Genomic DNA, 142,974 nt, shown 5'->3' on the forward strand with positions numbered 1-142,974 from the left:
TCGTTGATTGGGCGGTTTGAAACGCTGGATAGTTGCTGCAGGCATAGGCGTGCGGACAGGGGGGGGCAGGGGGGGGGGGGCGGCCGCCCCCTCTAATCATCTAGGGGGGGGGGGGCGCAAAGTTGGCTCGAAAACACCGACGCCAAAGTTCCCTCCCTCTAGTTAGCACAACGAAAAAAACAACCATAAAAATACGCCGCGACGCAGTCAGTCATCGAACAGTTCGCGACAAAATCGCGTAGAATTTTGCTTTAGACTTTTCACGATTGGTGAAAAGAACTATATCTCCCACGTGTAATCTAGTAATCTAGTCATAAAATACTTTTACCACCACATAACATATCCATTAGTTTGTATAATGTTTGTTGAGCATGACATAATGCGTGCGTGTTATCTTGTTGTTTCTATTACATGTTTCTATCAAGCGCCAGAAAGTAAGATTATCAACTGTACATTTGGATGCTCAGAAGAAAAAAAATGGCATGTCATAGCGTTTATCTTCAATAATTACTAAATATTGTAACTTGCTGTTTCTCGTATTTTTAATCTGCGGTATATTATCTTGATTTTAAGCGTTGCTATTACGTTGTGTATTGGGTGGCGTTTTCCGTCCTCTGCATGAACGTTGCAGACGCCATATGACAGCTTTCGCCATGTGTAGATGCACCCATGCGTTTGCCCTGTATGCATACTATATTTCCCATACTAGCAGAGTTACGTTGAGGCAATATTTTTAAATATTTTGTGCTGTTAAAGATGGCATATGTGTCTTTCTCTGGTTTAGAAAGAATAAAAAGATTTTGTACGCGCGTTGTGTCACTGACGCTTCAGCTGCGCAGGGACTGCCTTTCTTTGCGGACGTTTCACAAGAAAGTGAAACCTACTGCTTAATAATATTTTGTATAGACGCTCTGCAGCAGCTGTGCATGGACGCGGCAATAACTGACCTTCAGTTTCTGTTTCCTCTTATTCCGTTCACTTCACTTTACCATTGCCACAGCAGGCCAGGTTATTGTCACTTTAGGAGCTACTGTGTCCTTCTCCCCAGCATAGGCTCTTGTGGAGACTCGTCAACGCCCGCTTCAGTGGCTCGGCATCTCGGTAAGACAAGAGAAGGGCGGCTATGGCGGCTCAGTTTGGCGCGTGTGTAAAGCGTCTATATGTTACAATTTAATATTGTTAAAATAAACGTTTCATAACCATATCTCGTCTCAGCACTACAATATGGGCGCAAGGACATCATGGGAGTGCGTTGACAGAAAGGGGGCGGGGGGGGGGGGGGCGGGGGCGCTCTGGGGAAACCTCCCCCCCCCCCCCCCCCCCCCAATGAAAAATCCTGCGCACGCCTATGGCTGCAGGGTACGTCCCGTGTGTTGCGATCTGCGTTTTCGAGCCCAGGGTGCAAGTTTCTTTGTTCGAGTCATGGCCTCCGTCAGTGCGGCGACGGGGGGAACAGCGGCAGCGAACGTGCCAGCGATAGAAATTTTGTATGATGCAGCGTGACCCCGTCTTTGGGGGGTTAGTACTCAAAATATTGCGTCAAATAGTAAAATAATTCGTGGCTGCTTCGAGGCTTTCTGCGGTTCGATATAAGTACATTAAGAACGTCTTAGTCGTTCATCCACAAGGAAATATAAGAACACGGACACGAAGATAAAAGCAGCGCAGCAAAACGATCAGTAGCAGCTCCGGGTGTTTACAAAAGTTAATTGAGGTTCCCGTTTCGTGTATCGCTTGTTGATTACTAAAAATGGGTACGTTGAAATAGGCCCATTGCAAGCAAAAATTGATAAATGGTTCACCATTTAGTCATGCGGAAAGCGATGGGGCTTAAAAAACATTGCAGCCGCACTCGCCTTGTCGGATTCTATGCAAGCTACATATAAGTTCTCGGACAGTATTCGACGCTTTCTGTCGTTATTCGTGCACTCTAGTACCCATCAATGGTGTCCCGATGACCGGGGGACTATCGCCATTGAAGACCATCGCTCTAATTAAGTTTGGGAGCTTGAAGCAGCGAAGAAAGCGCGAACGAAGTAGGGGCACTGCAGACACACAACACCGGCCAAGCCTCTCATCCGAGACTTTCTCTCGTTCTACACAACCAGAAAGGGGGAAAGCGCCGGTAGCCCTTTCCCTTTCTCTCTCGCTTTCAAAATGGCGCTACCCGCGATAAAACGGTCTATAGCAGTAAAAAAATAGCATACTTCGTCTCACCCTGTACACTGTTAGAAAAACTCCTGTCAAAATATGGGACACATACATGCTAACCTTGTTGCCACAACATGTACTGTATTACGGGACTACAGAACATGTTCCATACTTCTTTAGTACGGGACATGTTGTTGCTGTATGGGCAGCCACAACAAGTTCCAAACACCATCATCACGGAACAAGTACTGTATGCTACAGGAAATGTACCATCGTGGCACACAGCAGCACATGTTCTGTTGCAAGCCATGCCAGAACATGTACCATTTTTACGAAGTACATTACATGTTCCAATGCGTCCAAAACGACACAGGTTACATTTCTTGTACGTACGGAAAAAGTTCAGTCTTGTTTGTGATAGTACTCGCCCCATTTTATGTTACTGCCGCTATTCATGAGTACATCCGGGCTTTGTATGTCACATGCCAAGCTCCTCCTTGAAAAAGTTGATATGCGACATGCAAAACAGTGATGTCCTGGCAGTTTGCAGGCGCAACTTGATGCACGTCTTTGCAACATAAAATTACCTGCAATGCGCAAATGTTCCCCAAACTTGTATGTATGGAAAATTTGAACTGTCGTATCTAATGCGAGCACTATCCTGAAAACAGAACAATGAATCTGTGACATATATACTCAATAGAACAGCCAGGAATGCCATGAGAAAGTGTTCACATGCTACGTCAAGTTTAGAGAGCATTGTACATGTAGTGACGGGGATAAAGGCAGATAAACATTTGTAAAAAAATCGTTATCAAACTAAGTTCACGCTTGGTCCTTTTGGTTCCAACCCATAGCAACGGACCTATTGCAAAGAAGACTGAACAGTTTGCTGCTTCAAAAATATTTACATTTATTTTTCTTTTAAATGACTAGAGCAGATACACAATAAAAAAAAAAAAACACAGTTCATGCCGCAAATATTTTGGGGGGCAGCTCAGCCATAAAAAAAAATATCAAAGTGAGCAGTCTCCTAAAAAAATCTGACCAAAAATTATGCTGACATGCTACATCTCGAAAAGAACCATCTTGGCCTATACAACAAATTGTAATATTAACAATAGAAAAGAAAGATTAATCTAAACAACCACCGAAGTTTCTTTCCACTTCTTTTGGAACTTCGAGAACTCTTGGAGGGCTCCCTGCGCCTTCAGATGCACCAGAGCAACTTTTCTTGACGACTGCCGGGACCCCTTCTGCGGGTTCATTGCCACAAGTCGCCTGAAAAAAAAGATAACAGAAATAATGGGTGGGATTTCTTAGAGGAGGATGTATAACAGAAGCTAAGGAGTTCCTGGCTCATTCTTTAACTTCTCTATCGGTTAGTAATTCAATCTGGACAAATTCTAAACCTCGTCTATAGTATACTTTCAAGCCGAGACACGCCCTTAATTTGGACAGTCCGTGCACACACCATGAGCCTCCAAGTCTGATCCTTGCATCAAGACGAATTGTGATTGTACACAAAAAAAAAAAAAAAAAAACGATTCAGCGCACTGGCATCAGTTCTCAGTAATAACTGGACACATTTCGGATCTTGTGTCAGCACACAACGCTAAAACATTCTACAACCCGAGACGGAGGCTACAAAGAAGGACGAACACATCCGTCTCAATTGAAGCGTATGTCTTCGAAGCCTCCATCTCGGTTTGTAGAATGTCATATTAACCAGCTCGCCTGTCTAGTAAAGTTGTACCCAACGATACTTCGGTTAAAAAAAGGAATTCACAGTACCAGTAAATGCAATATTACAAAAAAACTTGCCTGAAGTGCTTAAGCAGAATATTCTGGTTATTATTAAAGGGAGGTTATCATTTGAGCCCGCTCTCGTTTCGCCCTTCTTGGCCCTTCTCAAAACAACCATTCTCAAAAAGATCTTCTCTCTTGGACCTGGCGCATTTGGTCCTTTCCCGTTTCGTCCTTCGCATTTCAACCCTCCTCATTTGAGTCCGTTCTCGTTTCGCCCTTTTCACCTGGCCCTTTTCAAAACAGCCATTCTCAAGAATATCTCGCTTTGACCCGTCGCACTTGACTCGTTCTATACGAAAATCGTTTTTTTTTTTTTTTTGGGGGGGGGGGGGGTTATATTAATAAGTACATTGCTATATTTTGTGCGTGCGTGTGTGTGTGTGCCACGCTACAGGCATACTCTCTCTGCCAAGGATTTTAGCAGTGCGTCGAGATCGTCGTGAAAAGCTACTAGCTGACAATAAAACAGACCAAGTATTTATCGCAGCCAGATCATATTCCGAAATGTCACGTTTTTTGGGGTCTCTCGACCTGGGACAATGCCACCACTTCCATATTGCAGTGTTTCTCAAATGGGGGTCGCGAAGGCATCTTAGGGGTCCGCGAAGCCATGTCTTATCAGTCAAGCACGACAATATTAGTTGTCTTTCTTCACGTCGTTAAAAAACGTTCCAATTTTTGGGTGAGTACTCTCGTGCGTGTGTCAATGAGATAAGTCTACTTCACACTAGCAATTAGTTATATCCATTTATTAAATCATTATCATGATAGTCTATACCTTTCTACTCCCCTCACCCCGAGCGGGTTCCTCCATCATCTCCGCCTTTCTACAAGGGGTCCGCGAAACATCAATGGTTGAGAACCACTGCTAATATGTATGCTATTTCTGTTCAAACAAAGTTTCCAAATTAAATGTTCATCGCTTTTTTTTTTTCGTTTGCTTAGAGGAAGGGAAGGACGCGTCATTGCACGATTCTCAGTGCGCACCTCTACACATAACATATACCTAATGGTATGTTGGGGGCCCAAGCAAGGTAAGGCTCATCAACAAAGCCGCGAAGGCATAACAACGTTAGATGCATGCCGAAGTAATGCCATTCGGTCGTAGGGCGAACGGGCAAAATGAGAATGGGCCCAGTTGCGAAAAACACGATTCGGATCTTATGAGAAGGTTCAAACGAGAAGGACCAAATGAGAATAGGACGAAATGTGCAAGGTTCAAATGCGAATGGGACGTTTTGAGATACCGCCATTATTAGAATGCTGAATATTCACGTCTTTTGGTTCATATTACTTATTCTAACTGATAAGCATAGCCCGGTCACAGGTATATTCGTGTGCCCCTGCAGAACAAGGGCTCATGTATTTGAAGCCGATCGATACTAAGGCGGATTAAAATATAAGTTGCATGCTCCGTAGGATGCACAAGTTCTAGTATTGGTTCTATATGACAATGTATCTGAATACCAGATTCATACTGATTCTTTCATTATATTGCAACATAATAATATGACGTACAGAGAAACGGTCCTCCCAAGCAGGTCACGCAGTTACTGCAGCACATCCAATTAATGTGAGCAACGAATATTTTCAAGCGAATTGTGAATAAGGGTGTCCAGAAAGCAGCACGTTAACATCAGGCCTTTGCATTTCTTAGTTCGAAGTTTCAACAAAAACATGGTACAACATGTTCCAGGTTGCTGTTGAACGTGCCAAACAAACACAAATGCTAACGCTAATATGCTGCTCTACTGAACATATTTCTTTCCGAATTGCTGCCGAAAGTTAGACACTCTGTTTAATGTAATTGACAATGCCTCAGCAAAAGTGTGACCAAGCTGAATGAAACCCTTAATATCTACATGGGAATACTGCAATACGTTTGAGGAATCGTTATGCGTCTGCTACACCGAGCGTTTTTTTTTTTTTTTTTCTTACAGTTTTGTTTAAAAAAAAAAAAAAGCCATGAAAGCTACACTTATCCGATTTGTGCGAGTGAGTTATACGCCCAGGGGGGATTTGGGGGTGGCTAATCTTCGCGATAAGTCGGCTAATTAATTAAAATTCGTTAATTAACTTTTTAATTACTGAAAATAGTCATACGGTTCCAATTAGAAATTTGCTGAGCGTCGTCCAAAACCCCTAAATCAGTAATTTTTAGAAAGACTTTGAGCGCGTGAAAAGAGCAACAGTGCGCTGAAGTTACTACTCGTGGAGCAGGTACAAGGCTGGGGCTAAATAAGAGAGAAAAATCGCACAGGCGCCTTACCGCGACAGCATGTACTCCACGAGTTGAAACTTAAATGCACTACTACGCTTCTCACGCGCTGAAAGTCTTTCTAAAAATGACTGATTTAGTGGTTTTCGATAACGCTCAGCAAGTTTCTAATTGGAGCCATATGTCTATTTTCACTAATTAAAAAGTTATTTAACAAATTTTAATTAATTAGCCGACTAATCGCAAAGATTAGCCACCCACATAATGTCCCCATTGGCGTATAACTCACTCGCAGAAACCGAATAAGTGTAGCTTTCATGGCTTTCTTTAAACAAATCTGTAAGAATAAAAAAAAAAAACGCCCTGTGTATGTACAGTACTCACCAAAGGAACACGCTACTGTATTACCTCTAGAGATTACATCAATCCATGACGTAGCGCACAAAATTGTTGCATTAAGCAACATGTTATAGTCGTCTTTCGGCCACCGACAAGTTAGCACTTTTATGAGGTAATGAACTGTTGGTGTGTTCCTATAAGTTTCGGAAACATTGCACATTGCCAAATGAAAACAGAATTTGAACTTTTTTTACTTGTACCATATTATATAATGTAAACGAAATATGTTTCGAGGGCTCAATATTTCCCTATTGAGGTCAAAGTCGAAGTTTTGGAATAATTTGCGGGTTCTAATTTTCACGATGTGGTGGGATCTCAATATAATTTCCAATGTGTTTATATTTTACCAGAATTGTTCGCGGGACCTTTTTTTTTTTCAAATTGTAGGCGATTTGCGAAAATTAGGTTCTTGCGAAAAATAAGTCGATTACAGTCTTCGAAATTTCTAATTTTGAGCCAAATTGGCTTTGCCGGAAATACGTTGAAGAGCACACCATCATTCAAAAGTATGCCAAACTGCTTAGGATGTTGGCAAGGACACGATAACAGATTAGCTACATAATTTATTGCTAACGGCCTATTATGTCATTAACGCTGTCAAAAAGTATTTAGCAGTTATCGCTGCTTCCCAGACAAAAAAATCGTCTATTTATTTCTTCATGAAATGCAATATCCACTAGACAATTCTACCACCTGAAGGAATTAGAACTGTCCATACGATACATTTTTCCAAAGCAAATTCACAGCACACATTTTCATAACTGAAAGGCACATCTATAGTTACCTCTAAACGAACTTCAACGCTGCTAGCAGCTCAGCAGGGTACTTTAGGTATGTGGCGTACATCAGCTCCATGGCAGAGAGGAAGCTGACTCCTTCGAAGCACCTGGTGCCATCGAGTGACAGTCGAAGATGCTTCTGCCTGAAAAAAAGTCGATTTTTTTAGTCATAAAGGAACGCTTAATCGAACGTTTATGATTTTAACTGTGTTTGAGAGCATTAATACCTATGACTTCGGGAGTTATAATTGTTTTCAAACATGGCACACCTTTTCAGTTTTTATCTGGGGAGGAGATTCTCAGTTTCTTCCGGTTAACATATATATCCACGAGTTTTATCGCTTTATTCCGGTGATATATACAGTATTTTCCTTTAATTCACAAGGAGAAATCGCACTCCGTTGAGGTGAATGAACTTGATAAGCGATAAAAACAGGTCAAATCCCATCCTCAAAAAAAAAAAATGAACTTGACATTTAAAACCCAATTACAATTCACGAGCATGCTCCTGAATGTGTGAGACTGCATGCATAATGCGCGACTCTGGTCGCATATTCACGAGCAAGCTCGTGAATTGCGAGGTTGGTTAGGTCGTAATGGGGCGAAAATATTTGTTTGAGGGGCTCTACAGTAATTTTTATTGGCCGAGCTAAGCTCTGCCACTATGGCCAGGATTCGGGTCGTCCAATCAAAGAACATCAACGCGCGTCGTGCGTGCAGCCACTTCCGGTCGAGCTGCACGACGTCGTGCATGTAGCATTACTCTACATAAAAAGGGTGTCCTCAGGCCATAAGCGGGAGTTCACTCTGAGCATGCGCAGCGTTCAGAGAGCTCAGATGTGGCGTCCAGTGAATACCACCTATCACAATAAAGGTTTCAACTCGACCGGGGTAATTTCGAAGTAAATTCGTTTATCAGAAGCTCAAGTTATTTAGGAAATATCAGTCCTGAAAAAATGGCATTAATTTAGTACGCAAAACGCCCGGAGCATCCGCGGCACGCACACGAGTATTACCACAACGATGATTGATTACTGGCTCAGCGCGGATAAGTTTACTGGGCGACTCAAAATATCGCGCGATAATGCGTTACTATTCCTAAGATGCAAAAGCCTGCACTATTTCTCTGCATCAAGCAGGTGTTACCCTTATTTCACCGCATATTTAGCAAGCTGCCAAGATCGCTCACTCGGTCGAGTAGCAGAGAAACGCAGTGCTCCATTATGCTTTCAGACGGATTTAAAAAAAGAAAGTTAAAAACAAGCTCCGTTTCTCAAACGCTGTATTGAGAATATATTACGCTTTCGACCTTATGAAAATACTTCGTTCCTTAAAACACAACTGACCAATGTTCACGCCTTCTAATCCAATCTTCCCTCATCCTCCAATTGCCCCATCCCCCTCCCCGATCAAGCGCTAAACTTTGAACCATGTGAGGTTGAACTTGGCGGCGAAACAAGTTTAATTCGACGCGCTGAAGCACGCATGTTGACAGCGGCTTGGAATAATAATGCGGGAGTACTGCGAAAACTGTGCTCTCCTAGTGCCCAACTACTAAGTAGGAATAATGAATGCATGGAGTTGGGCTAGTTGGTTTGACATTGATGGTATGCTGCGCTGCGTAGTTACGCGGAAAAAAACTGGAGAAATGAAGTTAATGCAGAAGGACAGATAAAAACATGCATGGATCGGCGCAGACTAACAACTGTTTAATTTCTTTCTCTTTTTTCTCCCCCGACCCGTATTTCCAAAATTGCGGCTAAGAAAACAAATGGTTGATGTCTTGAATTTGTTGGCTTCTGAACTTGATGGTGTTAGCTGTAGCTGTCTCTTTGACATACGAACTGGATGGTGTATTTTTTGTAGCGTTTACCTGGGGTCTGATGTTTGCTCCGACAAGTTTGGTATCTTATTGAGTAGATCTACTTCTTCTTGTCGCAAAGCTAGTGATGGCTCACTGACGCACGCTCCGTGTCTACCCGAGGCCATGTGAAAAGCCTCGATTATTTCACGCTTTGTTCTGTCCTTTGATCTGGCCAAGATGGAAGTAGTGTCAAGGAGAGCTTTGCAGTTGCATTTTGAACAATGCGCTGCAAGGTTGCCAGGTGCTTGCAGTTGTCCGCATGCATCGTTGTGCTCCCTTAGTCTCTCGTTAAGGCATCTTCCAGTCTGCCCGACGTAGGATCTTCCACACGACAGTGGTATTTTGGATACCACACCTTCGACACATTCAACAAATTTGCTCCTGTGTTTCACTTGACACAGTGCCTTACTGTTAGTCTCGTCCACTTCATTGTTGACCTTCCTGCATAATCCTTTGAGCCTGAGAGGGGCAGATAGTGACACTCTGACTTCGTACCTTGCGGCGATGTTTTTTATCCTGTGTGAAAAATTGTGTATATATGGCAGTACCACCTGTACATGGCAAAAGGAAATAGAGAACTACAGGTTTTTTTCCAGAACAATGGAGTCAGCAAGTGCTTTAGATATGTAGACAATTTTTTTATGTGTTTTCCAATACACAAACTAACAGACAAGGTACGTTCAAAGATCATGGAGAAGTTTCGAGAAGCGCACAGAGGACTGGATTTTACTTTTGAGTTACCTGAGAAAAGCAGCCTTCAGTTCTTGGACATCCACATGTTTTTTGATACAGACACACACGCTGGATGTACAAAACTAGAAGAAAAAAACGAATTCTGCCGTATGACTCTGGACACACAAAGTTAGTAAAGAGGAGTGTTGCCTCAGGATGCATGTGGCGAGCAATTCAAAAATCGTGTCACCACAAAGTCTCAGAAAGTTTACAGAGGCAGACAAGCAGACTACACGCAAGCGATTATCCTGAACCCATACTGGTAGCTGTCGCAGAAAAATGTATTTCCACACTCAAAGGAAAGTGCAAAACTAAGGAGATCTTGGACAAAAGACCAATGGTGGTACTGCCATATATACACAATTTTTCACACAGGATAAAAAACATCGCCGCAAGGTACGAAGTCAGAGTGTCACTATCTGCCCCTTTCAGGCTCAAAGGATTATGCAGGAGGGTCAACAATGAAGTGGACGAGACTAACAGCAAGGCACTGTGTCAAGTGAAACACAGGAGCAAATTTGTTGAATGTGTCGAAGGTGTGGTATACAAAATACCACTGTCGTGTGGAAGATCCTACGTCGGGCAGACTGGGAGATGCCTTAACGAGAGACTAAGGGAGCACAACCATGCATGCGGACAACTGCAAGCACCTGGCAACCTTGCAGCGCATTGTTCAAAATGCAACTGCAAAGCTCTCCTTGACACTACTTCCATCTTGGCCAGATCAAAGGGCAGAACAAAGCGTGAAATAATCGAGGCTTTTCACATGGCCTCGGGTAGACACGGAGCGTGCGTCAGTGAGCTATCACTAGCTTTGCGACAAGAAGAAATAGATCTACTCAATAAGATACCAAACTTGTCCGAGCAAACATCAGGCCCCAGGTAAACGCTTCAAAAAACACACCATCCAGTTCGTATATCAAAGAGGCAGCTACAGCAAACACCATCAAGTTCAGAAGCCAACAAATTCAAGACATCAACCATTCGTTTTCTTAGCAGCAATTTTGGAAATACGGGTCGGGGGAGAAAAAAGAGAAAGAAATTAAACAGTTGTTAGTCTGCGCCAATTCATGCATGTTTTTGTCTGTCCTTCTGCATTAACTTCATTTCTCCAGTTTTTTCTCGCGTAACCACGCAGCGCAGCATACCATCAATACTAAGTAGGGTCGGGCAGTATGCCGCCCCGAATCAGGAACTATAAAAGGCCTAGCTTTATGCAGCTGGGAAGACGAGACGCTACACGCTGGGCATCCCGAACTTGGAATATACGACACCCTTAGAGATAGTAAAATAACACTGCGTTAGGAACAACTTAACGTATACGTACCTTGGAAAAAAAGCCGTCTAACAACCGCTGAACGCCTCTGACGACGCGATAACAACGTCGAACTCGCCTTCCGAACGGGCAGCAGCACTCCGCAGCTCGCGGGCCCACACCGGCCGGCAGCGGCTTGCGCATGCGCGGGTGAGAGATGTCTTCCTGCGCGTGGCGTAACACGGCTCACGGGCACTGTACTTCCGCGGTCTGACAGAGTTCCATAAAAATTGCTGGATATCCGGCACTTTTGGGCGCGTTCAATCCGCTTATACCAGTTGAACCGAGTATAAACTGTAGTCTTGTAAGGCTTTTTTTATTTATACGGATAAGCTCATACTTATTGCCTAAATAGCACATTTCAATGCATATGGTACAGTTCCCGTTTTTGAAAGCAAACAGCACATTGTATGCATTTCCAGAAAACGGGACATGTTCTATTCGGTTTTTCCACGTAGATTGATGGAATTTTCTAACAGTGTAGGATAAACCACGGCCAAAGCTACGAGCTGCGAGGCCCAATCAAAAGGCACTTAGAAAGCACGTGGTATGTTGCTCGTATACGCGCATATCAGTGCTTACTGTGTCTTGCAGACCACGTGCGCATATCGGATTAGAAGAATAAAGGCTCGAGGTACACCTAAGCACTTCTTAGGAGTTGTGAACGCGAAAGCATGCATGTCGTTCTTCCGCTCCCTTATTTCGTCTGCGGCGTATTTGCGTCGACGGCCGAGCGCGCTCTCTCCTCGCCGCTCTGACCTGGCACGCTTCGTGTTACCGGCGCGGGCGAGCTGGCGGCGCGGACACGCAGCGCCATGGGGTGGCGGTCGTTGAAACTGACGCGCAGCGGCCAATGGGATCCTCGTTCCTGGAAACTATGACGCGCGCCAGCCAATGGGACTGAAGCTGAAATCCATCAGGTTCCGGCTACACTCCGCTCCTTTGGGAGCGGGGAAACTAGGTGCCATTTGGCTAGGCTTTTCGCGTGGCTTCAAAGCTGGGAGCTCGGCTTCACTTGGAGAAAGGAGTTTAGGGGCCGTTATACGCGGCTTCAAAGCTGATGACGTCGGCGCGCTCCATGATATAGTTAATGCTTTCGCACTAATCTATATACCCCACGTGGTTTTGAACTGACCTGTGATTGGACCTGGCAACTCGTAGCTTCTGCTACAGTCCTTCGTAGGGTTTTCTGACGTCACGACACTGCGATGGCCCTGCTGTCGGCACGACGCAAGCGCAGACGCTTCTCTTCGAGCGAACCGGATTACTGCGCCCGCTCACTGCCCACACCTGGTCTGGGCGAACGCGTGTTCGTTCGTAAAAGCAAGGCGTGGCGAGCGTTTTTCTGTCGCTCCCTATACCCAATCGATATCGCCATCAGAGTGTTTTAAGGAACCGTCTTCGCTTATCCGATACGGTACGATGAGCCCTACGGTACGAACTGCGCAGGTGCTACCGCAGAAGCTTGACTCGCGCATGCGCAGTTCGTGTCGGAGGGACCATCGTACCGTATCGGATGTGCAAAAACAGTTCCCTAAACGTCCCTACCCTACAGAAGAAAATTATATGAATCTATATAAGAACTGATATGAAATATCCAAAAATTGATATGAGACATATGAGACTGATATGAAATATCCAAAAACTGATATGCGACATATGAAACTGATATGAAATGTCCAAAAACTGATATGCGATATATGAAACTGATATGAAATAGCCAAAAACTGATATGCGACATTTAAGAACTGATATGCAACATATGCCAACTGATATGAATGTGTCCAATAAACATATCAGAAATAAATTCATATAAGTTTTTTCAGTATACGACGTGCGGCGCGGGAAAACAAACACGTGCCTTGGAACCGCAGTGGATGGGCTTTATATATTGGCTTTCAAATTATTACGGCATGAGCGTTTCCTTTTTATTAAGAGATTCATCCCCCGAGCCGTTCAAAATACTCTCAGAAGTGTGGCATTACTGAAAAAAATCCAACATGCTCAGAATATTATTTATTGCTTAGGTGGTCACCGAAAAACTCCGTACTTACAAAACGACCTGTATAAAAGGCGGAAACGCAGAACTTGGAAGTAGTTATTGGGTGTGCTGTTGTATTTATGTTTGTTGTGCCTTGCATGTGTATGCGCTCAATGTATATGTTCAGCTGATGCTAGTGGTATGCGTAATGTATCTACATGGTGGCGTTAGTAAATAAAGATATTTTTTGTAGCACACGAATTGGGCGGTACCTAGCGCTACCTAGCCTAGTGTAACTGATATGCGGCATATGAAACTGATATGAAATAAGTTCTGATATGAAGGTGTCCAATAAACATATCAGAAATAAATTCATATAATCTTTTTCAGTAAGGTATTAGCTTATAAGAACGCCGATAAACCTATCAAGACGGTTTGTTAAGCTGTCAGTCGCTATGGAAACTTCCGAGATACTAACCTGAAAGGATGGGTAAATACACTTCCATCGTAGTACAAATGAAAAGGTCGAATGCACATAACAAAGCTATAGCAAACCAGACCACCTTCGTTGTGGTTTCATCAACGGCTCAGGCGAAATATTCTAAAACAATCACATGTTGTCACTATACCATATTAGGTTTCGGGACGATGTTCCAGTCTATAAAATCGATCTGGGGAAAATAGGAGCATTGGAGGTTGTCGTTTTTTTTTGTCCTTTTGTGGATAATTTCAGTAATCTTGATGAATGGAAAAGAAGAAAAAAAAAGATAAATGAGCAGCTATTTGCAGAAACCATGCCAGCAAGTTTCAGTTTAAAAATCATGGCTATTTGCCCAGTAGCGAGTAGTAGTCTCTTGTTGGTCCCGCTGACCTGAATTCATTTGGGCCTGCGGGCTCGCGTCCAGTTGTTATCGCTAGCCTGAGTCCAGCTGGTCTTGCTGACCTGCTTTCACTTGGACCACCTGATCCGTTTTCAGTTCGTTCTGCTGACCCGCCTCTAGTCGGTCAAGTTGGCTTGCCTCCAGTTGGTCTTGAGTGCCTGCCTCCAGTTGGTCTTTACGACTTGTATACCCAGTTGGTCTTAATTGTCGCCTCCAGTTGGTCTCGCAGACCTTGATGCTCCGAGCTGGGGATCCTAGCCTGCCCTCAGTCGTCTCGCTGGCCCTCCTCCAGTCTGCCACACATGCTTGCCTCCAGTTGGTCTTTATGGCTTGTTGTCACTAATTAATCTTCATGGCCTGCCTTCATTTGGTCTTGTAGACCTAGATGCTTTGAGTTAGAGCACTTGGCCTGCCTTCAGGTCGTCTTGCTTTGCTGGGCAACCTCCAGTTTGCCAAGCATGCTTGCCTCCACTTGGTCTTCATGGCTTGTCACTAATTGGTCTTCATAACCTGCCTCCAGTTGGTCCTGCTGACCAACCTCCAGTTGGGCTTGCTGGCCTGCCTTCAGTTGGTACTGATGACCGATCTCTAGTTGGTCCCACTGGCCTGATTGTGTTCAGCTTTTTGGGGGGACGGCAAGACCAAATGGAGTCAGGAGGTCTTCTGGGACAGGACCTCCAGTTAATCATGCTGTCTCAATTGGAACCGTAGTCAACTCAAATTTTCTCAATTGTTAAAACATTCGTTCTCGTAAATGGATGTAGAGCACTTCATCGCTTTCGAAGTGAAAAAGGTACGTGACGCGCTTGTTCCAATTGACAATTTTCTTCCACCATTTTGTTTATCTTTCTTTTTGTCTTTTCAACCACTACGTGAGCAAGTCATACCAAAGTTCACGAACGCGCATGGCGACTATTCGGGCCTGTACAATCGTCTTCACGACTGCGATTGGTCTCACCTGTTTTGCCTTAGGGACGTTGAATCTTATGTTGAATTGTTGACATCAACTGTCCAGCGGGCTATGAAAGAATTTATACCCAAACAGCGTTCAAGAAAATTCAAATTTGTTTGTTGGTTTTTGTCTGACTTAAAGGGATAGTTCAACGAAATTTCAATTATTCCCGTCGTGTTTAAAAATAGGTTGAATATGATCCACAATATCCGTAAATGACAATCGCACGTTTGTATTTTGAGCCTGGTGGCTGTATTTTTTGTTATAAACGGCCCACTCTGGCAAGCGCTCGGAGAAGGCCCAGCGAAGAACATGTGACATCCAACGCAATCGTGACGTAGGTCGTCTCAAGACGAGCAAAGCTACGGCGAGGCTGACGTCGAGAGGATGGCCTAGTCGTTCCAGCCACCGAAGCGGCTGCTTTTGTACAAATTTTGAGTGACGGGTTAATCTTCTATAATCTTGTAGGGGGAGAATAGCGACTTCTGCGACACACAAAAGGCATTCTCGGGAAGAGGGGAGTTCCTCCTGCCCCTCTTCTCTCGTCGTGGCCGGAGGCGAGACAACCTCCGTCACTAGCTGCCAAGGTTCCTAGACGGGCATTACAAGCTAGGCGTTAGCGACATCCACCAGGTGCTCTTTCCTAATCGTTTAATTCGTTCTAAAATTCCTTTTCGTGACTTTTTTAACAAAATATTGGTATGTTCGATTTATGGTGCTTTTTTGAACACATATAGACCAAAAAATAAGCGCCGAAATTTCGTTGTAGTATTCCTTTAAAGCATTACATACTTAAAAAGCAGCGGTACAAGACTGCATAAAAATTAGACCGTTATACATAATGACAAATACACAGCGCAAAAGGACAAGAAGGGAAGAGACACACCGGATAGAACAGAGCGCTGTTCTATCCGGTGTGCCTCTTCCCTTTTTGTCCTTTTGCGCTGTGTATTTGTCATTATGTATAACCAAAACCAACTAGCCCAACTTTCTACTTTATTCGACCGTTAGTATTGTGGTATCAAAGATTTTCAATTTGCAGAATTCTAGTCAAGAGATGAAGCGTGCTATCATGTTCACATGGAGGAGAACTTTAGGAGAGAACCAATTCGCTTTTGGCGCGTTATGCACGCGGTCACAAACAAAAGATTGTCAGCACTGCCGTTTTGAAGTTTATATGATATCTTCTGTTTCGAACCACAGAAAGTGTGCCACGCGTTCGCTGAGCACTTTAGCTCATGTTTTTCGAAACCTCGTGCTACGTCCCCTGTTGTCGCATTTGAAGGCTTTTCTGATTATTTGGCATACCAAAGTGTAACAGAGGAAGAAATGATGTGCTTTGTTCGGAAACTCAAACTGAAACTCTCAACTGGTTGTGATGGCATTCCTAGTTTTATCATCAAAGACTGTGCTGAAATATTTGTCCCCGTCTTGACATATATATTTAATTTGTCTCTGAAAAATTAGGTTTACCCTTCTCTTTGGAAAATTGCAGTTGTAATACCTGCTCTTAAGTCTGGGAATTCTTGTGATGTCGATACCTTTCTCTCTGTGTCACTTCTTTGTAAATTTTTAAAGGTTTATGCTATAATTGTTTGCAAACGTTTGTATTCCTATTTTAGGCAGAAAATTTCATTTGTGCAACACGGGTTTCTCAAAGGCAGGTTACTAGAAACAAACTTAACTGCTTTCCTTGGTCATGGCGGACCCGCCGTATGTAACCGCAGTCAGGTGGACATAATTTACTTTGACATGACGAAGGCATTTGGTAAGGTCGACCACCAGATAATTTTGATGAAGTTGAAAGAATATGGATTATGCCCATTGTATTGCGCATGGTTTTAGAGCTATCTCGATAGTCACCAAAATCATGTCAGATTTTAAAACTGTGTGTCCGAGCCATTTGCATCCTTATCTGGCGTACCACAAGGTTCTAACCTAGGACCGCTCTTGTTTTTGGTGTTTATAAACGGTTTATCGTCATGTATTAGGAACTCAAAAATGCTAATGTTCGCCACCGACTTAAAACTGTTCCACAAGGTAGACAGTGAAAATTACTGTTTATTGGTACAAAATGACACCCGCTCCATTGAGAAACGGTGTTTGATAATAGGCTGCGACTGTACCTAAAAAAGACGATGTTAATGTCTTACTAGGAAGGAGAGCCTAGTTTTCGACTAGTATTCCCTTTTTTATGGACAAATAAGGCGAGTATTTCACGTGCGTGATCTCGGCGTTTTTGTAGATTCTGGATTAGATTTTCGTGTACATGTTTCGCGCATTGTTAACCAGGGACTACGCAATCTCGGCGTCATTTCGCGGCTTACGCGAGAATTTCGTAATGGACCTTTTCCGAGAAGCGTTCTGCGCACGCGCGAGGGCCCGATGCCAAGCGGCGGAAGTCGGAACGAAAAATCTAGGAAATTCGGAAGGAGGCTGTATATCAGCGAGTAGAACACGTAACTGCAGCATATATATAATTGTGTTACACAAAACAAGAACGTCGACGGAAAGGAAAACACGACGTTTGGGTGGACGCCACGGATGCCCCTCTTTAAAGGGATGCTTCAACGAAATTTGAAATACTTCCGTCGTGTTCAAAAATAGGTTGAATATGATCCACAATATCCGTAAATGACAGTCGCACGTTTGTATTTTGAGCCTGGTGGCTGTATTTTTCGTTATAAACGGCCCACTCTGGCAAGCGCTCGGAAAAGGCCCAGCGGAGACCACGTGACATCCAACGCAATCGTGACGTAGGTCGTCTCAAGACGAGCAAAGCTACGGCGAGGCTGACGTCGAGAGGATGGCCTAGTCCGCCTAGTCGTTCCAGCCACCGAAGCGGCTGCTTTTGTACAAATGTTGAGTGACGGGTTAATCTTCTATAATCTTGTAGGGGGACAGTAGCCACTTCTGTGACACACAAAAGGCATTCTCGGGAAGAGGGGAGTTCCTCCTGCCCCTCTTCTCTCGTCGTGGCCGGAGGCGAGGCAACCTCCGTCACTAGCTGCCAAGGTTGCTAGACGGGCATTACAAGCGAGGCGTTGGTGACATCCACCAGGTGCTCTTTGCTAATCGTTTAATTCGTTTTAAAATTCCTTTTCGTGACTTTTTTTAACAAGATATTGGTATGTTCGATTTGATGGTGCTTTTTTGAACACATATTGACCAAAAAATGAGCGCCGAAATTTCGTTGTAGTATCCCTTTAAAGTCGCGTTGGGCAGGCGCCTCTGCTCAGAGAGCGAAGAAACTGGTAGCGTAGCTCCCATTATCGATTGGTAGCGCAGGTAGGTCACTTCCTCGATTTTTAGTTCGTGCAGCCACCGCCTGGTGCCGTCGGTATGTGAAAAAGGTCCATTCCGATTGTCTTTTAAGCCTATAATTGTGCACTTGTTAGATCGCGCCTTGAATTCTCGTCGGTGCTATGGAACTGTGTCGCGGTGTTACAGAGTAATTTAAGTGAAAATGTTCAACGTAAACTTATACAAATTTTCTACAATAGTAAGATTGACCGCCGTTGCTTTCACGACTCAATAATCTACTGGTGGACCTCGATCTGTTGTCGCTGCACGATCGAAGGATTTTAAAAAAATATGTATTTCCTGTGCCAGATTGTACGCGGCTGTGTTGACTGAGCAGAGTTGTTGACGGCTCTAAACTTTCGCTTACCATCGGGGCGGAATTCTAGGTGCCTTAACACCTTTTATTCTGATGTGCGAGCAATTTGCTACAAGACGTCTACAACAGACTCAAAACACTTTGTTCGTTCAAGTGGACATTTTTATGTAATTTGCTTGTTTTATTAATCCCCAGAAGAGTGCACTGCACCCCAGGTTCCACGGCTGTTGGCAGGCACTCAGATAAAAAATATATATCCTATATATATATTTCTCTAACCTGCGTTTTTTTATTGCTGATGAGAGTTTGAACAAGCCACCATTTTATAACTGGCACCACCTGGCAGAAAACAGCTTGAGGATTCCAAATATAAAACAATGCGTGTATTAGGAGGGGGAGGTAAGAAGTATGAGCTTGGGGGCAAAAAGATCCACAATAGGAACAAAAAATACTTTGGGATTGCTTCCTTAGTCGAAGGAGCGCCTGCGCTTGATTGAGCACATGTTCGCATATTCTCATATCAGGACCTTCAGAACCTGCGATTTTCTAAATTGGTCAATTGAACACACCGAAAAAACACGTCCTGTGGAGCACCGTCCCATGCCTCACCCCTTGGAAAGATTAGGCTTGCAGAGAGTGAAATATGCAAGCGGCATATTCACCTCAAAGGATTGGCCGTGATTCACCACTAAACATTCCTAAGGACACTCTCTGGTTAATTTTAATACGCCGTCCTCAATATGGCGCGGTTGAAGACCTGAGGCACTGTGTGAAAAAAAAAAAAAAAAACTTGGTTGAAGTGGCAAACTTTCACAAAGCAGCTTTAGTGACACTGCATCTGCATTGTGAAAAGCCAAGACGGACGCCAAAACGGACGCGTCTGCCGCTCGTCGAGCTTCAGCGTCTTTGTCGCTTGGGGCGGGTCGGAGGTCCACTAACGATGACGTCATGAGCAGGCCTTGTCTTCCAGGTGGTATTGAGCCTACACTAGCCAGATAGCAGTGCAAAGCTTTGGCTCCCAGTCAAAGAAAACGGAAGAAAAAAATGAATCCAAAACTTTTTGTTTTGGATTAATTTTTTTTTAAAGCTACAAAACAGACTATTTTATTTGTGTTTGAATCCTTTTAAATAAATCTGAATCACCGAGGCGATCCCTCGTTCACCATCATGGCAGATACGAGACGAACGAGGCCGGGCAGTTGCGTCAGGTCTCGATGACACCTTTAGAAAAAGAGATAAAAATAAATATTTAAAAAAGCGGTTCTAAGTGACAGCATTTTTAGATCTTAGATTCCGAATTGGCTGCCCTCTCTTCCCCAAGGATTTAAGAGTTTGCTCATAACAAATCGAAATTTCAAAGGGTTAATGGATCAAAAATATTTTCAGTGTCTGCAAACTAGTAAACGAAATTTTGGATAAGAGAATTCAGCACTGCAAAGTACTTAAGAATATTCATGTAACATAAGTCGCGCGACAATTTCGGATGCTTTTCAAACCGAAAATATCCAAAAAGTAGCATGCTAATCATGAGTAATTAAGAGCACAAGCAAAATTACTAGGGCTGGGCATCCAACAAGTTTTAACCCAATTGATCGCTACCCTTTAATCAACAAACTACTCGATTAATCCCTGCGATGACCTTCAAACATATCATTAAAAAAGGTACACAACTAGGCATTATTTTTATCTATTTCTTGCTATGTCATTTATGACAGAATGTGTAACCTCATTTAAAACTCGACGCTGTACCGCCCACATACAAAAAAAAATGCGCAAATCATCTTAAAATAAAAATGCTTACATCATTTTTAAAACTGATGGTCACACTGGATTACAATCATAAAGAATGCCAAAGTATTTTATCTTGCAATACAACAGTGCTGCTTTCTAAACTGCATTAATGCGCACCAGTAATAAAGCAAGCATTCGATTACCCAATCGATCAATTGCTCAGCCCTAAAAATTATCAATTTAGGGGTCTCCAAACTTTGTGGCTAAGAAGCTGTTTGGTTGCAGTCTCGCATTCCGCCACTGCTAGCTTAGCGCCTGCTTCACGAGTGGTAACTTTGGCGCGCCCTCGAGTTTCCCACGAGCTTCAAGTCCTTCTAAAAAGAGTTGATTTAGTGGTTTTCGATGACGCTCAGTAAGTTTCTAATTAGAACCATATGCCTATTTTCACTGATTAAAAAGTTTATTAACAAATTTTAATTAATTAGCCGACTTATCGCAAAGATTAGCCACCTACAGAGTGTCCACTGGCCGTAGCCGTATAACTCACCTGCACAAACCGCATAAGTGTAACTTTCACGCTTTTTTTTTTACACAAATCTGTAGAGCTTAAAAAAAACCTGTATATATACATAGCTCATCTTAAAATTTAATATTTAGCTAATTTCGACATTACACGACAACTGTGGCCAAGAAAACTCCCCAGGCGTAAACCAATGTTCATATGAGTTGGACATATTCCCACAGTGTCAAGACTGATAAGCATAACAAAACTAATGCAGACAACGTGCAAGAGTTATGAAAGGGGACACTAAATAGAGTTCACATGATAATGCAAAACAATTTCAACATAGCCACACACATACACAAAGCAGGAGACCAGAATGGTGACGACAATGTTCAATGAGTACGTAATATGGCCAAAGGACCCGCGTTATGATGCAGTTTCTCTCGTTCCTTCTTGTATCTTCGTTTGCGCATTAGGAGCGCGCCGTGGCGCCATTTTTTTAGGCGCACTTTTTTGCGCCGGTAGCAGCAGGTGGTAGGCTGGAAGCGGGCCGCGGGCCCGGCATCATTGGAAGAACCGCGGCCAGCCCCGGGCCGGTTGGAAGACTTCCGCGGGTCAGATCAGGCCCCAGGGCCGGGGTTTGGAGACCCCTGATCTAGAGGCATTTCAAATGCCCAAGTGACATGGGTATTCCCTGTGCACTAAGGACATTTAAAATGTCATTTAATTGAAAGCCAGTAAATAGTACAATTGAAAGAAACGAGCTTACTGCAGTATAGAACCCCACTGACACATTTTTCAGGGTACCGCCAGGAAAAAACGTTACAACCGATAAGGCTTATGGAAAGTACAGATGAGAGAGGAATCAGCTCCCAGGCAGCAATTTATTTCACGCAGGCTTCCACTGCATCCGTGCCTTCAAAGTTTTTTTTTTTTTTATATTCTTTTTTTTTTCTTTGGAGGAAAGGGGGGGGGGGGTACTTTTTTAAAGGTTCCGTGCTTAATTCATTTACACTGAAAACACCAAATCTGTAAAAAAAGACCCCCCCCCCCCTCAAAAAAAAAACAACAACATTTTGACGTACACCTAAGTTTTTGTATGAGTTGTGAATGCGAAAGCATGCAAGCCGCTCGTCCGCTCCCTTTGTCGTCTGCTGCGTGCTTTTCGTCGCCGGTCCGCGCGCGTGCTACCCTGGGCACGCTGACCTGGGACGCTCCGTGCTAACGGCGCGCTAAAAGACACGCAGCGCCATGGGGTGAGCGGTTGTAGAAACTGAGGAGCAACGCGTGCTAGAGTCAGTAAATAAGCTACGCTTTCAGAGTACCGCATTCCTTTTCTTTGGCAGTTTGCCGACAATACAGTCGCTCCATTCATTAATATATTGGTTCGCTGCGGCATCGTTGGACAGCGGCAGTCACGTGAGTCACTATCATCATGATCGCGTTTTTTCAACGCCACCATCTTGGGTCCAGCGATCCGCTGCCTGCTGCAGTTTTACTGTTTACTGCGCGCTCACGCTAAAGTCCGTCGCTCAGCACGCACTTTTTCCTTCTTATGTCCAGATACGAACAACACGACCTTGATTCGCTGCCACAGCTGTGGCTACGGCAGCTGGCGCAGGCGACGGCTACAGCTCGGCTTGGCTCAGCTACAAGCACTCCTCCATCTGCACGCGGACCCAAGCTGGCGGCGCCTGACGCGTTTCAGACGCATAGTTTGGGAGTTTCGGTACTCTGAAAGCGTATCTTTATTTAGTGACTCTAACGCGTGCTAGCCAATGGAACCGAAGGCAAAATCCATCAGCTTTACTTCGCTCCTTTGGGATCGGGGAAACAAGGTGCCGTTTTCGCGCTTCAAACTGATGACGTCAGTTGGCTCCATGAGACAGTTAACGCAAAAAAAAGGTAAACTCCAAAACACGGAGCCCTCGTTTTAGTCCAAACACCGATCAACCTTTCTACGGAACTTTCTATTAAAACTGGAGGTAGAACAATCATCCTCGAATGCGCCAATGCACGAGGCACATGCCTCGTGCAGCCTTTGGAAGCAAATGGCGGCACAGCACTGAAGCGGATGGAAGAAGCGGATGGCGATGAACACCCGCTCGTTGCACGTGCCTTCCGCATTTGGAAAAAATGTTACTGGCGGTACTTGTAAGAAATGCGAAGCGTGAATTTTATCGAGAAGCTCTAGGGAAATCGAGCCAATAAAAATTAGTCGTTAGAAAAACAAATGGGGGTGTGTGTAGAACTTGGTCTGCCTGAACGAGCGACGGTTCTCCCAGCTGCAGATGAGCGATCTAGCCAGTGCAGTACAGCCGCTAGCCTGGGGTCTTTAACGTGCACCACGCAGTAGTGATACACGACCGCACGCCGGTACGATGCTCATCCAGATCGAAACGGGCAGGGTGGGGGATTGAACCCAGGATCCCTTGGTTCTGCAGCGCGAGCTTTCGCTCCACGTGCACAGGGAAGTGGTGGGCTGAAGCACTCGCCCACTGATCCCCCAATTTGACTGCGTTTGACTGCATTCTGTAGAGAAAGGGTCACAAGTCGCCGGATCATCCGTGCTTTGTATGAAGTGTGGCAACCAATCAAGGAGCAGCTTGGCATACGAGGCACGGATGCCCCGGTGACTTGCAGATGCAACGCAATTACACGCACTCAAATGCAATGGTGTGCACGGGCCTCGAAAATCCATGAACCGGTGACGTTTTGTGAACTTCTATTAGATGGTCCATTACCTACATTGGTTCGGTCTCGGGGAGATTTGAAATGATTGCAAGGCTTAAAGATAACACAGCTTGTTAAGTGGACGAAACGGGGTATTGCTGGAAAAGAAAAAAAATCCATCTACCACTCCGGCAATTTCCCCAATAATGAACTCCCAACTTGGTTCAGTCACATGAGGATGACCACATTAATTTAGTAACAGTTTATTTCTTATAATAATCTATGAATAATTAACGAGAACCTCACCTTTTCAACTCATCTTCCTTTGGCGGTGTGAGGATTGTAGAAGCAGCACTAGAGTGGAAAAAGTTGTTGTCATTCGCTTTGCCTTTATCAAATAAAAAATAAATAAAATGTGTTGAGAAAGAAAAACCAAACAACATCAATATTACCAATAAGGACCCCCTAATGAAACAAAACATTTGTGATTAGTAAACCATATGTTACTGTTTCTTGAGGTCTTGTGCTTTTTTTACCTACCCAACCTAAACAAATTTTTCGTATACCTAGGCCTCATTCCTTTCGGCATGATATTTATTCACTAACTTTGAAATAGCTACTAAAAAAAACGCGATACCAAGACTGACATTCATATTTTCCCATGCTCTCCACCGGGGCAACGTCGCATGTTGTGTTGTGGGAACCATTGGGTTCCCTCTATCCCTATCCAGGCCTAGCTTCAAGCAGGCCGTGGGAGTCGTCGTCAACAATGGCGTCGGCCTCCCGGATACAAGGAACCACGAGGCCGAATTCCCCGAAGGGGCCGGCTCTCCCTTGCCCCTGGGTGAACGCGCCTTCGGCACACCCTTGAGAGTTATAATGGACGCGACTGCTAGTGGCCTCCCCGGGCGCGTCCATTCTCCGAGGCTACATAAGCTGGCCCCGAAGGTGGGCCAGGGGCTCTCGTCGGCGGAGGCCCTGGCTCTACGGAGCTCGGTTTTTCTTTGTGGGCCTCCGACTTCCCGTGATTCTGTCTAATGCGGCAGCGCGGGAAACCGACCGGGTGATACTGGCAATTAAGCCAGCGCCCAGACTTTTGATTGTCTAAGAGCGAAGCGTGCTGACATTGCAGTCAATAAACACGTCTTTATCCGGACCCATGGAACCTTTCCGTGTTTCTAAGTGGTATACCCCCCAAAGGGCAAATCCCACAGTGTAAATATGCAAATCAAGGAGGTAGTCTATATATATATATATATATATATATATATATATATATATATATATATATATTGTTAGGAAGAAGAAGTGGTACCGCAGAGTGGCGCGCGCTCGACGAGCATTCAGAGAGCTCGGACTGTTCCCGGACGAATGTCACCCCTACTATCCATCCTGTATCTAATCATTCCTCATTAAATCACCCTATATTTGTAACCTAATACGTGGTGGAGGTGCAGCAAAATCCCCGACCTTCCCCTCCGCTCATCTGACCTGGAGCTGCGCAGCGGCCGCTTCACCTCTGCAACCATGCCCGATGAGAACACCAACACAACGGACCAGCGGCCTCTACACATCAAGAATCGCCAACGTGACCCCCCCCCCCCCCCCCCCCCCCGATTTCGCCGGTACCCCTGATTCGGACGTCCAAGACTGGCTGAAGAATTATGACCGCGTGAGTCAGCATAATCGTTGGGACGACATGATCAAGCTCGCCAACGTTGTCTTTTTCCTGAAAGGCACAGCACTACAATGGTTCGACAACCACGAAACCGAAATCAATTCATGGGACCCGTTCAAAGCCGCCTTTGCGGACGTCTTTGACACACCTGAACGCCGCAGACAGCATGCCAAGGACAAGCTTTCCAAGCGGTACCAAGCCGCTTCTGAATCTTCGACCTCTTATATCGAAGACGTACTCCGCCTTTGCAGTCGCGTCAATGCAGCTATGCCAGAGGACGAGAAAATCAGGCACCTCTTCAAAGGGTTGTCCCAGCAACTATTTTTAGTCGTCGCACCCGAATTGCCTCCGACCGTCCACCAGCTCATTGCGGAATGTAAGAAGTACGAAGAGCTACAAAGCGGTCGGATCCTCAACACTTCGTTTGAACGCCTCCCGGAAGTGTCTGCCCCATCTTCCGCCGGTGAGCTTTCTACTCTTACACGAAGAATCATTCGCGAAGAATTACGCGAATTTGTAGCTTCCTTTCGTCCCTCCGCCGATATTTCACGCCCACAAACCGAGACTTCTAGTGTTCAACAAGTCATCAAGGATGAACTTCGGGCTGCGCTTTGCCCCATCGCACCGGTTCCTTGCCCTCACGTCCCGCCGCCTGCCTTCTTGCCGCCCATCTGCGCCTTGCAGCACGCATCCCCACACCTCTGCCCCGTGCAGCATTTGAATAACGTTTCCCCACCTCCTCGACGTTACGGACCACCCCGAAGAACTGAGGCATATCGCACCGAAGCAACCGTCCCGTATGCTTCTACTGCCACTCACCTGGCCACATTATTCGCTACTGCCGCCGCCGTATTCAGTCCGAGACATACAATCGCAACCCCACTTCTACCCCACCCTTCAACGACCACAACCCCAGCCGCACCTCCGACGACCGCCGCAACTGGAGTCCTCCCCCTTTTCCTGGTTCTCGGCGTGGCCGGTCCTCATCCCCCTACCCTCGACGCCGCTCTGTCTCGCCGTTTATTGATGCCACTGCCACATCTCCACCGTCAAACTAAACAACGCAGCCTGTCGTGACACAGGAGCTCAGGCGGCATCGCCGTCAACAGCCCCAAATCCTCCTTCTCTTGGCCCTACCACTATCGCCGTCGAAATTGGAAGAGAAAAAGTCGCAGCTTTAATAGACACAGGTGCAGCAAAATCCTGCATTTCTAATCAATTCCGTCGCCGTTTGCACAAAGTGCTAACTCCACCATCTCCTGGATATTTCCTTCGCATGGGAAACAGTGACCTCGTACAACCTCTCGGTCACTGCATTATACCGGTTCAGATCGGTCGTACTTCCTACATAATTCTATTCACTGTACTCGAAAATTGTGTCTTCGACGTTATATTGGGATGGGATTTCCTTTCGGCCACTGACGCGACCATTCACTGCGCCAGCCGGGAATTGCTCTTGAACTCTTCGCCGACTACTGACACCGCCTGTGAACCTTACCCCATTTTTCTTCATGCCAGTGGTGATTACATCTTACCTCCCCTCTCGGCTGCCTATATCACACTCATGCCGAACCGTTCTCTTCCATGCACATCCGGTCTTATCGAGCCCATCGCCAGCCTTGTCACAAAGAAGCCTGTCATCATCCCCTACTGCATCGCCGACACACTTCAAGGACAGCTTTCTCTCTTCATCACCAACACCTCAGTTGAACCCCAAATTGTACCCCGTGGTGCCCGCTTGGCTACACTCACTACTCATATCTACGACAACTTCGTACCCCTTTCTGACAGTATTAACATTCAGACCTTGCCAGCCCCTCCGGACGCCAACATGCACGTTGCGAAGATGATAGACACCCGCTTATCTGACGGCCAAAAAGAAGCTTTAACCCAGCTTCTTCTTTCATATGACGACCTCTTCGATTTCGACAATCGACCCCTTGCGCAGACGTCGGAGGTCTCCCATCACATCGAAACGGGCGAAGCCTCTCCTGTTCGAAGTCGTCCCTACCGAGTTTCATCGGCAGAGCGCCAGGTCATTCACGAACACGTCACTGATATGCTTCGCAAGAAAATAATTGAACCCTCATCAAGCCCCTGGTCGTCACCTGTAGTCCTCGTAAAGAAAAAAGATGGAACCTGGCGCTTTTGCGTAGATTACCGACGCTTAAACAAAATTACTTCCAAGGACGTCTACCCTCTACCCAGAATTGACGACACTCTCGACACTCTTCAAGGATCATCCTTCTTCTCTTCAATGGACCTTCGCAGTGGCTATTGGCAGATACCCGTTGCGGATATTGACAAACCTAAAACTGCCTTCATTACCTCCGCCGGCCTCTATCAGTTTAACGTCATGCCCTTTGGTTTGTGTAATGCCCCAGCCACATTTGAAAGAATGATGGACACTGTGCTGCGTGGTCTCACCTGGAAAATATGCCTATGTTATCTAGACGATATCATTGTTTTTTCCCGCTCATTCTCTCAACACTTGGACAGGCTAAAGCACGTCCTCGAGTGCTTTCGATCAGCCCACCTCCAGCTTAACTCAAAAAAATGTGTCTTTGGAGCACGCCAAATCAAGGTTTTGGGTCACATTGTCAGCGCTGACGGAATTCGCCCTGACCCATCCAAGGTACAAGCCGTTTCCGAATTTCCAGTGCCCAAACATTTGAAAGTCGTGCGCGCCTTCCTCGGTCTTTGCACCTATTTTCGGAAATTCATACCCGGATTCGCCCACATCGCTGAACCCCTGAACTCACTTCTCCGTAACAATGCAACCTTCCAATGGAGTCGCGAACAACACGATGCCTACCAAGCCCTCAAGACTGCCTTGACGACCGTTCCAGTTCCTGATCATTTCGTCCCAGGCGCCGACACGGAGATCCGCACAGATGCCAGCGGCCACGGCATCGGCGCTGTGTTGGCCCAGAACGTCTCCGGTGTCCATCGTGTGATTGCCTATGCAAGTCGTACGCTTACAAAATGCGAGCGAAACTACAGTATAACAGAACGCGAGTGTCTGGCTGTTGTTTGGGCAATTTCAAAATTCCGTCCTTATCTCTATGGCAAACACTTCACTATCGTCACTGATCACCATGCGTTATGCTGGTTAACAACGTTAAAAGACCCTTCCGGACGTCTTGGACGCTGGTCCTTGAAGTTACAAGACTACACATTTACTGTGCACTACAAATCTGGCAAAAGACACCTCGACGCGGACAGTCTTTCAAGATGCCCACTTCCCCCTGCGTCGCAACGTACACCTTCCGCTGACCTCGACACAACAACGGCCGTCTTAGACTACATCGACATTGCTGCCGCACAACAGTCTGATCCTTCCTTACACCCCATCATTCACCACTTACAAGGTTTATATCAGAACCCTCCTGCGCAAATTCTACGCCGTGCCCGTCTATTCCAACTCAGGAATCGAGTCCTCTATAGGCGGAACTATGACGTCCACGGACGCGCTTGGCTTTTGGTTATCCCCCGGCAACTACAAAGAGATATCATTTAAGCTAACCATGACGACGCAACAGCCGGACATCTCGGATTTGCCAAAACGTACTTCCGCATACGGAGTCGTTACTTCTGAACGGGCATGACCCGCACCATCAACAAATATGTTCGGGCGTGTCACGACTGCCAGACAAAGAAAAGACCTACCACCAGGCTTCCTGGTAGACTACAACCGATTCCGCAACCATACCAACCATTCCAGCGTATAGGAATCGACTTTCTCGGTCCTTTTCCTCTGTCGACAAGCGGGAACAGGTGGATCATTGTCGCTATTGATCATTTGACACGCTATGCTGAGACAACTTCTGTACCCGCCGCCAACGCCGATGAAGTTGCTAATTTTTTTCTGCACTCCATTCTCTTGCGTCATGGAGCTCCCCAGTTTATAATTAGTGATCGTGGCGCTCCCTTTCTCTCTCAAGTCCTTGAAGACGTCTTTCGGCTTTCTTCCACAGTCCACAAAGGCACAAGCGCCTACCATCCCCAAACAAATGGACTGACCGAGCGCTTGAACCACACACTTGCCGACATGGTTTCAATGTATGTTGCTGACCATCATACCAAGTGGGACATCATTCTTCCCTACGTAACATATGCATATAATACGGCACGGCAGTCTACAACCGGCTACTCTCCATACTACCTCCTCTATGCCCGCGAACCCTTCACACCTCTTGATACCATTTTGCCCTACACACCTGACACCTTGGTTCAGCCGTCCGCAGCAGAGATCACATCCAGAGCAGAGGACGCTCGCCAACTTGCTCGCATGCACACCCAGGAATCGCAGCAGCACCAGAAGCTACGTTACGATGCATGTCATCTGCCTACCACCTACGACATCGGCGACGAAGTTCTCTTGTGGACTCCCTTGCGCGCACCCGGCAAGTCTCAAAAACTCCTCAAGCAATTCGTCGGCCCGTTCCGTGTCGTCAGTCAACTTTCTTTCAACAACTACGAAGTTGCGCCTGTTACCCCGCCCCTTGACCATCGTTCAAGATCTTGTGACGCGGTCCACATAAGCCGTATGAAACCTTACTATCGTCGTGATACGTAAGCCTCTCAAACGCACCAGATGACCGGTGCCTGCACCGACGGGGCGAATATTGTTAGGAAGAAGTAGTACCGCAGAGTGGCGCGCGCTCGACGAGCATTCAGAGAGCTCGGACTGTTCCCGGACGAATGTCACCCCTACTATCCATCCTGTATATAATCATTCCTCATTAAATCACCCTATATTTTTAACCTAATAATATATATATACCGTATTTATTCGCAGAATGAACGCACTTTTTTTTCCGAAAAATCGATGCAAAGTTAGGGGGGCGTTCATTACGCGAAGTAAAATTTTTGCGTCGGTTATTCAGTTATTTACTGGCATAATGAACGGACCTTTTATCCTGAAAAATCGAAGTAACTTCTTATTTGCGCGCGGCGCCCGACCCAGTAACAAAACTAAGCTGTGCAAAAAAAAAAATCTTTTTTTTTTATCTTAGTTTTTTGGATTTTTTTTTTGCCGCCTTTCGCAGGCTGTTTTGTTTGCTTAGGCGTTGCTTAGGTGATGACTCTCCGCTTATATTTCTTATCTCCTTGCGCGCGGCGCGCGACGCACGACCCTCCCCCCCCCCCCCCCCAACCAAACTGCGCTGTGCAAAAAAAAGAAGAAAAAAAGCTCCCCTTTTTCTTGTTTTTTTTTTTCTCAGTTCCGTGGGTTTTTTTTTTTTCCTCCTTTCGGCAAGCTGTTTCCTTTGCTTAGAGGGCTTCTCCGCTCCTCTTTGTTACCTCCTTGCGCGCGGCGCGCGACCCCCGTAACCAAACTGCGCTGTGCAAAAAAGAGGAAAAAAAAAAAGCTCCTCTCTTTTTGTTTTTTCTTAGTTCCTTGGGTTTCTTTTCTTCCTTTTTTGCCGCCTTTCACAAGCTGTTTTGTTCGCTTAGAGCGCTTCTTTCTTACCTCCTTGCGGGCGGCGGCGCGCGAACCCAAAGTCCAAACTGCGCTGTGCAAAAAAGAAAAAAAAAGCTCCTCTCGCATGTTTTTTTTTCTTGCTTCGGTTGGATCTTTGCGAATTTATTTAACGCCTTTTGCAAGGCGTTTTGTTCGACCACGCTGCCCATGCATTCGCGACCTCGCTGCACCAGGATAGAAAAGTGCGTTCATTTCGCGCGCGAGGGAGGAGGGGGTCAAAATTTTGACGTCCGAGTTGGGGGTGCGTTTATTACGCGAGTGAAAAAAAAGTCGAACTTTTGAGAGCCGACTTGGGGGGTGCGTTCATTACGCGAGTGCGTTCATTGTGCGAGTAAATACAGTATTTGGTGCTTCTTATTTTATTCCGGCACGAGTTTCTCCAGCGTTCACTTCACACCGTCAAACTTCTCGTGACCCGTCGGGAACAAGCTGTAATGCCCCCATATTGCCCCATATTACAACATGAATGGATGGACGGATGGATGATAACAGCTGTACCCTTTGTAACTTGCGCCATCTAGCCTAAAAACAATAACATCTGACGTTACGTTTTCAGTGCTGCCAGTGGAACATCTTGGCTTTTCAGTCCAAATTTTCAACAACTTTGCAAGAAACAATTACTGTGACTTGCAATTTGGATTACTGGTTCAGAGGTGTCTATTAATGTGTTCAACTGATTCTGATGGAAATCGGTAATTAAGAATTTTGCCGGGCTACCATCAAGGCTGATAGTGACTCAACACCGTTCCGGAACACGTAAAGTAATCGAGCACCATGAAAAACACATGGAGCTTTCTTGTAGCTACATCAGCCAATTTTAACTATATTTTATGAACAATTATTAAGATGTGGTATAGTAAAAGATGCACAATGGATAAAAATACACAACCCAGTTACATTTTTTTTTTTTATTAGCCTTCAGCACTTGATGCTAACCTTGCATCTTGTTCAAGCACCTCCATCACAACTATCACCTCGTCACTGTCATCCTTATCACCAAATTTCACTGCTTTCTAGCTTCAACTTTGGACAGTCAGTTTCCAGGTGTGATTCAGCAACTTCCCCAGGCCATAGGCTGCTTACGCTGATCTGCACTCCACACCAAACTGTGTTGAGCTGCCACCATTTTTATTGTCCCGCGTCGTCATCACGAGTGTTTATACTGCCAATTTCTTTCCAATAAATACGCAATCTTCAAAACAGCCAGTTTGAGAACTAGGGGCAAATGCTCCCACTGCGTGAGTGGTCCTTTGAGGGGAGCACTCTTTCAAGTGTGGTGCTTGGAACGAGTCTGTGAATGGTGTGCTTACTGCATTCTTATTTGTGGTGCCTCCATTCCTGTTCGATGACATCATAGACGTGTCATGTCGTTGCCTACTGCAACCTTTGCAGAGGCAGAGCAGACGAGGTGGGTATGGCGGACACCTGTTCTGCTGTTGGTGTCGGGTGCATAGGATAAACATGTGCGAATAGTGTCCGATTTTGGGTTTGAAGCGAATTCAAAGCCAAAAGTGGTTTTGGCTGAATATTTTTTAATCAAATATCAGATAGTTTCTTTGAGTCTTTCACTACGGTGCATCATGCTTAAATTAAAATTCAGCTCAACTCCCGAAGGTTGATAAAAGAAACTTCCATTCGTCCACCACTGGGCTCAGGTAATTTTAATATAAGTATATTTGTGAACTGTTAAAGTGAACGACAGATTTGTCGCAGCTATTCTTATCGAGGATATTAAGTATAAATCTGCTTTGCTCTGTACACACAGGGAGGTTCTGAGAAATGGGAACCGTGTTTTTCGGTTTGGGTAAATAAACTTATGCATTACAGAAAGCTCAAACTCTGTGAGGATGTGAAGCTGGCGGTTGGAATAGAACGCAAAAGTTTGAGAGCATGGCATTACCTGGATCAAAAGATGATTGAGAAAAACCAAATATCTCTATGAGTCGACATTCACCTAAGCCTAATATCGTTAAAACACAAAATGACATAGTGGGAGCTAGCATGTAGCATATATTTCAGTGGAAAAAAAACTTCTCAACAAGGGGATTTGCTTTCTTTCTTGCTGATATGTTTCTTTCACTAAAATAGATACTACAGGTACTCACAATGTCATTCTTTTTGTTTTAACGATATTAGGCTTAGCTGGACGTCGGCTCGTAGAGAACTTTCGTATTTACCCAATTATCTTTTGATCCAGGTGACGCCATGTTCTCACACTTTCGCCTTACATTCCAAACGCTAGCGTCACATTCTCACAGAGTCTGAGCTTTCTGCGACGCTTAGTTTATTTAGCCGAGCCAAAAAACTATTCTCGTTTATCAAAAACTCCCTGATATATATTCTTTCTTCTACTTCAAATTTGGCAAAAGAAACAAAAAAAACGAGGATGAATGATGAATGCGGGCTGTCGAGACATCGCTGTCCAACATATTTTTGCATAATCGCAGCAGATAAGCTCCGTGCAGTGCTTCTCATCGACCAACTGTGCACTGCGGGAAAGTGATACCTACAAATAGACCTGCGAGCTCTGCGGGAAAGTGATACCTACAAATAGACCTGCGAGCTCTGCGGGTATTGCTTCTCCGTAGTGTACAGGTGCTCGGTGAGAGCCCACTCAACGGAAATAGCCCGACACGATCAACACTTTTAAAAGTGCTATGAATGTAGCAGTTCAAATCAAAGCGAATATCAAATAGCACATTATTCTAAACTACTATTTGAATATTCGCACAACACTAGTATAGGGCACTAAACACGTCAGCCAAAGTTGCGTTCCAGGCAGCAAACTTCCAAGTGAGGCACTCGCACTTGCTCGTGCCACGCTCGCAGGGCACTCCTTCCAAAACCTCCTGAAGCCGCGATTTCTGAAAATGGCGGATCGAAGACAGCCACATCTTTCCTGGAATGGTCTGATGACTTCCCAAATGGCAAGCTGCCAACAGAGTTCTGCATTACACTCACCCGGAGCTCTCGAGGACCGCCCTCAGCTCGGCGACCCTGCGTTCCAGAACAGCCCTAGGCCCCGAACACTCCGTCCCGCACACTTGGCCGGTCTTGGACAAACAGAGCAAAGCCCTAGGCACCAGGTCTTGAGAGCGCACGGCTAGCTACGGGAGTCAAAAGAAGAGGCAAAGGAACCACACCTTCTCGCTGATCACGCACACACTACCCTAAAATCCCGTAAAAAGACCCAACCAAAATAAAAACTTAGAAAACTCTTTAAGTTTCGCCTCTAAGAGTGGAACGCGGTAGCGTTATCAGGCCCCGTTCGCATCGCCTTCTCCTCTGCCAAGCAAGCGTGCCTTGCATGGCCTAGGCAGTAGCGTGTCTCACTCGCAACCGAAAGGTTGTGCGTTCGAACCCCGCCTAAAATTCTTCACATCTTTCTTTAAGGCAAATGAATTACTTTATAAGGAAAAATCATTTGAGACATGCGGCGACCTTTAATTCACATTACATGTCACGTTTTAAAATCACTTTCAATCCACGTGTGACGTCACGTTTCACGTGAGCGTGTGGTTCGTTTGAAATTCCCGCACGAGGTCATGTTGCTGTGATGTCATGATTTAATCGACGAATCAGGATCTGCGTCGCGCCACTGGCACCGGCTTTTCTGCCACACGAGCTCAACGCTATTGCGTTAAAATATAAATGGTGAAAAATATTTGGTGGGTGATCTCTGGGGACGACACAGCAAACGTTTATCAGAAATGACTGATAAACGCCAGGGCACCCGCTATCAACCACATGACCCGGGAAATAAGTGACCCCACAGATCGCAGATGCAGCAGATTGGCGTTTCCCGTTGCGATAAACTCGCATGCCACAGGAACTGATATCATGCGCAGACTGCGGACAAAAAATGCAGGAACCAGCTACAAACTTGCTTGTCAGACGTTCCGATACTGCAGATCGCGCGATTGATGTTACTCCCGTCGGACGTGACATCCATTGAGAATCAAGGGTTGTGTGATGTTTCTGAATTTTTATGTTATGAATAATTAGCCAATAAAACGGGACAAGTGGTCTCTCGGGGGAGGGTGTTCATAGAGGATTTTACGCCATATTCCCTTTCATCCTACGTCGGATGCTACGAGCCATCCCAGCCAGTCCAGAGCTGCAAGCGTATTACTTGACTATGAGCCCCACGTGTCGCTGCTCCCCACCCAAAGGACATGTGACACTCACACGCTATTGAATAGGCTCCGATGGCTCACAGCACAGGTTTCCTATAAATGTTTGAATGAAAAACATCCGAGAGTTTTTGGGTATGTGCTGTACCTTTTTTTTGGGAAACAAGAAAGCGTAGAAGGCACCATTTCAAGTGTAGCAATCCTTATTCAATGACAGTAAGTATAGGGTACAATTCTTCTGAGACAGTGATACACTGTCTCAAGCTCTCAATCTTCTAAAACAGTGTCGAACGCAAAATTACCTACTTTGCACGACATTTACTTTGATGAAACATTCGCTCATATTTCATTTTTCTTAAACATGTGTCCAATGCAAAATTACTTGAAAGGAAATTTACGATGAAGGAAGAATCGCTAATGCTTTTCAGTAAGCGGCGAAACCAGTTATTCTGACTCTTTACGAACAGAAGACACTTACTTTGCTGAGGCTAGTGATGAGGACACAAAGTAGCCTTAGTCGGCGCTCCCGCTGCAGCAGGGTGGGTGAACCCAACATCTCAAACGTGACGCACTCAAGCACCTCAAAGTAGTCCGTGATCACCCGCGGGGTGAACAGCGAGCTCTCATTGGGTGAGGCAAACTCCCCTACTGCCCACACCTGGTACAAAGACAATGGAAAGACAAAAGCTGGTTAAGACGAGACCGGCAAGTCTTGGCTTGAAAAGCAAGTAGATGCATGACCTCGATCTTGAGCAAGATCTTCCTAAGCCCCTCCTCTCCTAAATTTCAAAGAAAACTAAGCCAACACCTCCTAGAAAGAAAAAAGCTCGAGGTACACCTAAGCACTTCTTATGAAATGTGAATGCAAAAGCATGCAAGCCGCTCGTCCGCTCCCTTTGTCGTCTGCTCATCCGCTCTCTTTTCGTCTGCTGCGTACCAGCGCTCACGCGCTTCGAGATCTCGGAGGCCATAGCGCAGCGGCCAATGGGAGCCCCGTCGACGTGCGCCAGCCAATGGAACCGAAGGCGTGCGGAAACTATCTGCCGTTTTCGCGCTGCCGACTGATGACGTCAGCTCGCTCCATGAGACAGTTAATGCTTTCGCATTAAAAATTGTAGTGCTGGTGTGGCTATACCACCCACAGGAGGCCAGCACGGGGCACAGATACAAGAGTGCTGCGTCACCATATCAGCTGGGATTCGTGTTCCCAATGATCAAATAGGGTATACATATGTTCTTCATTTTTGGGTTTTATTTTTATTTTCACGTCCGTCCCATCATTTCCTAGACAGGGTAATTTTCTTTTTCGTTCATTTTGAGGTTTTTAATAAAAAATATTTTCGTTTTTAGTTGTTTCAGACTACAACCCTAAATGGATAAGCAGACAAAAAAAATCAAGGTGAAGCCGGATGGCCCCAGCAGGAGAATGGGCAAAAGCCATTGTAGACTTTGGAGCTTTGAACCCCTGAACTAGGGGGCACAAAAGAGGAATAGGAACCCTAAGAGAGGACGCACGGATGACATTGGGGATAGAACCGTCGGAACAAGATAAAACTTAGACTAAGTTTTATCTTGCTCCGACGGTCACCTCCTCATGTTACTTGGTGTCCTCGTTTAGGATTGCTCTCTCTCTATTGACTTAATTCATCGCACTGACCCTGCAATTTCCGAAACTATGTCACCATAGTTTTTGAACAGACGTTAAAATAGTTGCACAAAAAATAAGACCCAAAAACAAAGCAGCCTAACTATACACAATCACATCGCACGCCGACATTTTCCCAATAAATATAACTAATCAACCCCAAGATTCTCGGACAGGCGAGCGCCGTTACTACTTACGCCATCTATCGGCCGCCGCTGCGCCGGCGCCCGTAACTCAATGGACCAAAGCGATCTTTTTTTATACAAAGAAAACTAATCATTCAATCCCTTTGCACTTTTGTGTCACGTTTTAATACGTTGCCCTCAACCTCCACGAGAATTTTCGTGGTCCAGGGTTTATATTAAGTCTGGCCAAAATGCAACCAAACTTTTACTCATTGGTTCCTATGGCGAACCGCAGAAAAATCATACGTCTTTTCAGCATTCGATGCAAACCCTAAGAAAACCACACGATCAATTTAGTTGCATTTTGCTATATATATAGCCAATGTCTCCAGCTCCATGGAAACAGTTTTTATTTTCAAATTACTTAAATTTAAAGTGGTTCCCCAGGGCTTTAAATACCAAAAAGAATCCGCAGTTGGTGAGGAGACTCGAGGATTCAGTGACGTTGTTGCGTTCCTAAATACATTTTTTAGCAACTTATGTAATGTATAGCAAAACGGCAACTACACTGAATATTTTCTTAATTGATAAACACAAAACGTAAATGCAGTTTTTTTTTGTTTTTGTTTTTTTGTTTTTTTCGTTCTTATCGCGTAATTAGCTCAAATACATTATACTTAAAGCGCTGAATAATTAAGGAGTCAAAGCGTTTTTTGATCCGAACTATCTTTTACAAAGTGTCCAAATTTCATTTCACCAGCTATTCCACTTCCAAGAATGGTATTAAAAATAAAAATGCTAAAATGAGTGGGCGTGGTCCAGACACTTTGGCAAACGGGACACGAAGAGTAGCATTTATGGCGACATTTAGCACGCTGTTACTGCTAATTAATCAATCCTATGTAGGTTTGCTTCGCGTGCGCCCAAGAGCTTTTGAAACGGCCCAGTATCTCTTAAGTCATCACAACCTCAGACGTCAAAATCAGGCAAAAAAGGCGTGTGTCTCAGAAATTTGGGCATACGCGCCGACAATTGTACCATCAATGGTGACACTCAGTACTCTATAAGCCATAATAATGCATCTCCTCCAGTTCTGCGACGCATATGCCCGAGAGCTTTTGAAGCGGCCCAGAATTTATTTAGTTATCACTCTCCAAAGCTTGCCTCAACCGTCAAAATCGGCCAAAAAGGGTGCGTTTCCCACAAATTCGGCCATACACGCCGTCAATTGTACCATCAATGGCGACACTCAGCAGTCTGTAATTCATTATAAGGAATCTCCTCTAGGTCTATGACGCGTACGCCCTAGTGCTTTTGAGGCGGCCCTGAATTTATTTAGTTATCGCTCTCCAAAGGTTGCCTCAGACGTCAAAATCGGCCAAAAAGGGGGCGTTTCCCACAAATTCGGGCATACGCGCCGTCAATTGTACCATCAATGGCGACACTCAGCAGTCTGTAATTCATTATAAGGAATCTCCTCTAGGTCTATGACACGTATGCCCGAGTGCTTTCGATGCGGCCCAGAATTTATTTAGTTATCGCTATCCAAAGGTTGCCTCAGACGTCAAAATCGGCCAAAAAGGGGGCGTTTCCCACAAATTCGGGCATACGCGCCGTCAATTGTACCATCAGTGGCGACACTCAGCAGTCTGTAATTCATTCTAAGGAATCTCCTCTAGGTCTATGACGCGTATGCAAGAGTGCTTTTGAAGCGGCGCTGAATTTATTTAGTTATCGCTCTCCAAAGGTTGCCTCAGACGTCAAAATCGGCCAAAAAGGGGGCGTTTCCCACAAATTCGGGCATACGCGCCGTCAATTGTACCATCAATGGCGACACTCAGCAGTCTGTAATTCATTATAAGGAATCTCCTCTAGGTCTATGACGTGTATGCCCGAGTGCTTTTGAAGCGGCCCAGAATTTATTTAGTTATCACTCTCCAAAGGTTGCCTCAGACGTCAAAATCGGCCAAAAAGGGGGCGTTTCCCACAAATTCGGGCATACGCGCCGTCAATTGTACCATCAATGGCGACACTCAGCAGTCTGTAATTCATTATAAGGAATCTCCTCTAGGTCTATGACGCGTATGCCCGAGTGCTTTTGAAGCGGCCCAGAATTTATTTAGTTATCGCTCTCCAAAGGTTGCCTCAGACGTCAAAATCGGCCAAAAAGGGGGCGTTTCCCACAAATTCGGGCATACGCGCCGTCAATTGTACCATCAATGGCGACACTCAGCAGTTTGTAATTCATTATAAGGAATCTCCTCTAGGTCTATGACGCGTATGCCCGAGTGCTTTTGAAGCGGCCCAGAATTTATTTAGTTATCGCTCTCCAAAAGTTGCCTCAGACGTCAAAATCGGCCAAAAAGGGGGAGTTTCCCACAAATTCGGGCATACGCGCCGTCAATTGTACCATCAATGGCGACACTCAGCAGTCTGTAATTCATTATAAGGAATCTCCTCTAGGTCTATGACGTGTATCCCCGAGTGCTTTTGAAGCGGCCCAGAATTTAATTAGTTATCACTCTCCAAAGGTTGCCTCAGACGTCAAAATCGGAAAAAAAGGGGGCGTTTCCCACAAATTCCGGCATACGCGCCGTCAATTGTACCATCAATGGCGACACTCAGCAGTCTGTAATTCATTATAAGGAATCTCCTCTAGGTCTATGACGTGTATGCCCGAGTGCTTTTGAAGCGGCCCAGAATTTATTTAGTTATCACTCTCCAAAGGTTGCCTCAGACGTCAAAATCGGCCAAAAAGGGGGCGTTTCCCACAAATTCGGGCATACGCGCCGTCAATTGTACCATCAATGGCGACACTCAGCAGTCTGTAATTCATTATAAGGAATCTCCTCTAGGTCTATGACGTGTATGCCCGAGTGCTTTCGATGCGGCCCAGAATTTATTTAGTTATCGCTCTCCAAATGTTGCCTCAGACGTCAAAATCGGCCAAAAAGGGGGCGTTTCCCACAAATTCGGGCATACGCGCCGTCAATTGTACCATCAATGGCGACACTCAGCAGTCTGTAATTCATTATAAGGAATCTCCTCTAGGTCTATGACGTGTATGCCCGAGTGCTTTTGAAGCGGCCCAGAATTTATTTAGTTATCACTCTCCAAAGGTTGCCTCAGACGTCAAAATCGGCCAAAAAGGGGGCGTTTCCCACAAATTCGGGCATACGCGCCGTCAATTGTACCATCAATGGCGACACTCAGCAGTCTGTAATTCATTATAAGGAATCTCCTCTAGGTCTATGACGCGTATGCCCGAGTGCTTTTGAAGCGGCCCAGAATTAATTTAGTTATCGCTCTCCAAAGGTGGACTCAGACGGGAGAGGCCCTTTCGAGCGCACGACACTAGCCGGCCTCCAGGTGAGGCGCTTCGTGTAGAACCTGCCAGGTGGCGCTGGTGTTCGATTCCGGATAGAGTGCCTTCATACACACGCGCGCTTTTGCTTGAGTGGTGACATCTCAGCCATTTTTCTGCCCAATCGTTTTTTATGCATTTTGAAGCTCGCGCAATCCGGTGACACTCAGCTCGAGCGCGTAGCCTCTGCTAATGCATAGACGCCATTTTACTGCCCAAGTCACGCACCGAGTGCGCGAGAGTGTCACGCGCTGGCACATTCAGGGCAACAGTGGATGTCTTCACCCTGAGACAGACAGACATGTAGGCACCCTAATTCCGGAGCACTCCTGCCAGCGAAGCTCGCGCCAAGCGTAGCTGTTTTTGATATTAGCGGTTCATTAGTGTGGCCTTTGAATGCTTCATGGGTGTTTCAACGTGTATGAATAAATTGGTTAAACCTTACTTCCACAATTTAGTGAAAACTGGGGTAACCAGTCTTGCATGCTGGCGCGTAGCGCTGCGCATCCGTCTTCTTTCTCTTCGTTTTCATTGCATAGCGACAAAACTCGAACCTATGTAATCACAATGCCAAGCACTTGATAATCACAAAAACAAATTGCAAAAACGACCATAGACACTACAGAAACCATCCGAGAACGTACGCGACGCCATATCCCATGTTACAGTAGCCATGTCCTCCGGATTTCGACAACAGCGCCACTCGCGGCAGTCTGTGCTTCTGGCTTCACACAGCCGATGGGACGCCGCCGACATTTTTTTCACTGCCCCTATATTTTAGTTCAGTGTAACTAGAGCGCCGACGTTAGAACGCGCGACTCGAGAGCGCTGCGATAGGAGCGCGCTTACCATTAGAGTGCACGTCACAAGAGCGCATGACCAGTAGAGCGCATGTCACGAGATTGATTACCTTGTCCGAAAAAGAAGCTTTATTGTACGCAAACACTTTAAAGCACACATAACCACTTGACGATCGATCGGCTGGGTGCAGGAGCCGAGATTGAATGTTATTTCGAATGGTGAAGTTGTGTACATTAGGAAGTGACTTCCAACTCAACCATAACCACATTTTCTGAGTTCCATGTTTGCGAAGCGCTGCTCAACAACACAAGGTGCACTTCACTAGACTGTTTCTTTCTACCACACAAACTTGTGGTGTAGTGGAAAGTCATCACTTGGGCCACTAACTTTAGCGCGTCGGTGTCGTATTGGCCCTCACAGCATTCACAAACACGTTATGAAAGTGCGTCACACACCGCTAACAAATAAATGCGCCCCGCAAACTCCATAATGAGCGGCCGCATCATCGACGCCTGTCCTGAGCCGGCTCTGCCTGCCATTCGTGCCTTCTTTTTCTGGACAGCATCTCCGTCGCAGTGCACACCGATGTTGCGATCGCCGGAGTACGGTAGAAGCTGGCCGTGTAGTTTCCGCTTCTTTTTTGTTGCGCGAGCGCTTGCTGCAGCCCAACGCACCATAGCTCCGCTGCAAATCGCGGTCGTCTCAACCACCAGCATGGTCGAAACCGGCGTGCGACGTTCTTCTGTGGCGTAGGTGCAGCCCATGTATAGTACAATGGTTTGTTTTAGGCTTCATCTAGCAGTCTGAAGAGTCTAGGACATTTCGGTGCTCGAAATATTTGGTGTGCGGAGTTTTTGTTGCATGGTCGTGGAACACAAAGCGACGCAAAGAGTCGCTTTTGTCCTTATTTTACGATTATTTTTTGCCCGAACTTCATTAAAAAATGTCATCTTCTCTTTCTGCTCGACTTTTTAGCAGATACCACCGCCCCACGGGGGTTAGAGCATGTGTTGCTCGCCTCCGACCACAATGAATAAACTTGCACCCCCGTGTAGCGTCTTTTGGAAAGCCGGGATCAGGGACTGCAATGGTGCTCGACGATTCCTCAGGGGCGTTGCTAGCAACGCCGATTAGGTCACAGAGCAGTGAGCACACGCGTTTTGTAAATAAAAGGGGCCCACATTACCCTTTGTGCATGATTATATTTCTTTTGAAGGCAGCTGGCCTCAGACTTTATTACGTATACGACGACTCACTTGTGATACGTGGCCGTTATAGTATTTGGGAGGGCTAGAAACTGGCACTCTTTCCGGAATATATTATTATCAAGCCACACATGCGAATAACTTCATAAGCGTATGCTTATGCACGTTACATACCTATCATCCAGACATAATTATGACAAATCTTAATAAAGATGTTCTAGACGTATATTCTAACCTTTAAAATATTAAAGCATGCTATTGCCAGAAATGACGGGCCGTTTACACCGAAATATTCGTGTACCTTACGTCTTCTATGAACATGTCCTCACAGGATCACACAGGCCAATAATTGCTTGATTACACCTATCGTATATTTTCATTAGGGGGAAAAACAGAGTCAAATAAGACATCTCGATAATTACATCCATTATATTGGGTCCGGACATTTCGTCGAACGCCGTTTCATCGAAGCCGTTTCATCGAACACCGTTTCATCGAACGCCGTTTCATCGAACGCCGTTTCATAGAAGCCGTTTCATCGAACGCCTTTTCATCGAACGCCTTTTCATCGAACGCTGTTACAGCCTGCAATATTTTTGCAATTTATTTTGATTTTTATACACAACGTCATCTAATTCTCCATTTTTTTAAATCACAGTATGCAGTGACGAGATAAGTTCCATTGTGAACATGTCCTGCTTCGAGAAGAAAGCCTCCATGAAACAATGACCCCTCTTCATGTCACATGAAACAATTAAAAATGAGACAAAAAAATAACAACAAAAGAAACAGAAAGCACGATGTGCTTTCTGGGAAGCGGGTAGTGTTTTATTGTTTGACAGCGTGTACCTGTAACCTTGGGTTATGTGAGGATCCGAAAGGGTGACAGAGTACACCCAGGGCTTTACTATTGTCTGGTGCGGGTTGGCCTTCCTAAGAAAGCGTCCTGAAGATGATTCATAATAGGCAAAAGGGTCGGTAATAAAGTTGACAGTGAAGGGGAGGTGGTTCCAGTCCAGGTGTAGCCCGAAACCATGTTGGCTGACACTTTGTGCAGCTTTTGACTCTGTAGAGTTTGAAAACTAAAAAAAAAAAAAAAAGCAGAAACGTTCAATCTGAGCATAAAGCTGATAATCAGAGTATCATTATATTTTATTTCGTGTGCTCTCCTGGCAGAGCATCGTTTTATTATAAGCGTGCTGCCCTGGCAGTTAAATGCTTTTCGTGAATAAACCTTCAACTAAGCGTAAGTGTGCAAATGAGCTGGTGTGAATGGCACATTACCGAAACCCCCGAACAGCCGGTAAAAAAAACGACAGACATTCAAAAGTGTTTTAAGTGTCGGTCCTTTACCTCCAGTATCATGTTTTCTGACAGGTACATGAGTAAAACTTTTCAGTAAGTCGCATACCCATTTGTTTTTATACCAATGGTTTTTATTTCTAGTAATTTGGCTCCACCCTAAAGACTGTTTCTTAAGTGACTACCTTAGTCTTAACAAATGTAAGGTAAAACATCTACAAAGCACTGTTATGCCTCAAAACTCAATACAGAGAAATTCGATGAAACGGCCCTAAGCAATTCGATGAAACGGCGTTCGATGAAATGGCGTTCGATGAAATGTCCATTCATTCGATGAAACGGTGTTCGATGAAACGGTGTTCGATGAAATGTCCGCTAGCCGTCCGCAATGCCTGCTGGAAAGATCAGCTATTTGAACTTCCAAACGTGTATTTACACAAAAATATCCATGCAGCAAAAAGTCTCTGCACCGAAAAGTCCGTGCTCCGAAATGTCGGCACCGAAACGACCTACACCGAAACTTCCTACACTGAATTGTTCGGATCCCCAGTCTGAAGAATCCAACAACCTTGCGAATAAAGACAGAGCCATTTGACTCTCCTTGTATTTTTCTAAATTTGTAAAACGCCAAGTATCCGGGTTCATCAGAGATTTAAGCCATAACTGCAGCGACTGGCGGCTTCATAATAATATATAAAAACAAAACTTATGCAATCTTTCACAAGAGCAGTCGTTGAAACAGGGCGCTCTCGCACTACCCCATGCCTCCCGTGCTTGGAAATATTGAATTAAAAAAAAAAGAAAGAAGCAATACTGGAACGGGGTGTGTGTGATTCATGCTGAAAGCGAGGAAGGGGGGGGGGGGAGGGTGCACTTATCATTCTTCTTTGTTCAGTATACCAGGAACTCTGTGATAACGTTATTGCCCGTTCAAGGTTTTCGAAACGCACAATGGGTCGCTTTAGAGCCTGCTTGCGGAATTCCTTCGGGTCGCTGAGGTGGGGCTTGATGGAAGTAGGACATCCGGACGCTACAAACTGTTCCAGCAGATGCACTGCTGTGAGGGTTTCATATGACTTCTCGCTCCTTGGCGCGCATCGCTGCACCAAATCCGAATGCCACGTGTGACTTTTCCCAGCACTGAGTCACCTCCGATGTCTCATGGTATCTAAAGTCACTGGATTTAATGGTATCGAGGCGCTCGAGGGGGAAGGGGGGGAGAGGAGTCGCCACTGCGTTCTTTCTTGTGTTCGGGTTCAATGTTTCAAGCCCAAGTCTGTAAATAACGGGGAGGCTTGGGAGAAAGCTTCGAAAACCAGACAGCTTCTTGTGCAAATCGTGATTGATTTGAGCCTGAGCAACGAACTACGTGCATAATGAAATGTCCGAAAATATTTGTACCCTTCTTTTTATCCCTTTCATCGCCTCATCTAAAACTTTCTGGTTTTCTCGTGCGTAAATGACATCTTTAAAACAATTGTGATCTTGGATGTTCCCTACTTTAGACAAGCTTAGTAGCACAAGTGTGACACAAATAGGCGGCGCACACCAAGTCACTGAGCCAGAAACTTTCTGGTTGTCGCGGGGTAGTCAGCACTGCATAGTGTACGCGTGTTTGTCCTCATGCGACTACCATTATATTGCCGGAGAAAAGCAGTTCTTTTCTTGGTCCTGACATTTAATTGAAAATATGGCATAGAATATAGTTGTCCTTCGATGCAAAAGGAACTATTTCCGAAAACGAGAAACGATCTCCAAATACTATTTTAAAGCATTCAATTAAACGGCTTTGATCAAATGGCGTTTGATTCAATAACGTTCAATTAAATGGCTTCGATGAGACGGTGTTCGATGAAGTGTCCGGACCCAATCACCAGCATTAATTTGAAATACGAGTTAATCTTTCCTACCTTGCTCAGTCCACGGATAAAACCATCTCATCTGGTTGGTTGCTAATATCAATGACCTAACTTTATTATAAATGCCATCAGTGACGTTTTTGCGGTGGCCCATGACCTGCTTCTTTGTTTCTGTTTATTATTAGTAATTATTTGTTACAGATGTACAGACTATTTTGGCAGTGTATTTACCTTCCGCTCTATAACGACTTCGGGCCACGAGAGCGCATTCGATAAACAAGTACACAAAAGTAGTAATTGTGGTCGCTTTGTCAACTCCATCCCTTGCTTAATCATGTATACAATGCGTAGGAAGAAACGCGTTGATAGCAATACAAGGGGAGAAGCTTGGAAAATTGTTAAGCGGGCGTTGGTTTTTAAAAGCCGGGGATCTTGAAGATGTGTGACAAAACGCGGGGGTTTGCGGCAGGGGTATGGAAACGGGGCTTTCGGATTTGGATTATTTCTTAAACTAATCATGCAATGGGGCAGAATCGTAAATGTCGGCGAGGAGCACTTTATTCTGTCAGGAAGACCCGGCTTGCTTTTGTAAGTAAACGACCGTTGAAACAAATAACAGACATACACTGGATTCTCCAGTAGCTTCGAAAAGCCACGTTACGTTCTCCGCTCAAACCGTGACATTGAACTTTAAAAATACGTGGAACAGAAAAAACGATCAGATAGAAAAGCTACACGGACTGAGTGTATCTCCGTTTCACCATAACTTGGTAAACGGCGAAAGCTACGATCCCCGTTGGCCAATCAGAGCAAGGGAGCGACGCACGAGACAGCTCTCCGTGGGAGGCTCGTGTTTCTATGGCACATCGTCAAGTGCTTTGCTCCGATGCCCCGATTGGCTCACGAGGGTCGTAGCTTTATATCCTGTCTTCAAAGGACTGGCTCTCACAACGCTTGAGCGAGCACTTAACCCCTCGCCTTGTCCTGTGCGGAAGGTACTCCGTGATAATGGTTTTGTCCGGTTCGACATTCTGACAATATACAATGACACTTTTGTGAGCTGCTTGGGGATGTCTTCGGGGTAATCCGAGAAGTCAGACATACTGCTTTGGTACAAGATTATGTTCTGTATACCCAGGGATGGACCACACCGGACGCTGCAAGTCGTTCCAGCCAATGCAGCGCTGCGAGCGCTTCATTTGGCCTCGTGCCACACTCAGCGCATGTCACGTGTCACACACTCGGAACTGATTTACCTCCGATGGCTCGTAGCGTCCGCTGCGGTCCATTTTAAGGTAGAACGGATCGTAACAGAGTACGCGGCTTTGTGTTTGCTAATAATGGGTCGCTTAGAGTGGTTCATTGGTAAATCCTGCTTGAGTTCAGCCTGAGCTCGCAAACTCTGGACACAATAAAACTATGTGGCGTAGAAATAAAAGCTTCTGAAAATGTCGGTATCGTTTTTCTTTTTTTACTTGTAACTTTTGTTATTGCTTGGGACCGAGTTCGGCCCTGGAAGCTGTTTGCCGCACTGTAAATTTGTCCAGTTATTAGTTAGTGCAATGATTTTCATGTAGGTGATAGGCCCTCTTGGGAAGAACACATCAGAAATAGTTCAATGCTATATCTTGAAGACATTGCCAGATAACAACTCACAAATATTGGGTAAAAATGTCAAAGTTGCCTAGTTCGTGTATTTCGAAGCGCTGCATTTCGCATGGAGACAAAATAATGCAACATGTTAATGGAACACCACGCGATATAGTGTAAAATATTTTCCTCGAGAAAAAAAAGAAAAACGAAGTTTTTTTTTTTAATTGCACGCTGAAGTTGGGGAACTTTTCACATTGAAGCACGTTTGAAGCGTTGTAAATATTTTCAGTTATAAAACTCGAGTAAAAAATATTTTTAGATGATTTACCGTTCCGGAAAGAATATACAAAAAAAAATCCACGCTATATCTAGAAAATATTACGAGATATGCACTCCTAAACATCAGATACAAATATCAAAGTTACACGCACGCACTCACGCACGAAGGTACACAATAACCTGAAAGCCGAATGCAGTGGCTGATGTACGAGTAGTGATCAAACTGTTTCTGCGGTTGACATCATGGGACGTCGCGTTCATGTGGGAGCTGTAAAGGTTAGCTGATCAAAAATGCACAATCATGACAATCAGAGCACATATCTCCAACATTTTTTACCCTCAACAACCTTCTCTCCCCCCCGCCTTTTTTTTCTCGCTCAGAAAAAAAGAAAAGAAAAAGAAGGGAGATCATTTAATGGTGCGACTTTTGCCGACGGTGCACGCGCGCAAAAGTACATGTCAATCGCAAAAGTGTTATTTACAAGATAAAGTACACAGGAAAGTGATTGTCGCTTTAGATGTCATTATAATTGGTTTTAGTAGTGCACCCATACAGTAGCCTAACCACATAGTTTTAACCCAACTACGTGAAAACGATCAGTTCTTTTGTTGACCCGTTCAAGACTGGCAGTTGTTGAAATATTTTAGCAAAGCGAAAAACGGGTATCGGCGCAAATGATAATCTATACGCAAACCCGAGCCCCTGAGACTTCAACAGTGCCTCCGGTATATGTGTGCGTGTGTTCACCTCGATTAGAGAAGTCATTCCAGATATAGTCACGGCAGTCCGGAACGTCGAAGTGCTTCCGTCGCATTCCAATTAATGCTCGGAGCCTTTATTCTTGGCTGTAGGTATAGGATAGGTTAGCTCGCAGCTCACGTGTGAACCTAAGAACAAACGATTCCGTCAAAGCATTTTATGCTGCACAGGTTACGCCACCTCAGCTTATCGGATATCAGTGATACATTACAATAGACTTGAGTAGCTCTTGCTGTGTTGCAACTTACAAGCACAACTAGAGAATTAAAGAAAAAAATATTATCTTCTTTTTTTATTAAAAACGAGCTTGCGAGAGCACGGTTATGGTCTCATCTCATATGTTGCGCTGTAGTACAGCATGGCGACACCACTGATTCAGATACTTTGGAGTTACTAGCGCATCGTAAAACCTCGTTGTCATCGGCGGCTTCCTGAACAAGGTTGCGGCATGACAGTAATATATTATATTGCGCCTACATTGCACTGTTTGCAACAGCAGACTGATATTTCATTATCGACAAGCAAACTCTACCTGCAAAAATTAAATGTAATACGAAGAGAATGCCCATAGTTTTAGTAATTAGTAATTTTAATGTGATATAATTAAATTTTAGTGATTTTTAAGAAAGGAATCGGTAATGTAAAACAGTTAGTTTTGGAAAATGCTTTTGCCATCTCTCGCCTAGAAATCTCAAGAGGGCGACTGTACTAAAGTGATTAACCATTTCGAGAAGAGATAATGAGTTGAGAAAAATTAACGCAATATTGTAATTACACTCCCAAAATTTGACGGGTGAACTTGTACTTTAAACTTTTGTTTACGGAAAGGTGGAGTTCTAGTCACCGGTGTGGCCACGTGCAATATGACGTCTAAACGCGGCACTGGTCACTAGTAGGATCTCAAAACGCAATATAAAAATGCAAGGAACCGAAAAAAAAAAGGCTCTGCTTCGTATTATGGATTTTTGCAGATCTCAATATTTGGAGTTTCGGTCAAATTTCAGAACAAAAACAACGGTCTGACAGCCCCCAGCACTGTTTATTTCAACGTGTGTCCCATTTAGGCAACACCAGGTGGGTTGGGGTAAAAGCACCGGACATGTTAGAGTACGCACGCTGGCATGAATTCCCGTCCCGTAAACTCTTTTTGTAAGGCTCGCCACTTCCTCTTCAAGTACCCAGGGTCACAATACACTCTGTAGTACCGTATTTTCCGGACTATATAAGTTTAAAAGTTGAAAATTCACCCGATGCGGACTATCTACAGGTGCGGACAATACAATGATATAATTTTCTAGATCCTTCACTATGACAATCGTGAAGGATTTTATGAGTAACGGACTATACTAATGTTGATTTACGTACGATAAAGCTTCATCGTGAGCTAATACAGTAGGCGTTTGTCAAGGTCTGCTGAGTATGATACTTTTTACGTTCGGACTAGGTGCTACGTGCGGGTTTTGCACTGGGTGCCGTTTGTGTACCGAGTGCGGACTATCTAAGCAAGCACTTTTATTTTTGACGCAAAATATTTCCCTGCGGTCTATGCACCGGGTCCGGGCTATAGTCCGGAAAATGCGGTAGTTCCTTCGAGCTCTAGGGTTCTTGGACGATGGCCCTTAAGGCCCGTTCACACTCTTGCAACCGAGTACGACCGAGAGAGACCAGACCGGTTTTTAAGCCTCTTGCGACCTCTTAGAACCGGATGCGCTACAGCGGAGCTGGTCCTAAGAGGTCGCAAGAGGCTTAAAAACCGGTCTGGTCTCTCTCGGTCGTACTCGGTTGCAAGAGTGTGAACGAACCTTTAGCCTATGCCCATCCTCACATGGCCTTGGGTCACTTTACATGGACCGCTGAAGCAGTCAAATGCTCGGAGTAGCCAAGCATGCTTATCGCAAAACAAAACAAAAATTTAGAGACAAAACCGAGAGGCTAGGCTCTGAAATGCTGCAGAGAGGAGAGTTCGGTTTCGGGCGCTTCTCTGGTATCGCCGGAGGAAAGGGGTCGCTGTGCCTCCCGCCGCAAATCGCCCATTATGCGCTTAGCTTGGCTTATCTGGCCCCGAGATGCAGCAACAAAAGGAGTCTCCCCGCCGTCAAGTCAACTGTGGGAGAGGAGGAAATGGGAAGTGTGGCGAGGGGAACTTTTTTCTGGTTGAAAAATATTTTGCAGGTTGGTCTTTGAGCGCCGTGTGGTGGCAAGTTTTGAAACTAGCCCGAATGTCTCGGAATCTTGGCCTTGAGATCTTCAAACCTAATTTAGCTGAAAAACTTTCCCGGCGTCGCGTAACAGCGCAATGTGATGCGACACTATGATGTCGCACGACACCACATCACTTGACAATGTGATGTGACACGACACCCTGACATCACGCTCTACGCAGGTATTTTCCCAACAGATTTAATGGATAAATTTTATCACTTAATTAAGCGAAGAAATCTTCCCAGTGTCATGTTACTATGCAACGTCACATGACAATATGATGTCGCGCGGCACTACGACGTCACCTGACAATGTGACGTGGCACAACATTGTGATGTCATCATGGCATCACGTCACTAGACAATGGGATGTGACATGACACCATGGTGTCACCATGGCATCACCCTACACGGAATACACTTGAGTGTCCACCGCAAAACTTCATTCAAATAGCTATGATGTGGAGCACGGGCTTTCAAACCTTTCAATCTCGAGGAATCCCCCTCTCTCTTGACTGATCCAAGGAACCCTTCCCAGTCCCGGGCACTAACACGACAAAGCAGTGCCAAAGCCTACAGGCCCTCCAAGAAATAATTAACATACTAGAAAATGACTGGCTCATAGTTATGCATCAATGGATCGATCAGATCTGCTAAAATGAAGATTAAACAGAAAAAAACAAAAATATTTTACATGGGAGTGGGGATGGTCGAGAAAATTTGAGAGATTGGGGAACTCCTGAAGGTACTCCAGAGAACCCTTAAGGTGCTCTGGGGATCCTGTGGTTCCCCGGAACCTACTGTATTCACATAGCCGTAGGTCGACCCATTTTTGAATTTTTAAAAATCTGAACTGGAGGGGGGTTGACTTATAATCGGGACCAAGGTATCTATTGCCAATAAAGACGAAACAATCGCATTATCAAGAACACCTCGGCTTGTTATAAGTTCAGCCTGCTGTATCTGTAGCATATTGCCATTCTGTGTGCTCGGGCTGATTTGCGTGCATTCGGGTTGCTTTGCGAATCGTGATCATGCTGATCACGATTCGCAAATCAGCCTGAATGCATGGCTGTGAGTGGCGCGCAGGATGCCAGGGGTGGAGGTACTTGATTTAAAAGCCACACCTGAACAGCCAATGGAACAGCCTCACTCCCCACTGCTTGTTTTTGCACAATGCAGTGTCACTCACTTGGTCGAACAACGTTTTAGTGAACGCCTAGTTTTCATCGAAAGACACTTTAGCGAATGGTCGGCCGCTACAAAGCGGCGTTTACGAGTGAACCAGGTGGGTTAACAATTTTGTAATGAGCCGCCGCACGTTAACAGCGCCCTAGAATTACACTAAAACTGCTTTATTGTGTGTCAAGATCGTGCGACCGTGCTGAAGTGCCAACTATGTTTCTCTGTATTGACATGCGTGGTCTGGGCAGTTTAGGTTTTCAATACTCATTAAAGGCCATTCTTCATCCAAAGCAACCAACAACTGCACTGCTGGACGAAAGTTCGACCTGTCAAAGAAAGTGGTGCGCCAGTGGCATCTGCAATGACGTAGGATCTTTTAATTGTCACAGCAAATGAAGAGGCTTCCGCGGGCCAAAATGCGGATACGGATGCTTTTCGTAGATAGAGGTCTGGCTTACAACGTATGTAGCAGGAGCGCGCTATCAATTCCTAACCATGACTTGCGACACGACCACCAAGCAAGCACGGAAGATGAGATTGACGATGTCGTTTACGAAGTGCAAGATTTCGTCGGGCGATGCCGACGACGCGTTTTGGGAGCGTAGCAGCGATGATGACGGGAACGACAACATCAGTGCAGACGAAAGACAGAGTGAGAACGACAGCGAGGAGTTACAGTTTTGTCGTCTCCAGCGCACGCTTCCTAACTTGGATAGCGCTTCGGCATCTCGTGCGCTTCGCGCGCAAATGTGCAGCTCAAGCACGCCAGAAGGCGTCGAGCACACATTGGAGGCCAGGCATTCGAATGAGGTGCCCTACCTTTCTCCCATGTTCATCCTACAATGCACCTTAAACTTTTTTTTTTTTCGTTTTGCTGACATGCAATGTGTGGGGGTCGACTTACAGTCGTGTAAATATGGTAGTTTGAAAACCCGTGAGGTAGAGGTTGCACGACCTGAGAGAACAAAGTACACCCAGCAAAGGAAGCGTGGATCCGCTGACCAGGTTGGTAAAGAAGTCCGGGGCTGTGTCGTAGCTCGCCGTGTGGCTCAGGAACTCAACAAGCTCGGACGACAGGAGAAACGTCATCTCAGGAAACCTCCGAAACAGCTTGGGCAACACGTCTGCAAGGGCTCTGCACAGCAAAGTGAGGCAGGGAAGTGCTGTAGGACACAGTCCCAAGTGGCCTTTTTAGGAACCCAAGAGTTCCCCGGAGTAACCCATAAAAAACCTCCAGGGTTACCCTAGAGTAACCCTAGAGTAATACTTGAGTAAGCCCAAAAACTCCCCAGGGTTACCCTTGAGTAACACTAGAGTAACCCTGAAGAACTTCCTACAGCAAACTAGGATTACTCCAGGGTTACCCTGGACTTCCTTAGAGTTATACTGGTGAGCATAGATGATACACTAGTATCATCTATGCAGATGATACTAGTGTTTTTTTGTGTTTTTTTTCAGGTACAAACGGAAATGAGTTGATAGACAGGGCTAACATGGCTTTAACTCAGCTTGAGGCTTGGGCACAATGTAACTGCTTGAAGATCAATACTAATAAAACAAAAGCAGTACTTTTTCGGCCAAAAAATAAAATATTAGAAGGAAACAAACACTTTTTTTTTTAATTCATGCTCAATAGAAATGCTTAGTTTCTTTAAGACTTCAGGGGTTCTCTTTTCAGAAAATATGTTATGGGACACACATGTGCATAGTGTTATTTCAAGATTATCACGTGTTATTGGTCTAACACATCGTCATCAGTTTATACTCCCAACTAGCGTTAAATTATTAATTTACAACTCATTGTTTTATTCCAGTCTAAGTTTTTGCCACCTTGTTTGGGGCACCACCACGTTTACAAACCTAGAGAAACTATATTTGTTGCAGAAAAAAATGTTGAGAATTATTTCAAATGTTTCCTATCACTCTCACACTCAACAATTATTTGAACGCTTCCGAGTACTTGATATAAAACAACTATATAATTATAGACTGACTTCCTCTTTTAAGTTGGAACAAAGTAGACACTCAAGCTTCTTTTCTGAGTTAGCCTCCCTACAGTGCCGTATATACCTACCTAAACCACTCGACACGTGGAATGCTGGAAATTTTCCAAATGTAATAATAACTATGGGTATCAAATGTTAAAATACACGCTACCTAAAATACTAAATTGGCTAGATGAAAAAAATATTTAACATTGAAGAAGTGTCTTTCTCTGAACTTCGCGGTGTGTTTTTAGATCTGAAACCACAATAAAACCACTATTTTTGCTTTCAGACAGTGCTTGTATTATGATTGTATAATTTCTACATGTTTGCTCTTGTACCATTTTTTGCTCCACCAAGTTGTATTTCATTGACAATAAGGGGGCCTTGGGCTCGTCAAGCTGTCTCGACACAGCTCTTTTCCATGGCCTCCCCCATTGATGTACCATTGATGGAAATAAAATGCATTATTATTATTATTATTATTATTATTATTATTATTTCCCGTGCGCCTGCTCACTGACAGCTTCTCAGTGTACGAAAAGGACTTTATTTGGCAAAAAAATACGAAGTGGTCAGGCAGGAGCGTATCACGGGTGACGGAGTGTTGACGCGCTATAAAAAAGCGCGCATGTTGATTTTTTAGAAGTTGCAAAGCGGAACACAATTACTCCTATCTTAACATACTTGTTTTTGTTTTTTTTTTTGCTTTCTTTTTTCGTTAAAACTGTATGATGCGCGAACACGCCGACCAGATTCACGCGGTAACAGCAGCACCAAAGCCGATAGTCTCCGCCGCAGTCAACTTCCTCGGAGATGGGGGGTGGGGTCCTGGTCCGGGTGGTGCTCACCCGATGACAGGCCCCGGGAAGTTGATAAAAAAAAATGAAAAAAAAAGCATAAAAGTTGTTTGATTCCGCTGAGCGCATTACGACGTTGGTTGGCTTTACAGTGGCCAGTCTTGCCACGTTTATTTCAAAACAAAACATAAACTCTACAGTGAATCAAAATTAAACCCCATACTTTTGTCCCCAGTTTCCAAAAATCGAATCGAAGCCAATCCCCCGAGAACCCTCTCGGCACTCCTTGCGTAGACTTGTAGGGGCCTCCTTTCCCCTCAGGGACCGACCAATCACTTCAAATTCCACCACTCCCACGTGGTACGCTGTTACCCAATGGTCGGCGAGCTGTCAGCCTGGCGCTCCAACCGCCAAAACCACATTCCTTCTAGAGTCATTGCCTGCACTTTTCCCAGTCTGACTGGCGCCAACCGCTAAATTATTACACCGGGTAAGAAGCGACAATTTGACACTAAGTGGCGAAATCCTCTAAACACAGGCACACACGGTTAAAAGCCACAAGCAGCTCCAAGCGCGGGCTCGGCCGCGATGCCCTCGCAAATGCTTCCTCCAAAACGCCGACACCAACATAGAAAGCTAAAACAAGAATATTGATGACGTAACTTTCAAGATAAACTTTTCTAACAAAAAAAAAGAAAACACCTTAATTAATAAGCAGGATTTCTACAGACTTAACAGCCGCCGTCCCCGCTCCCCTGGTTCTTGGTTTGTCCGCGAGAGAGCGAGCGGACGACCAAGCAGAGGGCGGGCGCTTATTAAAAGTGTGTTCTTGCCCCGTATTGCGGCGCTCTCGTTTGCAAAGCCGCAATAGCTGATTGGCTGTGGGGCAAAGGCCCACAGGTTTGAACATGTTTGAATGCGGAACGGCGTCCTTGCGGCAGGAAACGGTTGCTTGCGGCACGAAACCCGCCCAATGTTTGACGGTTGCAGACGGCATACTTCAGTCCTTTCGTCGTCTGCAGTAGGCATTTCGAGACGTCTCGAGGACCGGAAGTTGCCATCACAAATATTTCAGAAACTAGCTTGCGTCGCAGCGCTCCGCAGCGCTCCGCAGCGCGACACAAGAGAGTAGAACCGAGCTAAATTTTCCAATGTCTTGCGGATAGACCAATCAGAAGCCGAGAAAGATAAGACAAGGTCACCTACCCCGCGCCCGTCGGAGCGGCCCTGCGGCGGCGCTGCTGTCGCCACTGCGCATGAGCAGGCGCTTTTCTTCTCACGGGAGTTTTGTTTCTGCGCAAGCGCGGTGCCCTGCATCTGGTAAACGCGCTCCTCTTTGTAAACAGAGCGTTGGTGTACATTCAGATTCCCGAATACGATTACTCGATACAAGTTGCATGTTTATTGAACAGTTTTTAGACAATCAGTTGTACGAATGGTGGATTCCCCCAAAACTTGACCTTTAGAGGAATTAAATGAGTCGCAGGCGGGGCCGTTGTAAACTGACCCCGTAGGTGGTGACGTCACCACATTGCGCTGTGCTCCAAACAAACCGTTGCTAGGGTCGTTGTTATGGACAAATGTATGATGGCTCGACGTGAACTTAGAATTCGTCCGATAAAAAAAAGTGAATATTATATGTAAGCCTTCTGTCTTCTGAATATCGAAACACGAAGAGCCTTTATATTGTCTTAGTCCCATAAAGCCATGATGAACCCTCGTAATAAAGTTTCACAACCGATTTTGCCTTGCTAGAAAACGAAGCTTCTATTCCGGGGGTCAACTTTCTGAAGGGATTTGGAAGCGAAGAGTACAGGTGCACAGCTTTGATCGACGCTCCAGGTGCGTGACCGCGCGAACGCCTGCCATGAAGGCTTCAGCAATAATTTAGAAGGGTGAAAACATAGTGAGGTCAAATCACGTGCGACAACGACGGGAAGTGTATCGACGTCCAAGTGCAGGCCAGTAGACGTTTCGAGGAGTTCTGACGGTACAGAAGTTGCATCAGTGCACAACATCTGTGATCAAACGAACTCTCCGTAACAAATATATAATTTACCTGATGTTTTTATCCAGCTCTTTCGCTACGTGGGGTCCTATTGAAAACGGAAAAATCAGCAGGATGTTTTTTTGTTGTTTTTTTTTTTTCTTAGAAAACAAAGTTTGGGGTCTCGAACCGATCACGTTAGAGTCAATATAATGGCTTCCTCATTTCAACGCACGACAACTGCAAATCAAAAAAGGTACTGACGAGGCTTTGATAACGTATGTTTTCTACATATGCTTCTCTTGCTGTACTTTTAGCAGATCTCCATGGTTTTTGTCAGACAGTATTTCGTTAAGCACGCAAATACCATTCGTTTTTTTATATAATCCTGATGAGTTTTCTAAGACCTAGCATGTTCCCCATAAATAGAAGATAAAAATCGTATCATTATGCAAACAATTCAAACGGTTGCAGACGGCATGCTTCAGTATTTCCGTATGCACTCGTCGTCTGCAGTAGGCATCTCGAGACGGCTCAAGAACCGGAAGTTGCCGTCGCACATATTTCAGAAACAACCGATTCTCGGCAACGTTCAGGGATTCCTATATATATGTATTCGTTTACGACGTTTAAATTCTACGTTCGGATTTTTAAACAATGGTTCTTTTGGAGCGAAATCCAGTCCTATGTATTCGTCCATAGCAACGCCCCTAGCAACGGTTTGTTTACAGCAGTGACGTCATACTTACGGGGTCAATTGCACCGTACGAGACACGACCAGGAAACGACTGTTTACGAAGTCATTCTCTTTATTTGGCTTGCACAGCGTTCTACTTAACTCCAATGGCGTGCGAAAAACAAAAGGAAAAAGTCGAACTTCCTGATTACATGACGAGAAACGTAAATATAAAAAATAAAAATATAAAAGGGGATTTTTCCGGAACCTTAAATCAGAATAATAAGAATTGCTCTTCCGATTAAAAAAATACTGTTCTCGACACAGTGCATCTTCAATAAATATGTTCCTGTAGTCTTCGTTTTGTCCTCTGTATGTCTTGACGCATTTCTGGTTCAAGTTCAATCACGGAAGGAAGTCCTTGGAGCCCCTTTTCCTACCGTTGGCATTCTTTAAGCACTGCCTGAAAATAAATGAAACAAGGAAGGTGAGCAAGCACGAGCTGCATGAAGTTACCAAAGTTAGAAGGGAGACAAGCCATGTACGCTTTCAGGGAGACATCAGTAAATGTTCGCTGCTAGTTGAAAGGACTGTGCAGTCTGTCCTTGTCCCTAAGGGATTTTTTTCTTTCGTTGATTGTTATATTTTCACCAACCCACTCTTTGTTCTGAAAAATACACAATCAGGGTCTTACTTCGTGAGAAAAATAAGCTGCAAAATTGTGGCAATAGTGTTTTTTTTTTTTTTTTTTTTGTTTTTTGCTGAAACGTGGTGTTCTAAGTACAATCGATATACTCACAACCGCCTACGGTTAGCAGCTGGGACTTGACTGTTTCCACCTGGTCTCGCACCGCATACCCCGTCAAATCCGTCTCGTCCAACACTTGGCCGAGATAGCACGCAATGCCCTTGTAGATCCTTTCGCTTATATCTGGCGACTGGAAACTCACGATGCACTACATCGAAAGAAGTAGCATTTATTAAACATTTCTCCTTGAAATCGTGGAAAGACTAAAATTGTAAGAGCTAAATGTCGTTTGTAATCGAGGACATCTCGAATCTCGGGGAATGACCGCCATATGACCAAGAGGACAGAAACCAGGACTGGGTAGTATCGCGACAGTACCTCAGAGCTAGATGCCTTCGAGTATCCGTATCTCTGCATTAAAGTACTCTTGGAAGATGCATTTGTATCTCAGCAGTGAAATGCATTTGCGATGTCCCATCGCTTGAATCGCGGTGCTCTGCCCAAAGTAGGTGCATCCTTACACTTGTTGCCGAAAATTAACCGTTGGCTTTTTACGGTACATGAAAAACCACCTTTCTTGGCGTGAGGGGTCCCAGTATTTGTAATATGAACACGCCGCATAACCCCTCGTCAAGGGAAAGCCTTGCTGCTTGGTATATCACAAATAGACACCTAAATTGAAAAGAAAGGTGGGCAGACTAGCATAAAAAACAAAATAAACTCTTAAAAAAAATCATTACACTTTTTTGTTTTAGCAGAGTGAGCGCTGCGCAGAAAGCGAGTGAAGAGGAGGAAATCACTCATGAACAATCGAGAACTTTAGAAGAGGCTAATATTTCTGTATGGAGCTCGTTCAGACGTCGTACAGGTTGTGGGTGGCTTGTTGTCCTGACAATTGCGTAGCTTCGAAAATAAGCCGAGAAGCGGCTAAGGAGACACTTTTGTACATAAGTGTAAAACAAAATATGGCTATAACAATTAATCACGTGGAATTTTTTTTTTTTTTACTTTTGGATATTTGTGAAGAAATCTACGTCATAGTTATTTTACTTGTCATAAGCATAACGTGCATTCGTGTCAATGGAGGGCCAGATTTCAGGTCACATGGGTAATAAAAAAAATAATCTTATTTTGTTTCTATTGTATAAAGAATGTCACTTTTACTTAAAAACAGGGGATAAGCAATAATAGAGTTATGCACACACGCACTCACAAGTACATAAAGGACTGCTTTTCCAGTGGTACGTTTGTTCAGAATGGTTACATGGTTACATAGTTACATTTGAAATAAAATACATTTATCGATATTACAGCACTTTTCTGCAAGGTTCATCTGGTTGGTAAAAGCGTATATGATTATAAACTTACACCATTTTGATGCAACAGCCGTCATTAAATTATTCATGTGTTAATGCATATGTAGCTTTTTCCGTCTGGAGAAATGTTCAAATATTGGCAAAGTTCTTTTTATCTTCGATACTTTACTATTGCTCTTTAAAGATTCTTTTATCTGTTTTCAACAGATACCTCTCAGCACGAAATCGAACATTTTATGATCGAAAATTTCTTAAGAACTTTTTCGAAGGGGGATTGGGGAGGGGGGGGGGGGGGGTAAAAAAAGACTCGGAAGTCTAAATTAAAATAATGAATAACAGCATGTTGTAGCACGCTCTTTGTACCAAATCCGTCCATAGCTCTGCTACAACCTTTCCAATGTACCCCCGAGTTGTATGTTCCAACCACCAGATTAATACTGCACGCTGACTGCTTCCCCAACTATCTTACTCAAATCATTAATCCCCCGTGTGGCGGATGACGGCGGCGAAATACCTCTTCGTCTGAGTCAAGCAAGCAGCGAAGTATTTTATCAGAAGCAACAAACAATCGAAGACACACTGTATCTTCCGGAAATCTTACCACGAATTGGTCGACAAGAAGTTTGGAGAAGGTCGGCTGGAAATACATTAAAAACAATATCACCGCATCGTATAACGTTTCAAACGCAACATTAAACATCGGCCATCGCTTTTATTGCTAAAAGGCTAAACAAAAACAAAAACACATTTTAATTAGTAAATAGGGAGCCTAAAAATTATTCTGAAATAAAATATCCATATGCACCGATACGAGGCACGCCCTATAATACCATATGAAAGAGGCTAAACAAAAAAAAAACATATATGTTTTTTTTAATCCTGTAGAACGTATAACTCGATTGAGTATTTCGCCGTGTCTGCATTTTCTTCCTGTCCAAGGACACGCAGATTGCATTTTTTCGTCCACATACCTTTTCTTCAAATTAGTGCTCTTTTATTTAACTAGATGAGGCCTACAGCACCGAGATTATTTTGTGTTTTATGCGTATGCATATACGTGTGTATGATAGGGGAATGTTTGCTTGAGCAATGTAAAATTTTGAAGTGCATTGATAAAAACACTCAAGTTTTAGGATTGTCAGAAGGGAAAGAATGTAGGCGAGCTGGTTAAAAGACATAAGTAAAAACCCTGAGAAAAGGGGAAATAAAACAAAAAAACAGACAAGACAATACAAGTTCTCAAACGTAGCTGAGTTTATTGACACGGAAGCACAAATAAATGCACTTTGAGAGGGAAAAAAAGGGCAAGAGGGACCTGGAATTATATTTAAGCGTCTACCTTCTTTGCGGTTTTCACATCTCTTGAGGTTCGGGCCATTCAGCGGGCACGGAGGGAGGAACTAAATATCGGTGCGTCATATTTGAACCGGACGACGCGGAAACCTCCTCCACCTACGGGGGCGACCCGCGGTGCCGAAAGCGCGCAAAATGTGAAAACTTTGGTCCTGGGCTTACTACTGGTCAGAACCATTAAAACTTCTTTTTAGTCGAAATACAAAGTGTAAGTGGCGCGAACCGTTTCAATTATTTATGAAAGTAGCTTTTGTTCAGTATTTTAGATCAGAAAAGAAATAAATGCAGTTTATAAAGTATGGAAACAAGACATGATTTGTCGACATATCCGCCACCAAGCGATGGAAAAGGCGGCGCATACTAGAAAGGGGTAGTGGGATCGGGCACCGACGTGCGGCGAGCGTAGAAAGGTCCCGGATGTACGCGACGGCGCTGCGGTCGTATACGGGCTCGAGAATCCGACCGGTTCCGAGCGTTCCGAAGGCTTTCGGCGAGTAAGTTTGGCTTGCGGTTTGGCCGTTTGGAGGTATGGCAGCGTGAAGTGGCTCCCGTTTTGAAGTGATCTTTACCCCGTGTTTGTTTTCGTTTGTGGCCAATGAAGTGTCATGCCGAATTAGTGTTTAATCGCGCAGCAAATGCAATGCGAACCACCTTGGCTGTCCGCTTCATACAGCCTATCCAAAACATGCTTTAGTGGCGCCCTCTCGAGCCGTCGACACTGAGTGCGGCAGCCGTGAGCGCTCGCTGGGCTCACTACCCTTCCTGTAGTTCACGGTTACTCAAGCGACCAAAGACGTCATAAAAGAGGTTATTGTTTGCCTGTTTTTTTTTTTTTTAATTTTAAGTTGCCTATAACTTTCAAAATAAAGCGAAATTCGAGACTGCGTTCAGTGCGCTCAGGTTCGGTGCAAATTAAAAACGAGTCAAAAAGTCCTTGTAGGGCCCCTTTAACACGATCAACATTCAGACCGTTTACAACCTCCCACGCACGTGGCGCGGAAACACACATACCCAACGAACTGAAAAACAAGCCCGAGGGCACCTGTCAGTTGAACCACGAAAGCTCCCTTACAACAGGTGACCTCGGTCTTGTTTTTAAGTTCGATGGGTATGTATGTTTCCGCACCAGGTGCAGGGGGGGGGGGGGGGGGGGAGAGAGGGAGAGGTTAGCCGGTCTGACTGTTGGTCGTGTTGAGTCGTGGTCTGCCCCATTACGTCCCTCTTTTCCTTTTTTTCCGTTTCAAGGGGCATTTATTGGTGCTTCCGGGTCAATAAACTAAGCTGCGTTTGACAACTTGTGTTGTCTTGTCCGTTTTTTGATTTCCCCTTCCTCAAAGTTTTGAACTATGCAATTTTTAGATTTTTTTGTTTATATGCGTTATTTTTTGTCATTGTGGAACATGAGAGCATGCCGATTTTTTCACTAGCAAAATTTATAAGGATTTATTAGCATATGGTGTGAGCTAATTGAGGCCGAAAATATGTCAAAGGATGGCAATACGCTTCTTTATGTTACATCAGCAATGTGAAGTTAGCAAGTAACCAAGAAATCAATTATATTAAATTCATTTTCGGTTTTGCTATCATAATAATAATCTTTATTCAAGGTAAACAAAAATAACCACAATATGGTCTTTGATTGGTGCTATATTTACAAGATGCATTTTGTAGCCTAACTCTGTAATCTAAGAAATAAGAACTTACGTCGGTCGGCAGTACGCTCGTGCAGGCTTCGCTCTGCTCACACTGGAAGGATACAGTTTGAAACATTTGAAGCATAACTTAAAAAAAAAAACTAACAAATGCTGTTAGGACGGTGCAGCACTGTCGATTACATGTCATAAATTCTTATTTTCAGCACTACCTGCAATGTAGAGTTTCTATGCTAATGCGGTGTATAATTTGATTGTTTATGTGTGAAACTACAAGGGAACAAAGGGTTCCATCGAGCAGTATCTTTTGTTTTCATGCTTCCACTATTTTTGTGCTCTCAGAGTATCAAGCTAGATGTTCCAATGTACTCGTAGTTCTATGGTATCTGTCTCCAAAGTAAGAACGTCTCGTGTGCAAAACATGCAATACCATATACAGCAGATGGGGCACCATTCATTGCCTTAGGCGTGGCAACGACCAGAATCAGAAGACTATGTGAGTAACGGAACGAGATCATCAATCGCTTATACTTTGTACTTTAAACGAGATAATAGACCCTTTCCGGAATTCAGTCTGGTCACTTTGATCACTATCATCATCGTCTGAGAAATGACGGTCTTCTGTTTACTGATGAAGGAAGATGTTTGAAGATGCTTCTAAACAGATGATTCGAGGTTTATATATTCTAGACGTTAGCGCGGCGGGAAGCAGCAAGATGTTTGAAGGATGCTTCTAAACAGATGATTTGAGGACTATATATTCTAGACGTTAGCGCGACGGGAAGCAGGAATCGCGGATGCAAGATCTGCGTGAGCGTTCACTTCTAACTCGGGCCCTATCAATCTGTTGGTGCGCACACCCGGCTTCAAAGCCCCTGGATGTATAAAACTTTATCCAGGCGTCTATGTGGATTGCCGCATCGTTCTGACTGGTTGCATCCTTTTCGCCACTGACACTGAAAGAGATTGAAAAAGAACTGTACAGTGAAGCGCACATTCTCGTTTACCATTGACTTGCGGAGGTGACGGTGCCCCATAAAATACTGCGGACCACAGGTTCACTGCCACTATTAGTACTGTAAAAGTTAAACTGCCATTTGAGTCACCAGATGGCACTGAATCTCGGAAAGGGTACATTAAAAAGCGCCTGCTGTTGGGTTCATTTTCGGTGAACGTGCCTAAAACAGCGATCACGTCGCCACTCCGTCATACGGAAGACAGTCTGTCTGAGGCGGAGCGCAAATTCGTCTGCTTCCTACACAGGGGTAGCGATGACGTGAGAACGCCGAGCTCTTATTGGCTGATTGAAAAAAAAATAGTGGGTAGACCTCAAGACATTTAGCATTGAGTCTACCCACTTTATTTTCAACCAGAGCCAATCGGAGCTCGGCGTCGTTCTGACGTCACAGCACCTGCTGCGCAATAAGCAGTTGACTTGCTCTTCGCAATGCCTCAGACATTGTATAGACATATATAAGAGCACATATTTATTTTTGCTGATTGCCCATGCTAAATCAAGCAGGAAAACTGACTCGGCACAAAGGTGACGTGACCTCGATTTCAGCGCTATATTTATCGGGAAACTAAGTTGGTGTATAGGTCAGATGACGTCTGCTCAGGTGGCATAAACTCCCCCGCTTATTTTAGCGGGAAAACTGAAATGGCGTATCGGTTACGTGATATCAAATTTCCCGCTAAATTTGGGGTGAAACGCTTTACGGTCCCCCCAGTCACGTGACGTCAGATCACGTGACTAAGGGTAGGGTGCAAATAGCGGTTCCAATCAAATAGCGTTGCGTCATTCATAGCCTTCACAGTGCTGGTGAAACTGACGTCGTACGGGCTGGGCTCTCTTTGCAGTGTTGAAGAAGAGAAGGACGCTGCACTGTTCCATTCGAACCGCTATTCCCCCACCCTTATACGTGAGTTGACCGTTTTTTTTCTCCGCTTCGGTATCCGTGAAGAAAACGCCGCAGCTGCGCATGCGCGCCGCCAGCCTTGTCTGCACAGTTCAAGGTCTTGTAGCGGATTACGGGGCGCTATCCGGGTGCTTAGCGGGCTGCGGAAACGGTCTACTACAATAGACCCCTTGCAGAAAACCCGGCAACAGTGTGTCTCGGCGTGGTAACCATGGCAACAGCGAGGCGGTCAGCAGCTGCGTGACATGGTGAAGGAAAGCAGGGCGCAACCTCGCTGTGCGCCAACTGAGCTTTAGGCGCTTCTTGTGTTGTTTCAAGGACAGTTTATGCGCTCCAGAGTTTCAGTGAAGATGCCAGCACAGTGCTGGGTGTCCCGGTCTGCACGCAATAAGGATACACTGACAAATTCGGACGGAAGGCAGTACTTATATATACCTGTCGGACCGTCCACTGCCGCGACCGTTTGGCTAACCTCACGAATTCGCATGCATTTGCTTAATGAGGATAATATATTGGTTCTGCATTATACTGATTTGCGTTTTTCTTACTATTGCGTTTAGCCAGGTATACGTTTGACGCGGATAAACGAGCGTCGGTTTTACCCGACGGATCCGTTGCCTTTCGGCCGGCCTCACAATTTTGCATGCAGTTGCTTCATACACTACGTTGTTATTTCATCGCATATTTATTTGGTGTCGCTCGGTAGACAGATACCATGGACGAGGCTAAACGAGCAGTCGAATTCCCGTATCAGTCCTGCGAACCTCTTCTACACTTTAACAATAAACGCGCGACAAAAAAAAAAGACAAGCCTTACTTTGCAGGCGCGTTTTTTTTTTTTTTTAATCTTCTTTTATGTTACTGAGGCATCCACTAACACCATTTTACTTTATGCTTCCATGCAGAATTGGGACAGCACCGCATTAGGTTCCCCTCGAGGACATATTTTTATGCAAGTTTAGTGGGGACTTGCAGACACATCATGATTTAATTATATTTGTCATGATTTGTCATCATCTCACCATCTTTGTTTTCAGGTTTCATACCTAGCATGCTAGCTAGCAAGGTGTTTTTCCCAGCCGGCGGAGAGAAACAGCCGCGATACTTCATTTGCTATGCCACTTTTTCACGCAGAGCCAGCGGGCCGAAGAAAAAACATTCCTTCACCATGGAGAGCGCGCACACTGTGCCCGAGGCGCATAGGGTTGTCACACTTTTGAAAGGGGTCTATTCCCCAATGTTTGCGCTAAACTTAGCGGGGAAACTGAAATGGTGGATAGGCCACGTGATGTCAATTCCCGCGCTAAATTTAGCTGTAAATGGATGGGCGGACGGACGGAGAACATTTTGGGATTTGAATTTTTATGTGTTTCATGCTTTAATAAATAAATAAATACACGCAGCACTTTACCATGGTTCCGTCGGGTTGAGGCGCAAGTACTTGCAACACAATTGGCGTTCCGCAAGTGGCGTCACCTATCTTCGGGTCGACCTGACAGAACAGGTCGTCGGCGTGGGACCCGTTCACACAGTACGAAGCGAGGAAGTCGAGCGCAGACACTGCGCAGACATCAGAAAATGCAAGCCACGTTAAAGAAAGATTGCCGTCTGATACTATAGCATCACAAGCAGTATAGTCTCCGGAATCCTAGGAGTTCCTGCTTGAAAATCAATAAACCCTTTAAAAAAAAAAAAAAAAAAAAAGTCTTCGAGCAAGATTGGCGGTCGCGATTTTTCGGGCACGCGAAGCGTGTGATTGGCTTGGAGTCCTCGCCGAAAGCTGACGTCATACTCGTATCCAATACGAGCTCAGCTGAGTTCACGCCGAGCGCTGATGCAGCCCTCGTATCTTATAGATGCTCAGAGTACATGTCCGAACAATGGAACCATGGAGGACTCAAATCACTGGCGCAAATCATTGGCGTTTGTTTGCATTTGAATCACCAGAAACTTATTTTTGGGCGTATGCTATCGTCCGCCATCTAACAATCATTCCTTTGTTACCAGTCTTCATGACGCAATAAACTCATTATTAATGCACTTTCGTTCTGTTCCAATCATTCTTTTGGGTGCCTTTAATTACCCAAATATAGTCTGGTCTGGCTTACATGCTTACAGTCACCCATTTTCTCCTGACGCGACTGACTTCATAAACTTGATAACGATTTCAGCTTCAGTCAATTGGTGACTCTTCCTACTAGAATTACCCATACAACGGCCAACATATTGGATCTAATTTTAAAAACGTCACCTTCTTTCATATCTTCAATTAGCACCATGCAGGGCATAAGTGATCATTCATTAATACATCTTGTCATCGATGTTCCCGTTAGAAATTCTCCAAAGAATCAGAAGAAAGTACGCGACTACGCGAAAGGTATCTTCGAGGCCATCAACAGCGAAGTTTCTATTTTTCTTGATGATCACTTGCCGCTCTTTTCGGAACGCTCCATTAACAAAAATTGGGAGTTAATTAAAATGCAGGTTGTGCATCTTACTAATACATATATACATTTGCGCAAAAATTTCCGTTTTCCCGCAATCACCATGGTTTAACACCACATTAAAAAGGCTTTCTAGCAAGAAAAAAACAAACATTTCAAGCAGCTAAGCTTTCAAATGTAGACTCTAAATGGTCTGCATACCATATCGCAGCCAATAATTATAAAAGTGCTATTGAAAATGCAAAGGCTACTTATTTTAATGTAACTTTACCATCACTTTTAACAAGCAACCCATAGCAGTTTTTGAATGTAAATATTCGAAATGAAAAATCGTCAATACCCTTGTTTAGTCCTTCAGGAAATGATGTGCCTTTTAGTGAGTGTGCCCTTGTTTTGAACTCCGTCTTTGTCGCTTCATTTTCAGACGTTAACGTGTCATCTTTACCTCCATTTCAACATACTGGACTTGTGCCTATGTACCCGGTTGCTAATGATGCTTGTGAAATCGTTAATCTAATTGATAATCTACAAATATCGTGTTCTTTGGGAGTTGATGGTATTAATTCAAAATTCCTAAAAGTACCAAACAATATTATTTTTTAATACTCTATAAATGATTTAATCATCCTCTTAATTGTGGGTGTTTACCTGACGACTGGAAGGTGGGAAAGGGGGTGCCGACACACAAAACAGGTGATCAACATTCTCCTGCTAATTACCGCCCCATATCACAAACAAGCATCCCTTGCAAAATTCTTGAGCACGTCATTTTTTCACATTTAGTAAACTTCTTGGAGTCTTATACGGTAACTTCGTTTTTCCGGCCCAACACAGTTTTGGTAAGTTATTTTCGTGTGAAACCCAGCTACTAACCTTCACTAACGATCTTCACCTTATTCTTGATCAAAGTTCCCAAGCTGACTGCATATTCCTCGATTTCGCTAAAGCATTTGATAAGGTATCATCATAGTCTACTACTTCATAAACTAAGCAAACTCAGCATTGATTCCGGTACATTATCTCGGATTTGCGCTTTCCTAACTGACGGGTGTCAGTTTGTATTTGCGAATGACACGTCTTCCCCTTCAGCTTCTGTGACGTTCGAGGTGCCGCAGGGTTCTTTACTGGGTCCTCTTCCTTATGTATGTCAATGACTTACCCTCCTGTGTTTCATCTTCAGTTAGCTTGTTTGCTGACGACTGTGTTATATATCGTGAAGTGACTAACAAATCCGATGTTTCTTCTCTTCAGTGTGACCTTGACCGTGTATCTGAAGGGTGCGACTTATGGCGTATGCAGCTTAACACTAACAAATGTGAGGTAATGAGGGTTTCTCGGCTTCACAGTGATGTCTCTTGTTATTACCTGAACCATACTTCTTTACAACAAGTAACAACCTACAAATATTTGGGAGTTCATATTTCATCCAACCTGTCCTGGGAAACTCATACTCAATACGTAACAAGTAACGCCAATCGTACGCTGCGTTTCTTAAAACGAAATTTTTCAGCAGCCCCCTCATCGCTTAAACTACTTATTTACAAAACGCTTGTTCGCACTAAACTAGGATATACCTCTTCAATTTGGGACCCCGGTACTGGCGTATTAACATCTGCAGTTGAAGAAATTCAAAATAGATCCGTCCAATTCATACTAATTATGACGGCACTGCCAGCGTAACATTGATGAAATCAATTTTGAACCTGCCTAATCTTGCATCGCGTAGAGAAGTTTTCCGTTTGTGTGCCTGTTTAACAAAATCTACTACCACAATCATACTTTGCGTGACGAGCTATTAGCATCTCCTTTTTACATATCACAACATCTCGATCACCCACACAAGATGGGTGTACCTTCATGTAACAATACTACTTTTCACAATTCATTCATTCCCTGAACCACAGTGTTGTGGAACCAGCTTCCAGCGTCTGTGGTATCAATATCTGACAGCGTCGCTTTCAAAAACTGCGTTAGCAACGTTCACATTTCAGCGTTTCACTAATATATACATATTGTTTTGCATTCATAGGTTGTTATTTATTGTATCTTGTTGAGTTCCAGTGATGTAACCCGCTCCCCTCTGTAATGCTTTCGGGCCCTGGGGGAACTTTTAAATAAATAAGTAGATGCTAGCTAATGGCGTGCACTTCTTTTTTTTTATAAGGGTCTGTTAGAGCAATGAAAAAGATACTCACAGTCCTCACCACCCATTCCGAATATCCCTTTTGCCAACGGGTAGAGATCCGTAAACTGGTAACCGTTGAAGCCGAAATCCAGCATTTTGTCCAAGGCGCACTGAGATCCGAAAGCATAGTGTTCACCTCCTATTGCGAGGAAATTTGTCTCCAAATCTAAACTGCGAGTGCGCCATTCTTCGGAGGAGATCCTCTGAAATTCGATCGCTTCACAGCTAAGGACTATAGTGAGATAAATATATCCTACTCCGCTTCTACATCTCACAGCTATACGGTTGCTGTTCAAAGTGGACCATTTTGTCATGATTGGTAACTCCAGTCTGTGGTCGGTTTGCCTTGCTGCATACCCGACCCGCAGGAATAACACGGAGCCGTCGGTTTCAACAACAAGAAACTACATTTAATTGGACATGAACAAGACGATTAACATTGCTACCGGCGCTGCCGGAGTCCAGACAGCGACTCTCCCGTGCGCCGCCTCTGATCTGCCTTATCAAGGCGGCGCATCCGATGTGCGCGTGGCTGGCGTGACGTCGCCGCCACGCGGGAAAAGTTCGGCTTGAGCCTCGCAGTCGGGCAACTTGGCTTGGGAGCCGCCAGGGTGCCCACACTTCCCCCCCCTCAAGCTTCGTCCGGCATGTCGATGACGGAGACGTTGTGGGCGTCAGGGGGTGGATGGCGCTGTTGGGCGGACTGACGTTGTAAGTCCGGCCGGCGCCTGCTGGACGAGCGCGGCGGCTGCTGACGAGCGCGGCGGCTGCTGACGAGCGCGGCGGCTCGGTCAGCTCCAGCTTGTCGCTTGTTCGGGATCAGGGCTCCACCAGGTGGCTGCTTTGCCCGTGGTCCTGTAGAGGGTGGCCGCGGTCCACGATGAGACCGGCCGCCGTGTCGTTCAGATGGCGGGTGCGGCGACGGTTTTGTCCATGAGTCAGCTTCGTAGAAAACATGGAAGCAGACAACATGGGACTCAGTTGAGGGCTGAGCCTGACGTTATCTTCGGACCCCTTCCAGAAAGTTTGAAATAACGGATCTGAGGTGGGCACACAATCTTCTCCCCCCTCTCTTGAAAAAGGGGCAGATCCGTGGAAGTAGAAAACTACCCCCAAAATGCGAGAGAGGCAAAGCCAAGGAGACAAAAAAAAAAGGTTCCTCTCTCTTTGGTGTCACCGAAGTCGCAGGTTATACCGCCGCCTTGGTGGAGACAAGGGGGTTTTCGGAACGGGACTGCCGTCATTGTCGTTCCGGTCCTGCGAGGAATCTTCGTCTTCTGCTTGGAAAAATCGTTTAAGGTCGGTGACATGAACAGGTCCGGTTTCCTCACTAGACTCACAGTTAACTAGTTTGTAAGTGAGTGGCGAGCACTTTTCACGCACGCGAAACGGACCTTCCCACCTGTTGGCGAGGGAGGCTGCAAAGCCTCGAGCGGCGTCACTCAGTGGGTGAGTACGCCGGAGTACAAAATCTCCCACCTCGAACTGCAAGTCACGTCGCCCCCGGTTGTACTGTTCAGCCTGCTGTACCCGGGCGACGTCGAGATTTTCTCTGGCCTCTCGAAGGTTATCGGAGAAGCGCTTTCGCAGGTCCTCTGCGAACTTCACGTAGGGGCGAGGCCTTCCTCCAGACTCTGTCTGGAGGAAGGCCTCGCCCCTACGTGAAGCAGCTAGCTGCAAACGGGTTTCGCACTCCCGGAGGCTTATCTTTTTTGCTTTGCAGAGTTCGAAAACGAAATCCCCTATGAGCGAGATAGCGGCCCCAGAATCCAAAAGTGCGGCAATGGGAAAATCGAGCAGTGATATTGTCATGCGCGGTTCAATGATGTTAGGCTCGGGCTGGATTCGACATACCGATGGAATCTGTGCCGCGGCCTGACCGCTCCCAGGGACTGCACCGGCCGTCGGCGAGTGGCTGTCTGGTTTCAGCGTCGCCGGCCGTAGTAGTTTCCCTGGTTGTTTCGGTTCCGGCCCTTTGCCGCCGTCTCGTGCCACCTCTTGTTTGTAGTGTCCAGAAGCCTTGGACACTGCTTTCGGTGATAGCCGGGCTGCTCGCAGTCGTAGCAGCAGTCCGACGACAGTTGCCTGCTTAGGCCACCCGCACCGAGGTGCCCGTCGGACGGCCTCCAGTGATCGGATAAGGAACCACTATGGGAGGGCCTCCACCAGGCTTGCGACTGGCTGTTGTGGGGAGGGCTTGTTCCGTTGCGGCGGGGGTCAATGCTGCGGGTTTGCGACCGCACCGTGCCAGTTTTCGCACACTTGCAGGAGCAGACTGATGAAGATGGTTCGCTTGAGTGGTGATCTCCGTTGGGCCCCAGCTTACGATAGGGCACGGCCAACGACCTCCCACCTGTCGCGGCGACCCCCGCCCGAAACCCTCACGGGCCTCGCTGTGACCTCCGGGGACCTCTCGGGGAGAGTTAGGCGAACATACGCTTATCCCGCACGGGATATCACCATGCATGCCACGCCAACTCTCCTGGTTGACGTGGTGGGGAAGGGAGGTCTCGTTCGGACAGTCCACTTGCGTGGAGGCCTCGGGGCCCCGCCATGCGCATGCCGGTTCGAGCGCGTACTTGGCTGGTGGCGGCTGCACGTAGTTCCGCTCGGCATGAAGAGCTTCCTCGATGAGGCGGGCGCCCCGGGCTAGCTCTTCAAGGGTCTCAAAGGTGCGGTTGATCAGGTAGACGTGGTACCTTGGGTGACACTGTCTTCTGACCCGAGCTACTCTGTCCGACTCCGGTGACTTCGGGTCCGCCCTCTTGAAGAGCTCTTGCATGACCCGAACGTACCGGACCAGACTTTCATCCGTGTGCTGCGTCCTTGCCTCGAGCTCTCGGAGAATCTGCGTCGCGTAGCCTGCAGGCAGGAACTCTTCGCGAAGCCTTGTCTGGAAGTCCGCCAGGCTGGTGAAGGGGGCCTGTGACCCCAACCAGCACCTGGCGCTGGCTTGCAACGCCAGCGGGACAATCCGCTCCACGATGAAGGCTTCCGAGGCACCGGAGGCAAGGTGGTACGTCTGCAGCTTGCCCAGGAAGTCTGCCACGGACTTGACGTCGTCGTACCCCATGTAGACCGGAACAGTCAAGTGTGGTCTGGGCTCTCGCGGTGGGGTTTCCTGCTGGCCAGGCGTGTGGACCAGGCGCTGCATCACGGAGTCGCACATCTCCGTGACCTTCGTGAGCAGGTTCATTTGTGCTGCTGCGGCCATCGCGGCTTCCTGCTCCCGCGTGAGCATGCCTGCGAGCACAAAAAAAGAAACGCCCCCAAAAACCCAACACAAGCGCGCAAAACGATTGCCGCGTTCACAAAGACACGGTCACAAACACGCCAATACAACAAACGTGGACGTGACGGAAGCACGAAACAACGATAGGAAACACGGGGAATATGAAAAAGGCTTACCGAAAGAAGAAACCAAGCCCCGTGAAATTCCTGCGAGTGGGTAGCATACCACGGTTGGGCGCCATTGTGGTCGGTTTGCCTTGCTGCATACCCGACCCGGAGGAATAACACGGAGCCGTCGGTTTCAACAACAAGAAACTACATTTAATTGGACATGAACAAGACGATTAACATTGCTACCGGCGCTGCCGGAGTCCAGACAGCGACTCTCCCGTGCGCCGCCTCTGATCTGCCTTATCAAGGCGGCGCATCCGATGTGCGCGTGGCTGGCGTGACGTCGCCGCCACGCGGGAAAAGTTCGGCTTGAGCCTCGCAGTCGGGCAACTTGGCTTGGGAGCCGTTAGGGTGCCCACAAGTCACGTATATGTCACGCGAAAAATGAATTCCTATGCAGACTTGTGCGTAACCCTTTACAAGAAATAGGTTATGGCTTTTCGAACCGATTACAAATAATTCTAATTTTTAACACTTATATTACTTCGTTTAAGCTGTAACAATCTCAGCAATATAATATTTATAGTTAGATTATTAGTAATCAATTACGTTTTCTCTAGACCTGGGATTGTTGAACTGAGCGGAAAATTTGCTCCACGATAGCCGCTAGCCTGTATTCGGTTGTGTATAGGCATGGCGGTTAAGTTACTTTTTTATTTTTTTCACTAGCAAATATGCAAAGATGTATTAATTAAAATATGGCAACCAACCAAGTCCTAAACGTGAAGCAGCCCTACGTTTTGAACCGACGTGGTTCTTCGTCACGGGCGACTCTGGCCGTTGAGGAGCGGCGTTTTTCGATCTTTTTCTTTCAGGGATGTGGCGCATTTCCCGATCTTCTTTTTTCGCGGATATGGCGAAGCCCATTCACGTACACTTTTGGTAGAGTGCCACGTCGCCTATTTATGTTGCCTGGCGTCGTTTGAATGTGCCAGGACTCGATAAAAAGCCTATGCCGGCTGTTAGTCTCTGCGTCGATAATGCTGGTGTTGTCGAAATCTATCCGGTAGTCTTTGACTTCGCTGTGCTCAGCGACTGCGCTCCGCTCGTGGTCGAGCTCTTGAACGTCGTTTTTGTGTTGGCGTATTCTTTCATTAAAGTTCTTTGTCTCGACGATGTAAGTGGATGGACAATCTGCACAAGGGATGTTATAAACCACGCCCTGCATTTTTTCTTTCGGACGCCGATCTTTTGGGCGGGGCATGAGTAACCCAAGAGTGAACATTCGCTTGTGGGCCACGCCGATTCCTTTTTTGGCTAGCATGCGTGCCAAGGTCTCGCTTGTTCCTTTGATGTAGGGTACGCAGATGTGCTATCTTGAGCGTGGCTGCGTACATACTTGTGGTTGCTGGTGTCGGTGATCTCGAGCTTGACGACGGGCAACGCGTTGGATAAAGTTGCTCGTGTATCCGTTCTTTTTAAGATCAGAACAGACGGTATTTTCCTCCTTTCTTCTGTCAACCTCAGGCGAGCATATAGTCTTCGCCCTAGACAACAGTGTCTCGACCAGTCCTGTAGACAGAAAACTTCGAACTCTTCCTTTTCTCTTCTCACGAGCACGTCGAGAAAAGGCAAGGAATTGTCTTTTTCAAGTTCCGCTGTGAATTGGATAGCCAATTCGATGGAGTTGAGGTGTGAGAGAAATCTGTCCACTTCAGATCCTTGAAGGATGCGGAAGCAGTCATCCACATACCGCACAGATATTTTGGTCGCAGTGGCGAATGACTGCAGGGCCTCTTCCTCAATGGCTTCCATGCACAGGTTAGCCGTGGTAACGGAGACGGATACGCCCATGGCGGTTCTGCTGACCTGTTTAAAATACTCTCCCAAGACGCTAAAGTAGGTGTTGCTAAGGCAGAACTCAAGGAGGCGGCACAGTTCCTCAACACTAAGGGCGGTCTTGTTGTGCAGGTCTTTGTCTTTTTCAAAAGCCTTCCTGGCAGCGGTAACTGTTAGGGGAACCGGCACACTCGTGAAAAGTGAGATTACGTCGAAAGAGGCTTTGGTCAGCGCTCACCTTCAATGGGCCTTTTCCGGGGTTTCCACGGCGCATGCGCGGCAGCAGCAGACAGGAGTCCGCCATTTTTGGTGGCGTGGTACGTCCGGCTCGGGGCTGCAGAAGGCAGCGGTGGTCGCGCGTTTCGAAGCTCTCCGACAGGCCCTATAGCGCTGTTTTGTTGTTGGCTGCAGTAACGACAGCAAGCGTTGTCGCGGTTTAAGCTTCTTTGGGTTTCCTTCTACTAGCCTGCACTCGACGAAGAGGCAGGTCTAGATTCGGGCGATCCAGCGAAGCTGTGCGGCGGCTCGTAAAGGCAGCCTTCAAAGCACTCCCGCGTTTGCAGTTGCCACTTCAAGGAAGGCTCCTGTTTTTGTTACTTAATTTTTTTATTCGTGTGAATACAAGTCAGCAGATTGGTTAGGTATGCTGTCGTGTCGCTTATGTGCCACGCCGAGCGAGCGCCTCGGAGTTGGCGTTTCGAGGATACTGCGCTTCACTGGCACACTTTTTTGTTTACCGATGTGACGGTCTCGCGTTGCTACGCAAACTGCCTGTCTGATTTTTGGTTTTTGTAAACATTGGAATAACCCACAGTGCTCAAATATTTATAAATCATTGAGGTAAAGTGGCTATACTGCACAGTTTGTTGCTACGTGCACACACAGAAAGTGATATGGGAGCAGATCTATCGCCACCACGACCGCATCTGCTGGTCTTGTGGTTAAATAAGAAAGAGGAAACTATCATCTTTACGTGTTGTCCTCGTGTATGTATCGAGTAAACAAAAAATAAGTTCGCAACATTGTCTACAGGCGCTAAACTAAAATAAAGAAAAAAAGCTAACGTGTGGCCAATTTTGTGTTTTTTCTTCAGGACCTACCGTCACACACCGCTGTAGCTGAAGTAGGGTGACATCAATGACGAGGCTCGCTCAGAAATCGGTGGCTGCACGTATTAATCTTAGATATTTCTTAAACATGTATTTTAGTGGTGAATTTGACCTTGTAAAATTTCAAAGTGGTGTTTTTTTTTTTTCAGTAAAAAACGAGACCAACAGACTCGCCAGGGTCAGCGGCGCTCGCAAACGACATCTAGTATAGTCGCTGAACAAGTCCGTCGTTGACCCGGCCAAGTTCGTTAGTCCCATTTTATAATATAAATGGAGCTAAGCGGTGAAATTTCACAAGGTGAAATCCATCACTAAAATACACCTTTGATGAGAATTACATTGGTGTGTTCAGGCACCGGTGTTTTTTGGACGATTTAGAGTAAGCTTTCACATTTATGAGAATACATCTTGTCAATTAAAATTTTCTAGCAAATTAAACAAATAGCTTGCAATTAAAAAAATAAACTCTTTCCTTAACTGTAACTTGGTCTCGAATATTTTCTGATTTTACTGCTGGTACTGCAGTGACATGAATCCTAGTTTAATGTAACCGTTTGTACCTTCTCATAGGTCTAAGAGAGCTTCAACTGTGTCGTCGGTCACAACGGGAGCCACGGCGAAGTCAGTCGTCCATTCATTCGGGAAAAAAAAAACTGTACAAATGGACGCAGTCGTCCGTAGTTAACGCATTACTTGAAAACAAATCTGCTCGTCCATTGTGTTGGATAGAGGAAAAACAAACGCTGAGCAGTGAGCGCATTTCCCGACCGCGTTCAGACAGCCCATATAGCTTGGAGAGGGCAGAACCGGAAGCAAGGCAGGCCATCAAAAACTAATCTCCTGCTTGCCGACAGATGGCGCCCAATGCGGAAACTCCACGAAGTCGCTGGAGTTACTGATATAAGTCGTCGTTTTCCCCACGAGAGGAGAGAGGGTGTGGTGAAAATAGTTCGACGCGGCTCGAAGTGGTGAGGTTCTAAAGTCCACAATGGGCCGGAGAGCAAGGCTAGGCTTGTGGATCTTGGGAAGGCCATAGAAACCCGGCGCAGATCCATTCCTACAAAGGAGGTGCAGGTGGAGTCTCCTCAAGTCTGGATGTTTTTTGGAAATTTCAGTTAGAATTTTGTTTAGCGTTGCCTGGATTCGCGGTGTCGGATCCTTTTTTGTTTTTCATCTCGGACTTACGGATGTGCCCCTGGCGGTCACCGCCACCAGGAAGGCTCTCTGTCTAGGGCGAAGACTATATGCTCGTCTGAGGCTGACAGAAGAAAGGAGGAAAAGACCGTCTCTGCTGATCTAAAAAAGAACGAATACACGAGCACCGTTATCCAACACGTTGCCCGTCGTCAAGCTCGAGATCACCGACACCAGCAACCACAAGCATGTACGCAGCCACGCTCAACATCGCACATCTGCATAAACTACATCAAAGGAACAAGTGAGACCCTGGCACGCATGCTAGCCAAAGAAGGAATGAGCGTGGCCCACAAGCCGATGTCCACTCTTTGGTTACTCATGCCCCGCCCAATGGATCGGCGCCTGAAAGAAAAACGCAGGGCGTGGTTTATAAGATCCCATGTGCAGATTTTCGAGCCACTTACATCGGCGAGACAAAGAACTTTAATGGAAAAATATACCAACACAGAAAACGACGTTCGCAAGCTCAAGCACGAGCGCAGCGCAGTCGGTGAGCACCACTGAGCACTGCGAAGTCAAAGACCACCGGATAGATTTCGACAACACCAGCGTTTTCGACGCAGAAACTAACAACCGACATAGGCTTTGTATCCAGTCCTGGCACATTCAAACAACGCCAGGCAGCATAAATAGGTGCCTTGGCGCTTTACCAACAGTGTACGTGAACGGGCTTCGCCATATCCGTGAAAGAAGAAATGCGCCACATCCCTGAAATAAGAAGTCCGAAAAACGCCGCTCCTCAACGGCCACAGTCGCCCCTGACGAAGAACCAAGTCGGTTCGAAACGTAGGGCTACTACACGTTTAGGACTTGGTTGGTTGCCATATTTTAATTATTGTTTTTCCCGAACAGCGAGATTTCTCTCGAATTTTAGTTCCATGCAAAGATATGCTTCATTTCCCTTGTAAGGGATCTGTATGATCCCGGTAGACACGACACGGAGAACATACAAAGGAGCGCGTGGAAAATCAAAGGCTCTGTTAACACGTTCTTGTTGGAAAATAACGAATTATTATAATTATTAAATACGAAGAAATTTATTCTATTTTCAAATCACACTTCTTCTATTCAATACAATTCTTGAATCCGGTCTTGTACCTAAAGAATCTCCGTTGTCAAACCCCTGTTCAAGGGAGGCCACAGAAATAGGGTCGAGAACTATCGACCAGTATTCATTTTGCCGTGCCTTGTCCAGGCACTAGAGAAATTTATATATAATGAAATGTCTTCATTCCTTGAAAAACATGAGGTTATGTCTCCAAATCAATACGGTTTTTTTGCTGGCCGAGGAGCGCAACCACTTCTAGAATCACTATCTGCCGATCTAAATTTCAGCTTCGAACGTAACTTCTTTACCTCCGCCTGCTTTTTAGGTATTTCTAAGGCTTTTGATACAGCTAACCATCTCATGTTACAGCACAAGCTTTCAGATTTGGGTTTTCGGGGCACTTTCTTGTCACTGCTAAAAAACATTTTGCATGAGCGTTCACAACTACTGCCGTTAAATGATGTATATAGCAGCAACCTCTCATTAAAAGCTGGCGTTCCACAAGGCTCTATACTTTTGCCGCTCCTTTTCAACATCTATTCTATATGTTAATGATATGGCTTGCGCAGCTACCAAGTCTATTTTATACCGATACGCCGATTATACTCTTGTATTGACTCGCCATCTTTCATACCCAAATGCACTGGAGATGCTTCAACGTTCTTGTAATGAGCTCATGGACTTTGTTTAATCAAAATCTGATTGCTATAAATGTCTCTAAAACAAAGCTCGTATGCTTCCACAATCCTTTAAAAGTTGGTTCCCTAAATATTCCACTTTTTCTGCAAACACCTAAATGTTTCTCATGCCATTGTGATAAAGTTCCGAATTTCGAATTCTGAAAATGCAAATTTCATGAAAGATCGGAATCAAAGAGAATGACAAGATATTCAAATATCTTGGCATTCTCTTTGATTCTGATCTTTCATGAAATTCGCATCTCACTCAAATATGTGCTAAACTGAGGAGTGTCCCCTGTTTGTTCTATAACATCAAAACTTTCATGCCCCTCGGTTTGCGCAAGCGCATAGCTTATTCGTTACCCTACACCCATTTGCGCTATGGCATTACTGCATTTGGTGAACGCTCGAGATGATGGCACAAAAAAGTGAACGGTATTTTAAAAGGAATATTTATAAACGTGTGCTATGGCATGAGTTTTTTTTTCTTGTTTTCTTTAGATATATTTTAAACTTTATCAGTGCCGAACTTTCGATCTTTGTTCCTAGAGACAGTAGCGCTCTATTACAACTGGAAGTACGAGTTTAAATCTACTCACCCCGTCTCGCGGCAATTTCGGAAAGTTTCACCCTACGTCGTTCCAGCATGTTATACGCGGTATTGGAAAATCATACGTTAATTTTATGTCCCTCACATTTTCAACGAGTTCCCACCAAGTCTCTCGAACTTCACTTCCAAAAAGAAACTTAAAAAAGTACTCGACAATATTTCTATCAACGAAGAAACCACGTGAGCATCAACTTATTGTTTCTTGATTTTCTGTTCCTTCGTGCAGAAACTTTCTTCTTGTCTATCAGTATTGTGCTCATTTATTTGTGAGTGGCACACTCTGCCATCATGCTATAGGGGAAACTACTTTAGCTTCTGTTCAATACACGTTTATGCTCATTTTCTAATATTGTTCACTAATCTGCTGGACAAGAATTTGATCCTTTGAAATTTGGCTTTCGATGAAGTGTGAGTCTGGACTCTACATCTGAACTGTATATCTAAACTGACGCTATGTTTTTGTCTTGTGTTAGTGAATTTTTTCTATTACTTTCTGGAACATTCCTGAGAACACTAAAACTTTTAGGTTCAGTCCCACAAGCCCTTGTTGGCTTAGACGAACCTGCCTTCTGCTCTTTCAAATTAACCGAGCGTAATATTATTATTATTATTAAACTCACCGTCAGCAGTGGCATCACTTCCTGCGAAATAAATCAAATGAACACATTTATTTGTGAGACATCGTTTGATTCATTTGTGTAAAATAAAATTGTTGTTGTGCAATTTTTAAACATTTTCGGTAGCCACAGCAAAACCAGTTTGCAGAGTTAGATTCCCTATTGAAAAGAAAAAGCATATATACAGATACGACCAAGTCTCATAATACTAATTGAAATAACTATATATATGCATCTTTCTCAATGAAAAACGCATAGGCAACGATCGACGGATGGATAACTGCTGTACCGTTTGTAACGGGCGGTAGCTTGCGCCACCTAGCCTAAAAACAATAACAAAAACCTGATATTCCCCTTCAAGTCAATCTGTTTCTGTGACCATTACCAGGTCATGAAGATGATCGCCAGGCAGACCTTTGGCGGAACGGGCAAAAAAAAACTAAAAACATCACCCCCCCCCCACCTCCTCCCCCCGGTGTGGGAGTCGCCAAGTTTCCTCTGGTTGAACCTTGTGGGCGCCACCTAACACCGGACCCACTAGGGGACAGGGTTCAGACTTCAGGCCGGAGCCACGCGGGAGGGAGTCCCAATATTCCTCTGTCCCGCCTGCTCTCCAGCTGTGCTAGTTGTACTCATTCAATTTTCGCTAGACAATTTCCATCATTACCCCAATCTCATCCGTGTGCCACACTGGCCCCCTGCCGGACATTTACGGGGACATTTGTGGTAAATAGTAACTGGTCTGGTTGCCCGCTCGCCTCAGTTGTGTCAGTATGTACTGAAGATGCTGCCGGCATGGGTGGCGAAACGTCGTTTTGTTACCATTCTTGTTGTGTTAAGCCAGAGTGAACGTGTTTAATCAATATCACCTGCGTACATGAGGCCTGGCAATTTTCGCCTCACTGTTTTCCCTCCCTCTATTAACGATATATCTGAAGCCCACTTCACTTTTCTGGTCTTTTTTAAAATTTTTCTTAAGTATATCAGGAAGAGTTGAGGCGACGGAAGGCCTCCCTGCCTAAGCCCACGCTTTATTGCTGCTGGCTCTGTGGTTTCAGCCTCCCATGTCAAAGTTACTGCATTGTCCATGTACGCTTCGTGCACAAACATCACCAATTTCATATTTAAACACGATTATTTTAGCTGTGTCCTAAAATTTTCTGATTACGTTATCGTGCGCTCCATGTATGTCTACAAATGCCATCCATAACGGTCGTTGGCTTGTCTGCACTATTTCTATACACGGTGTGACAGCATACAAATTATCTTCTAGTCGCCTATCCTTGAAAAAAAAAAAGAAACATTCTGGAGTTCTAACCTTTCTTCTGTTTCTGCCCATTAATTCGTCACCACCTACATTGCTAGTTTGCAGAGTACAGATGTTACCGATATGGGGCGGTAGGATTTGATGTCCCTGTCGCCTTTACCCTTGTACAGCAGCCTTATCCTGCATTGTCGCCAAGACTAGGGTATCTCTCCCCCAAGAATACATTCTTCGATTGTTTATTGCAGCATAAATTTAGCTGTATTGCCAAGTATTTTCACAAGTCTCATTGGTATATATATGCCATTTGGTCCACTCCAATTTGGGGTTTGGTCATGGTTGTCTATCACATTTGCTCTCTTAGATGGCACATAAGTGGCATTATTTCCATTCATGTATAAGTCTCATAATTGTTTAAGTGTCGATAGTTTAATTAAGTATATCTGGCGCACAGTACCGACAATTATGTGTGTATTTTAAGTGCATTTATCCGTATAAGATACGGAAGATTGACTTGAATTGCTTAAGATTGTGAAGTTCGTTGTTAAAGTTACGTAATTTTTCGATTCTCTTAGTATGCATTTTTCAAATTGGGGTATGGTTCGTATTGGTGCATGTGTTTTTTCTCCACATGGTTGACCTGTTCTGTTGCCGGATTTACATGGGGCATGAAGAAAGACTTTATTTTGTCTGTAAATCTATTATATAAACTACTTTTTTCTTTCATTTTACCAAAGAAAGATGACATTTTTGTATACACAAAATGAAATATATATCATGGATGAAGAAAGAATAAACAATTAAAACAGGGACAACACAACCACATCTTTCATAGATGTGGTTGTGTTGTCCCTGTTTTAATTGTTTATTCTTTCTTCATCCATGACTTAAGCCAACACGCTCTTCAACCAAGCATGAAATATATATGGAGACTGTATTTTAATAATCCTTAAAAAGTCCTTGTATACAAGTACTCTTGCCGTCACTTAACCCAACTGTACTTCACAGGAAGCCTGCTAGTGTGTATTCAAGTAATGTTTGGCGTATGTAACCCCCCCAACCCCCCCCCCCCCCATCCCCCCCACCCCCGCTGTAATGCCGAAAGGCGCTGCGGGAATCGGATAAATAAATAAAAATAAATAAATACCGAACAAAACAATGTTTATTCAGCGGTTCCTACCATTGGCTTGCTTATAATTAGTTTGTAACATACACAAAAATAAAAGTTTTAAGGTTTTTCTTTTTGGTTTTTTGAAAAACATGAAGCTATTTTATACACTTAATTGGGGAAAATTAAAATAGTGACTGGACATGAATCTTAAAGCTAAAATAAGCCAGTTATTGTAAATTTCCTTAAATTAAGTACGCATTGATTTTTTTTGCAGAACGTTGGATATCTAGCTGTTTTCACGCCAAATTTAGCCTTTTTTGAGCACCTGACTACCTGGAACACTGATCTCTATGACAATTGCTGGATCGCGCTTCCCCGCTTGTTCGCTGCAGCGCAAGTGAAGCCACCGGACTTCACTCGCTTGGGATACGATTTGCCGTTTTTGCTAGCCTTTGCTGCGGTTTTCCAGCGTGCTGTAGACACGTTTTCTACTCGTTCGTCGTCATTCGTCGAAGACGTTTTTCGAAGACTCTGTGTATTGTTGAGACTTGCCGTTGTGAACACGTGGAAAATTTTACGAAAGTGCAGTGTCGCAGGAAAAAGGCACAACGCGTCGAAAGGAAGGGCTGGCGGCGTGTTCAAAGCTTCCTTGGCACGCCGAAGTGCGTGTCTCTGTGCCTTCGCACGCTTGGATACCGACCAAGAACCGACGCCGTGTGTATGTGTTTAGCGAGTGCCATGTGCGTGAAGCTGTTCGTGCCTCTGGGTCGGCGTCTTTTCCCCTCGCGGTTTAGGAACGAGCTTAATCCAGCGTCCACTAGCGACGGAAGATGGGGGGCAGGTACGTCTTTTTTTCGTCCTTAGACGATTTACACAATACCGTGCACAACAGCTCCTCATCACTGATCAGTGCTGGCTTATTATCAACCTACTTAATTGCACTTGACGTTTGAGCGCGGCTCGCCTTATTGTAATTGGTCAACAGATTGCACACGACCATATCGGCCGCGCTTCAAAGATTTTCATTCTCGCCGTCTTGTACTTTTGCTTTCGAAAACCCCCCTGGCTCCACAACGTTGCCCTATTCGTGCTCCCACGGAATCTATTAGAGTAGATTTGGGACATAGCCATGGTTAATATAGTACATAAGAACACGTACAGATCTCCCCCTTTTATTGATAGCAATTCACCGGAACAGCTGGACGATCCAGAACTCCGTGGCCGATATATATAAATGATCTAAAGGGATCTACGCGCGACACAGGTTCAGAACTTTGGCGCGGCGTCAATTCTTGACCGGTATCCAAGCGTGCGAAGGCACAAAGATGCATCACTCGGCGTGCCAAGGAAGCTTTGATCACGCCGCGACACCGGCGACACGTTTTCGACGAGTTGTACCTTTTGATACGGCTTAACGCACATTGCTAAACAGATTCACACGTCGTCGGTTCTTGGTCGGTATCCAAGCGCGCGAAGGCACATAGACACGGCACTTCGGCGTGCCAAGGAAGCTTTGAACACGCCGCCAGCCCTTCCTTTCGACGCGTTTTGCCTTTTTCCTGCGACACTGCACTTTCGTAAAATTTTCCACGTGTTCACAACGGCAAGTCTCAACAATACACAGAGTCTCAAAAAACTTCCTCGGCGAATGACGACGAACGAGTAGAAAACGTGTCTACAGCACGCTGGAAAACCGCAGCAAAAGGCTAGCAAAACGGGAAATCGTATCCCAGCGGGGTTGCGTCCGGTGGCTTCACTTGCGGGAGCGGCAAGCGCGATCCAGCAATTGTCATTGAGATCAGTGACCTGGAACATTACCTTGGAATTGGCAACACTGGCAACGTGCCACCACGGTATCACGTGACATCGTGGTGTGACGCTACGTGACGTGACGTCATAATCTCAAAAGACATTGTGACTAAATATATCGACAAGATTTTCCCCGCTGAATTTAGCTATAAAATCGGTTACAACAAGGATGCAGTACCGATCGGCTGGTATAACTGTCAGTACGCGACTCCCTTCATAAGGACCATTACCGTATTCTCACACACACCCGAATTTCGGGAAGACTCACTTTAAGTCTCGAGTGACCTGGTTCTCACGCCTATCAAATATGTTCTAGGAAAGCGTTAAAAAAGGAGATACAAAAGAAAACTTACCTCCGCCGGTTTCCCGCACAAGTTGCTGTCAGCGCCACTGTAGCACTAACAAAGAAGGGCACATAGTTAAAAATTGATCCCTTGCCAAGGCCAGCCTATCTCAGAAAAGTGATTTAATATAAACAGTTCTTCATTTAAAACATGGAGATAAAAATGAAAGCCGTTTACAACTCCCTGTAACGCCGAATTAGAGCGCAGCACTTGAGGAGGAGGATGGCATGGTACTGAGGGGAGGGTATATATACCCCTCCTCCCTGCTCCTCCCCTCGTCATCCTGCCTGCTATTCTTCCTCCTTCGCCCCCCCCCCCCCCCCCCCCGGTTGCCTCCGTAAGGTCACGTGGCCCCCGTAAGGTCACGTGACGTCACGGGGGTCACGTGACCTCACGGTTACGCCGACGCCTACGGCGATGGCGACGCCGCTCAAGCCGGAAGCGGGCGCCTAAGAGCTGCGCTCTAAAAGGTGCAGATAGGTCCTGTCGTGACGGTGTTTCAACGGGCGGCCGCATAAAACCGACTCTCGCGGATGGTTTAAGAAAATGCCCCAAGTCGATGTTTGAGTGTCGATAATCTACTCACACATGAAGCTCAGCACTGAGATAACGCATAGACAACGCTGCATCAGTGCACAGCCAGCGCTGACTCATTGCTGAACTAGTGCTGCATTGTTTTGTGTAGAAACGGCGAAAATAAATGCAACGGAGCGCAGATATAGTCCGTTCCCGCGCTTATCACCTGGGCGAAAAATGCTGAATAACAGAGCTGTATAGACGCATGCGCTGCGTTCTGTATTTCATGAAAGAGAGCTACTGCGCATGCTCAGAACATATTCCACAGTGCAGTTGGCAAAGATGGCAGCTCACAGAAGGCGATCATTGGAAAGGTCTGGAAAGGCGAAGGTCAGTTCTATGTCTACAGGCGGTGTAGTATATACGAAGGGACAGGCTTCAATCAATCTCGCTGTGGAGGCGCTCCGCTGCAAGAGGTTGCGATAACAAAACTGGATACTATGCAACGAACTTTGTGGGCTCGCCGCTGGAGGGCGCAGCGCGGCGTGCCCGCAGATAACGTATAGAGCCTGTGTAATAGAGAGTGGCCAACTTTTCAGGGGTGGTCACGTGCTTTACAGGCCGCGTTTGCCATATGAGCTCCGAGGAGGTGACGAACGCGTTGATCGTTTGCGAGCGAGCGTCTCTTCCTTTCCACCTGCTCTCCTCCTCGCCACTCTACAACGCATCGCGTGCGCACTTGCGACCAATCGGCGCTGGATGCATCCGCCATTAAATTGCAAGCGCTTTCCGCGGTTTAAGATGAACCCTCTCTACGATCCAGGCTCTCTAAGATCACGTGGTTGCTTGCCTCCCATAGGGACCGTGTAAGCGTTGAGCAGCGCCACCAGGCACCGCGGCCACTATCGGAACTTCCACTCTAGCGCTGCTGCCATGCTTGCCGACCAAAAACAACGAATAAAAACGAACGTATTTGTCGAAAAACGATGTCATTCAGGGAGAGCATACGCTTGCCAATGGAGCGTCTCCCATGCGTCTCCCAGCAACAGCGCTGGCGGAGAGTCTACCATGTACGAACCGATTCTTCTGGCGATTAAATGAGAGTCATCGCTCACTTCAGTTTATCCTGTCGTCCTTCTTGCCCTTTAATTAGGTTGTGTAAAGGCGCCTTCTACACCATTCACTAAAAGGCGACTTGAGGTGGACAAAATAGAGAGAGAAACCTTCCCTTTTACAGTTTTTTCTAGCCTCACATGTGTTCCGATTGTATATACTCCTTTCACATTATCTGGCGAAAGAGCACAAAGCGAAAAAAAAAGTTTCCAGTTCAGTTGAAAAAGGTATTGCATTAGAAATAAAACAGCCGTTCATGGCTAACCAATACATTCCCAAAACCTACCGTTCGGTATTTCCTAAAACAAAACTTCAAGATGAGCGTGGATAAGTCGGGTGCCACTCTTGTTGGTTCTGTTATTACATTTGTGAAGTTAAATGACTGTGTTAGAAGAAGACAATTTGTGGGCACAGTATTACACAAATCGATTTTGAAGTCACCACAAATGACAGATTTCTTACTGCTCAGTGTAATAAATGTAAAACTGTCTTTCATTTTATTGAGAAACAAGGACATAGACGAATCCTGCGGTCTATACACAACAGTCACCACGACACCATAGCAAAGTTCCAAAAAGAGGGCTTCAATATCGTTAGTAGAACATGTTAGATGAGGAAGCTCGTTAGATAATGTTGACGATTTTATATATAGTGCAATACCGTCCCCTCTGTGAATTGCAATATACATGAACCCCGAACTACTTTCAATCTATCCGAGTCACAAGCAGTCCGACTGTACGTAAGGTATCAGTAGCACAAGACTTCCAAACCGCAACCTGTCTTTCGATTGAAAACGCGTTCCATTTCTCTTTTTGGGGAATTGCTCGTGTGACCTTGGCCACCCCTGATTTATAGATACAAGAAGGTGTTGCTCATTTTTCCCAGTAGCCATCACCGACTTGTTATGACTGATTCACTCGGTCCGATTCACGTTGCGCTTTTCAGTATAGACGTCGAGCATAGCAGTTACCGTCGACGCTTTGGCAGCCCGAGTGACATCGCGTCTGAAAATGGCGAGCTGAATCTCATCATGCGAATCCGGTTTTAGCGTCCCTTCTGCGGCGTTCACGTGGAATGAAACGTCCCACGTCACATTATTTATGCGAAGTTTTGCGGGGTTACGAGCCTCGTTAATTTTGTTCAGGCCACTGAAGTAGTAAGACATTGCTAAGACGTAGAATCAACAATTCCGACGCGAAAAAAGAGCACGGACACTTACCGCGATGTCGACAACATCAGATTCCAAGGGTTTGTTGATGCGGAACGCGGCGCTTCTTGCCCACACCCCATCGCGCATGCGCGGCAACGGTGACGTGCCGCCAGGGGCGCTCCGGTTTGTTTGTAAACGTTTCAGTCCTGTCAGTTCATTCTAGTTAGTCAGTTCAGTCATGTCAGTCAGTCAGACCAATGAAAACGGGAATTTTTCAGCTTACATTTTCTTTTGCTAAGGCCTACACTCGTGAAATGTGACTAGCTGACTGACGGGGGGAACTGACTGACTTACTGAACTGGACTAACTGGTTTAAACTGGCTGGATTGAACTGAATTAAAACGAATTCGCCTTTTTCAGAGTTTGGCCACGATCGTGGCACGCCCTCGCGGGAATCGCTCGAAATACTTTTGATCGCTCCGGGACCGTCGCTCTGTCGTCCGCGCCTGCGCCTACAGTGTTTCCCGGTCCGTGTCTTCGTCCGGCGTCTCCAGTTTTTCTTCTTTTATTTATTTTTTTCCAAAACTTGTATTTAGCAGTTTGCGGGTTTTCCAGTGGGCCAACACAAATATAGTTACACGGAGCAAGAATTGTGCGAATCGCTGTGAAGCCTAATATGAAGGTTTTCTTAATTTCCTGACAAACGCGTATACAGACTTGGGTAGTAATCCGTTACTTTTTCAAGTAACATTGTAATTGCCACGTTACTTTTTTGGGAAGTAATTTGTAATGTAATTTCGTTACAAAATATTGGTAACGGATTACTTTAATTACTCGTTACTTTTTTATTATGAGCATATTACAATAACTGGAGCAGCAGGAGCGGAATATTCAGCAGCATAAAGAGAGCAAGTTCAACCAAATAGAAAACATCAGGAAGGGGACAATAGCCAAAAAGAAAACACGATTCTTTTGTATGCCCGGTCACTAGAACCACTAGAAAAACGGGCAAGGCATGTACAAATATACGAAAGACAAAGATCAAGTAAGACAACACCGAGTAGGCTCTCTTTCGCCTTGCATCGTGTTTTTCTTCTTTTCCCGGGCAGGAGAAAGCTCTTCGTGTTTATTTGCTTTTTTTTTTTTTTTACACCATTTCACCCTTTCCAACTTCTTCGACGCCTTCCGCCACCTGCACATACATCAAACACGGGTCCGTACCCTCTCGATTCGCGAGCTCACAACTCGCGTAACAGACGATGTAGCCTCGTGGGAGGGAGTCGTATTCTCTTTGTTTTTGGTGTGCGCTACTGTATTCTAGCACGTTCTTCAGGCACGGCTGAGAAGCACCTGGCGTGAGGTTAAGAGCATCGTCTCCGAGGGTACGGACGATACTTCTTTTGGCTTATTTGTCTGGGCATGTTGGTCGACTCCACTCCTCACTTTGCAGTCAACTGCCACAATAAAGGAGGGGGGGGGGGGGCGGTTAGACCATCTAAGGAGTGCTGACAGAGAGAGAGAGAAGGCGTGAAAGTGGTGTGATCCTCTATTGTTTTGTGAGACCGATGGCCACCGCCTCTCTGGCTCTCTATGCCCTCCCCTCCCCTAGCCTCCACGAATATTGGTACGAAAGTGAGGACCGATAAACGATCGATAACCCGTAACCGCCACTTTTTCTCTGACTGGTCGAGTTTTCAGTTATGGAGTGTCCGTCTTCTCCATGGCCATCTCCTAATGAGATGCTCAAAATTCAGGGCATTAAGGAAAACGGAAACCTAGAGTTTCAATGCACACTTTGGTTGCCAAAAAAACGCACACATTGTCGTCAACAAGAACAAGAAACTCTAATCTAAAGGCCCTGTCACACTGAGGCAACAGTTGAACAACTCTATCCGGCAACACGGGGAAGTCGTGTTGCCGGCGACCCTGTCATATCGAGGCAACAACAACAGTCGGGCAACATGCTGCTGCCGCCCGGCAACCGTGTTGCCCGATTTGTTGTCCGACAACCCTGTCACACCCCGCTGACGGCGAGTACAACACGGGGAACACTCCGCGATCTTGATTGTTTACCTTCGTTCGTGTGCGGCGCGGAATCGCTGGAAATGTGACTCTACAAAGTGCTAGTGCGTTCGAAGGGCCGGGAATTACCACGGTACGACATCAACTAGTGACTGTGATTAGAAAACTTGACACAGGGAGTATTTTTCGCTCTTTATTTTATCGAAATTTTCTTCATTTGCTGACAAAGCAGATAGCCCTAACCGAGGAAAGGGACATCGGTGATGTATGTTCGGGATTTACGCCACCGTATGAAGTGATTCTGTCCGGTTCTTTCATGCAATTTCTATTTCTACTATAAAATTGCCTTAGCACTGGCAGTACCCCAAAGCGTCTTTTGTAGCGTGGTGTTGAGCTGAACTGACAGTGCTTCAAAACTGCGACACCGACACCATCGGCCTTCATAACAATCGGTGATATAAATATTTTTCAACGCTGTCTACTGGCCTACCGCTGCTACGTGATCGCTTCATTCGCCCAAAACGTCCTGGGTATTTTTAAAACAAATCAGGTGTCTGGTAGCGGCTGTTTCCAAGTTCCAAGCATCAACAATCATGATCAGAGTGGTCGTTTTATGCTTCGACTTTTTAATCTTAGGTTTTCTGGATTATTTTTATTATACTTTATTAGTGGGTGAGTAGGCATGCCATTTTATTTCACTATCCGTAATGTGCGCTGGACTCTCGGGAGATCTAATTTCAAAACCGGTCTGAACGTTCACGACCGCAGCTGTGACCATTTCGAAAATCGCTTTCCGTAACTGCGCAGCAAAAAACATTAATCGAAAATATTTTAGCTGCACGCCAGCCCTAATTATTGTTAAATAACGTTTTCCAAGCCTTTGTTTGAGTAAGACTTTATTGATAGGGGACTAGCTCTACCATCGAAGCTATCTATGTTGTCGTGTTGCCGGCCCGAAATTCGCTCAGCCAGCGATCAGGGCAACACTCGTTGTCCAACACAAGTTGCTGCTGTTTTTGTTGCCGAAAGCTGTCATACCGAGGCAACATTTTAGTTGTCGTCCATGTTGTCGTGCTGTTGCCGCGGTGTGACAGCTTTGTCGGACAACACGGGGAGCGAGCAACAAGTTGCCCGACTGTTGGACAACGTGTTGTGTTGCTGTTGCCGTCGTGTTGCCTCAGTGTGACAGGGCCTTAAGGAAACACACCAAAGTAAGCTGGGACACCTGCATTCTGAATTGGCTATGCATTGTAACGTTTGAACCAAGTTCTTTTTTTTTTTCTTTTCTTGTGAGTAACAGGCAAAACATTTCAGTCAAAAGGGAGCTTTCGTAGATCGCTTCTTTAGCTCCGAATCTCGTAGCGGAGGTAGACGCTGCTACTGAGCATGCGCACCGCTAGCTTTGCCTGCACAACTCCAGGGATCATTTCCTGATACCGTAACCTAGCGGGATGGCGGTTGTGGTTGCAGTTTTCGGTGCCTTGACAGCTTTAAAGAAATGAAAAGTAGTGTTGCAGAACTTTTTTGAAAGATATGAAAATTGTTTCTATTGTTTTTTGGACAAGTGTACGGAAAAAGTAACGGGAAAGTAATTTGTAACGTAACGAGTAAAGTAATTCGTTACTTTTCAGCGAAAGTAATTTGTAACGGTAATCCACTACATAATTTACATTTGAGGCTCGGTAATTTGTAATTGTAATACATTACATTTTTCAAGTAACGAGCACAAGCCTGCTCGTATACGATATATTTTATTCCTGAAAACAGGAAAAGAAATGGAAGCACCTGTTTCCGCCTATCTTCTTTTTGTTGCGAGGCTTCGTTAATGAAGGTGAAGCCGTTGACATTGAAAGCCAAAATGAGTTGACGCCGCCTAGTAAAGTTAAAAAAATAACAACAAAAAAACGTACGCCTGGGTGGGCCGTGTTGCAGACGTATTGCATGAGCTATAGATATACCGGGTGTTACTGGGAAAAGAGAACTGTGTATTTAGGCCCGCGTAAAAAGACTACGCATAGCGGAAAGCTCAAACTCCGCGAGATTGTGACGCTCAAGCTTGGGAAAGAACGCGAAAGCTTGAGAACACCTGGATCAAAAGATAACGGAGAAATACGAAATGTGTCGACGATCCAGCGTCCACCTAAGCCTATATATTGTTCAAACAAGAACTGACAGCTGGGAAGCATGTGAGGTTTATATAAGAGAGGGAGAGAGAGTGAGAGCAAACGTCTTTATTGGTTCTTCTTTATTTACCACCTTCACTCGAGGTCATGTGCAGGAATGGGGGAGGGGATTGGGGACTTAGAAGAGATGTGCCGGATGCATGGTTGCCATCCATCCTGTTCTGCACATCTTACACGTGCTGTCTGCCCCCGGGACCTCCCGGCGCAACTGCAGCTCCTTTCGTTGCAGCCATCTTCGTCTTTATATGACTCGGGTGATTGCTGTATTTGTTCGTAATCTTCTGATGGCCAATTCGTCTGGGCCCGCATCGCAACGGTGCAGTCCTGTCCGTGGTACCCGGAAGGCTAGAGGGGAGAGGGGAGCTTCCTTCTCTCCCCACCAGTCTTTCGTGTACTAAAGGGGAAAGAGTTTACAGCACTGGACGGGTGCGGTGTGCCCCAGACGAATAGGCCATGAGTATGATTTTGTCGGCTCAAGGGGGGTCCAAACAGGACACTACAAAACTCACGACTCCGGCAAATCGTGCCGCGCTCTGCCGCGATCCGTTTCTGGCCGTCGGAGGGAAGTTTCCCTCCGTCAATTCTTCCAGGGGGGAAACTTCCCTCCGTCAAATCTCCCCCTCGCTTTCTCCACGGCGGCCTTGCTCTGCTTATCACGTGGGTCCGGAGAGCCACTCACACGCTCTGTTGGCTGTCGGCCAATCGCTCAAGGCCTCCGCTCACAATACGGAACCGCATCGGACGCCATCGCGACGAAAGTGAATCTCGACAAAGAAAGCAGATCCGAGGCAGGCGAAACCCACCCTTCGACGCAGGAATGTCCCAAATCCACCCGAAGCCGGACCTCCTTGGCCTTCGAGCCGAGACGACGGCGGTACGCGAGGGCGTTGGCGAGGTGAGCCAGACGCAGGTGGCGTGTGACGTCAATCTGAAGAGGAGAGCAGTCGTGATCGTAAAAATTTTCACGACTCCTGCAAACATTTTCACGACTCCGACAGGCCGCAAAAATAGAAGCGACCGCTTCAATTTTCACGATTTGCCGGAGTCGTGAGTTTTGTAGTGTCCTGTTTGGACACCCCTTCGGGCGAAGTTTTCAGGGATGTAACCGTGTTCGTCCATCGCAACAAGGACCTGGAGGGCCTCGCACCTCCGCGTCCGGGGTTAGGAACCTGTTCGAATCGAAGGGTAAGAGGGGGGGCATCTCTATCGTGACAAGGCTCCTGTGTGCTAGAATGACCTGGTATATCCAGCTGATCCTAGGGAGACGCCCTCCTCTTTTCAGTTCTCTTGCTATAGCATTCGCGGCATGAGGACCACTGACCTCAATGACAATTGCTGGATCGCGCATCCCCGCTTTTTCGCTGCAGCGCGAGTGCGGCCACCGGACCGCCATCTTGCATGGTAAATGTTTTCGTTTTGCTAGCTTTTTGCTGCGGTTTTCCAGCGTGCTATAGACACGTTTTCTACTCGTTCGTCGTCATTCGCCGAAGACGTTCTTTAAGATCCTGGGTGAGGCGTGATACTTGCCTTTGAGGACACGTGGAAATTTTTACGAAAACGCAGTGTCGCAGGAAAAAGGCGCAATTCGTCGAAAGCAAGTTTTGCCGGTTTCTTCGGGGAGCAAATGGAAGTTCCGAGGACCAAATGTTGCCGTTAGTTCTTTGAGACCATCTTTTTTTTCTTAGAGTGTAGTTTATACCTGCTCGATCGACCACGAACATCCAGAAAGAGCATGCGCAGCACGCGACATAGAAGAAAAAAGGAAACAGAAAACAGATTGAAAAGTCACCCACCAAGACGCATTCCCCGATAGTCATTATCACACCAGCAACCCGGATAAAAACTGGACTTCACTCTCAGACAAAGAAACCGAGGTATCGCTAACACAGTTACGTCCCTTCTTTATATAAAACGCTTCCATCAGTTCTCTGGCTGTGCTATCTTTGCTTCTACCCAAGGTCCTGATCTCTTGAAATAGCGCCTCACACCCAGAGTCCGCACAGTGAGTTGGCAAGTGTGCATTGCCTTTATTCCTCATTGACAATTCATGCTCCCGTGCGCGGCCCTTGTGTCGCGCAAAAAAACAAAAAAACAAAAAAAAAACATATCATTAGTCTGCCGCAGTGAACGTCTGCTTCTCCAGAGTTAAAACTTAGCCGTTCTCTTTATTAGACTTCGGCATAGCGCCGCTTATCTAACTCCAATGGCGTGCGAACGACAGGGGGACAGACTTCCTGATTGTTTTGCCATGGGCGTAAAATCAAACAAAATTAAAGGATGTATCGAGGCGACCTGTCGAAAACTGAGAGCTTGTGAAAGAAAAGCGCGTTCACACTTGAAGTCGAAAGTGTAACGCGACAGTTTTTTTTTTTTTTTTTTAAAAAAAGGGCGGTTGTTTTTAGTCCAATTTTTCGGACCGGTCGCCGAGTCGCCCGGCGGCTGAACCAATCAGCAACTCCTCGTTAGCGACGTGTATTGCGCCTCCCGTTTGTTTACGTCTGGCACGCACTTCTGCGTGAGAAGCAACGAACAAGTCCGTCCAACGCCTCGGTTCGCGGTAGCGGCCATGAATACAGAGCCATGGAGGTCTCTGCGGCGACTCTGATAAGCGCTGAATACACCCTTTTTTTAGAAAAGCAGCACCACGATTTAAACGAGCGTTCGAAAAAAAAAAAAAAAACTCGGCCTGGCAGCTAATCTGTGCCAGTCTTGGCTCGACAGATGTACGTACTGCGCCGCGGTAGCTGGAACGAGTGCACGCCGTTGTAGCGATCTGTGCTTCATTGGATGGTTCCACAGAACCAAAATAAACGTAACAAGTCTCTTTTTTTTTTTTGAGCGCAGCTCTTAGGGGCCCGTTTCCGGCTTGAGCGGCGTCGCCGTCGGCGTAACCGCGAGGTCACGGGACGCCCTCCCCGAGGTCACGTGACCCCTCAGTACCGTTCCCCTCAGTACCCTTCCCTCCTCCTCCTCAAGAGCTGCGCTCCGATTCGGCGTTACAGGGAGTTGTAAACGGCTTTCATTTTTTCATATGGCAACAACGACACATGTCTAGCTGCGGGACGGCGAAAATGGGAAAGCAGCAAATCGGGAACCCGAGCTGGGAAGGACGGAATCGACTGTGGTTGCCGAGAGCTTCCGAGAAGTGACTCGCCGTTAGCGACTCGCCTATCGCCCGCAGTCTGAACGCTGCTGGTGGATTCCTGATGCGTGTCGCTCGCCGGTCGCGCGGCTGCTGCGAGTCGCAAGTGTGAACACGCCTTTAAGTCCCCCGTCATCCAGAAAAAAACAAGTTGAGCGAATGGTCTTTATGTATATGTATTCACGTATTTCTAGTTGAAGTTTATTGAGAAAAGCGTAGCTCTTGAAGCCCGGCATCCCAGTGTTGGTCTTCTTTACACAGTGCCTGAAATGAATCCAAACAAAAGCGGGGTTCAGTCCAAACAACGTGAGACTATCCCCAACCCTGAAAGGATCCTCTGGTGCCTCCGGCCAGAGGATCCTAAATTTCACCGCATTTTTTTTTATTCTATAAAGAATTTGGTGCGTTGACACACCAGATTCCCTAATTTCCGCTGACGCCCTTGGAAGCCTACGGAAGGATCTCAGCGAAAAGCGAGACTGGAAATATGTTTAGGCTTAAAGTGGAAGTTTGCGACGTGACGCATGAGCATCATGTTTCAGGTGCTTACATCATGCTCAGAGTCACAACGCAGACTATCCTCTTTTTTTTTTTTTACTTTTTTTTATATAAGCACATTTCCAAACTCGTTATTCGCAGAGCACCCTTCGCATATTGCAGCGTTTGGCTCCTTCAAGTTCTTTGCGGGAAAGTATAGACGCACCAGATTCCTAGAGTGTACCAGCATGTTCACGCTATATAGACGTTTGCAAGTATGGCCTCTGGGAGCCGCCATCTTGCTGCTGGTGTGGGCAGATCGTCTGATAACCAGGCATTGCTGAGGCGCGTATTCACGGTTTCCAGACTGGTGCCTAAACAAAGCTGTTCCCATTCACGGTGGCCAGACTAGCTCTCGAAGCGCAGCTGCGTGCCGCGCTTCGAAAGCGAGTGCCCCGTGGGAAGATATACGAACGGTTTTACTTTAGAAAGTATATAAACTCTAAAATAAGCCGTTCGTATATCTTCCCATGGGGCACTCGCTAAGCCGATCGATGCATTCTAAGGATAGAGCTAGGACAATGAGGATGTACAAAAGTCGTTTTCATCTAAAACTGAGGTTTGCGGTGTGTCAATAATCACGGCAAATTACATGCCAACGTCGTGCTCGGTGTCATATCTAAAACATGGTGGTCAGATCGATTAGTTTTTTGGGTCTAGCCATTGCACCTATCGTACCTCTGACCGTTATGAATGACTTTGATAACACAATAAAAGTATCCGGCATATTTAGAGTGCATCTAACAAATCACTATAGCAAATGTTTGCTCTGAAAACCCAGACAGATTTTAATTAAGGCAAATTTTTGAATAAAGTTTGATGACACTACTAATAAGAAGTGAAAAATAAAAATCTAAGTTTATAATATTACAACGAGGTACTCCTTTTCAATAACTCTTTCTTTTACTATAACTTTTTTTTTCTTGTTTTTTACGATACCAAGTTTTTAAACTTTTGCTGTACCGAGTGTTTGAGAGAAAATATATTTGGGTATTTGTTCAAAAATAACCTACGTATCTCCAAACGCTCCGACTAAATGTACCCCAGCAATTCGGACCACGGCAGGTGTCGAAGTTTTAAAACTTACATTCAACGGGTGTAAAAGTTATAAGCCATTTTCGGAAATGTTCCACGAGAAATTGATGGTCAAGGAAGCCCGCGAAAACGAGAAGTTGAACGAAGTCCGCTACAAAGAACGGGTGTCTTTTGCCCACAGAAATCCTCCGAAACTCGTTTATAACTTTTGAATCAGGTAAAGCTAAGATTGAAAACCTTTCTCAGCTCGTCCCAGTGGGTGACTTCAAACCTGGGCGGGGGGACATAGCTTTCTGAGTTGCGGTGTGAATGAAATAAAAACAAAAAAACATGGTACCGTTTTCTCCCAAACACTCTGTACTTTTAATGAACAAAAGGTAAGGTCGCAAACGAGCTGGTGGTGGTTATACATTTCGACAAAAACCCCGAGACTGGGTCAGAAAGGGATGGACAAACACAAAGTCTCAATAACTTTCTGTTTGTCCGTCCCTTTTTGACCCAGTCTCGGGGTTTTTGTCGAAATGTGTACTCTGTACTTAAGTGAGGGTGTCCTGTGCGGTACTCACAGACAGTTGCAACTCGGAGCTGAGACTGGACAGTTTCCACCTGGTCTGTCACCGGGTATCCCGTATAATCCGTCTGGTTCAGCAGTTTGCTGAGGTAGCACCCCACGTCGTTGTACACTATCATGCTTGTCATCATCGGCTGAAGATTTACCAGACACTACAACAGAATGGAAGACCCAAAGACAAGCATTGAATGTCACTCACGGGTAGACCGATTCAAATAGACTAGAATGAGTAGACAGACTGCAGGAGGAAGGGGTGAGAGTGTGCGGACACATCAGAGCGCCGAGCGACGCAGGTGTTCGCATCTTTCAGCGATGGTGCTACCGCGGTGTGAATTGATTGATTGATTGATTGATTCGTGCCCGCCGTGCCAATCTGCCACCTCCTCTCCGCGCGTGGGTATGGTGAGCACAGTGTGGCGCGTCCCCGACAGTCCGTGAAAGTGGCGAATATACGGCGGGCAAGTGTACCAAAATGCGCCTTGATCTGGCACATCGGATGGCAAAGAAGGGCACGGCAATCAAACGGCATCATAAAAATTGCGAGCAGAACCAGCTGTGTTGCTGTTAATTAAGCGATCAGCGGCAGACATAACTGAAAGAACCGAGGCAGGTCGGACGTAAATTTTCCGGCTAAATTTAACGCATAAACTGAATTTGAGTGTGGGATCCCGTGACATCATGCCATATGACGTCATTTTCCCCGCTAAATTTAGCGGGGAAACTGAATATGTGTTGAGGCCGTGACATTAAGTCATGTGACGTCATTTTCCCCGCTAAATATAGCGGGGAGACTGGATTGGTGTCGAGGTCAGGTGACGCCGACTTCCTGCCAAATCAAGCTGGAAAACTGAATTTTTGCGTAGGTCACGTGACATCAATTGTTTCCTTCAATTTAACGAACAAACTAAATTTCTGTATGGGTGACGGCAAAAAAACAAAATAGGAAAGACGGAGAACACGAGGGAGATTTTATAAACAACGGGAAATTAGAGACATCCTTCATCGTCGAAAAGGAAAATCTTACCACGAATTCGTCCGAGAGAAGTCGGCTAAAGGTCGGCTAGAAAATAAAAAAACACACAAAAACAACATGAACACATGTAAACGGTGTTTGACGGAAAATCAAACATTGGTCATCTTTTATGTTCCGATCAAGGTTGGAAATTACACCTATTAGTTACTTGAAAGCCCCACAACTCATCGTAACTTATTTGTGTAGATTGTGCTCTTTCTCCTCAGGCCAAAAATGTACGTTAGGATACATCAGCCGTTCATAAAAAGACCAAACGCCTCTTTAAATATCACTGCTTAGAAACCAGCTTGGTGCGGCTATCATTCAAAGTATTTCGATTATCACTGTTAAGGTACGCGGGGCGAGTCCTGGGCATAATCTGATCTCTCCGCAGCCAATCAGCTTACAGCGTTAGCCAATAGGAACGTCGAAGGACCAATCAGGAACCGTGAACATGATAAGCATGCACGTTGACGGTCCGATGGGATTGTCAACAGCGCACCGATATGGTGTTCGTGTCACGTTTTTGTATACGTGTTCTATTATCGCTGAACAAATAATGTACAGAAAAGGCCCGGTGACTTGTATTTTTAACGCTGTCTGACGCATGGTCCTAGCTCGTAGCGTCAGCTGCTGCGTCTGGGTCAAAAGTGAAACGAAGTACGGGAAGTTCTCAAGAAAAGAGAACCGTGTTTTTCGGCCCGTGTATATACAGGGTGAAACAAGGAGACGGCAGGCTTTTTGAATTGACCGCAAAATTCGGTTTCTTAACCTATCGCGCTACGACTTTGTGCAGCGTTGCCCACAGATGGTGCATTTTTTTGGTAAAATTTGCAAAGAGCGAACTTACCTGAAGAAAAAGTAAAGAAAGAAAAAGGCTTAGCTCCTATGGAAACGCAGCGACGCCACCGGTGTTCAAACAAAACGGCGCCGTTTCGCACGGGAGACAAGAGATGGCGCAACGAACGCCGCCAACGAACGAGCATACGGCGCCAAGAGCCGAATCAGACGATCTTTTCACTCAAAAGCGGCGCGCGTTCCGCAGGCGCGACAGGCGCAGAAACAAAAAAGACAGGCGCGGTAACAACAAGGGACTGCAGTTCCTTGTCTGCAAAAAGGCCGGCTCTCGGCGTCGTCTGCTCGTTCGTTGGCGGCAGTTGGCGTCGCGACCGCTTACGCCATCTCTTGTCTCGCGTGCGAAGCGGCGCCGTGTTGTTTGCAGACCGGATGCGTCGCTGCGTTTCCATATGAGCTAAGCCTTTTTCTTTCTTTACTTTTTCCTCAGGCAACTTCGCTCTTTGCAAATTTTACAAAAAAAAAATGCACCATCTGTGGGCAACGCTGCACAAAGTAGTAGCGCGATAGGTTAAGAAACCAAATTTTCCGGTCGATTTAAAGAGCCTGCCGTCTCCTTGTTTCACCCTGTAGATAAGGCAATACATCGCAGAGAGCTCAAGCTCCGTGCGAATACGACGCCAGCGGTTAGGATGAAACACGAAGATTTGAAAAAAAAAATGAAGTCACCTGAATCAAACGATAACTCAGAAAAACGAAATTCTCTATGAGCCGACGTCCGCCTAAGTCTAATGTCTTCAAAACAAAAAAAATACATTGTGGTCCCCTGTAGCATCTATTTCAAAGAAAACGAAATTGTCATAAAGAAAGAAAACAATATTCCCGTCCTTGATGACGGGTGTTTTTCACTGATATAAGTCTCACAAGCGTTCAAAATATATAATTCGTTGTCTTGGCGATATATATAGGGTAGGGTGTCTCAATTCACCAGGCTCGATCTAAAATGGACCGCGAAAATCGTCGCCTGCACGAAGAAATCTGGACTTTTCGTTAAAGATGTATTTCACCGGTCGTTTTTTTTTTTGTGTGTGTGTAAAATTACAAAGCGTAGCTCCCTTTCTGTAAACAAATAGTGCCAAGAAACTTGCCAGAGTCAATGGCGGGCGGCGACGCAGATGACCAAGTCGAGTTGTAGGGTGTGTTTGGCGCACGTACTGATAGATGGCGTCGGGAGCAGTGTCCGAGGGTGTAGCCGACCAGCGAAAGAAAGCAGACGACACGCAACGAAATCCGTTGGCAGCAAAAGCGCCGTCGTTATGCAAACGCTTTTTTTTTTACTTAAGTTTTAATTTTATTGTTTGCATTTGTATTTAAATCAGAGGTACATTACGAAAATATGTTGTTCATTTTAATAAACCACGGTGGTCGCGAGCAGTCTCGATAAAGAGGTAGCGTCATCTATCAATATGAGCGCCAAACACACGCCGCAGCTCTACTTGGTCGTCTGCGTCGCCGCCCACCGTTGACCCTGGCACGTTTCTTGGCACTATTTTTTTACAAAACGGGAGCTACGCTTTCTAATTTTACAAGTAAAAATCGACCTGTGATATGCACCTTTGACGAAAAGTTTTGATTGCTACGTGCAGACGTCGATTTTTACGGTCCATTTTAGGTCGAGCCTGGTGACTTTGGACTTCCTATATATTTGAGCGATAAAGCAAACAAAACCACGGAGTAATTTTGCAACTTAATGGCGAAAACCTTCCCACGCAGATTGGTTGCTAATGCACATGCGTGAGCTGGCGCGTGGCGGGTAGGATAGGGGGTGGAAGGGTTGAGCAGGGATAGGCTAGGTGGCGCAAGCTACCGCCCGTTACAAAGTGCATGGCCATTAACACCCATCCATCCATCCAGGGACGCTTGCAGGCGATCAGCGCCTTTGACTCCTCCTTGCAGCTCGTATCACAAACGCGGCCCGTAAACCACGTGATTCCGGTCGAGCAGTTGGGAACACTCTCAAATCTAGGCACACTATAGTCACTAATAAGATAAGAACGACAAGGTGGGGAGCTTCGGTTGTCCCGTCCCGTCTCCAGCGCAACTGCTGCTACCTTCGACAATGCTTCCGTGTCTCGTGAACCTTGAGCACACACGCGCAGCCAAAGCACGGCGGAAGGCATGCATGGGAGCATGCTGAAGGCCCCGCGTTCGAAATGCACGCTCTGCCGTTCTTACTCTATCCGCGACTACAGTCGTAACCTAACTCCACCATTGCGGAAGAAATAACGTACGTCCGTAGGTGGAACGCCTTGGCAGGCTTCATTCGGCTCGCACTGAAAGTCAATAAATTGAAAGCAATGTGAAACCATTTTCAGGAATAAATAAAGGGTGCAACCGTAGCGAGTGCGTGCCAGAGCTGTGTTAATTGAACGTAATAAACTCGAGATTTCGATATGCAAGGTTTTTGGGGGCGAAGCTCCTTAGGGTTTAGCCTTGTCCGGCGTCCGTGCTCACATCGATTGCCATCGCATCTGTCTTCTTAAAAAAAAAAAAAAAAAAAAATGTTTCCGCAGTCGACAGGATTCGAACCTGTGCGGGGAGACCCCAATGGATTTCTAGTCCATCGCCTTAACCACTCGGCCACGACTGCGGGACGGGTAGGGGGCTCTGAGATGCGGTATAGTAACTCAAGAGCTGGGGATGTCATGGATGAAACGTTGCATGTAGCCGCTCAACGTCTATACAGGAGAGGGCGCTGCGGTCAAATGCGTATATAATCGCGTTAAACTTTGCATGCATTGGCTCAATGTTTATAGACGAGAGGGCGCTGCGGTCAAATGCCCAAAAAATCAGTATCATCAGCACCACCAGAGCTTCCTCCCAATCAACATCATTCACCACGTAAAGATGCGGTCATTTTTTCTTTATTTTTTTTCTCAGCTTTATAACTTTCTTAAAAAAAAAAAAAAAAAACATGAAAATCTGCCTAAGCGCGGTTTGTGCAGGCGACTTATACGGCCAGGGGGACATATTAGAGAGGGCCAATCGTCGCAATAATTCGGAAAATAACCTAAGATTTGTTCATTAACTTTTCCATTCACGAAGATAAATATAGGTTTAGAATTACAAACTTGCTGACTGAGCGTCATGGAAATCCTCTAAATCAGTAAAGTTTGGAGGGACTTGAAGCACGTAAGAAGCGCGTTGGTGCGCCAAAAATTAGCACACGTGCAGTCTTGTACACGCTACCCAAAAAAAGTAATCGATTACAATTACTATTACTCTTGGCTAAAAAGCATTCGATTAGATTACTTCATTACTCGACGGCAAAAGTAATTGGACATTACTTAAAGAAGTAATGGTTACTTTTCCGGTTACTTTATTGTGTGAAGACTTACATCTTTAGCGCTCATAACAATGAACTACTTTTGCACAAGTATTGAAGAAGAAAAACTGGCTCCCTTTTCAGTGGTCGTTGCACCTTCACAATGCGGACACAAGCATAGAATTCGTTTGAAGACGTTTAATGATTTGGGCGTTCGCCAGTGTGTGTGTGTGTGGGGGGGGGGGGGGGGGGGGGGAGGGGGCGGAGGGGGTTCTAGATCTTGTTAAGCTTGAGCGAGGGTTATCGCTCAAAGTTTGCGTCGCTCATTTTATTATTCACATGTGGATGAGCTCGCACGTTATACAAAAGAGCAGCAGCTCCAGGATTGGAAACGGATCATGTGAAGTATCCATTAGCGGAAGAGATCGCCCCGACCACTTCTCAACTCGAAACATTGCTTGTCACAAAGACTACGAGGGGAATTTTGGAAATATTTCAACTGTCTTTGTTAAATTTTGCATCCGCTTTAGGCATCTTCGGTTCTGGTTCTCCTACGGGCTGCGAGTAGGTACCCTAAGCAGGATTTTTTATTTTTTTTATTTCTGTGTGTGTGTGCGTGAGGGGGCTAGTTTGAACGGACTCACAAAGCTACATTCTGCTTCCCCAAACTTCACCCTGAATGGCCGTTGTCGCGCACTGTGGCTTTCCTGGGGCTCTCCACTCCAAGGCCCAGCTCGAAAAAAAAAAAAGAAGAAGAAAACGGACATTCCACAGAAACTGTACATAGAAAGAGATTGACCTCGATTCCTACAGCTCCGCAAATTTTTTTCTTTTTTCCGTTCGAAAAAAAAGCAAATTTTATTTTTGTCATTTCATAAAAAAAAGGTGTGTGCCGGGGGGAGGGGGGGGGGGGGGGTCCCGTGGACGAATTGTAACGGTTACAAGCAATTTTATTACTTCAAAAAGTAATCAGATTACGCTTCTGATTACTGCCGAATAAAAGTAATCAACTCATTATAAAATTACTCCAAAAAGTAATCGATTACAAGTAATCTGATTACTTGTAATGCGTACGGTACAACTCTGTTGCACGTGTAACACGTGCAACAGGCGCAGGCCTGCAAAAACGCGCCGGCTTGGGTTTTCCGACTACCGTTCACGCAGTTGCAAGTTGCAACCATGGCCGTATAGCTCACCTGTACAAACCGCATTAATGTAGCTTCCGCGACATTCTTTTTTTTTTTTACGATTAAATCTGTAAAGCCTGAACAAAAACACCGTATTTGTTTCTCTATATCTGCGGGTCTCCAAAAGAGCAGATGCTGAACAATGTACGTAGGGTAGAAAACAGTATACATTCATCAGATTTAGCAGATTAGAGTTTACAGAATGAGTCAAAATATTAGATAGTTTACATTAATTGTCACCGCCTTCCACCAATGCAATTCTTCTCCTTATTATATCTGCGAACTGAACCGCAATGAACTTTTCTTTTTCGTAGACACCATTTCTTATAGTCAGTGCGTATGTGTGTGCACTTCGTCGTAAGATTTATTATTAAACTAAGATAACCGAAATAATCACACCGAAGAATATCAGTTAGAATATCAGATCGTTCGTAATTACTATAGATAATAATAGTATCCCTCATCAATGGGATAATGTGATACGAAGAGATATCATCTCGTCATGAAACTTCTCCTGAACATTTGATTATTGTTTTTTGTTGTTGTTATTGTTTTTTGTTATTGTTGTCGTTGTTGTTTCTGCGAGAACATATGCCAGAAAATAATAAGGCGGTACTTTACCATGCTTTTGTCGGGTTGAGGTGCAGGTACTTGGAACATAATGGGCGTGCCGCAGGCAGAGTCTTCGATGCTCGGGTCGACTTCACAAAACAGCTGAGGGGCGTGGGAGAAATCCAGGCAGTACGAGGCGAGGTAGTCCAGCGTAGTCACTGTGGGGCCCAACATGAGAACAATCCGTTCAATAGGTCGTTTCTGCCCAATCGCCGTAATCGTTATCAGCTACGTCATCAATCGTGATTACGTGTTGATGACGTAGCTGATGACCTCACTGAGAGTTTTTGAGGCGCATGAACGCGCAATGGATCTTTTATTACCACAGGGATCTGCCTTTTCCTTGAGAACGGAGCATGTACAGCGCTACTTTACCTGATGATGATGATGATGATGATGAGGTTACGGCTATTCCCTTTGTGACGGGCACGTTCGACCTGTATTCGTGCACCAAGCCTCGGGGTCCATTGGGAGCTTAGTTACCCCTGAGATGTACTTTTCTCCACCAGTCCTCCACACGTTGCCTTGAGGTCTTAAGAGCCAACTAGTTTGAACCCAGTTTGTCCACTGTGCGTTAGGGCTGTTGGCTTTATCCGTCACGTCCTGTATCGGTGGCTTGATGTCGTTCGTGAGTGCACTCACTGAGGCCCAAAGCATGAGCGAGCGCCAGAGGGCTCTGAGGATAGGGACCACTGAACTGTGAAGGATCGGCACTAGAGCCGTGCATTCAAGTGCAATTTGTGCTATTATTTCATCGTGGGCCCCACGCGCCCGGCACACACTCGTGGTCACAGTTGCGTCAAAGTGCCGCCTGTAGGACAGGGTCCGCAGGGCCCCGGCTCGTGCCTCAAAAAGCAATCCGCTGCCAAGGCTGTTATCGTAAAGCCGAGTCTCTGCGGCGATGCTCTGCTTGTATGTCACGTAGACATCCCCCGTCGACTTGGTGTGTGCCAGAGCCATATATGTAGAGAGTTTGGTCATTCGTTGGGAAGTATAGGAGACAAATGAGGAGGCGTCATTGGCCGAAAGCGGGCTGGGCGTGTTCCAGGGCGTCTTCAGAAATTCGGATGTGACCAACCAGAAGCCGGAAATAATACCCTGGCAATGGTCGCGAGAAACAAACCTGATAACTGCAGTAGAGTAACTCTCGATGACTGAAAATATGGTACACGTGATGTTTCAATCACGCTCATCCAAAATGATGGTGGAAGAGTGCGACTAGCGGAACGATCGACATAATCCGTACGCCAAGCGCCGAGGGCCGGGAATCTGCCGTCCGAGCGGTCACAATCTGTCCGAGCAAAACAGAGTTGAGCGGCGCATTCGTTTCTTACATCTTTCTACATGATCATGATCAAAACAACACGTGCACCCTATTTTCAACCACAAAGAGTTACTGAACTTCACTCTTACGCGCTCATTAAAACCATTTACGAACATAGACCTTTGATCAGAACGGTTTCTCGCTACCACCGCTCGGGGATTCTTTTCGGCTTCTGGTTGTTCAAGAGAGCATGCCAAGCCCTCTTTCCGAATCTGGTGCACGCCCTGGCTCTGCCCGCGCCTCTGGTGGCTCTGGTGTGTGCCACCTGGAGTCACTGTTGTGTCTCAGGATCTCGGACCATCTGCCGGATCTCCGAGTCCAGTTCCCGTACCGTCAATGCTTGTACGGGGTCAGCAAAGAAACCATGTTTGCGTTATTGGGGCTGATTTAAGCGTCTTTTCCAGCGGGTTTGTAGTCCTGTGAGGTGGGTGTATCAGAACACCCTACTGGCCTAACGGCAGGTGTCCGTGTGTCGACGCCATCCGTTCAACATAATTTTGTTGTTCGCTTCCCGAGTCTCAAAACAGGACCGGCCCAGGTCACCCTGCACGGCTTCATTTGGTGCACTCCCGTGGCAGCCAAGCGCCTGGCGGCCAACCTCTCTTTGCCCTGAGCTTGGACATCTCCTGGGGCGCATACCACAGCGTTAGCAAAGGTTCATCCAGGCACCACCACCACCTTTCACACAGCCCTAGACACAATGAACCTATTGCAACTCCAGAGGCTTCGTTTTTTGAGAATGATGGCTCCTCGAGTGACTGCTTGGCGAAGGTGAGCGTGGTGATCTTTCAAGTAGTCGTCTGGGTTTGACAGGATGGTGCCCAAGTATTTGTACTCGCTGAGGACTGGCATATGTGGTCTTCACACGGTCTAAGGTCGCCCAGTGTTATGTTTGAGAAACCTGCGAGTACTACTCCTGCCGACTTGTTGACATTGAATTGCAAAAAAAGCCCCGCTGCTTCTTCTACGCAGATGTCTAATAAAAGCTGCATGTCGTTCACTGATTCTGCTGTAAGCACTATGTCGTCTGCATATGTCAATTCCGGCCTTATACAGTCGATTTTTCCCCCAGCTTCCAGGTGGACCAACGAAAAGCCCAGCCCGCACCGGACGAGTTCCTTCTCTAGCCGAGCTACATGCAACATGTACGAAAGCGGAAATAATTGGCATCCCTGACGGAGACTTCTCGTTACCAGGACCTCCTCAGGGTTAGTTCCATCCAGCCATGTATTAATCGTGTTGCCATTGCACGGACGGTGGATGAGGGCGACCCACTCTGGTCGCACGTTCAACTCCTTGAGTTGGCCGAGGAGCTGGTCATGTGGCACGTTGTCGTAGGCTTTTGCGATGTCCGGGAAACAACATATTAAACTCCTTTCCCCTTTTCGGACTACCTCAATAGATTGCGTTAAAGGGATACTGAACCGAAATTAAGAGCTCACAAAACAAGGCTGGATAGGTATGAGTCTGTAAAACCCAAAAGCATCACTCACACAGCGATATCTCTAACGGATCGCCGTATTTCTGGAAAAGAAGTGCGCGATTGAACACGGCCGACGAGGCCGACGTGACAAGGCACCCGTCACGATTCCCATTCCCTCTTCTCCTCGCTACGTCCCGTCGAGCCAACACTTCCTACAAATAAGGCCGTAGCGCTCCGAGTAGTTACGTCACAATGTCGGAGGAAGGGAGGCCATGACGCAACTACGTGAGAAAATTTCCGCTATCGACGTGAAAAAAATGTTTCTTCTCGAGCGGCGCGGGGGTGTTCGTGCGCGATTATCCGGCATTAATATACGTTTTAAAAGCGCAGTCTTGTACAATTGATTATATATATAATATAAACGTAATATAGAACGGGTTATCAAGGTTGAAAGTACCAAATTTATATTTATGATTATCCCCGTAACCGCGGGACTACGCGCGTTCCCGCAGCTCCCCACACTTTTCGAATGAACCGGCTCCGAATTTCCGAGGCGACATCTTCCCTCATACGGGCTCCGATTCTGGTAAGTTTACGTTGCGTGTGAGCTGCTGCTTGCCTGAAAGGGAACGCTGAGACATTTCAGAAGGGAAGGGAACCGAAAAAAAATCCAGTCATCGCCGCAGGGAGCGCACACGAGCAAGAGATGGGTTGACAATGTTAAGCCTCTCCTCCCACACTGCTGCCACTGCTCTCGTGTGTGTGTGTGTGTGTGTGATTCTTTTGATCCTCCTACCTGTCGTTTTTTTGTCGTCACCGCAGTCTCGGGTAGTTTTTTTGTGTTCGCTTGATACTACAGCATTTACGTGGATTCGTGAAACAAGTCCTGCTACGGTTTGAGTGACGTGTGAGGCAACTAGTCAACGATGGCTCTGGTCGATGACCTCTCTCCCGACAGAGAGAGACTTCTTGAAGTTCGTGTTCAAATGTTTTTGTGATGAATTTTGTGGGACTTATGGATGCGATCGACTGGTGAGAAACATTTTATTTACGGGCTTTCATGGTCATGTAAGACGCAAATGAAGTGCTGCAGTCGATTTTTTTTAAATATCGCGTGATAGAATGGAATTTTGTTCTTCGTCGTTATCCGTTTGCTATTGCGTCGACATTTGTAAATATGTGGGGTAATATTCTAGTTTTTACTGGAAGGTAAATAACAAGTTTCTGTGATTATTGAAAGTGCGTTGTTTGTGCTTATGTGTGTATTTATACTAATGTTATTTTATTGCCTTTGCCGCGTTTATACTAGAATCTTAACTTATTAAGGTAATAGTATTATTGTAAGCAAAATTGGTTATATTTTGTTCTTAAGCAGCTCGAGCCCACGGGGAGCAGTAAATTAGTTGACTGTAAATAGTAAGTTTAGTATCCCTGCCACGCGGAAAAGTTAATATATTTTGATTAAATGATACGGAATCTGATCAGCTCGCTGTTTTGAGTGATTATACGAGCGTCGCAAGCTGATTTGTCAACCCCATATTGTCATTCGATCGAAAATACATTAATTTGAATTCAATGACTGCACGCGATAACATCGCTTGCATGGTCGTAAGTGACATTTGTCGAGGCGTGTCCGCGTTGGCTACGTCTACCTTATTCTTAACTGATCTGTATTTCTGTGTCCAATCACTGCGTGTCTCGCCATTTTGTCGAAGTATTTCTGTATAAAATATGCATTCCTACAGCAATATTTGCGTGACCCAATGTTTTCGACTTAATACAATCACATTTTTTTATAGACGTCTTCTACGCATACCTCGTGCCATTTCATACCGATTATTTAGCAGTGTAATGTTTTGCCCGTGTAATAAAGTGTTTCTTAGACCCGTTGCTATGTGCAGCTTTCATTTTGGCTAATAAGACACGCCTATGTGACGAAAAGCACGTTACGACGGTCGATCCACGCGTGTTGCCTTCGCTTTGACGCGCGCCCCCGGTGATCTTCCTTTGCGACGTCACGAGGAAAGCGCTACGGCCTTATTTCAAGGAGGTGTTGGTCGAGCTGGTGAAGCGAGGAGGAGAGAAGCGAGGCCGCTTCCCCTCATTCTCGAATTCTCCTGGAGGACAATGACGTCAAAGACCTCGCTTGATTGCGCCCTTCTTTTTCAAAAGTGCGGCCATCCGTTTGAGATATCGATGTATGTGTGATGTTTTGGAGTTTGTAGCGTCCCGTTGAACGTTTCTGTGGCCTTATTTTGCGAAATCCAAATTTCGGTTCAGTACCTTTTTAAAGTAAAGTGGTGATCTTCCGACCTGTGGTTCCGTCGAAACCCCCCTTTCCGCCCAAGCCATCATGCGCTCATCAACGAGTGGATGGGTGGGTGGATGAATCCGGCTGAACCCTCGGGAACGGGTGGTAGCTTACGCCACCTAGCCATTTTATTTTACCATTCACGCTGTAGAAAACCTTTCGAGAGACAAGCGCCGTCTGGAGAGATGTCTGCGAACTACAAATGAGGAGCAGTCCAACATGCCTCCGGCCGTCAAAACACATTGGCATCGTACCGTTGTATCGGATTTTGATGCTTTTTTATGCTCCATACTGCCGATACGCAAAGAAAAAAAAGAAACGCAATACGTGCAAAGACGTAGGTGCAGAATGTATGTTGATCGTGCGGAATGGTTCCCTGCGAAACTTGCTGCATCGGGAAGCAATGCCGGGGGAGGTGCCCGAGGTGGTTCCACTAACAGCCGTGGTTGTGAAACTGAAACAGCAGAAATTATTCTCACAGTTTTGACCAGTGCGTTTGAATAACTCGGCGATTGTTGGGTAGAAGTTTGTAAACCGGTAACCGTTGAAACCGAAAGCCGCCATTTTGTCAATAACGTACTGCAATAGAAAGCAAGTAGATTCCAAATCAAGGCCTCCGCCCGTGAATATGTTGAGAGCCACTTCTAAGCGTTTCTGTCAATTGTGATAAAATGTTTTTTTTTTTTCTAAAAAAAGAACAAAAAGAAAACCTTTATTGTTTGCAATAACGAATCACTTTTATTTGTTCTCCCCCCCCCCCCCACGAAAAGGGGGGGGGGGGGGGCGGGGAGGGAGGGGAGGTAGAGGAAAAAGCTGCTCTCGGGGACCTCCACCTCCCCTTACAGTTCAGCGTTGGAAGAGGACAGCTTAGTAATTAAATATCAAAGTTCAAATTATTAAATATCGTGTACAACATTAGATATGTAAAAAACAATACAGAACAAATCTACGAAAGACGTTATATATAATGGGATGGAGAACCTTGGGTGCAACATCCACAACAGACGGGTTCATTTCGACGTTTCGGCCGAAGTCCGGCCTTCGTCATTCCTGACGAAGGATGGATTTTGGCAGGTAAAAGATAAAAGCGGACCATTTTTGTCAGTGTCTTCATTTGACAAAAATGGTCCGTTTCTGTCTTCGAAATCACCCCAGCAAAGAAGCTTCTGAGTAAGTGGCCTGGTGCGTGACTTTAGTGAGTATGCTTATGCGAAGTGAGAGTTATTGCAGCCCATGGTATCGTCGCACAGCCCTCTCCTTCAGATACATCCATTAAATTTCCGCGAGATTGTGGTTGGAGAGGGCATAATATTCATATTCATTGCGTATTGAACGCCAAACTCTCATAGACGTTCGTGTGCCTAAGTTAAGGCATAATCCCTGTTCTGTAAACTAATAATAATAATAATAATAATAATAATAATAATATACGTTGTTCGCCTTTAGGGGAAAAAAAGACGGAATATATTTCAAAATATCCTCACCGCGGCAAAATCAGAGGCTGCAAAAGCCTGTTTCGGCGTCTCTTTCAAATCGAAAAACTACGGATGCACTGCGGAACGTACGGGCGTATGCATCTGTCACATGCAGCGTCACGCTCGTTGTTCTGATATCGCTAGCCCGCGCTCCGCGCGAGCCTTCAGACGTCTGCCATTTTGGTCTTTCATGTAGCGCTCCAAGCGGTGCGCGTCGACAAACACAATTAAAAACCATTCCTGGGCAGGGGGCGCCATCTGTGTTTGCTATCACGAAACAGTGACTTGTCATAACTCAATGGGAAAAGTTTGATGTCCTATAATGAAGTAGGCGTGCAACCTATCGATATGTAATTTTCCTCGAATGCAATATCAAGATATTCTTTGCACTTTAATGTCTCAATATTTGCTTTAGTTCACAAACAAACGTTTTTATAACGCAGAGAAGTAATACTATTTTTAACATTTTTTTTTTTATTTTGGAACCTGAAGACTTTATTTATATAAATACATATTTTTGTCATTCTAATGATACATGGGTTATGCATATAGAGTTTGGTATGAATTGGATAAATGTAGCTCGAGAAAATAAATGTTAAAATTTGAAAGTGAGGTCAACTAAAATATAAACGAAAATCTAGGTTCGCGTTTCCAAGGGCTGTATCTCGCGCACAATTTTTACCAACCCTTTTCTTTCTAGAGAATATTTTCGGAGCAGACCAATCCAAAATGGTACAGTATTCCACTTTCGGATTCCGGAAAAAAAAAATTGGGTTCAACACGTTTTTCAAGAAACGTGTTCGGCGTGTAAATATCGGGATATATCGGGTTCTACCCGAAAACGAAGGACTCTATGTATGTGCCACTCCTCTTCCAAACAATACAATTACAAGCTTTAAATATCCCTACCTATCAGTCGGATAATTGGGACTACCGGTGTAGATACTACATTCAATATTCACAAAGATGACGTTACCATGTTCACCGAAACATGGCTTAGAGAAAGTGACGGAGAACCGAATTTTGAAGGCTTCAAATGTGAGTCTTAACGCGGACGCCAAAACGAGGAAGAGACATTGCAGTTTTAAGCATAACATCCTCTACCACGCTGCTCGAGAATTTTTGGCTATTAATTCGGTTGTAGAATGCCTGGAAAGGACGGCCTTTGGTGTGTTTAAGACCTCCTTCAGGAGAGAAGTGCGAGTTCTTTAATTTCCTTGTAACCCGACATATTTTCTTTGTTTCTTGTCAACTCCCATTTATAATGATGGATGGTATATAAACGTTGACATGAATGTAAATATTACTACAGCCACACAACTATCAAATGTTTAGCAGCCTATGGGGGCTCAAATGCGATGATCCTACGATGCCCACCAGGATCTCTTCAAATTCCGCGTCGTCACTCGACTCACGTATAACAAATATACATGATGCAGGCACTACAACTGGGGCCCTTTCAGGTGATATCACTGACCACCTTCCTAGATTCTGCCTAACTACCCTGACTTAAAAAAAGAGTAAGGAAGGAAGGAATGGACGTGTATTAAAAATCGAGAGTCCCCACAGGAGTATATGCATCCTAACATTCAGGTTGCCTGCTCATGCGCTGCCCTCAGCTGGAAGTCTGGGTGATTTTCAAAGGCCTCCCGTTGGTGACGATGGTTCTGATGGTAATTGGGAATCCCATGAGGAAAGATGCTGCACGGCAGGCTCGGGGTGTCGGAGGGGAGCGCTAGCCTAGAAGTCCTGAGCTCCCCCTGAGCTCCCCCTGAACTCCCCCTGGGACACGTAGCCCAAGATAGTTCTCAAAACCCTGGCCCCCCTCCTCTCCGCGTCTCCGGGGTATAGACGCTTTACACACGCGCCAAATTACAGCCGCCATAGCCGACCTTCTTTTGCCTTACCGAGATGCCGAGCAACTGAAACGGTAGTTGACGATCCTCTACAAAGGCCGATGCTTTAGAAAAGGACTCAGTTGAATCTAATGTTGCAATAACCTGGCCTGCTATGGTAATGATGAGGTGAAATAAACCGAATAAGAGGAAACAAAACTTGAAGGTCAGTTATGGCGGCGTCCATGCACAGCTGCTGCAAAGGGTCTATATCTTGCCTTTTCAGCACAAATTATTTGTTCTTAAAAAAAGGGTGAAAAAGTTTTGCGGGCCTGTCTTTTGTTCTTGTTTATATGGATGTATTCATATGCATATGTAAATTTATTTTATACCTTCTCGCCTCTAGCCATGATGGCCCCCATCATGGCTAGAACAGAGGAGGTTGTAACCTGTCAAGCGGCGAACATGCAGCTTTTTTTTTTACACCCTTGTCAAATATGTACAGTTTGTGGGAAAATAAAGTAATCTGATTTGGTTTGATTTGCACTGACTGCTCCTTGCGCTTACTGTGAAATGGCGCCACAAGTTAGAACCATCGCTCACTTGGTCGTCTGCGAACACGTCCGCCGTTGACCCTGACAAGAATTGACGGTCTCAATGTTTCCTAGAAAGAGAGCTACGCCTTGGACGTTTTCCAGATTAAATGTACATATTCGGTGGATGCTTGAATTTTCTTTCTGCAGGCGCCAGTTTTCTTTTTTTTTTTTCTAATTTTACAGTGCCAAGTTTCACTGTCCACACCCCATAAACGAGCGAAAATATTCGCATCTCATTTTTTATCAATTGAAGAAGTGGTCATTTGGATGCGGAAAACAGCTACTTTATCGCCGGCCTTTTCTGTTTAAGCAGCACAAACAACTATCATTGTGGCAAATTGTAGGGCTTAGGGTATTGGACAAACATACCCGGAGACCCACGTAAGTACAAGTGACGCTTTAAAACTCAACAGCTATTTTAGTGGCGTAGACAGTTAGTAGAGAGCTTTAAGACGGGGTTCCCCAGTGCGCTGAAGTTCTGCGAAGGCAGAGAAGATCTGTGCCTGTGCAGCGCAACGCCCTAAGCGAGGGACCCAAAATGTGGCTCCCTGTGCTAAAACCATGTCTTTCAGAAAACGTCGAACTCACCATCACCAGCGACGACAGGCCCTGCGAAGTAAAACGAAATAAACATATGTATATACAAACTTTCTTTTTTTATTATTTTGTGTAAAGCTGGTTGTTACACAGTTTTTACACCTCGTGGCATTTTTTGTTTCTAATCCGCTCTGTAATCTTGGACCGACACTTCATTTCTCATGAGGCACAGTTTTTGGTCCCCTGTAAGACTTTACGTCACCCACGCTTTCAATAAAGCGAGGTAAATTTATGTAGTCCCTGAGATATTCATGAAAGAAAAATGCAGATATTAATTGCCTTTAAACTCAACCCCTATGCGATGCTGGTGTAAATATAAACAGAGATAACAAAGACAACGATACAAATATTAGATGTTCATTAAATTTTATAGAACTCTTTCCCTGGAATTTTGAATTTTTAACTTTATTAGAACAAATATCTGCTTTGGACATTGGACAAAAAAATTCCAATAGAAAGCTTGAAGGTCCGGCGACCCTGTACATGGAGAACACAATAAAATAAAACAAGAACACTATCACCTAAACAAGATAAGCATACACTGCTTTTAATTAAACAATGAATATCAATGTGGTCGGAAACGAAGTTTTAAAGCAATGTGGGCAAATTATGAACAATGAATTGAAGTGCAAAATTAGTATGAAAATGGAAACGGTCCAGACTTCCTTGCGTCAGATACTGATTATAGATTCGCGTTTAGTCATGATTGAAATACGAGACGAAAAACCAATTCACTCCACACTTGAAAATAAACGCAAACATAATAAACAATCTATCGACATTGGCTGCTTTTTTGTGATATTGTGACTAAAAAAGAATGTTACCGCACAAGACTCGTTTTTGATACTAGATGTTGAATACGCTCTATGTGTGCCTTTAGTTTTTGTTCAACTTAAAAACCAATAAGAAACACCAAAAGGCTTAGGATCTTTGACACCCTTACTCTGGGGTTCCCCAGTGCGCAAGCCACGGGCCCCAAGCCACTCGCGTGCGTGCATCACTTATAGAAAGTGGGAAGTTCAAAAGAGGCTCACGCCACAATCATCTCTACAATGCTCGTGTCTTTGGTATAGTTACTGCCCTAAACTTGAGCCTCGAAGAGCCTCTGCGTCTGTCTGCAGTCGTCAGAAAACAAAATCACTACATGAGAGATGCGAACAATATTTTCAAATTAATCCGAACCACATGGAGAGCGCCTTTAGAGCGTGCGACACCAGAGCGCCGACGTTAGAGCGCGCGACACGAGGACGCTGCGACAGTATGCTTGACACTGGAGCGCACGTCACGAGAGCGCATGACCAGTTGATCGCGCGACATGAGAGCGCACCCCGGTTGAGCGAACACCGCAAAATGTGTGATGTACCTGCGGCTCCACAGGCAGAACAAAATTGCGTGACCCATTGAATCGGAGTATTGGTGATTTTTGATTGAATGATTGTTTTTAAAGGGACCATGAAACGATTCTGAACTCGAATTTCGTCCACCGCACGTCGTATAAGGTTTGAAAAGAAACACAAAAACAGGGAGCCAAAAAAAAAAAAACTCTTTGCTATAAAACTTTTAGAAGAAAACCAGACTCGCTTGAGCCTTCTTTCCTTCGAAAGCTCTCTGCCTTTTCACTGCGATGCATCCGCGGAACCGCAGCACGTCAGCCGAATCCACGTCGCCTATTGGGTAAGAGCCTACCTCACCAGCACCGCGATAATAAAAAATAAATAGCCGGCGAATGTTTCGTAATAGTTTTGTTAAATATTATTCAGATCTACATTTCGTAGCATAATTAGAGATGTGACAGAAATTGCCAAATTTGATAATGCTCAGAGCCAAGCGCCATCTATCCTGTGGTAAACGAAGCAAGAGAAAGACCGCGCCTGCGCAGTCAACCAACGAGCGTCGCCTGCTGAACAGGTTTGCTCCTGGGCCCGTTTTCTCGAACGCAAACCGTGGTTTAAAGTTAACTATTGTCCCTAGAACGGGGAATTTTAGGTCACGTGACTGGGCGAGCAGGGGCGCCGAGGGAGAAGCAGTACCTACAAGCAAAATGGCCGCGACGTCGCTTAATGAGAGCTAATAGTTCTGCTTGGTTCTGCCGAACATTCATTTCGATCCGGCTGTTATATTAATGACGCGCCATCAACCTATTAGCACGTCAAGCAAAGCGGTAGTTCAGAGGGACAACTAAGCTAACCGACGGCAGCATTCCGCGAACGCATCACTCTTCACCAGTCCGGGACCCAGGACATATGACGGTACATCAGCCTTGCAAGTGTTTTTATGGTGAGTAAAAAATGTTTTGCGAACAAGCGTTGGTATACGAACAGGTTTAATTTGTTACACTATGCACGCCAACTCGCGAGCAGCGATTACTTTGCGGAGAAAGGGGTTATCTTCGATAAAGTCTTCGTTCCGAGTAAACAGCTGAGACATTGTACCGTTTTTTGTTTTTTTTTGTTCGCAGTGCGTTGACAGTATGCCGACAGCATCGAGGTTTCTACATATCCCCGGTGGCCAGCAATTCAACGGTGACGAGAACCTTAGCTTTACGCTGAAGCAGTGCCGCTGCCTCTGGTTCTGACCGCGACGGTCGGTCGATGCATCCACCAATGGAAGAGATAGTACAAGCGCGGTATACGAATCAACCTTGCCGATGTCATCTGCAGAAGTCGCAGAAACGAGAAATAAACAGACATTTATTACAAAGAAAGTTGACGAGATCATCCTTTCGCTTTTTTTTTTCGTTTTTAAAAGTGATATTGGGATTATCTTTCGTCTTATTGCGATATATAGCAAAACGCAGGTGTGCGGGTAGAGAAACCAAGGTAGCAGACGATAGTGTCCTGACCGCAAACGTCGGTTGAAAATGGACCAAGCGTCAGTATCGAAAGCTTGCGAACAGAGGCAAAAAATTATGACATTAGACGAGAGATTGAAGTTAATTCGGGAAGTTGGGGCAAGAAGGGAACAAATTATGGGAAAATTCGGTCCTGCAGTAACTGCACACACGAGACAGCAGGCGTGGCTCGACATTGCCGATGCAATGAATGAGCAGGGAGCTCAGAGGACAGCAAAGCAGCTGAAGGAGGCGTGGCAAAACCTCCTGACAAAATGCAGAAAGGTCTACAGCGCCTACAAGAAGCATGAAGGGCGCACAGGTGAGTCTGAGGAATTTGCATATTTCGAAAAACAAACTAGTTTTCAATTGTTCGCTTTAAAGATGAGTGGGGGGGGGGGGGGGGAACACAAAAAATAAACAGAACCTTTTCTGCCATGGATTATAATGCCGTGTTTGCATTTAAATTTTTTATGGCATGACTGATGACAGATATAAAAGTGAGTGTTGACGTGTAACTTTCCACTACATTCCTGTCCCTGTTCGAAAACAGTAATAAAATCAAAAGAGGCAACATCTCAAAACACTTTATTGAAATTTCCTTTAACTGTGTTTTAGTAACCGAGAAACACATGAAACAGCAAAAAGTGTGGTAGACCTGAGACAGAGGAGATCAAAATGTTGAAAGCCCACCACCTAAACTGTGCCTTTTCTGTTGTTTTTAAGAAAACAGTCCTAAAACTTAGGGCGTTGTTGTTCATCGAACACGTCGCTGAATACCCTACACTACTGCATCCTCAAGGCACACAGAAAGCACTATGTACAAAGTTGACTGCAGCACAATTGCACGCAGTGATGTGCATGTTGGAAGGTCACTGCTGCGAGATCACTCCACTGCAATGTTAAGAAGTTACATTTCTGCCACACAGTACAAATTACTATGCTTTTATTTGATGCTTCATAATGCCGTTGGATTTCTGCTGTTTATATTCTAGCTTGGTAGTTGGTTATTGATCCCCCTACACTCTGCAATGCCTCTGGGGCCCGGTGACTACGGAATGAAAATAATGTGCATTCATTTCGTAGGTGCCGGCCCGAACCCCCATGAACTGACGCCCCTAATTCAGGCAGTTCTCGACGTGATCGGCGTCGACTCGCCGAACCTGTGTGGGCTCGATGTCATTGAGGGTGACACGGAAGAGTGAGTGGATTACTCTTACATCAGTTTGTATGACAAGTCAACAGCACTGGGTGCCGGGCATGCAGAACAGCTCTGTTATTAATGGTGGGACCCTAAGAAACTGATGTGAGAACAGGGAGATTGTAAAAATTGTCATAGTGCCATACACACAATATCTAATTGGAAATCAGCGCACATTCATGTATCACTACTGCGTGATGCAGGTTAGGGATAGGGAGCCCAGGCTAGCGGACATACTGCACTGCCTTTGGGTCACTTATGGCAAGCATGTAATCGTGAATTTCTCTTCATTTTACTCATACGGCTGCATAATTGCTCTACAAACAACCTGCAAAAAACACACACAGAAGGATATGTAGCAAAATGTGCTCATTACTAACATAACTAACACCCAGACAACAGAACTACCGATGTACCAAAGGCAGATATCCGAGCAAAGAGTTGTAGCACACTTTTTGATGGTTGAAGGAATGCAAGGTGGTGATATTTAGTTCTAACCTCTTAACCAACAGGTGCAACAAATAAGACGATATTCTTCCTTTGAAAAAGAAAGGTATAACCCTGTTGTTACGCATGATATTTGATTAGTTGTTGAATGAGTGAACAAACTCATCGTTTATGCTGTGACGAACTAGTGCGGAACGCAAAAAGGAAAGAGGTAGCGTTGCTGGCATCAGTTATCGGTTTAACAGCAGGATAGAAATCCATAGCAAGATTGACTCTATACATAGCCAAGCGAAAACTCTTTTGTAGCATCGCGGATTTCGTAAACAACGAGACTTGAATGTTTGGTTTCACAACATCCTTAGGTGAAATAAATGGCAAGGTTAAGAAATTTATAAGAAAGCTAAAGGTAATGAAATGCTGAAAGTTGCAACCGGTACAACGAATATTACCGTAATATCCCGAGAGACGACCCATCCCCAACAGATAGCCCATCCTGATTTGTAGCAGGACTTTCTATTTTTCAATGGCTGAAGTTGAGCTACCTTGTGATCACCGAATGTTAGCCTACCCCTTATTTTTACCTAATGTGCTCTCAGTTTTGGGTGGGCAATTTCTCGGGATATTACGGTGAGCATGGATTTCTGCATGAGCACCATGTGTGTGGTCCACTCGGAGATGCTTGAAGCATCAGAGAGTTTCTGTTCTACAGTTAAGTACACTGTGGCAAAATTCCAGTAACATGTCGGGGTTACAAACACTGTATGTTATACGTATGTTGCATGCACACTTTTAATAACTACAGCAAATCACTCCTTGCATATCCATTTGTCACAGCGATAGCTTGAGGCAAACAACAGCGCCGCAGCCTCGGGCGTCAGGAAGCGGCCAAAGGGTGGCAGCAGCAGAAGAGTGGGCAGCAGCTACCCGTGTCTTGCAGACGAGACGTTGGTGCCGGGAAGCTGCGCAGAGGTATCAGCAGCAAGCTGAGGACCAGCAGCAGATGGAGGCGGAGAACCTCCTGTTAAATAGGGAGGCAACAAAAAGAGCCATAGATGCCTCCAATGCACAAATCGCTGCAGCAGATGCTGCTAAACAGTATTACACTGAAATGCTAAGGCTACAAACCTTGCAGGCTGAACTGCAAATTGAGCTTTTGAAAAAGCAATTGGGAAAGGAGTAATCAGAACAGACCAAGGGGGGGGGGGGGCATTAAGTTCTAAATCTTTTTTTTTTTTAGATTGACGAAGCAAGGGCGGATGTGAAATAATAAAAGTACATTCTGAAATGCAAGGATTTGTGAAAACCTCAGTATGTTATGGGGTAGTCGTCCCTGGAGAAAAACACTCGACCCTATGCGACAGCCAGTAAGATGGTGCAAGTAATTTTAACGAATAATGAAATATTTTTATCGCCTCCCCAGTATTCCAGAGTACCACATTGGTATCCGACACCAGCGACAATCTAACCAGCGAAGTTTCCATAGGTGTGCGCAAGCCTGTCGACACGTCAAAAACATCATTGTTGGGCACTAAGGAAAGAAGCTTAACAATTCGACCCTGCTCAAAACAAAACAGCAAGTAAGCAAATAACCTAGGAAGTGCCTGCACGGCGCAAACAGTGATTATGCGTTTAAATGCATGGTTACTGGTGTGACCACTCGGTGTGCCTGATTTCTTCGAGGAGAGTGTGTCGCGGAATTTACACCGTTCAGGAACTCTGTACTCTTTTTGTTCACTTCCCGAAAAAAACAGGCATTACCATACTTCAACGTTGTTCGACAGCGATTTTATACACCCTTTACTCTTTTACTAAGTGAAATAACCAATGACAGAATTATTCCTCTTATGTACATGACCCATTAATGGCTGTTATAATCGGACCACTACTGTGACGCATACAGGTTGACTCCTCTCACCTGTAGAATACTTTTAAATATGGTAATAATACCAACTTATAGGACAGAGGCGCAATAAAATGAAATGGTATTATTTTTAAGGCTATTATTTCGCTCACCCCTATAATTACTCGCACTGAGGGCATTGATGTTCGCGTAGTCTGTTGTATGAAGACAAGCACGATGACCAACACGCAGAAGTGGGCCGAAGCTTTTCGCACAAAAGCCGCACGCACTGTTGACCGAGGCACACAACAGCAATATATTGCAGGACTTTTGCGTATGTGGTTCCATGGGTCATGCAGCAATTTCACTGTTAAACGCAGTTGCAATTATGCTGCTTGACCAACTCTAACCTTTTACAACGAGGTACGCTGCAAGACATGTCAATCAATCTTTGGGCATTTGTTACTACATACCGAAACTGGATGAGGCGAGAATGATTCTGATCCGTGCCTGCAATGCTGTTCAGAAGAGTTACCTTGTTTGGACACCGCCAGATTACATCTTAAGTGCATGTCATTGTTGCAACCAACAAAAAACATGCTGCAATGAAGAGGGTTTGCAAGACAATATGGTTTCCAATGTTTGAGGCACTCTTTCTGCTACAATGTTCGGAATCAGGAAAGGGTACAGACATCTTCAATATGAGGGTGGACGCCTGAGCGGCATACGACGGGCGCTGCATCGTCTCCAAGCGACGCTTTTGCAAATAAAGGTGGATAGCAGTCGCAGCACAACATCTGCTTGCTCTAATATCTGCCAATGCTTCCATTCTTTTGCAACGAGTGAATTCCGCAAAGCCTGTTTACCCTTGTATTGAAACCATACATGAAGAGTGCTTAATAAAGATTAAAATATATATGTTCTCCAAGGAATATGCTGGGGTTGGTTCAGCCCCTTAAATCAGTTGCTGGTAAAACCACAGCCAAAAGATGCCACGAAGCATTCAAGAAAATTTATTATATGAAATCGCGTGCCACATTCAACTTGTTATTATGGTTATCCATTTACGGAGCCTGGTAAACACACAGAGAGGACAATATCTCTGTATGTTTCTCGCATTCAAGAAAATCAGTTTGAATTGAAAAGACCACATACCCACATACTTACGCTCAACAGAAGAACTGGTCGACAAGGGCACGCCGGGCCTCGTTGCTTTCTCCACGGCCGGCTGCCATGGGCTCCACAGGAACCTCAGGCGGGATGGCAGTCCCTGGCGTCGCGCAGGGGTATCTCTTGGCGAGATTGTGGAGCACGCAGCATGCCACGATGATGTCGCAGCATCTGCTTGGCTCCATGCGCAGCTCGGCGTGCAGGCAGTGGAACCTGCGCTTCAGCTGGCCTATTGTCCTGCGTGCATCATATGGACAGAATGAGTATTATTTATTTAAATTACACTAATATATTAGAGCTGAGACTATTTCATACTTTCTGAATGCTGTAGCCTACCGAAAACCCGGCAATCATTTCTTATCATTGCCAAGATATATAACAGTATGTTTACATGTAGACCATATTAAACTTCCCTCGACAAATGTTCCTCATAGCTGAGTGTAAGCGAAACACAGTTTCATACAAACAGTCGTTAACATTAGCAGTCCGAAGATGTCTATCAACGACTTCCCTATAGCAACCCGAGCCCGGTGCAATTTGCCACATTTTTACGGCGAGTCCCAGCAGTGTGGAGTATTTTAGAATGTATGACAAGTAGGCGTGTAATTTCTGTAAAGGTGGGGCCGGAAAAAAAAAAAAACACGGCTTTGCATTTGTATCTTTTTGCTCTTCTGTATCCAGGTTGAACCAAAATATTGCCTTTCACACGTATGTAACAAATCCTGCCCCTAACGAACGAACAATGTGATATGTTCTCCAAAAAATATGTTGGAGAATATTTCACGTTTTTGTTTTTTGATACGATGCATGCGTTTTGCGTGTCTGCTTTTTATGCAACACTGCATATATGTGTCTACGTTGCACCCTTATGCAGGCCCTCGGGCTGTATAAGGGCACTGGAAAGTACAATAAATAAATATATATTCTTGGGATAGTATTTTCTTTCTTCTCTCTTTAGGTTCCGTGCAATTACTGTTTTCTGCTGGGTCTAGAGAACACAAAACTGCATGTAGGGGCGTTACAATGAACAGCGTCTTCTGTGCTATGACAACAAAATGTTACGTTGTCTAGTGGCATTCTTTTCAATATAGCAGCCCAGTAACCCACCACGATGCGTGACTTTGTCTTACCTTTCAACAATACTCCTTGTCGTGGTGTGTGCCGTGTTGTACCTCACTTCTGCTGCTGATGATGGCGACAGGAATGGCGTCATCAGCCACGGCTGGCAGGTGTAGCCGCTGTCGCCGAGCAATAGGCCGTCGTAGATGCCATCGGCCAGCTTGACTGATTGTGTGCTCTCGGTGAAAATCCGGGAGTCGTGCGTGCTTCCCGGCCATCTCGCAACCACATTGCGTATGCGGCAGGACGCGTCAACTACCACCTGTACGTTGATGGAATGGTACAGGTGGCGGTTCACGTACACCTCCTCGTGCACCCGCGGTCCCTGGATTCGAATGTGGGTGCCATCAACAGCACCCACGACACAAGGGAACCCGGCTACGTCAAAGAACTGCTCCTGCAAGGCAGCACTCTCTGCGACGTCAGGCCACCTGCATTGCCAATACATTCACAAGTTAATTTACAGCACAATACCCTAGCATGCACATTTATGCAAAGTTTAGCCGACAACATTCGTTTTTTTTTCTGCTTCAGTGTTCATCGTAAAAAAGGAATGTCGTAAATATCGCCAAATGCCTCGACAAAACAAAATGTTAGAGAAAAAAAAAGTGGGCCGACACCGCGGATCGAACCCGTGTCCACTTATGTATGAAGCAGACACCTTACCCCCCTATGCACGGTGTATGCCCCTATGCTATGCCATCTTTTTTTTTTTTTTAACCCTATGCTATGCCATTGCTTATAAAACACGTAGTAACCATTCGTGTTATAGACCGTTTTATCATGGGTAGCGCCATTTTGAGAGCGAGAGAGAAAAGGGGAAAGGGCTACCGGCGCTTTCCTCCTTTCTGATTGTGTAGAAAGAGTAAAAGTCCCGGGTGAGAGGCTTGGCCGGTGTTGGGTGTCTGCTGTGCCCCAACTTCTTTCGCGCTTTCTTTTCTGTTTTAGACTCTCAAACTTAATTAGAGCCACGGGCTTCGATGGCAACAGTCCCCCGGTCATCGAGACACCATTGCTCGGTCATAGGGTGCACCAATAACGACAGAAAGCGTCGAATACCGCCCAAGGACTTCGTAGCTTGCATGGAATTCGGCAAGGCACGTGCGGCTGCAATGTTTTGTAGCTCCACCGCTTTCCGCGTGACTGGGAATGATTAACCATTCAGAAATTTTTGCTTGCAATAGACCCATTTCAACGCTGCCGTTTTTAGTAATCAACAAGCGATACACGAAACGGGAACCTCAATTAACTTTTGTAAACACCCGGAGCTGCTACAGATCGTTTTGCTGCGCTTCTTTTATCTTGCATGTCCGTGTTCTCGTATTTCATTGTGGATGAACGACGAAGACGTTCTAGATGTGCTTATATCGAACCGCAGAAAGCGTCCAAGCAGCCACGAATTATTTTACTATTTGATGCAACATTTTGAGTACTAACCTCCAATTTCTATCACAGGCACGTTCGCTGCCGCTGTTCCCCCTGTTGCCGCACTGGCGGATGCCATGACTCGAACAAAGAAACGTACACACTGGGCTCGAAGACGCAGATCGCAACACGCGAGTCGTACCCTGGAGCGACTATCCAGCGCTTCAAAGCGCCCAATCAACGGAAACAACCCAAAAAACCCACCAGCGGCACGCCAAGGAGCGCTTTTGCCGGCTCTCTGGCATCGCACAGGGGATCGCTATTCAGAAAAACCGATAGAACTACCTTTTCAACAATTTCTAGCCTCACCCGGCGGCGGAAATAAGCCTTCAACTAAGTGTTGTAAATGATGAAATCGAGTCAGTCACCACTGCAAATTATCAATATTAAGATAAATTCAGTTACAAAATTTTACAAGCTGAAACAGCAATTATAACGAGAAAACTGGCACGCACCTTGCGAGCGTACCCCATGTTCATCGGCGGTACAGCGTTCGGTGCGCGCTCCATTCACAAGCTGTTCCGAGCACAGTCGAGAAGATGGTGTTGAGGATATGTCTTTTCGGTTTACGAACGCAGCCCACTGCCGCCAAGACCGGGGTCATGTGGAAAGCGATGGAGCTTAAAGACATTGCAGCCGCTCTCGCCTTGCCGGATTCATTGCAAGCTACATAGGTCCTCGGACAGTATTCGACGCTTTCTGTCGTTATTCGTGCACCCTATGACCGAGCAATGGTGTCCCGATGACCGGGGAACTGTTGCCATCGAAGCCCGTTACTCTAATTAAGTTTGCGAGTTCAAAACAAAAAAGAAAGCGCGAACGAAGTTGGGGCACAGCAAGTACCCAACACCGGCCAAGCCTCTCATCCGGGACTTTCACTCTTTTTACACAATCAGAAAGGGGGAAAGCGCCGGTAGCCCTTTCCCCTTTTCTCTCTCGCCCTCTTTCAGTAAAACGGTCTATAGGCTCCCTGCACTGATGTCACATCGCATACTTTTGAACACCAAGTAAAAGGAGGAGAGGGAAACTGCCTTTGTAAGAATGTTGAGTGGCAGGTTAATCTTCTCTAATCATCTGGCAGGAGAATAGCAACGCCTGTGCAAACCCGGGAGGCACAAAGGAGGACCCTGATAAGAGGGTAGCTCCTTCTTTCCCTCTTCTCTGGAGGGCAGTTTCGCGTATTGCGTATAGCCCTTTCCGGCCGAGGTGCACGACGGAGTGCGTATACCTTTACTTATAAACAAACTCAACAGAATCTGACTTTTTTTTTTTTTTTTGACTCGGAACGCTCAGGAACTCTTTACCATATGAAGTCTTACCGTATGAAGTCCCTTGCTCGATGTGCCAGAGCTACGGTGACCTGCCTCACGGACCGTGAAGCACTAGAGACTTGCACGTGGACGTAGTCGCCTGCAGTGATGAGGAAGTTGCCTGTGGCGTAGAATTGCAGGCGACGATCACCTGCTGCTCTGCGGACAAGGCGCAGCTGCGACGCGTCGACCGCTCCAAGTCCGGGCGCAGCGTCTCCGCGAGAAACATAATTCCCGCGCGACCAAACCGGAATCGTTGCTGCAGCGCATCCTCGTCGAATTCTTCCAGCGGATCGAGGCGGTCCCGGAACACACGTTGTCGTCCCAGCATGACGACAGCGTACTGCGCGTACGCGCGGTCTCGTCGACGTCGACGCCTCGTCCCGTTCGACATCGTTTCCGTTATCAAAGTACAAATAGGTCCGCAAATCAGTTGTTAGTAAGTCCGCAGTCGGTCGGTGGGCTAATCGGTGGATCGGTTGGGCAAACGGAAGAGAGGGCAAACAGTTGAGATCAGCAGGAATCGTAGAAACGTGCGTCGCAGGGAACAAAAACGAGTCTACAGCAGCGGCGTTGCCAGACTGGAAGGGACTCGGGAAAGTTATGCGCTGTTTATGGCGAAACATATTGAAGGAAATGTTTCTTACGTCTTCAAATATTCGTCAACAAACTCTAGCATGGTAGCTAAAATTTCTTCGTAGCATCTGAAGCAAATAAATTGTTCTTCAAGTACAACATTACTATATTTTGACTTAAAATACCATACTAGAGCGATAACAACCAGCGGAAAAAGAGAACAAACAAAATGACTGGCTTGTTTCACCGATAGATGACGCATCTTACTGCCCAATCAAAAATAATTATTGTGGTTTTATATCCAGCCGTTGATTATAGTACCCAGGTACTTTTTCTTTCCTAGGTACCGTGGTTTCAGTGTTGCCAGGTCTACTGATTTATCAGTAGATCTACTGATTTCGTTCCGTGTCTACTGTTTCACTGAAAAACAAGAAAATCTACTGACTTTTTGTTAGTAAACATATTAAAAATTTATTATTTGGCCCCTTTAGTTCCCAGTGTCGGTCATCAAAGGAAACTCACATTGTCTTAGAATTAATAACGAAGAACTGGCTACATGGCCCAGAAGCCGGTCCTATTCGTGTGACGTAGCCGTATATTCATCTACCTATTTACCCAGAGTAGGTTCGGCAGATTCGGCAGATTCGACGGTGACATCCGGGCCAGAGCCATATATGGAGAGTGTTTGGCCAGTCTATGATCTCGCCGTAATGTTCCTCTCCCGAGTGAGCCAATCAGCCCGCGGCGCAGAGCGAGAGGCGTAAGTGCATGCGCCTGAACTCTCGGCTGCTTGAGCGGAGAGGGCCGCCATTTTCATTCATTTGCCCGGCGGAATGCATGGGATCGACATCCAAATTTCACTTATTTACTTTTATTTGGCAGGTTGTGGCAAGAAAATTATATAATCTTATTCCTCGGTGGCTTAAAAAGCTCACGAATGAAGTTCTCCACGTTTAAACGCAAACTTTGGGTCAGGCGAAAAAGAAATAAGCCCATAGCAGACGACGCGTAGCCTCAACAGTGCTCTGCGCCGACAGCGTTGCTTCAAAAACCTTCCAAAGCCCAGTAATGAAAAATGGCAGCTTGCAGATGACTTCCATTAGACATGTACGCGCGCACCTGACGGAACGTCTTGTTTCGGTTTCGTTTCAATAATAGCGACAGGTGGATGTAGCACTGTCGCCCTCATCTGTTGATGCCAAAAGTGGCTCAGTCTCGATTTCAAAGAATAATCCTCGGAATAGTCAATAATGATTAATAAAAAAAAGAAACATTTATGGTGCCATTTTAATTTGTCCTTTACAAACAATTACTCCAGAACTGGTCTTGTTTTTTTTTTTTCATTTTTATTTGTGTTTATTACTGTGTTCTATGTTACTCTATACTATTTCTTCGAAGTGTGTATTGATGGAAATAGAAAAACATGGTAAAGCACATATTTCGTAGAATCTACTGATTTTTGTGCAAATCTACTGACTTTTTGGGGATCAATCTGCTGACTTTTTTTTTCTCCATCTGGCAACACTGCGTGGTTTACTAAAATGGGTTTACCATCGCTTCGAGAAAACCGGCCCTGGTCGCGCTTTCTTCGCATAGCACTTCGTTTTCTGATGGCTCGAGTAGTGTTTACATTGTTTCTGATCGATCGCTCGTTAGTTATCCCGAAAGGCTGCAGTGTACCGAAGTACCTGAATTACTCTTTCTGCAGTCCGGTGGTTAAAAAGAAGCAGTTGCAGCTTCACCGCTTGCCACTCGATGAACCACGTCGAAGCACTTGGTGCAGGCTTATCGGTTTGAGGGATACCGGGTCTACGGTCATTCGTGCATGCTCGAAACATTTCAACACCGAGCGTGATTACAGCCACATTCACAGTGTCCTCCGCGAACGGGGCCGTTGTTTTGAATTGAGACGGCGGCGGCGGCGCACTCCCGGCAGCAGAAGCACTCTCGAGCGGTAGGCGCTATTATGCAGCACTTGCAAGTGCACCTTCAATCAAACAGAACATTTTATATCTCTGTTACTTCCGTACATCTGAATACACGGCCGAAACGTAACCTACCATTCTGTACTTTGAGGCCGCTCCACTCCCCATCGTCAGATTCCCATGAAGAACTGGAGTCTTGGCCGGGAGACTCGCCGCACTTCCCAACAGGCATACCTGCCTATGGGACTAGTCCCATGCTGTCGCTGCAGCGCAGCATATCTCATTGAATTTCGCTCAGCTGCGATGTGTCCATGGCTACCGCGACGATGAGAGGCGCCGATTCAGGAAATACGTCGGTGACATCAGCGCCATCAGCACAGTAAAACCTACCGGCGCACCCCCAAGTCGCTGCCGCTAACGCGCCCATTTTCCCCCCGAGAGAACTTCCGGTTCCTGTCGTAAGTTTGACGGTCACGACCGTCAAACTTACGACAAAACTTGTTTTGCGGTCAGTTGGAGAAAAAAATGTGGATATTTCATTAATTTATTTTGTGTAGAATTTGATAAACTCAGTCAAAATCGGATGCCTGTTCGGCATTCAGTGAACATTGTAGATTTAATGTAAAAGTTATCTGACAAAAGTAAATAGGTCATTTCATGGTCCCTTTAATATTGAATAAAACTAAAACGGGTACAATTTTTAATAAATCAAAGCATTCTTCTGGGGCGATCTCAGCCCCGGCGGCACAGCGCCCTGTGGAGAGAAAGTGCAACCAGCCTCTGCTGCGTTGCGCGATGACAGCGGAGCAGAAATTGGTTGCACTATCTCTCCACAGAGCGCGGTACCGCCGGGGATGAGATGCGCTCTGATAGCAAACCGAGACTTAAAAACCCGTAGATTTAGTGTGGTTTTTCAGAAAGCCGTAAAATGCTTCGCGTGCTTTCTATCGTTCTCCAATTTGTTGATTTGGTGTTTTCCGATGATGCTCAGCAATTTTCTAATTTGAACCATCCCCTTAAACACAAAATTAAAAAAAATATTAATTACGTAAAGATAATTAACTATTTAACTATCCCAGACCTTAATAATTTTCCTAAATGGGCCCCTGGCCCAGAACCAAAACGCCACAAGCCTATTTTTGTTGCGACGAGCAGTTTTCACAGGAGCGATTTGGCCTGCGTTCTCTGAAACACCCTGTATATACAGGGTGTTTCACGGAAGGTGGACAAATTCTATATTGCAAAACCTAAGCGTCGCAACAAAAAAAAAGCTCTGGTTGCAGTCACCTCAGCACGACAGCAAAACTGTCTTGCTGAGGTGGCGATGGTTCTTCAGTAATCGCGGCAATTTCGGCGGAGTTAAAAAGTTCCTCGACGTGGCGCACAGCTGCATCTTTAGTGAGGTGTTCCGTTTCTTGTCCGAAGTTCGTCGTGAGGACCGCAGTGCGTCCAGTTTGAAGTTCAGCTACTCCTCTTGCGATGCCTATTCCTCTTCCCAGGAGCAATGGAAGGCTGGTTTTCGGAATAACCTCGCCGCAGGAAGCTTCTTCGATCCGGACGGGTACGAAAACGCTTTACTGCGGCGGTAAGGTAACGTGGTTTGCGAGGACTAAGACTGCGGATGACGTAACTTTGGGTTCCTCCGCTAGTGGAACAGGTTTTCGTTGCGTCAGTCGGTTTGCTCCGAGGTTGATGACGGCGCCATACTCGCAGAGAGTTCCATTCCGAGGATAACGTCCCACGCACAGTCTTACAGAATGACGAACTTCACGGGGCAAGTCTCACCGTGAATCTCACCTGGAGTAGTGCATCTCCCGACTGGTGTGATAAGGTGCCCACCGGCAAACCATACTTGAGGTACTTCCCACGGCGTTGTCACTTTCCGAGGACGGCTTGAAAGCCTCCCACACAAGACGGAGTAGTCTGGTCCAGTGTCCAGGAGTGCCGACCCATTGCGTCCGTTGATGGTCATGTTGAGGCTGCTGGGCACCGTTGCCGAAGCGTCGCGCCGATGCACTTCATCAGTCGAGTGGGAGGCCTCCCGTGTTTTTGGAGGATCTTTATGTCGGCGGTCTACGGCAACTCAATCTCCAAGGGTTGCGCGGGGCTTGTGGAGTTCTTCCGACCAATGCAGCGTAAATCAACGTCGGTTCCTCCGGTACCGCCGTGTTGACAGGAGCTTCAGGGTTTTCCGCCCGTCGTACTTCCTCGCGCTCAGCCTCGGAGAAGGAGAGTGTCGCTGGACGACTTGCGGCTGGCAGCAACCTGCGGAGTTCCTCCCGGACGACCTCCCGGATAATTTCGCGGATGATTGTACCGATAGCGTTTTCGCCGCTAAGCAGCGTGGTTGCAACTACGCTTAAATGTCGCTGGTATGGGGAAGCGCGCGCTTGGAGGGCGCGCTCGATGTTTGTTGCCTCGGTGACGAAGGCTTTGATGGTGACCGGCCGGTTGCGGAAGAGGCCTTCAAAGATGCCGTCTCTCACCCCGCTCACGAGGACTCGCAGCTTGTTGTCGTCTGTGGCTCGTAGGTCGGTACGGGCGCTCAGGCGCAGGACATCTTCCATGAAGCTTGTGACGATTTCGTTGGGGCCCTGGGTTCATATCCGGAGAAGATTCTCTGCCGTCTCCCGTCCGTATAGGGTGGCGAACTTCCGCTGCAACTCGGCCACATAGATGTCTCACGACGTCAATGAAGCCTCGTGGTTCTCGAAACAATGCTTCGCGGTACCCTCCAGCGAAAAGTTGAGGTTGTGGAGGCACTGACCCGCAACCCCGCTAAGCCTAGCTGCGAATACCCCATACCCGCAACGACATCAGTGTCGCTTGCCGGAGACTGCCATAGAAGTCTGCAGCTTAACAAGCTGAACGTCCCTAATCCTGCAGTACATCCTTGAAATACCAGGACTACTCCATGCAAAAATGCGTAAAGCGTGATCTAAACCAACGCGTTTTTGTGCGCGTGTAGGCCGTGCGGCTCCCGGAAATTGTGTATTTTGTGACATTGCGCTGACTCCGTGCGCCTTCCGGGAGCACATGAGGAAGGTGGATAATTGCAGCTTTTTCTGAAGGCGCAAGAAAACGCGCAGTGACGTAGTAGAGCGCTCTTGTCTCCCGGCCAATCGGCGGGGGGCACTAATTCCGGCTCCGCGTTTCTTCGTCGTCTGGCGCGATTGGCCTTCTCCTCCCCCCCCCCCCCCCCCTTATCTACTTTTACAACGCCGACACACACACGTCGTCTGGCGCAGATGCTCTCTGCTAGCTTGCAAGCGTCTGTGAACTTTCCCCCTGTTTCCGACGCAAAGAAGGTGACTTCTGCAGCCGAAACGAAGGCTGCTGCCGACGCACAGAGGAAAGGGGAAGCTGCATTTCGCTTGGCCGTCACTCACCGTCAGAGTGCGCTCGTGTATGCGTGCGCGCAGAGTCGTATATGGGGAGAGTTTGGTCAGTCTATGATCTCGCCGCCGTAACGCTCTCCTCCCGAGTTAGGCAATCAGCACGCGGCGCAGAGCAAAAGGCATGAGCGCATGCGCGTGAACTCCCGGCTGCTCCCAGCTGAGTGGGGAGAGCCGCCATTTTCGTTCATTCTCCCGGGGGAATGCGTGGGATCGGCATCTAAATCTCGATTATTTCCTTTTATATCGTTGGCTCTGGCAAGAAAATGACATACTGTTATTCCTCGGTGGGTTGAAAAGCTAATAAATGAAGATTTTTCGGGATATGGCCAGAAACTTTTATTAAGGCGAAAAAGAAGTCGGCCCGTAGCAGACGACGCGTAGCCTCAGCAGTGCTCTTTTCCGACCAGTCTCCGACAGCGTTGCTAAAAAAAGGCGGTCGTGTCTTCTCTGCTCCCTTCTTTCTCTCTCGCGCCTTCGGCGCTCTCCTCCCTTTCATTTACTTTTCTCCTCTCCGGCGCCTTCGTTGCCACACCAACTGGCCAAACTCTCCCAATATACGGCTCTGCGTGCGCGCTCGCCCGACTCCGCACCGTCCTAGCCAACGAGCATAATTGTGACTCGGAAAGCGCTCCGGAAACAGCAAACACGTCACGAAATACGCAATTTCCGGGAAGCGCACGGCCCACGCGCGCACAAATACGCGTTTGCTTGGATCGTGCTTAAGACGCCACAACACTCCGACGCAAGTCACACAAACAAACAAATAAAAGAAAGGCTCGTGATACACCTAAGCACTTCTTATGAGTCGTGAATGCGAAAGCATGCATGACGCTGTTTCGCTCCCTTAGTTCGTCTGCGTTGCACTTGCGTGGACCGGCAGGTGGCGTCACTGCCGATGTGGCGGGCGCCGACGATGTGGATGCTTCATGCGGCGCCATGTTCGTCGGCGTCGAGACGAGCAAAGCCCCGCCGACGATGTGGATGCTGGAGGCGGCGCCATGTTTGTCGGCGACGAGACGAGCAGAAACCGCCGAGCGCGCTCCACCGTGCCTGTTTTACCGGCGCGGGGCCCGTAGGTCCATGTGGTTGCGCCGCTTCGTTTTACCGGTGCGCGGGCGGCACAAGCCCGCAGCGCCATGGCGTGGCCTTCCTTTAAACTAAAGCGCTCCGGCCAATGGAAGCTTTGTCCCATGAAACTATAACGCTCGCCAGCAAATTGGATTTCAATGGCAATCCGTCGGATTTCGGCTTCACTTCGTATCATTGGGAGTAGAAAAACTGGGGGACGTTTCCCTGGCAGCACAAAACGTCGTGGAAACGTCGAGAAAAAGTCCCGGACGTCCGTGACGTCCCGCACGACTTCGATCACGTTTTTTCGATGTTGAGGTGACGTCCTTATATAACGTTCCATTAGAGTCCAATTAGTGACGTTGTGGCAACGTTGTATTTCAACTCAAACGTCGTCGACGTTCCCACGACGTCGATGCACGACGTTCTCAGAACGTCCTACGCTCACGTTTTTTCGACGTTGAACTGAAGTTCATAAATGACGTTCCTTTATCGTCTTGTCTGTGACGTGCTGGCGACGTCTCGTTTCAACTTTAACGTCGTCATGGTCGCCACGACGTCAAGACAAGATGTTTTAGCAACGTCGAACACTCACATTTCTTCGAAGTTAAAATAAAGTCCAGGATGACATTACATTATTACCCCGTCAGTGACGTTTCAGCGACGTCGCGTTCACACCTAAATGTCGTAAACGTCATACAAGACGTGCTGGCAACGTCGACCACTCACGTTTTGTTCGACGTTTTTAGATTTTCCAGCTCCACCTCCAGCCGCAGAATCACTGTGGTCAAGGTGACAGTGCTCAAGAGCCGCAAACAAAACTTGATTTTTGAGAGGATGAGGAATTTAATTATTTATACATTAATTTGCGTATTTCAAAATGCTATTGATTGCAGATCGATGACGCTAGGGAGGGCATTTACAAAACTCAATGTACACGGAAGAAAAAAAAAATAATATGAAAGCATGTTGGGAATACCATTCCTTTTAGATGTGCTTGTTATAATTTTGGTTTGTTTAAAATATTGTTACGGGTTTAATTTACGACTAGAACGGAGCGTCTAGAACGGATCGAATTGTGCAATTCTTGAATTTTGTATCACTACTGCGTGGTGCACGTTAAGACGCCAGGCTATCGGTTGTACTGCACTGGCTAAATTGCTCATCTACAGCGAGAGACTCGTCGCAACTTTCAATGGCTGACCAACTACACGCCGTATAAATATACCCATAACCCAATTTGCTTTTTGCACGCGCGTTGTCGTCTTCCACGGGTCCTGTGCCCTGGCACACGCCTCAGGGGCTCCGCTACACTATCCCCTTTCCAGGTGATTTCACGCCTGCATCCTTTCCTAGGAGCATCCATACTGCCCCGCGACCACCCGAGATTGTTTTAAGGTTCGTCAATTTCTCTTCGTATTTTCTAACCCATTGCTCACCTTCGCACAACCAAAAAATTTGTATCAACATCACAGTTCATCCACAACACCAACTTCCAGGGCCTTAGCGTTTTCGGTAGATCGGGGCGCAGAGTCACGTGACTGTCAGTACAGATCTGGCTTTCCTTGCCACTAATGACGTACCGAAACGAAAATCACATGCCAGCACACACTATTCGCGACTCCAGCAAAACGGACGCCACCAAGCGGTAAAACCGGGAACCAGCCGGACCAGGTCGCTCCGCGCCCCTCCGCGTCTGTCGTGGCTTTCGCGGACACGTGTTGTCGGCGCGGTGGCGAACAGTGTAATTTTACGAAGGTCTGAATATTTCTTAAGTTTTCCTGAGTGTTCATTAGTGTGGTGAAGCTTCAGTAGATTGTTTCCTTCCATCACGTGTTTGAAAGCCCGTTTACTCTTTCGATTTCTTGGATGGGGAGGAATCACGGAAAAACGTTTTGATTTCTTGTCTGTCTCGAATCACATTCAAAGTGACGACTGCTTGGTAACTGATAAGCGTTTTTTTCTTTTTTTGTAAAAATGTAGAAAGGTCGACTGAGAACGACAGACGAGGCATTTCACTGGTGAGAACACCAATGTTGCAGTCAAGTGAATGGGAAGGTTCGATGGCTGCTTTCCTTAAGTTTGGTTGTGTTCGGTTAGTTTCAAGTTTGAGCCACCCACGCCGGTCGGTGCGTTGGCTATTCATCTTGGCTGCTTTTCGCCGAGAAAGCCTCTGGACCACACCGAAGGAGTTGGACTGATTTCGCAATTACTTGATTCGGGAAAACCTGCTCGCTGAATGAGGGAAATTATCTGTTTTCAAAAGGTGTTGGACGAGTCTCGCAACGTTAGAAGCTGTCACGGCATTTTGATCTATCGCGCCTCCAATATTTATATTATACCCCCGTCGAAGCCAGCAGCAATATACGTCTACATTGCTCAGGTTGACCGGCCACAAAAAATACTAATTTTCTCCGTTCAGAATTCGAAGCAAAGTTCAATGCAGAGAGGTTCTGCGTGAATCTCCGATGAAGACTCTCTTCAGATTGTCTCCGTGCTGCCGGCTAGAACCATTTGGCTAAGTTTAAGTAGTATCTCTCTGTCTGTCAAATATACTTTAATTCAGCAGTTCACCTAATAACTAGTCAACTAAGCTCATATTTTAACCCGAAGAATATACTAATATCGCATTAGTGGGACATAGTACGTAATATAATACATAACCCGCTCGTCAAAATGACTTCTCGATTGCTACTAAAACCTGAATTGAAATACGAGTATCAGCTGCTTAGTGGGGCGCCAGCGGGTTAACATAGTCCATGGCTCAAGAAGCACTTGCTTAATTTTCGTAATTTTTCTGCAGCCTGTGTTGTTGACCGAGCAGATGATTGGAGCTGTTTCTTGAACGCGGATACGCACAAAAGCTCGATTTCGCGGACAGATAAGTCGCATGGTCGAGACATGCAAGTTAGCTGAAAATTACTCTTGGCGGAACAATTCTGTAATCATCGCCGCTTTTCTTAGATGATCAAAACTGATTAGTATGTTACCGTCTCTCCGAAGCCCATAGTCGGTTTTGAACGAAATCTCCGAAACAAAAATTCGACATGAAAAGAACAAAAAACACCGGGAAAAAAAAACTATGCTTTGCAAGTTTATGTGCACCGGCTACACTTAACCGTCTCAGTTGGAATACCTATAAAACTGGGCATTAAACAAAAGAAAACCTGTTAAATTGAACGCGCCACCTGTTCAGGCGGCCCGGCCGAGCCGACGCGACCTGGATTCAGCCGCCATGTTTGTTTGGAGTTGGCGCCCCCTATAGGTCGCTGGAGTCGCGAATATCAGAGCACAACTTCACTGCACACTTCCGCATTTTTGGAGTTGACTCAAAAAAAAAAAAAAAATGGCCGGCGTGACGAAATCCGGTAGATACTGTCAACGGTTTGTGGAAACTGAATGGCCCAGATGACGGTCCAAAAAGCATTCAAGTCCAGTCCGCACCTACGTGTCGGGAAAAAAAAAACGCACAAAAAAAGGAAAAAAAAAACAGCCGGCACGGCGCGAGAGAGAGGGGGAAAGGTAGGCAGAGGAGATGCCAGTGGCATCCCCATAGAGCCCCATGCGATGCGTCGGGAAACTCGGCAAGAAGAGGGCGAGAGAAAACTGGGGGAAGATAGCGACGGACGAACAATTGACAAGCGTAAGTTCCGGGTGCACGCATTTTCTCAGTCGTTCCCAAAATATTTCACTGAATGTTCTGTTCTTCGAATTTGCCCAGAGAGAACAGCTTTGGGACCCGCTATATCTTTTTCCGAAAGCCAGTCACTAGCACCGGCCGTCACGTCTACGGGTCTACGAGGCAGGCTGCTGTGTCGGCGTGATTTTTTTTCGAGTCTGCATACAGTGTAAGTGCTGCGGTCGGATGAGTCGTTCAAGTCGCCCCTATGCAGAAGTCGGTGATCGCCGAAAACGCCGTCGTATTCAGTCACGGCTCGAGGACATTTTTGAAGGCCATAACGCTTCACACGTTGAATCGTACTACTGCTCGGATCAAAGTGCCTGTGAGGATATGAATGACGCCCCCCAGAAAACAAGTGGCAGTGCACATAACGGCGCGTCAAGTCCAGTCTCGGATCAAGACCCTTCAGACGCCTCCGACGATCCCAGTCAAGAAGGTCCAGCGGACGGGATCCCACTTCTGAAACCATTCCAGTGCACGCAGCGAGAGTACCAGCTATGTGCGATGGGGTGGCTAAAGCACGCGCGTCAGCGGATTAATCAGAAGCAGAACGAGGTAAGCGGTGGAACATTCCGCGCTGCGTGACATCGTCTCATGTTCATTTATTTACATGAATTTGTTTGTTCTTTTATATCTTTGAGGCTGGCACATCCAGGGACGTCTTTTGGAGGCGCTCCGTATTGTATCTCGTGGCTGAAAATGCTCAAATAAACAGTTCGTACCAAACCTGTGTTTTAGTTACTTCCTTCGTACTTGCATGATAGCAACTTGCCTTCGCAATAATACTAAAAAATTACTTTTTTTTTATGGGGGGGGGGGGGGGGGGGGGGGGGGGAAGGACACAACGTTTTCTCACGACGGCTAGGGAACGTAATTTGGAAAGGTTTCTCGACGTTCTGTGAACGTCGTTGGCAGTCCGGATGTCGTAAACACACGTATCATAAACGTCGAAGGAGGACGCAACGGCCCACTGAGACGTGCATGTGACGTGCGAGAAACGTCATTTGGAACGTCCCCTCGACCTTTTGTGCACCTTTTCTCGCGGACATTTAAAGGTTTCATCGACGTCGAAGGAAGGTAACGTCCGGACCTTCGACGTTTTATGACGTCACGTTACAGACGTCTTCGACGTTCTTTTGACGTTTTCTTCACGTTTATGTGCTGCTTGGGTTGGCTGGGCTTTTCATGCGGCGTCAAAGCTGTGAGCCATCAGGTCGCGGCTTTAATTGGAGAAAGGAGTTTAGGTTCTGTTTGGCGCGGCTTTAAAGCTGATGACATTGGCTGGCTCCACGGGACAGTAAATGCTTTCGCATTGAAGAGGTGTATCCGCAGTCAGGTTTCGAACCTCGGCTCTTTTGCGGGGGAGCCAAGCACGATAAACGCTCGGCCACGGGCGCGCTTCTTACTTGGTTAGCTGCGCCCGCGGCAACAGGAATATGGTGGAAATTCGGGCGAGGTACAACCCTAAACTTGGGCCCTAATCTGGACATTTGGCGAAAACGTCGGCGTGAAATTTGGCGACCGTGATTGGTTGACGCCGCAGATGACCTTGTCGCCCGCCAATCTTTTCCGTAGGAATTTCTCGTTGACTTTCTCGCCAAGTGTCCAGTTAGGTGCTTTAATAGTACATGATGAACTAAAAGTAAAACAGCGCTAAAAAATACATCAACGGAGGAAAAGAAAGCGAAGAGTACAAACAGAGCGCTGACTCTCAACTGATTTTTGCAAGAAAACACAAATCGAAAATCATCCCGGACCATCAAAAATCATCAAGTCACCGCCTCCCGCACGTGTTAAACCTGCTCAAGAATGCCAACTATTTCTCAAATAATGCGACAGAAGGCGAACTGGCGCGCCTTTCTTTATGCTCTAAAATAAAAGGGGCCTCTAAAATTTCTCGTCATCTGTTGACTGTGTCGTCCTTAGATACTCGTGTTATCAAATAGGGGTTTGCAACCGCGCCTATCACAGTGTACTCCCAAGTTCCCTGCTGGCAATGATCTAACCGAAAGAGCATGCTCTTTTAACCTCTCGTTCATACATCTGCCGGCCTGTCCGATGTAAACATAGCAACAGGACAGTTTGATGTTATAAACTGCAACTACTGCAACTTTAGCGCAGAAACTTCAAAGGCGCCGACCAAGCCACTGGCTCTCCATTGACGTTGCGCTACATTTTTGTAGGTTGTGCGAGACCTTATGCACATAAGGTAAAACCGTAGGTCTCTTTTTTGGCCTTTCCCAGGCAACCTTACACGGGTCACGAAGCCCTCTTACATATTGAGCTCATTCGTAATCATTTGTATCTGACAATTTCTATACAACGAACAAAAATATATGATACAGAACAACTTGATAGTATTGTCCGCATTTCTTTAGTGAAAAACAAAAACACAACATGTATAGAAAGAAATATCTTGCTTTCTGGAGCGTTATGTCAGAATATAACTTCCCATTCACGGCGTGCTGCATCTACCTCTCTCGCGAGCACCTGCTTTTTTCGTGCCGGCTGCAACACGTTTCTGCCTGCAGCATTTCCATTTGTTGTCCTTTTAATAGTAAAAATAAATGTGACTTTCAACAAACATTCAAGGATACTCAAAAGTATATCAACATCTATTTATGATATAATATTTGTTGGAGTTCTGCTTTTGTTTCTGTTACACCATATAATTTCTTTTTTTCAACAGGGTGCCGAGTTGTGCAAATCTGTGGGGAACTCGCTAAAACAAACAAATCAAAAAGCGATATAGTTTATGGGGTGACATATGGCTCAAAAAAGGGGAGCTTGATTACCTCTACGCTCGAGACACTTCCACGGTAAGCAATGTCACAGATGGGGCATTTGGCATCGCCGAAAAGAACGCGGCGGATCGCGATGGATGCTCCTACCGCTAGAGAGGAAGTCGTGGTGACAGTGGATGACATCGAACGTCTTGGTTGTTCCAATATGAACGGGAGTGCGAAGAGTTACTGTAACACGGGGCGGACCTGGAACAGACACTCAAGGAAAACCGGATGGCTTACCTCAGGTGAACTTTGGGGTACTGTCTAGAATCTATAGGAGGTCAGGGACCTCCTCTAGTACGAGTTGGACCAAATTTGAACTTATTGACGAAAGTTCAACTGAATTTTCGGCTTTTGTGCGCATGCGCAAAAATTAAAATCCAGCAAACGGCACCTAACGGAAAAGTGCAATCTTTGTTGGGTATATATTTTATTGTTTGGCATTATTGGGCCAACTAAAGCGTTAAAAGCACATATGTTGTTTTTATGTTGTGCACATATTATACTAATTTTATAAACATAATTGAAATGAAATTGTTGCGTGTAGGTTGATCAAAACATCTACACAAGAAAGTTCGTTGAGTTTTTAGAGAAGTTCGAAGTTTCCACTAACCAGTCGAACATCAGTTTTGAACAGAAGTTCGTAATATTCCTAGAAAATTAAGGGGTAACCTGAATTGACGTGACGGCAAGAATACGATGTTCGCTCTGTCTCGAACTTCCTCGGGGAACTTTTTTATGCAGTTATGAAGCATTTTCAAACTTAACAAAATATATCTGATTGAGAGCAAAAATTCATTCAAAACACTAAAAAAAAAAAAAAAAAAGTTTTGAACCACTTTACGTGGAGCGCAATTTTGTCTGCTTCTTGCACACGGGTTGCGCTGTTGTCAGAATGCCGCTCTCTAATTGGCTGATAAAAAAAAAAATAGTGGGTAGCAGTGTTGCGGAATGGGCACCCCCATTCCATTCCAATTCCATTCCGGGGAATTGGAGTTTTCGATAATTCCGTTCCTTTCAACTCCTAGGAATGGGGACACTGGGTCCATTCCCACTCCTGGAATGGCTAAGTCGCTCCATTCCATTCCTCCGATTCCTAAACGTTAAAAGTGTCACCTGACAGCTGCATTACGTTGCAGGGTTGGGCAGAAATATTGAGAAATGTATTTGGAAATACAAATACTGGGATAGATGAAAATAGTTGCTAAGATACTGATACTCAAGTCTCAAATATATCTATAGAAATGTATCGTGATACGTATCGGAAATACATTTTAAAAAGAGGCAAAAAGTCTTTGGAAATAAAAATACATGAATACACTTTAGGGAGGGCAGAAATATAAATACTGATAATACAATACAGTTTTCAAATTTCTTTGAGACGCCAACTGATATGAAACTTTAAGTTTGAAGTGGAAGTTTTTTTGTTTTTTTTGGTCTTGAAGTTACTTTTCCGCAGGCTTGGCACTTCGCCTTGAAGGTAGTGGTTCCGGACGAAGAGTCCTAAATGGGCTTAAAAAACGTTCCATCAAGGATTGACCGCGGTCCCTTTCATGGCATCCTGTCTGACTGACCAGTGATGCGAAAAGACTTCGACCTCTAAAATGAATTCCATCAAAACATCACCACTTCCCTGTCCAATAAGGGCGCCCCTGTCACCACTGATCACATGACGTCTCGGTGGGATGAACTAGTATTCTTGAATCTGTAAGTGTTGCCTTGAACATGAAACTTTACCCACGCTGCAGTATGAAAGGGCAATACATACTTTCGTTGTAGCTGACCTCGTTGAAGACCATGCAGGCAGTTGCATTTGGAATTTTCGAGAAAAGTGGACCACCTGAGGCATCCTGATGCACATGTATTATCTTCTGTTACCGTTGAAAATTCGATAGGGTGGCATCCCTGTTGTGACGGTCCTTCCTGCCGACTCTCCGCCTCCAACGCATGAATGGAAGTCTTCAAGTTTCGCCTAGCATCATTCAAACAGAGACCTCGTGGATTGCGACCTGAGAAACAGCGCGCTCGAGATGAGTCGAAAGTGTACGAAGTCTGGGTCTGCACAGCGAGGCCACGTCTGGCCTCCTTCCTGGGTATCGGATCACCACAGCAGCAGGTCACGTTCACGTCAAGCGATGACGTACCAGCCGTGCAATATTACAGGCGCAGACGCATTCGGATAAGTGTTGAACTTCACTAATAAAAGGCGCCACCGCCGCCCCCCCCCCCCTCCCCTCCACCCTCTGTTCTTTGCTTTGACGCTTGTTTTTTGTATTGCATTTTTTTCTTTTGCGCATAAGTCTGCTAGGGCCTTACGCGGGTTCGCAGTTTCCCGCTCATTTTATTTCTGAACAACCGACTCCCTGACTGGCTGGGTATAGTTGAACGTAAAAAAAATAAATAAATGAATAAAATATAAAGAACATGGCCCATTCCATTCCCATTCCATTCCGGGCAAAAGGCATCTAATTCTATTCCCATTCCATTCCCCTGAACGTTGCCGCCATTCCATTCCCATTCCATTCCGGGGTCGCAAAAATGCGGAATGATTCCGGAATCATTCCAACTCCGGAGTGGCAACTCCGCGACACTGGTGGGTAGACCTCAAGGCACCTAGCATCGAGGTCTACCCAGCACCCTTTTAAGCAAAGCCAATCGGAGCTCAGCGTCGCTCAGTCGTCGCCACAACCCCTGCGTTAGATGCAAGCGACTTGTTCTTCGCATTAAAATGGAATGTTTCTGCTACTGCCTTTGTTGATGGTGATGATGATGAAGCTTTCTTGTCAGTACAAGCACTACTCCAAAGAGTAAAAGGCATACGCATGACGTCATGTTCAGTTGATTCCTTATTCGACCAATAACATTCACGCTGAACTTCCATGATAGTCGACGCGAAGGGGCAGACGGATCCATCTTTGCGTCGCCGTGTGCTAGCGTCCCGTTGCTTGTGAGAGGCTGTAAGTCGAGCTAGCAACGATGGTGACGCTAGCTAAGCGGTGCAGCGTGGATTTTGTAGTGATGACGTTTGAGGGGAGGGGGCGGAAGGGCGCGGAAGGGCGCTGTCTTTGTCTTCTGGATGGCATGAATACAATACACAAGAGTCACACGGTGGCCGATTTCCCGAAGAAAATCCCATTGCTCGCAGTTATATGACTCAAATATATAACAAACGAAACGACGCATTCCTTCTTGTGTGTTTCGAGGACCAGGCAGGGAGACGCGGGAAAACGCTAAGAGCGTCTCTTTTTCAAGCTGGGCATTACCGACTGGCTGCCGGTGAAGGTGTATATGAACACGCAGTGGTTTAGTCTGTAGTGCTCTGGTATTCATGAAGCACTGCATTATGAAGTCAAACTTGAACGTTTAGACAGTCCGATGCCGCTCTGCCTCTCGGATACGGTGACATTGGTTCACGCCGTGGACGAAATATTTAGCCAAAGCGGAGCTCTTCGTAGTCTGTAGGCTACCGCGCAAAGCTCGCAGCAGGGGTACGCGAAGGGAAGCAGATACGTTGAACTACAAATCGAAACGAACGGAGGCAGGAATGGGGCACAGGGTTCTTGGGTTCTCTACCTAAAGCCTCTCATTGAAAACTGAAAAAAAAAAAAAAAAATTCGTTGCAGTGGCCCAAGAGCTTGGTTGTTTTAAATGCACAGACAGAAGCATATTGTGCCAACTGAAAAGGGCAGGAACTCGGGAAATACCAAGTTATGGACGGAAAAATGGGCGTTCACCAGAAACATGGTCTTTTACATTACTTCATTTTTATTTTTCGATCGGTGCGCTATTTTGCTATCGACATGTTTATAGGTTTATTGTTTGTTTGGGCAGTTTCTTTTCCTCTTCGCATTTAGAACACTACTGGGCAGGTGTCAGGCAGTAATTTTTTTTATAAAATTAGTCTATGAAAAAAGCGGATTGTAGCCCGGTACAACACCTAGGTTGAAGCCATCGTCATCAATAAGCAACCTGCTCATAAACTATCGTACTGATTACCCTGTTAACCCTGAGAGCAAGTTTACGCTTGGTAGGGTGGCAGTATGGCAGACCGCATATTTGAATTTATTGAGTTGCTTATTTATGGTATTTAAATTTGTAAAACGAATTCATTGTTAATATTTAAGTTAATTTTATTTATTTTGAGCATAGTGCCAACCCGGTAGGTATGTTAAAGGCAAAACCAGGTTCTGATATTAAAATAATCGCTACAAAAGGACTGAGATTTGCAGCCTCTACAGCATTTGGTTAAGCATTTAACAAATAAAAAGTTTCTAAAGAGCCACTGTTCAAGCGATGATGCATAATGGTTTTTGTTGTGCTTCGTTTATTGTAGCGTTATCCCAGATTGCGTACATAACTTATTTGTTATCATTACTAAAGTAATACCTATGTTGGAATAGGATTTACCCAGAATGCCCAAAACCCCAGTTAGTACATTTGTCTTCACCTGCAGGCTGCGTCTATTGCCGAGGATACTTCGGGACGTTTCCCAGCGCCGATTAGAGGCAACCCTGCTAGGGGACCAGAAAGTGTCAATGCCGGTTGGTCTCTCGCCGTCAGCCCTCCATAAGCTGTGGCATCCGGACGGGGAGATCGCCACCGCTAGAGGTAAGCAATCCAAGAGTTACGAAACATTGAATCGACGTGTTGTCAAACTTGTAGCTCCCCCTAGGCCCCAAAACTTTTTTTCGGGGAACTATCTGTGGAATCAACGCAAGCGAGTGGATTGTTTCTGGACAATCAACGGCAACTGGGCGGCCGCTAATTCTACATGAAATACTCTTACCCTGCTTAAGGTTACGAAAAGCGGGGCAAGCTTCTCCCGTAAAGCCGTCCACTTTTTCACTTTTGTTGAGCGAACGCCAGAGGGAAGCGAGAGGAGGCGATGAGGGACTGCTTTACAGCGCTTGCTGTGGTAAAGTGAAAACAGTGAAGAACTTTCCGGGATGAGTTTGCTCTACTTCTCTTAACCTGAAACAATGTATACGGGAATAAATGTCACTCCATAAAAATTCAATGACCTTGACGCGGAGAGGCTTTGAGTTGTCGAGGCGTTCGTTATCACGAGCCCTAATAGAATCCTCACGCAGTGTTCTGCTCTACTGTATGAGCCGCATTGAAATGTTTCGACACCACGGGAATGGGAAAGCAAGATGGTGAAAATCTGGGAATCACGCATAGTTGAAAGCGCCAATAATGCGACCCCACACTTTTCTTAGGAAGGTATGCAAAGGAGAGACTGAAATAAAACGTCCGTTTTTATCCTTTAAATTGCGGGGCGACAAAGTAGCTTCCATGGTCAATGGCGTTGCGTGCGAGAATACATAGGTTCACCAGTAGCACTAAGGTTGTGTAAAGTGAGAAAAATTAATATCCCGTATCTTTGCTGGAAAACCAAGCCCATTCACGCGAACGTTTCAATGAAATAGGCATACATTGCGTGACGTGTTCAAGATTACAACTTTCATGTCTGGTCACACGTTACGTATAAATCGCAAATGCAATCTATTATTTCCTGGCGTGTACGTCCTTGTTCTGCATGAGATCGGACAGCAGCCAGTGCTCTAATCCTTCGAAGTCGACCAATCAGCGTCAAAGGTGCATGGCCATTGCGCTTGTCTTCTTTGTGGGGTGTATGTATATATCACCGGCTAAAACAACCACGCACCTTGAGTGCGGCTCGACTTCGAACTCTTTTTCTCCGAGTGAATGACTGAAACTGCGACAGAAAATGCACGAAGACGACAAGCAACGTGACGATGCACATTTTGGCGCCGCTTGATTTGCTCCATCGCATCGTAGTGTTGAAAGGGGTCGGTCTTAGAGGAACACTGGAGTAAAGATAAAAGAAAAAACTTATTAAAAAGTTTTTTTAAGTTTTCTTTTATCAATATTTACGCCGTTAGGTGCAATTTAGGTGGTGATCCCGGCCCATGCCAAGCCCCGGCCTCAGATCAGTGGCCCCGCCCATAACCACTGGATTGGCTTGGCTGCTCGACCGAATATGCTCGGAAGCCTATTGTTTCCATTTTCTCGACATCCGGTGCATCTAGTCTTGAATAGTCTGGAAATCTGACACCGCCTGCTAGTCGTGCGAACAGACGCGCGGCAACCTCCGGCATCATCTGCTATTCCACAACATCGTCTATCGTCGTCTGCCATGCCCAGACGCGGATA

General features: G+C 45.8%; 2 protein-coding genes, 2 long non-coding RNA genes and 1 other non-coding gene across 5 annotated transcripts; all 5 read right to left on the reverse strand.

The window, feature by feature from the left end:
* Positions 1-19,788: 19,788 nt before the first annotated feature.
* On the reverse strand, positions 19,789-35,740 carry LOC120841366 (AP-5 complex subunit zeta-1-like). Its single transcript, XM_042294611.1, has 5 exons — positions 35,647-35,740; positions 35,384-35,563; positions 33,734-33,879; positions 23,916-23,963; positions 19,789-19,921 (listed from the first exon to the last, which is right to left on the reverse strand). Exons 2-5 carry the CDS (start codon positions 35,459-35,461, stop codon positions 19,840-19,842), a joined length of 354 nt encoding a protein of 117 aa, XP_042150545.1. The 5' UTR covers positions 35,462-35,563; positions 35,647-35,740; the 3' UTR covers positions 19,789-19,839.
* Positions 35,741-57,448: 21,708 nt separating this feature from the next.
* Positions 57,449-83,303, reverse strand: LOC120841386. The gene is made up of 7 exons (XM_040212277.3): positions 83,269-83,303; positions 78,735-78,755; positions 68,300-68,399; positions 65,072-65,220; positions 61,794-61,835; positions 59,338-59,373; positions 57,449-57,628 (listed from the first exon to the last, which is right to left on the reverse strand). The coding sequence occupies exons 2-7, from the start codon at positions 78,747-78,749 to the stop codon at positions 57,449-57,451; spliced, it is 522 nt and encodes a 173-aa protein (XP_040068211.3). The 5' UTR covers positions 78,750-78,755; positions 83,269-83,303.
* A 12,238-nt stretch (positions 83,304-95,541) lies between these two features.
* Positions 95,542-99,669, reverse strand: LOC120842540. The gene is made up of 3 exons (XR_006078485.1): positions 99,627-99,669; positions 96,553-96,588; positions 95,542-95,680 (listed from the first exon to the last, which is right to left on the reverse strand). It is a non-coding gene; the product is annotated as an uncharacterized LOC120842540 (long non-coding RNA).
* A 234-nt stretch (positions 99,670-99,903) lies between these two features.
* Positions 99,904-99,985, reverse strand: Trnas-aga. The gene has a single exon. It is a non-coding gene; the product is annotated as a tRNA-Ser (tRNA).
* A 17,442-nt stretch (positions 99,986-117,427) lies between these two features.
* Positions 117,428-120,760, reverse strand: LOC121838390. Its single transcript, XR_006078486.1, has 3 exons — positions 120,639-120,760; positions 119,506-119,745; positions 117,428-117,516 (listed from the first exon to the last, which is right to left on the reverse strand). It is a non-coding gene; the product is annotated as an uncharacterized LOC121838390 (long non-coding RNA).
* Positions 120,761-142,974: the final 22,214 nt, after the last annotated feature.

The sequence above is a fragment of the Ixodes scapularis genome, unplaced genomic scaffold (genome assembly GCF_016920785.2).
Source record: "Ixodes scapularis isolate PalLabHiFi unplaced genomic scaffold, ASM1692078v2 PGA_scaffold6__148_contigs__length_123643588, whole genome shotgun sequence".
Taxonomy (NCBI): domain Eukaryota; kingdom Metazoa; phylum Arthropoda; class Arachnida; order Ixodida; family Ixodidae; genus Ixodes; species Ixodes scapularis.

Bases quoted from the DNA above. Each gene is read 5' to 3' on its own strand.
- LOC120841366 (XM_042294611.1), bottom strand. From the start codon at position 35,461: ATGTTGGGTTCACCCACCCTGCTGCAGCGGGAGCGCCGACTAAGGCTA. The intron at 33,880-35,383 runs GTAAGTGTCTTC...TGACTCCCGTAG, and splicing joins TCATCACTAGCCTCAGCAAA to CTAGCCGTGCGCTCTCAAGA. The intron at 23,964-33,733 runs GTGAGTGTAATG...TTTCCACTCTAG, and splicing joins GCGGTCCTCGAGAGCTCCGG to TGCTGCTTCTACAATCCTCA.
- LOC120841386 (XM_040212277.3), bottom strand. The intron at 61,836-65,071 runs GTAAAGTGCTGC...GTATCCTTCCAG, and splicing joins CTCAACCCGACGGAACCATG to TGTGAGCAGAGCGAAGCCTG. The intron at 59,374-61,793 runs GTAAGTTCTTAT...ATGTATTTCCAG, and splicing joins CGAGCGTACTGCCGACCGAC to CCGACCTTCTCCAAACTTCT.